The 144179-nt window shown below is 41.0% G+C and overlaps 2 protein-coding genes and 2 pseudogenes across 2 annotated transcripts; 3 read left to right on the forward strand and 1 right to left on the reverse strand.

Annotated features, from left to right (window-relative positions):
* Window positions 1-25754: 25754 nt before the first annotated feature.
* On the reverse strand, window positions 25755-48659 carry PRSS38 (serine protease 38). Its single transcript, XM_061149528.1, has 5 exons — window positions 48500-48659; window positions 48137-48299; window positions 47108-47379; window positions 26482-26621; window positions 25755-26009 (listed from the first exon to the last, which is right to left on the reverse strand). The coding sequence occupies exons 1-5, from the start codon at window positions 48657-48659 to the stop codon at window positions 25755-25757; spliced, it is 990 nt and encodes a 329-aa protein (XP_061005511.1).
* Window positions 48660-48676: 17 nt separating this feature from the next.
* LOC133061554 (RNA-binding motif, single-stranded-interacting protein 2-like) lies at window positions 48677-101032 on the forward strand (annotated as a pseudogene).
* Window positions 101033-110749: 9717 nt separating this feature from the next.
* On the forward strand, window positions 110750-111433 carry LOC133061178 (tropomyosin alpha-3 chain-like; annotated as a pseudogene).
* A 15976-nt stretch (window positions 111434-127409) lies between these two features.
* On the forward strand, window positions 127410-127703 carry LOC133061177 (small ribosomal subunit protein eS12-like). Its single transcript, XM_061149163.1, has one exon. The coding sequence runs from the start codon at window positions 127410-127412 to the stop codon at window positions 127701-127703; it is 294 nt and encodes a 97-aa protein (XP_061005146.1).
* Window positions 127704-144179: the final 16476 nt, after the last annotated feature.

Genomic DNA, 144179 nt, shown 5'->3' on the forward strand with positions numbered 1-144179 from the left:
GGATTACTGCTTTACAGTATTGTGTTGGTTTCTACCACGCATCAACATGAATCATCCATAAGTATTTATATCTATATCTATATCTGTCTATCTATCTAGATGTCCCCCCCGCCTTGAACCTCCCTCCCACTCCTCACCCCATCCCACCCCTCTAGGTTGTCACAGAGCACTGGATTTGAGCTCCCTGCATCATATGGCAAATTCCCACTGGCTCTCTGTTTTACATATGGTAATGTATGTGTTTCAGTGCTACTCTCTTAATTCGTCCCATCCTCTCCTTCCCTCATTGTATCCACAAATCTGCTCACTGTGTCTGCATTTCCATTGCTGCCCTGCATATAGGCTCATCAGTACTATCTTTCTAGAGTCCATATATATGTGTTAATATATGATATTTATTTTTCTCTTTCCGACTTAACTTCACTCTGTATAATAGGCTCATCCACTTCATTAGAAGTGACTCAAATGTGTCCCCTTTTATGGCTGAGTCATATCCCATTGTATGTATGTACCATAGCTTCTTTATCCATTCATCTGTTGATGGACATCTAGGTCACTTCCATGTCCTAGTTATGTAAATAGTACTGCAGTGAACCTTGGGTACATGTGTGTCTTTCAATTATGGTTTCCTCAGGGTATATGCCCAGTGCTGGGACTGCTGGGTCATATGGTAGTTACATTGTTAGTTGCTCATAATAGTCTTATGATACTTTGTATTTCTTCATAGTCATAACTTCTTTCATTTCTAAATTTGTTGATTTGAGTCTTCTCCCCTTTTTCTTGATGAGTCTGGCTCGTGGTCTGTTGATTTTGTTTATCTTACCAAAGAACCAGCTTTAATTTTATTGATCTTTGCTATTGTTTTATTCATTTCTTCTTCATTTATTTCTGCTCTGATCATTATGATTTTTTTCCTTCTACAAACTTTGGGGTTTTTTGTTCTTCTTTTTCTAGTTGCTTTAGACATAAGGGTAGGTTGTTTATTTGATTTTTTTCCCCTCATTTCTTGAGGTAGGATTGTATTGATATAAGCTTCCCTCTTAGAACCATTTTTGCCACATCCCGTAAGTTTTGGGTCATCATGTTTTCATTGTCATTTGTTTCTACATATTTTTAAATTTCCTTTTTGATGTCTTCAGTGACCTGTTGGTTGTCTAGAAATGTGCTATTTAGCCACATGTGTTTGTGCTTATTACAATTTTTTCCCCTGTAGTTGATATCTAGTCTCATAGTATTGTGGTCAGAAAAGATGCTTGATATGATTTCAATATTCTTAATTCAATATTCTGTGGCTTGATTTGTGACCCAAGATGTGATCTATCCTGGAGAATTTTCTGTGTGCAGGTGAGGAAAGGTGTATTCTGCTGTTTGGGGATGGAATGCCCTAAAGATATTAATTAGGTCTATCTGGCCTAATTTAAGGCCTGTGTGATTTAAGGCCTGTGTTTTCTTGTTAATTGTCTGTCCAGATGGTCTGTCTGTTGGTGTAAGTGGGGTGTTAAAGACCCATACTTTTATTGTGTAACTGTTAATTTCCCCTTTTATGGTTGTTGTTCAGTCGTTCAGTTGTGTCTGACTCTTTGCGACCCCGTGGACTGCAGCACGCCAGGCCTCCCTGTCCTTCACCATCTCCCACAGCTTGCCCAAACTCATGTCCATTGAATCAGTGATGCCATCCAATCATCTCATCCTCTGTTATCCCCTTCTCCTCCTGCCTTCAATCTTTCCCAGGACCAGGGTCTTTTCTAATGAGTTGGCTCTTTGTATCAGGTGGCCAAAGTATTGGAGTTTCAGCTTCAGGATCAGTCCTTCCAATGAATATTCAGGATTGATTTCTTTTAGGATTGACTGGTTTGATCTCCTTGCAGTCCAGGGGACTCTCAAGAGTCTTCTCCAACACCACAGCTCAAAAGCATCAATTCTTTGGTGTTCAGCCTTTTTTATGGTCCAACTCTCACATCCATACAAGACTACTGGAAAAACCATAGCTTTGACTAGATGGACCTTTGTCAGTAAAGTAAATGTCTCTGCTTTTTAATATGCTATCTAGGTTTGTCATAGGTTTCCTTCCAAGGAGCAAGCATCTTTTAATTTCATGGCTGCAGTCACCATCTGCAGTGATTTTGGAGCCCAAGAAAATAAAGTCTGTCTCAGTTTCCACTGTTACCCCATCTATTTTCCATGAAGTGATGGGATTGGATGCCATGATCTTCGTTTTTTTGAATGTTGAGTTTTAAGCCAGCTTTTTCACTTTCCTTTTCATGTGAATCAAGAGGTTCTTTAGTTCCTCTTCACTTTCTGCCATGAGGGTGGTTTTATTTGCATATCTGATGTTATTTATATTTCTTCCAGCAATCTTGATTCCAGCTTATGTTTTATCCAGCCCGGCATTTTGTGTGATAAACTCTGCATATAAGTTAAATAAGCAGGGTGACAATATACAGCCTTGATGTACTCCTTTCCCAATTTTCAACCAGTCCATTTTTCCGTGTCCAGTTCTAACTGTTGCTTCTTGACTTGCATACAGGTTTCTCAGGAGACAGGTAAGGAGGTCTGGTATTCCCATCTCTTTCAGAATTTTTCACAGTTTATTGTGATTCACACAGTCAAAAGCTTTAGTTTAATCAATGAAGCAGAAGTAGATGTTTTTCTGGTATTCTCTTGCTTTTTCTATGATCCAATGGATGTTGGCAATTTGATCTCTGGTTCCTCTGCTTTTTCTAAATCCAGCTTGAACATCTGGAAGTTCTTGGTTCACATACTGTTGAAGCCTGGCTTGGAGAATTTTGAGCGTTACTTTATGGTTGTTAGTATTTGCATTATGTATTTAGGTGCTCCTATGTTGGGAGCATAAATTTTTATAATTGCTATGCCTTCTTCTTCGATTGTTCCTTTGATCATTATGTAGTGTCCTTCCTTATTTCTTATAACACTTTTTATTTTAAAGTCTGTTTTGTCTGATATGAGTATTGTTTCTCTTGCTTTCTTTGATTCCCATTTGCATTTTTGCATATCTTTTTTCATCCCCTGACTTTCAATCTGTATGTGTCCTTAGGTCCAAAGTAGGTCCTTTGTAGGCAGTATATACATGGGTCTTGTTTCTGTATCTGTTTAGCCAGTCTGTGTCTTATGGTTGTGACATTTAATCCATTTGCATTTAAGGTAATTATTGATATGTATGTTCCTATTACCATTAATTGTTTAGGGTTTTTTTGTGTGTGTGTGTGTGTGTGTATGTGGGTCTTTTCTTTTCTTGTGTTTCTTGCTAGAGAAGTTCCTTTAGCATGTGTTGTAAGCCTGGTTTGGTGGTGCTGAATTCCCTTGCTTTTGTTTGTCTATAAAGCTTTTGAATTCAACATAAAATCTGGATGAGATCCTAGCTGGGTAGAGTAATCTTGGTTGTAGGTTTTTCTCTTTCATCTCTTTAAATATATCCTGCCATTCCCTTCTGGCCCTGCAGAGTTTCTTTTGAAAAGTCAGCTGCTAACCTTACAGGGATTCCTTTGTATGTTATATTTTGCTTTTCCCTTGCTGCTTTTAATATTTTTTCTTTGTGTTTAATTTTTTTAGTTTGGTTAATATGTGTCTTGTTGAATTTCTGTTTGGGTTAATCCTGTATGGAACTCTCTGGGCTTCCTGGACTTGGGTGGCAATTTCCTTTCCCACGTTAGGGAGGTAATCCCCTCAAATATTTTCTCATACTCTCTCTTTTACTCTTCTTCTGGGACCCCAATAATTTGAATATTTGTGCGTTTACTATTGTCCCACATGCCTCTGAGAGTGTCCTCAATTTTTTCATTCTTTTTTCTCTGTTTTGCTTCTCAGCAATTATTCCTGTCATTCTATGTTCTAGCTCAATTATCCATCCTTCTGCCTCAGTTATTCTGCTATTTATTCCTTCTAGAGCATTTTTTAATTCCAGTGATTGTGTTGTTCTTCAGTTTGTTTTTTATTTCTAACAGGTCTTTGTTAAATGTGTTGAGTTTCTTGCATTTTCTCCATTCTATTTTTGATATTTTGAAACTTCTTTATTATCATTACTGTACATTTTTTCCGATAGGTTGCCTATTTCTTCTTCCTTTGGCTGGTCTTGTAGTTTTTTACCTTACTCCTTCATCTGTAACATAATTTTTGTCATCTCACTGTTTTTGGATGGCTAGGACTGTGTTCCTGTCTTGTTAGTTGCTTGGCCTGAGGACTCCAAGAGTGGGATCTGTGGGAAGTTGGGTAGAGCTGTGTTTTGGCATTGCACCGTGGACTTCTGGGATACCACACGTTGATTGACATTCCTTGGGACCTGAAATTCTCTGTTACTCCAGCAGTTTGGTTTCAGTGCTCCTGCCTCAGGGGCTCAGGCCTGATCTCTGGCTCATGAACTGGGATCCCACATGCTACGGGTTGTAGGGGAAAAAAAGGAAAAAAAAAATAGAGTAAGAATAAAAAAGAAAAAAAAAGGAGAATAATAGCAAAGAATAAAAAATGACCCCTGGCCATGTCCAGGGCTTCTCCTGTCAGCCTGTCCACAGGAGAACGCCCACCAGCACCTTGTGAGCATCCTAGGTGTGGGGAGACACAGACTCTGTGTCTGCCCTCACCACCATCTGGGTTCTGCCCCCTTAACGTGTGTTTGAAGTCCATCCATCTTGCAGCATGTATTAGAGTTTTATTCCCTGTTATGGCTGAATGATGTTTCATTGTGTGGATGAACCACATTTTGTTTACTCATAGTTAATGGACATTTGGGTTGTTTCCACCTTTTGGCTATTTCTCAATGCTGTTGTGAACATTTTTGTACAAACATTTGAATAGCTGTTTTAATTTCTCTTGGGTACATACCCAGGAGTGGAATTGCTGGTCATGTGGTATAACTGCATGCTTAACTCTTTACGAATGACCAGACTCAGCCACTGAGCTTGTGCACATGCATTTTTAGTTTATATTAACAGTTTATGCTTTAGCTTTCATTCTGTTTTGATACTTTTTTCTCCAAAGTTGCAATCTGTAAGGTCACCTGTGGTGTTACACGTACCCCTAGATCCTGATTTCTTTTGCCTCACAGCTCTCTCCATGGTAAAGTCACCACATTTAACCTACCTAATGGTGGGCAGCCAGCAGTTGCCACCCTCATGTCCTAGCTCCCAAATTGCAGTGATTCAGATCCTCCTGTCTCTTTCAGATCTGTGGGGGAAGGGGATACAGAAAGAAACTTGTTGGGTCCTGGGATGTGTGTATATCCACCTCAAGGAGCAGTGCTTGTGTGAACTGGCAGGCCACTGACAGTGAACATTTCTAACAGCAGTGGTGGGTGATAAGGCTTAGCATCTGCCGGTATACTGCAGCTTACAGGTTTCTTTATATGTAAATTGAGTCTGCAAGCCTTAGTCCATTTTCTATTGGAGTTGTTGCCTTTTCCAATTTGCAAGATTTCACTATGTATTTAGACATTATTCACCTGCTTGTTGTAGGCATTTAAGACTTCTTACAGCCTTCCAGTTGTCCATTAACCCTGTCCATGTCACTGACAGACATTCTTTAACTTGCTGGAATTAAATGATTATTTTTCCCCAGTTGGTTTGTGCTTTGAAGCTTTTGTATCTCCATACAAATTTTAAAAATATTTGTTATAACTCTTTTAAAAAAGCTATTGATAGTTTGACAGGGAAGGCACTGTTTCTGTAGATTGTCTTGGATAGTATGGTCATTTTAACAGCATTAATTCTTCTAATCCAATAACATGATTTATGTTTCTATTTGTTTGTGTTGTTTTCAATTTCTTTCATCAGCATCTTAGACTTTTACAAGTACAGGTCTTTTGCCTCCTTAGGTAGGTTTATTCTCAGATGTTTTATTCTTTTTGCTATAATGGTAAATAGGATTATTTCCTTAATTTCTCTTTTTGATTGTTCATTGTTAGTATATAGAAATTGAAAAGATTTCTGTATGTTAACTGTGTATCCTGCAACTTTACTAAATTCATTGATGTGCTCTAGTAGTTTTCTTGTGGCATCTTTAGAATTTTCTGTATACAGCATCATGCTATTTACAAATAGTGACAGTTTTACTTCTCCCCTTCCAGTTTGAGACTCCTTTATTTCTTTTTCTTCTCTGATTGCCCTGGCTTGGAATTCCAATACTACATTAAATAAAAGTGGCAAGAGTGGACATCCTTGTCTTGTTCCTGATATTAGAGAAAATTTTTCCAGCTTTTCAGCATTGACTATGATGTTAGCCATGGATTTGTCATATATAGCCTTTATTATGCTGAGGTATGTTCCTTCTCTCGCCAGTTTCTGGAGAGTTTTTGTCATAAATGGATATCAAACTTTGTCAAAACGTTTTCTGCATCTACTGAGATTATCATGTGGTTTTTATTCTTTAATTTGTTAATGTGGTGTATCATATTGATTGATTTGTGGATGTTGAAAAATCCTTATATCCCTGGGATAAATCCCACTTGATCATGATATGTGAGCATTTTAATGTGTTGTTGGAATTGGTTTGTTAGTAGTTTGTTGAGGATTTTTGTGTCTGTGTTCATCAGTGATGTTGACCTGTAATTTTCTTTTATTGTGTTATCTTTGTCTGGTTTTGGTACCAAGGTGATGATGGCCTCATAGAATGAGTTTGGGATTTTTGCAATTTTTTGGAAGCATTTGAGAAGGATAGTTGTTACCTCTTCTTTAAATGTTTGGTAGAATTTACCCAGGAAGCCATCAGCTCCTAGATTTTTGTTTGTTGGGAGTTTTAAAATCACATTTTCAATTTCTTTACTTGTAATTGGTCTGTTCACTTTTGTAAAAAATTTCTGGTACAGTGTTGGCAGATAGTAGTTTTCTAAGAATTTCTAAGAATTTGTCCATTTTATTGGCTTGTAGTAGCCTCTTATGATCCTTTGTGTATCTGCAGTATCATTGTAACTTCTCCTTTTTCATTTCTAATTTTATTGAATTAAAATAAAATTTTTAAAAATTTTACAAAATTCTCTCTTTTTTTCTTGATGAGTCTGGCTAAAGGTTTATTACCATAAAATTCTTTGAGAAAAACATAGGCAGAATACTCTTGGTCATAAATTGCAGCAATATCTTTTTCAATCCATCTTCCAGAGTACTTGAAATAAAAACAAAAATAAAGAAATGGGACCTAATTAAACTCAAAACCTTTTGCACAGCAAAGGAAAGCATAAAAAAAGAAAAGACAAACCATAGAATGGTACAAAATATTTGTAAAATGATGTGACCAACGAGGGATTGGTCTCCAGAATTTACAAACACTCATGTGGCTTAATATAAAAACAAACAACCAAGTCAAAAAACAGGCAGAAGACCTAAATAGACATTTCCCCAAAGAAGACAAACAGATTACCAAGAGGCATATGAGAAAATGTTCAACATAGCTAATTATTAGAGAAATGTAAATCAAAACTACAATGAGCTATCACCCCACACTAGTAAAAATGGCCATCTTTAAAAAATCTACAAACAATAAATGCTGGAGAGGGTATGGAGAGAAGGGAATCCTCCTACACTGTTGATGGGGATGTATTTTGGTTCAGCCAATGTGGAGAACATTATGGAGGTTCCTTAAAAAACTGAATAGAGTTTTCACAGACACAGAAAACAAACTTATGGTTACTAAAAGGAAAAGGTGGGGAGGCATAAATTAGGAGCTTGAGATTAACAGATACACACTATTATATATAAAAAAAGATAAATTGCAAGGACCTACTGTATAGCACAGGGAACTATATTTAATATCTTATATATTAAATATATCTTAAAAAAGAATATATATATATGTGTGTGTATCTAAATCACTTTGCTGAAAACCTGAAACTTACACAAGTGCTATTCTTCAAGAAAAAATAAAAATAAAAAATAAGTTCTAACTAACAAGTTGTAGGCCATCGGATCAATAGACAGAAATCAATTGTACTTCTGTACACTAGCAACAAATAATCCAAAAATGAAATTAGGGAAATAACTCAATTTACAGTAATATCAAAAAGAAAAAAATAATAGGAAGAAACAAACCTATGGTTCCCAAAGGGGATAGTGGGGGTGGTGGAGAGATAAACTGTAATAAACTATAGTGGAAAAGAATTGACAAAAGATTATATATTGCTATACGCCTGACACTTGCACAACATTGTAAATCAACTATATTTCAATTTTTAAAAATTGAGCTCTTATGTATAATAACTAATTCAAAATGGATTAAAACCCTAAATATAAGGCTTTAAGGTAATAAAGTCCCAGAATAAAACATAGGAGGGAAGCTTTGTGACTTTGGATTTGGCAAATTTTTTTGGATATGACACCAAAGTATAGGCAACAAAAACAGTAAGAGACAAATGGGTCTACACTAAACTTAAAAAGTGCATCAGGGATACTCAACAGAGTTAGAGGCATCCTGTAGAATATTACAGAACTGCAATATTATAGAATTGCAAATATACAAGATATTTGCAAATCATATGTGATGAGTTAATACCCAGAGTATAAAGAACTGCTATAATGCAACAAAAAGAAACAACCTGATTTTAAAATCAGCAAAGGAGTTAAATAGACATTTCTCTAAAGTTGGTATACAAATGGCCAGTAAGCACATTGAAAATATGCTCATTAGAGAAGTGAAAATAAAAATAATGAGATATTACTTCTCACCCATTAGGATGTTTACTTTCAAAAAGCATGAAATAAGTGTTTGCAATGGAATAATTTTAGCTCAGAAAAGGAAGGAAATTCTGATACATGCTACAACATGGATGAATCTTGTGGTCATGCTTAGTGGAAGAAGCTGGTCACAAGAGAACAAATGCTATATGATTCCACTTATATGATCCTCAGCCAGTTCAGTTCAGTTGCTCAGTCATGTCCGACTCTTTGTGACCCCATGAATCGCAGCATGACAGGCCTCCCTGTCCATCACCAACTCCCAGAAAAGTCTAATTCATACAGACAGAAAGTAGAATGGGGATTGCAAGATTGGGGGAGGGAGAAATGGAGAGTTATTAACAAATAAAGTTTTAATTTTGCAAGATAAAAAGACATGCATGGTGGTGATGGCTGCCCACAATATAAATGTATCTAATACCACTGAAATGTGTAGTAAAAATGGTTAAAATTGCAAGCTTTATGTTATGTGTATTTTGCCACAATTTAGATGGCATCACCGACTCAATGGACATGAGTTTGAGTAAACTCCGAGAGTTGGTGATGGACAGGGAGGCCTGGCGTGCTGCAATTCATGGGGTCGCAAAAAAGTCGGACACGACTGAGCGACTGAACTGAACTGAGAACAATCTACAAATGAGTAAAGAGGCAAACTGCAGAACTGGAAAAAATATTTGCAAATCACATAATGGATTAATATTCACAATATATAAACAACACCTAAAACTCTACAAAAAAAAAAAAAAGCAACCACATTAAAAATGAGCAAGGGATTTGAATAGACATTTCTCCAGTGAAATGGCCAATAAACATCACTAATAGTTAGGGAAATGTAAGTCTAAACACAAGACATGACTACACATACATTAGAATGACTATTATAAAAATTCAGAAAATGTTTTCGAGGTTGTGGAGAAATCAGATTCCTGTACATTACTGTTGAGAATATAAAGTGGTACACCTGCTGTGGAAAACAGTATTGCATTTCCTCAAAACATTACATATAGGATTATCATATGATTCAGCAATTCTAGTTCTGGGTATATACACAAAAGAATTAACAGCAGGACTCAAACAGATATTTTCACATAAATGTGCATAACAGCATTATTTATATTAGCTAAAAGGAAGAAACAACCAAATGCCCACTGACAGATGAGTGGACAAAAAAATGTAGTATACACATCTGATGGGATATTATTTATTCTTAGAAATTAAATTCTGGTACATAGTACGACATGTAAGAACTTTGAAAACATTATGCTAAATGAAATAAGTCAGATACAAAATGGCAAATACTGTCTCATTCCACTTATATATGGAGACAGTTCATAGAGACAGAAAGTGCAATAGTGAGTTCCAGGGACTAGGGGAAGGGTTATTGTTTAATGGGTTATAATAACAATGAGTTATTGTTTAATGAGTAAAGAGTTTCAGTTTGGGAAGATGAAAAGTCTGGGCAATGAGAAATGGTGATGATTGTATATCAATGCAAATCAAACTTTATGTCACTGAACTAACTGCACACTTAAAGATGGTCTAAATGCTAATTTTTATGTCATGTGTATTTACCCAATAAAAAAAGAAAAAATATTTTAAAATAAAGTAGAAACTTTAGTCTTGGAGAATGTAACCTAGACATCATAAAAGTTTGACCACCTAAAACCATTCTTTTTACTAGTCAAACATTTATTGGTTGATTAGTAAATTTAAGAATTTAAGTTATCTTTCCATCTCAAAAACTTCACATTTCACAGTGGGTTTGTGTACAGATAAATATATTCCTGTATAGTTTCCATAATACTTGATCTTACACATAAAACATGTTTTGATACTTCAGTTCTAGCTGAGAAGTTTATTTTTAATTCTGAAATTCATACATTTCCTCAGAAAAACTTATCTGAAGCAAACTATTTGTTAAAAATGTCATTTATCAATTTATATCAAAATATATGATTTTAGTCTAACCTTAATTATTTGATGTTCAAAGTTTACTCTGCAGAAAACATTTTTATATTTTTCCCTGAGATTTCTGATTTTTATTTAAGTCTTATCATTCAGGATACTGACAGATGTTTGATTCATCCTCATATAAAGTATCTGATATACAACGATAGGTTAAATTCTAAAAATGAACTCAACAGAGTAAAACCAGAGTTCAACAGAGTAAAAACTTAATTCTTGCTTAAAAAGCAAACAAGAAACAACTGGTAAAGATAGGTTAGTGGAGAATTGTTTCACCCAGTTATTGACTCTAGTTCTTTCACCTTGTACTCAATCATATTTAATACACAGCACCTAAGTCTGCCACGGAAATCTCTCAATTCCAGCATAACACAGGACAGGAAGAATGTAAGGTGACTTATTAAGACCATTTATTACTTAAATGTAATAGTATCATCATTACACTACATCTAGTCAAAGCTATGGTTTTTCCAGTAGTCACCTATGGATGTGAGAGTTGGACTATAAAGAAAGCTGAGCACCGAAGAATTGTTGCTTTTGAAATGTGGTGTTGGAGAAGACTCTGGAGAGTCCCTTGGACTGCAAGGAAACCCAACCAGTCAATCCTAAAGGAAGTCAGTCCTGAGTATTCATTGGAAGGACTGATGTTGAAGCTGAAACTCCAATACTTTGGCCACCTGTGTGTTTTCTGAAATTCATTGCACCCCATTGGAAAAGACCCTGATTCTGGGAAAGATTGAAGGCAGAAGAAGAAGGGGACAACAGAGGATGAGATGGTTGGATGGCATCACTGACTTGATCGACATGAGTTTTAGCAAGCTCCAGGAGTTGGTGATGGACAGGGAAGTCTGGCGTGCTGCAGTCCATGGGGTCAGAAAGAGTTGGACACGACTGAGCAACTGAACGGAACTGAATAGCATCCTACTCTATGACCAGCCCCACCCAGATGAAGGAACAATTGGGAAACTAAGACAAATATGTGCCCAGTGGAAAAGGAATCAGTTAAGGAAAATAATTTGCTTGCCTATGTGACGTGAGCTTTTCTACTATGTATTAGCTAATAAAGTATAAGCTGCTGCTGCTGTTAGTTCCTAAGTCATGTCCAGTTCTTTGCAACCCCAAGAACTGTAGCCCACTAGGCTCCTCTGTCTATAGGATTTCCTAGGCAAGAATACTGGAGGGATTGCCATTTCCTTCTCCAGGGGATCTTCCCAACCCAGGGATCGAATCTGAGTCTCCTACATAATTCAGACACTTGTTTTTCTCTCTGGTGTGCATTCTGGTGTGATGCACTCTTTTTTTCCAGACAAATTCTTTACTATGAAATAGATTTCATTTTCTATGTTTTCCTTAACAACATAGCATATTTATGGGACACTGCCTTTGAATCCAAGATATCTGTGCTTACAACATAGCTTATTTATGGGACACTGCCTTTGAATCCAAGATACCTGTGCTCTATTTTACTGTTTTCTAAGCTGTTTCACTATCGTACAGGCAGGCTCTGTGAGACCAGATATATCTACTTAAAATTTTACCAGATAGTCTCAACTTTAAGATGAGGGGAATTGACCTCATCCTAAATATCATCCAAATTCTTCCTGCTCTGTGAAAATTTTCCTAGTAGTGGTATTCAAAACTAACATTTTTCTCCTTTATTTTTTACAAGAGTCTTTATTGTAATTAATACACATTAAAAATTACCTATAATTGGGTTAATTACATGAACATATATTTTCCTTCAGCAATTTATGAAATTTGGGTAGCTCATACTCCCAATTTGTAGCATCAGAGTTATGCAACACATATTTGATAAATCTGGGGAATGTTCATTCATTCTGGGTATGAATGCACTACATAAAAATAAAATTACAGTTAAACATATGTTTAAAGAAGAATTTAACATTCAAATGATCAACAAAATTTCAAAAATATTTGTTGTTTTGTTGTTGTTTAGTCACTAAGTCATGTCTGATTCTTTTTCAACTCCATGGACTGTATCCTGACAGGCTTCTCTGTCCATAGGATTTCCCAGGCAAGAATACTGGAGTGGGTTGCCATTTCCTTGTCCATGGTGTGATGTACTCTTAAGAGCTGCCTTATGGACAAAGGTTTTTTCCACATTCATAACATTCATAGGGTCTCTCCCCTGTATGAATTCTCAGGTATACTCCAAGAGTTGAATTTTGGGCAAAAGCTTTCCCACATTCATTACATTCATAGGGTTTCTCTTCTGTGTGAATTCTCTGGTGTGCACTAAGGTGTGACTTCTGGGAGAAAGTCTTCCCACACTCACTGCATTTGTGGGATTTTATACCTGTGTGAATTCTCGGATGTACTCTGAGGGTTGAATTATGTGCAAAAGTTTTCCTCCATATATTACATTAATAAGATTTCTCCCCATGTGAATTCTCTAATGTGTACTAACATATGACTTCTGAGAAAAATTTTTGCCACATTCATTACATTCATAAGGTTTCTCCCCTATATGAGTCCTCAAATGTACTCTGAGGTGGATGTCTCAGGGAAAGCTTTTCCAAATATATTACATTCATACAGTTACTCCATTCTGTGAATTCTCTGATGTGCCCTGAGGGCTTAATTATCTGCAAAAGTTTTCCCACATTCCTCACATTTATAAGGTTTCTTTCCTGTGTGAGTTTTCTGATGTGCACAGAGGTGTGTCCTCTGGGAGAAAGTTTTCCCACATTCATGACATTCATAAGGTTTTTCTCCTTTGTGAATTCTCTCGTGTCCACTGAGGTATGATTTCTGAGAGAAGGTTTTCCCACATTCACAACATTCATAGGGCTTCTCACCTGTGTGAATCCTCTGATGTGTACTGAGGTGTGTCTTCTGGGCAAACGTTTTCTGAAATTCATTACATTTGTAGAGTTTCACCAGAGTGTGAATTTTCTGAAGTGCTCTTATTAAGGGAAGCACACTGACTGAAGGACTTCCATGGTGGCTCAGATGGTAAAGAATCCACCTGCAATGCAGGAGACCTGGGTTCGATCCCTGGGTTGGGAGGATCCCCTGGAGGAGAGTATGGCTACCCACTCCAGTATTCTTGAGTGGAGAATTCCATGGACAGAGTAGCCCGATGGGCTCCAATCTATAGGGTTGCATAGAGTTGGACACCACTGAAGTGCCTTAGCACAGCACTGACGGAAACCACCCACCCTGGCCAGACACCATAGTAAGCATTTGTGTGAGTTGTTTTATGACAGGAGGTCCTAGTAAGGAACATGGAACTAACAAGCCACCACCAACAAGAAAAATTTGGGAAAGGTCAAAGGAGATGCCACATGTCCTACCACCTCCCAGAATCCTTCTCATTGGCATCCATCTTGGCTGCACAGTGCATGCGCCACCAAGAAGGACTCTGAGTCAGAGTGATTGGCCAAAGAAAGCCCAGAAACTAATCCCATCACCATAAAACCTGAGACTGTGAGTCACGTGCAGAGCAGTTCTCCCGAGTTCCTTACCCTCCTGCTCTCAGCCTGGCCACCCCTTTCCAATAAGGTCTCTTGCTTTGTCAGCACGTGTGTATCCTCAGACAATTCATTTCTCAGTGTTAGAAAAGGGCCCATCCTTGGCCCCTGGAAGGGGGTCCCACCTCCTGCAACACTCTGAAGTTTGAATTATGGGCAAAAGTTTTCTTATATTCACTACATTCATATGGTTTCTCACCTGTGTGAATTCTCTGATGTGCTCTGAGGATTGAATTATCAGTAAAAGTTTTACCACATTCATTACATTTATAGAGATTGATCCCCATATGGGTTCTGGAATAATGAATAGGATGTGAATTTGAACAAAAGGATTTCTCACATTTCTGACATTCAGAAGGTTTCTCACCTGAGTAGGTCCTCTGATGTTGAATGAGGTGTGCTTTCTGGTAAAAGGATTTCCCAAATTCAATAAGTTCTAATGACTTCTCTCCTATGGCACATTGCTAATGTACACTGAGGGGTGAGTTTTGATGGGAGGATTTCTCATATTTATCACATTGGTAGAATTTCTCTTCTTTGTGAGTTCTCTGATGTGTTGTAGGCTCTGATTTCTGGTAGAAGGCATTTGTAAATCCATTATAACAGAATTTATCTTTAGTTTGTGTCTTCTGGTATACTGTATGGGCTGAGCTCTGGCTCAAGTTCTTCACACTTAGTGCTTTCAAAAGCACCTTGTTCTATAACAGTTCTCTGAGGGTGAGTGAGGGGTAAATTCCTACTGAAGTTATTCCCATTTTCATTACATTCATAGTGTGTATTCCACAGAGGAGGTTTTGTCATAGGATTTACCACATTCATTAAGATCAAAACATTTCTCCTTTGTGCCAGTTCTCATGCAGTTAAAAAGAGTTGCTGTACTAGTCCTCTGTGACAACCTAGAGAGGTGGGGTGGGAAGGCATGTGGGAGGGGGATTCAAGAGGGATGTGACATACATATATACCTAATGCTAATTCATGTTGATGTATGGTAAAAAAAAAAACCATCACAATATTGTAATTATCCTCTAATTTTTAAAAGGGTTGCTTTATCACAGTTTTCCCTAAATTCATTATCCTTACAGGATTCCTCTCCTGTTAGCAAAGTCTTAGCTGTAACAAAGACAATCTTATTATGTAAAACTTTTCCATATTCATTACATTCAAAAGATTGCTTCAGGGTTTGAAATTTATGGTCATCTTTCACATAACTGAGAGCTTTCACATTTTTATCATATTTGTAAGAGCTCTCCCGTATGAGTTTTCTCATGCTGACTATCCAGCTGCAAATTTTCACATACATTTATGTTGTCAGTCTTCTGTCATGAATAGTTCCTATTACCGATAATTCAGAAACAACTGAAAAATTCATAGTATATGTGTCACTTTTTGTTTTGTTTTGTTGTTGTTGTTGTTGTTCAGTCGCTTAGCCATGTCCAGGTCTTTGCGACCCCATGGACTGCAGCACACCAGACCTCCATGTCCTTCACTATCGCACGGAGTTTGCTCAAACTCAAGTCCTTTGAGTCGATGATGCCATCCAACCATCTCATCCTCTGTTATCCCCTTCTCCTGCCCTCAATCTTCACCAGCATCAGAGTGTTTTCCAAAGAGTTGGTTCTTCGCATCAGGTGGCCAAAGTATTGGAGCTTGTTTTAGCATCAGTCCTTCCAATGAATGTTCAGGGTTGATTTCCTTTAGGATTGACTGGTTTGATCTCCTTTCAGTCCCAAGGGACTCTCAAGAGTCTTCTCCAGCACCACAATTCAAAAGCATTCATTCTTCAGCATCCAGCCTTCTTAACTGTCCAACTCTCACATCCATACATGACTATTGGAAAACCATACCTTGGACTATACAGACCTTTGTCAGCAAAATGATGTCTGATTTTTAATATGCTGTAGGTTTGTCACAGCTTTTCTTCCATGGAGCAAGCATCTTTTAATTTAATGGCTGCAGTCACTGTCTGCAGTGATTTTGGAGCCCAAGAAAATAGAATCTATCACTGTTTCCATCTTTTCCCATCTATTTGCCATGAAATGATGAAACTGGATGCCATGATCTTAGTTTTTTGAATGTTGAGTTTTAAACCAGCTTTTCCACTCTCCTCTTTCACCTTCATCAAGAGGCTCTTTAGTTACTCTTGGATTTCTGCCATTAGGGTGGTATTATCTGCCTATCTACATACTTTGGCCACCTGATACAAAGAGCTTACTCATTAGAAAAGACCCTGATGCTGGCAAAGATTGAAGGCAGGAGGAGAAGGGGATGACAGAGGATGAGATGGCTGGATGGCATCACTGACTCAATGGACGTGAATTTGAGAAAGCTCACGGAGATGGTGGAGGACAGGGAAGCCTGACATGCTGCAGTCCATGAGGTTGCAAAGAGTTGGACATGACTGAGCAACTGAACAATAAAACCTTAATACCTGAGGTTATTGATATTTATCCTAGCAATCTTAATTCCAGCTTGTGTTTCACCCAGCCTGACACTTCACATGATGTATTCTGCATATAAGTTAAATAAGCAGGGTGATAATTATATAGCCTTGATGTACTCCTTTCCAAATTTTGAAGCAGTCCATTGTTCCATGTATGGTTCTGACTATTGCTTTTTGACCTGCATACAGGTTTCTCAGGAGGCAGGCAAGGTGGTCTGGTATTCTCATCTCTTTAAAAATTTTCCAGTTTGTTTTGATCCACCCAGTCAAAGGCTTCAGTGTAGTCAATGAAGCAGAAGTATATGTATTTCTGGAATTCCTTTGATTTTTCTATGATCCAGTGGATATTGGTAATTTGATCTTTGGTTCCTCTGCCTTTTCTAAACCCAACTGTACATCTGAAAGTTCTTGGTTTACATACTGTTGAAGCCTAGCTTGAAGGGTTTTGAGCATTACCTTGCTAGTGTGGAAATGAGCACAATTTTATGGTAGTTTCAACATTATTTGCCATTGCCCTTCTTTGGACTTGGAATGAAAACTGACTTTTCCCAGACCTCTGGCCACTGCTGAGTTTTCCAAATTTGCTGGCATGTTGAGCGCAGCACTTTCATAGCATCATCTTTCACGGTTTGAAATAGCTTAGCTGAAATTCCATCACCTTCATTAGAATTGTTGGTTGTAATGCTTCCTAAGGCCTACCTGACTTCACACTCCAGTATGTCTGGCTGTAAGTGAGTGATCACATCATTGTGGTTATCTGGGTCATTAAGACCTTTTTTGTAGTTTTTTCTGTGTATTCTTGATACCTGTTTTTAATATCTGCTTCTGTTAGATACTGCTTCTTTAATACTGTTTCTGTCCTTTATTGTGCCCAGCTTTGCATGAAATGTTCCCTTTGTATCTCTAATTTTCTTGAAGAGATTTCTAGTCTTTCCTATTCTATTGTTTTCCTCTGTTTCTTTGCAATGTACACTTAAGATGGCATGCTTATCTTTCCTTGCTATTCTTTGGAACTCTGCATTCAAATGGGTATATCTTTTCTTTTCTCCTTTGCCTTTAGCTTCTCTTCTTTTCTCAGTTATTTGTAAGGCTTCATCAGACAACCATTTTGCCTTTTTGCATTTTTTTTCATTGGGGATGGTCTTTATCCCTGCCTCCTATACAATGTCACAAACCCCCGTCCATAGTTCTTCAAGTATTCTGTCCATCAGGTCTAATCCCTTGACTCTATTTGTCATTTCCACTGTATAATCATAAGGGATTTGAATTAGGTCATACTTGAATGGTCTAGTGGTTTTCCCTACTTTCTTCAATTTAAGTCTGAATTTGGCAATAAGGAGCCATTGATCTGAGCCACAGTCAGCACCCAGTCTTGTTTTTGCTGACTGTATAGAGCTCTTCCATCTTTGGCTGCAAAGAATATAATCAATCTGATTTTGGTATTGACCATCTGGTGTTGTCCATGTGTAGAGTCATCTCTTGTGTTGTTGGAAGATGGTGTTTGGTATGATCAGCGTGTTCATTGGCAAAATTCTATTAGCCTTTGCTCTGCTTCATTTTGTAATCCAAGGCCAAACTTGCCTGTTACTCCAAGTATATCTTGACTTCCTACTTTTGCCCTCCAGTCCCCTATGATGAAAAGGACTTTTTTTTTTTTTTTTGGTGTTAGTTCTAGAAGGTCTTGTAGGTCTTCATAGAACCGTTCAACTTCATCTTCTTCAGCATTAGTGGTTGGGGCATAGACTTGGATAACTGTGATATTGAATGGTTTGCCTTGGAAACAAACCGAGATAATTCTGTTGTTTTTGAGATTGCACTTAAGTACTACATTTTGGACTCTTTTTTGACTATGAGGGCTATTCCATTTCTTTAAGGGATTCTTGCCCACAGTAATAGATATAATTATCTACTAATATCTATAAAGTTATCTACTACTGTGGGCAAGAATCCCTTAAAGAAATGGTCATCTGAATTAAATTCACCCATTCCTGCCTTATATTAGTTCACTGATTCCTAAAATGTCGATGTGCACTCTTGCCATCTCCTGTTTGACCTCTTTCAATTTACCTTGATTCATGGACCTACTATTTCAGGTTCCTATGCAATATTCTTCTTTACAGCATTGGACTTTACTTTCACCACGAGACACATCCACAACTGGGCATCATTTCTGCTTTTGGTCAGCCTCTTCATTCCTTCTTGGAGCTATTTCTCTGCTCTTCTCTAGTAGCATAACCTACTGACCAGGGGAGGTTCATATTTCAGTGCCTTATCTTTTTGCCTTTTCATACTGTTCATGGCATTCTCAAGGCAAGAATGCTAAAGTGGTTTTCCATTCCCTTCTCCAGTGAACCACATTTTGTCAGAACTCTCCACCATGACCCATCTGTCATGGGTGGCCCTACACAGCATGGCTCATAGCCTTACACAGGGCTGTGATCCATGTGATCATTTGAGTTAGTTTTCTGTAAATGTGGTTTTCATTCTGTCTGCCCTCTGATTGATGAGGATAAGAGGCATGTGCAAGCTTCCAGATGGGAGGGACTGGCTGTGGGGAAAACTGGGTCTTACTCTGGAGGGCAGAACCATGCTCGGTAAATCTTTAATCCAATTAAAGCTAGTTTAGCAGCTAGTTGCAATTTTAGTGTTCTTGCAGGAGAAGATGAGTGCACATCCTTCTACTCTCCCATCTTGCTGGTAGTATGGAGCTCCCTAAAACCATTTTTAAACATTGGTTGAAACTTGTAGATGTGTGTTCTGTTTGATTCTCTGTAAATATTGTTGAGATCATGCCTGAAAAACAAATTCTCTCACATTAACTGGGTTGATGAACTTGCACTCACAGTGTAAGAACGTGGGACTTACCCAAGGTCAGCAAATTCATCAAAACAGCCTGCTGTGCCCCCCCTACTGGCCCTCTCACTGTGTGTTGTTGTCACTCTCACTTCTGCTTCTGCTGTTGGTGATTAGAGTGTCCTGGTTCTCATAAACGGCTTCATCTTTGCTGTTGTTATTTTCATTCTTTTTCAGTTGGTTCTCATAACTGTTATCCTTGTTTCCTTCATGATTTTGACATGAGTTTTGTTTTCATCTGGATACAGTAAGACAAGTTTTGTCTCTGAGATCTTTTCTTTTGTGTGTGTGTGTGATTTGCAGTTTTGGCTTCTTTTTTTCTTGGTTATTATTTGACTGGGTTACTCCCTGCTATCATTATTTGAATTTTAGTATGATCAGTAATACTGACAAAATGTACAAATTAATCTGATATTAAGGCCTCCATAAGAGAAATTCAAAATGCATTTTAAGTTGCCCCTTTGTTCTACTGAGTGGTGGTCTCTGATGCACTGATATATGTGTGTGGGAGTTGTTTCATTGGAGCACTTACTTTTGCAGGCAGTTTGGTTGCATCTGCAGCCATCATATGTGTTGTTTCACCAGGAACTAGAAAACTTTGCTAAGGCAGGTTAGGAAGAGGAACTAAGGCATGAAGGTCAGCTGGGATGCATGAAGCACTCTGCTTCAATTGGCCACTCCACCATGTAAGTTTTCTGCCTGATTGACACAGAGACTTCTCTGTGTCATGAATTTCCATCCCAACAGATGTTTGGTATGTTTACTGCTGCACATGCTGCGTTATTAATCCTATTCCTGACAGGATAGAGCTTCCATCTGGACCTGTGTAGTGAAAACTTCACTCTGACTTGCAGACTAGCTTGTGTCGTTCATACAGGGCCTGAGTATTCCCAGCAGCACTGCTATACCCAGATGGCTAGCTATTACTTACCTCTTCACAGAAGGATGTATACAGTGTAAATAAGAATACATCCTTAGCTGAATCCCATGTGGCCCTGAATGAGAATGAAGGAGACACGGGGAAAGACATCAAAGGAAGTTAAGAGTTTGTCTTAACCTATTGCTGTTAAAATACTCGTGTTGCAAACATCACAGATCATAATGATGGGAATGCATTGCTCTGGCCCTGAATGCAGCTTCATCTCAGCTTTATGCCAAAACACAAGGCCAGTGACAGCAGAGACTAATTGCTTTGGTGCCTCTTGCCACTCCAAGGCCCTGACAGTGCATGGTTCATAGCAGGGCTCAACGAATACCGTGTGACTGTTACCTGGAATGAATACGGGTATGTTTTAAACTACTAAAGAATTCTAGTGTTCAGCTATGTGAAGAGAGCAAACTGGTCAAGATGAACTGTTCAGGCTCTCTTGCCCCACCTTTTATAAATAATGACTATGTAACAGCTGAGATAATTTGTAGCACTGCACATGCATGTCAGGAGGTGCTCACTAGATCATGAGCTACTTTGTGTTGTAGGGATACATGAGCTCCACTTAGAAAGTGGCGGCACTTTACTCACGGCTGTGTCTGTTGTATTAGCCACGAGAGGAGAGAATATAGCAAGTATACTGTTATGACTGCTGCGTCAGCCAGGAAAGAATAAACATGTCTGTAGTTCCTATGGTTCCTCGAGTCTTCTTCCTGCCTCTTAGCTCGCGACTTGCCTACCCTGGGTTCAGCGAACAGTGCGAACTAGATGATCAGCGATATAATTGGTGTAGTGGGCAGGATACCCAGCAGGTAGGGGAGCCTGAGGCTCCTCTGGATGGAGGAAGCCAGTGGCCACTATATAGCATGTGGTACCATGTGGCTGCGATTCTCTCAGCAGGGGCTCTGGGGGAAGACTGGGAGGTGGTGCATGGGTCACTGGATAGATTTGAAAAGGCGTTACAGAGTGCTGTGACGGCTGTGTCCTGTGATGGAGGTTTAGTAGAACAGTGTGCTGTGACGGCTGTGTCCTGTGATGGAGGTTTAGAACAGTGTGCTGTAACGGCTGTGTCCCGTGATGGAGGTTTAGTAGAACAGTGTACTGTGACGGCTGTGTCCTGTGATGGAGGTTTAGTAGAACAGTGAGCTGTGACAACTGTGTCCTGTGATGGAGGTTTAGAACAGTGTGCTGTAACGGCTGTGTCCCGTGATGGAGGTTTAGTAGAACAGTGTACTGTGACGGCTGTGTCCTGTGATGGAGGTTTAGTAGAACAGTGTGCTGTGACAACTGTGTTCTGTGATGGAGGTTTAGTAGAACAGTGTGCTGTGACAACTGTGTCCTGTGATGGAGGTTTAGTAGAACAGTGTGCTGTGACGGCTGTGTCCTGTGATGGAGGTTTAGTAGAACAGTGTGCTGTGACGGCTGTGTCCTACGATGGAGGTTTAGTAGAACAGTGTACTGTGATGGCTGTGTCCTGTGATGGAGGTTTAGTAGAACAGTGTACTCTAAGGGCTCTGTCCTGTGATGGAGGTTTAGAACAGTGTGCTGTAACGGCTGTGTCCTGTGATGGAGGTTTAGAACAGTGAGCTGTGACGGCTGTGTCCTGTGATGGAGGTTTAGTAGAACAGTGTGCTGTGACGGCTGTGTCCTGTGATGGAGGTTTGGTAGAACAGTGTACTGTAAAGGCTGTGTCCTCTGATGTACGTTTAGTAGAACAGTGTGCTGTAATGACTGTGTTCTAAGATGTGCACTAACCTCTGATTCTCTTGCAGATTTAGAACAGTGTGAAAGCATTTGGAATCATGTGGGTGGGCTGTGAATGCCACAAAGATCCCCTCCTTGAAGGGGTGGGCCCAGCGCCCGTGGGGGATTTTGCGGGTCCTTAATAAAAACTCCACAGAGGTGGAGTTGTCCCTCTGGAGGCTTTCGTGCAATCTTATGCAGACAGACAGTGGACTGGACTTGGCCATGGAAGATAAAGGCACTTCACATGTGGTGGGTGGCTCTTCTAGCCCCGTGAGGGCAAGAACTGCAATATGAGTTCCAGGTGATACCTGGCGTTGGGTTTTGCTATGTCTTGGAGATGTAAATGTTGTTGTAGCTAATGCTGTTGCAAGATATAAATCCAAGGGTCAGTGTTACTCTGCAAGGGAATATCACAGAAGATGGACTGTGCATTGAATGTGAGGCAAGAGACCCTGAGGGGGTGGAGTGTGGGGAGAGAGTAAATCGGCCTAGATGGCCTGTTCAGGCTTTCTCACCCCATGCTTTGTAAATAATGACTGTGTAACAGCTGAGAGCATTTTTAGTGCCATGCATGCAGGCATGCAGGAGGTGCTCACTGGTCATGAGCTACTTTGTATTGTAGGGATATATCAGCTTCACTTAGAAAGTGGCGGCACTTTACTGTTTCTCATGGCTGTGTCTGTTAGATTAGCCACAAGAGGAGAGAATATAGTGTGTATACTGTTATGGCTGCTGCATCAGCCAGGAGTAAATAAATGTGTCTACAGTTCTGTGGCTCCTTGAGTCTTCTAGCCTCTTAGCTTGTGCCTTACCTACCCTGGGTTGAATGAACAGTGTGTACAGTGAGATACAGTGAGACTATGAGCAGGATCAGCAATACATCAGCCCTTCCAAAATTGCTGGGAAAAAAGTCTACTTGGTCAGGGTGTATACTGTTTCTAAGACCAACTTTATATGACCATGCCAAATCACACTTTTGAAAACTTAAACATCTTCAGTGATTTAAAGTGACACATTTCCCATACACTGATTTTCCAACATGATATTGTTGTTTAGTCACTAAGTCGTGTCCAACTCTTTGTGACCCCATGGACTGCAGCAACATATACTTGGGCTCAATTCTGAGTGTTTTATCCACTGTGTGTATGCACAGGCACAAATTGTCAAGTCTATGGAATGTTATTATTGTAGCATCTTTTGGGGATATTTTAATTTCTGCTGGCTTAGTCCCCACCATGACTTGAATTTAGTCTTATTCCTGGGTTTTCTCACCTATCTGTGTTTTGCTATAAACTTTGAAATCAATTTATCTAACTCCAGAAAAGAAAACACATTTTGAGTTATCTGTTCAAGAATATAGGATATCTTATCATTCATCCAAAACTACTTTTTCTTTTTGTGTGTGATGTTTTGGTTTTTATTTATTTTTTCCCCAGGAATATTTTAAAGATTTCCCCATATGAATTTTCACATTTTTTGTTAAGGTCATAGGTATCTTATCTTTTTCATTGTTATTATAATTGTTGTTTTTGTCTTTCATCATGTATCTTTTAGTGGGAATATAGACTGATTTTGTCATGTTTTATCTAATGGCTTTACTGAACCTTCTTACTATTTGTGGTAGTTTCATAGTTTTCTCTAGGGTGTTCCAGATATCCTCTAAGTCTTCTTTTTAAACAAATTCAGCTTTATGTGATTTTTAATTTTTATTTATTTTTCAAAAATGTATTTATTTATTTTTGCTGCATGGCATGTGGAATCTTTGTTCCCAACCAGAGACTGAACTCCCGCCCCTTGCATTGGAAGCACAGAGTCTTAACCACTGGACCACCAGGGAAGTCCTTCTAAGTTTTAAAATAGGAGATAGATTAAAAGGCCTTTTCCATTTCCCTGGATGATTCTCTAGTGTGGCTGTGGTGGCCAATCTTCCAAAATGGTATTAAAGAGCAAGGGATAAAGGAACAACCTTTCTGTGACCCTAACTTCAGCATAAAGGTACTCGTTCCCTCACTAAGTAAAGTGCTAGCTTTTAGGCTGATGTGTGTATATGTATATGTATATGTATATGTATATGTATATGTATATCTTACTGGACTTCCCTGGTGGCTCAGACACTAAACAATCTGCTTGTAATGCAGGAGACCTGGGTTCAATCCCTGGGTCAGGATGATCCCCTGGAGTAGGAAATGACGACCTACTCCAGTATTCTTACCTGGAAAATTCCATGGACATGGAAGCCTGTTGGGCTACACTCCATGGGGTCGCAAAGAGTCAGACATGACTGAGCGACTAATACACTATATATCTTATTATTCAATGGTTCCTTTTTTAAAAGTTGGAAATGGATTTTGAATGTGTTAAACATCTTTTCTTTAATTTTATTCTCCTTAGAAAAGCAATAATATTGTGAATTATATCTATGGGTTTTCTAATAATTATCTTTGCATTACTGGAATAATTTCTACATGATTATAATGTATTACTTAAAAAATAATGTTGAGCTCTGTTAATCTTTCATCAGGATTTTTGTTAGTTGATAGGTTGGATTGTCTTAGTTTTTTGTGTGTGATTAGGTTTTGTCTTCACAACACTCTCCTCCTTTGTCTGTGTCTGGAACAGAATGGACAGCACTGGGACAATCCTGTGGTTAAAGGCCTGATGTGACTCCCAAGGAGGCCATCTCAGCTAAGGACTTTCACTAGGATAGTTTTTTTTCCTTAAATTTCCCCATTTCCTCTTTGGAATTTGATCTCTAGCCTTCTGTCTCTACTGGGATCAGTTTCAATAAATTAGTTATTTCCTAAAAAGTGATACTTTTCATTTGAATTTATTTACATAGAGTTGAATAATATCTCTTAGGATTTCTTAAACTTTTTATGTTCAAAGGATATATCCCCCTTGTCATTTCTTGTTTTGTGTATTTTCAGTCTCACATCATATCTTGATTAAGTTCATGATGTCCTTTCTTACTTTTTGATTTTTTTGTTAAAATTGGTATTTCTAAAATGTTAGTTTTAATGTTTTCTGTTGTTTGGCTTTTGATTTCTGCTTTTACCTTTTTAAGTTTCCTTTGGGTGCCTACTCTCAGCTCATGTTTTCCATTTTCCAAATTAGATGTTTAAGTATTTAATACTCTGATATTGATAGGTCTGTTTTTAAGATGACTTTTCCTCTGCCCCAGCTTTGGTCACACCCTGGATTCTATATCCAGACATGGTTGTCCTTTCTAGACATGCTGTAGTTTGGTTTATCCTTCTGTCACCCTTCTGTCAAGGGTGACATTCTGACAAGTGTTCATTCTGACAAGGCAGGGTGATGAACATACTCTGCATGTGAAAGGGAGGCTGTACTCTGTGTAGAAAGATAAACATAGGATTTCTGGGACACTTGCTTTGTAAATATTTAATATCTTCTCAAATCTTAGGTGCCCGGAGCACTCAGCAAATGTCCTCTGCCCTCCCATGAACCGCCGCCCATCTGTGGTGAGACCAGCCTCTGCCGTGCTGGGCGTGGCCCTTGGCAGTCTCCCCCCCAACCTTGCGTGTGAGCTTGGCTGATGGCCCTCACTTTGCTCAGGTGTGTGAGGACTTGAGGGGCTGGAGCTGGGCAGGGATGGAGGCATGCAGCTGTGAGGAAGCTGGGTGAGGCTTTAGTCCTTACAGCATTGACAGGGCAGCCAATAAGGTCATAAGGACGTTGATGATGGCCCCCGGAGTAGGGGAGAGGGCAGGGAGTGGCTGAAGAGGTAAGGGTGTGTTTTCTATGTGACGTTGAATCCATCTCGAGAAAAAGGAGACTCGGGCAAAAACTGTAGGAAACATAGGGTATGTGCAACCCTTCCCCCAGCTCACTACTCCAATTTGCACCCAGGTGTGGTTGAATTCACAGACAAGTGGGCTCCCAGAATCACCCTGGAAAAAAGAGGAGTTTCTTGTAAACTGGGAGTTTGGGGCCTCCTGCATGAGGGTGGCCCAGTGCCAACCCTGTGGGATGGAGCCAGGCTCCTGCCACTCATGCAGCCCCACCTTGTCAATGGGAAGGCCCTGCTGCAGGCAAGCAGTGTTCACGACACTGTCCTGCAAGTAGAGGGTAGGTGCTGTGGGATGACAGTCAGCATGGCCGCTGGGAAAACACGGAGCCCTGGGCTGCTCTGGCCAGCACTGGGATTCACAGGGCCTGACGGAGGCCTGCTTTGCATTTGCACATAAGCCACCTTGTGGTCCCCCACTCAGCCCATGGCTGCATGGAGATGTACGTCTGAGCCCCATAAGAACAAGGCTGCTGGGGACCATTGACCCGCCCGGTAGAAGTGCTCCTGGCTTAAAGCATATATAACATCTGAAATCCCTGGGCTTAGCCTCCCATTCCTGCAGTGGGTCACACCTGACATGCAGTCTTCATGTCCCTGATGTTTCCGGCACATAGCATGTCCAGCTGAATGTTTGTTTGTCCATAGAGCAGTCGGCACAGGTACAATGGGACCAGAGGCAGCTGTACCTCCTGCAGCTTGTTTGACGTGTCGCCTGTCAAAAGCAGTGTAGGCCCAGTGAATGGTCTTCTCATTCCTTTTCCCCACGGCACACACTGGAGCTCCCCCAAGGCTTAGTGGGCTCACACCAGAGCTCCTTCTCTTGCTCCCGCCCTCCACGTGGCTCCCTTCTCTGCAATGGAGACCCAGGCTTTTGTCAGTAAAGCTTAAATATGTGCCACATGACACTTCCTAAGAGAGATGTAAGAGCCAAGACTTGGTTCATCCCATTACATTCCCATTGTCACAGCTCAAGTGCAAACAGCTCCATCAGCTGAGTCCCTGGGTGAGAGTGAGTGGATGACAGAATGTGTGCAAGAAAGTAGCCTCCAAAAGTTTTGTGGGTTGTCATTCCATGTGTCCTTGTCTATGCCAATGGATATGGTAAATGGTCCTAGGAAACCTGTACTTGCCTGATCAATGTGTAAGTGATCCTGTTCTACCTAGAAAGGGGTTATTCTCATAGGTTAAAGACAGGTCTGAGTGGGTATTGGTGGGGGTGGGGTGCTGTATTTGGGGATAGTGTAGTCTGTGGCAGGGGGGAATTAGTTTTAGAGTAAACAAATGTGTACCTCAAAGGAAGATGATGGGAAGCAGAATGTCAGCAGTGTTTGTGGTTTCTATTGAGTGCATTGGCAAGGCAGTATCAGGAGAGGAGCCATGGAAGAATTAGATGGTTAATAGAAGGAATAAAAAAGCTCAATGTTGGTGATCCTGGAGAAGCAATATAGTACAATGCAGTTGGAAAATACTTTTAACTACTAAGCCAGCTAAAAATCTATCTGAGGCTTTTCGTTGTGCCCACAGCGAGGTAACTAGGAGTGAACTTGCCTCTACCATAAGCTAGCAGCAAACATATTTACCTAGGAGGCAATTATTTCCCATTCAGCGTGAGGCAGGGCATGGCCGTGGCCCCTGAGAAAAGAGGACAGATGAGGTAAGGTCTATAAGGGCCTCATCTTCCTTCTTGGGGCACATTCCAGGCTGTGACATGAAGAGGAGCACAGGCAGCTGGAATCTGCAAAGGCGGATGCCAGAATCAGGGCACTCCAGAGCGAAGGACCCCTGAGGGAGCCCAGGAGGCCTCAGTGCCTGCAGTGTGTCGTTGGACCCTGAGCCATGGGGACACCGTATGCAATTCCACAGGAAAGGCAGAGTGGCCAGATTAGACTTCATAGTCCCCAGAGCTCACATGGGTCTAGAAGGCTGAGCTGTAACCAGTTAAGAGTGAAGAGCCTTGTGGAGCACCTGGGACATTGAATGAAGACAGTGCAGAGGTAGGATAAAATATCCCTGTCATGTTTACACAGATGCCGAGGCCCACACGGAACCAGGTGGACAGAGATCCAGACTGATGCACTCTGAAAATGATTAGCACAGCACAAAGGAAGAGGTGTAACACAAGTGGGAGGGAGAAGTCAGCTGACTATAGTTTCAAGGAGCCATTCAATTGTGGGCCAGTGTGCCAGTTCAGAATGATGAGAAATCGGACAAGAGGAGGATTGCACTCACTGGTAGGTCTTTCTCCTAGGCCTTCACTAGCAGCTCAGGCAATATACCTGGGGCAAAGCAAGGGACCACAGAGAGAGCATCTCAGTGTAGGTGTTGAGAAGATTACCACCTACCACTGGGGACCTGAAAGCACACATTTTTCTTACCTCTCACATATGGAGCAGAAGCCTTCTACTGGTAGTGTGTGGTGGGAGGCACCACATGCTCCTATCCTCAGGGCCTAGTACAGGTGCACTATTCTGGAGGAAGAGTAGAACAGGCCCACATCCCTGGAAAATCTCAGATGCCAAGACCAACCGCAGAAGCCACAACCCAGTTCAAGTTCTCACTAGCCTGAATCAGACCTTCCCCACCCTGACGGTTTAGCAGAAGAAAAGGAATGCCTGTTTTGGGGTACAGAGACTTTGGTCTTAAGTGTTCTTCTTTAATATCTGGCATTCAACCAAAAATGAAAAGATACACACACACACACACACACACACACACACACACACACACACACACACACACAGAGGAATGGGGGAGGGGAAATAAAACACTGGACCCACTGTCAAGAGATGTAACATTGAACAGAATCAGACCCAGAGATGACTGAAACATTGAAAGTATCTGAAAGGAACTTTAAAGTAGCTATGATTAATATGTTAAAGGAATTAAGAAGTAAACAAGCATGAAAAAATGAATAATTTTAAAGTAGATATATGGAAACTATTAAAGAACAATCAATTGGAAATGCCAGAAATACACACTATCAGAAATTTTAAAATTTCTTCAACAGGTGTTTCAGCAGACTGGACACAAATGAGGAAAGAAGCAGCAAGTGTGAAGATAGGTCAATAGCTATTATGGCTGAAATACAAAAGAAAAAGAGTGGAGAATAAAGCAAAACCTTAAGAGATGTAAGAAAATAGCAGTGTAACACATGTGGAATTAGTTCCAGAAGAAGAGAGTGTAGGGCATAAAAAATATGTGGAGATATAAAGGAGAAGAATCTTCCAAGATTAAAGACTATAATAATCACAGATTCAAGAATTTCAGAGAACCCCACACCAGAATAAAACAAGCAAACATCATAGTCAGTGGGTTCCCTGGTGGTCCAGTGGTTGAGACTCCACACTACCACTGCAGGGGCATGGGTTCGATCCTTGGTTGGGAAACTAGGATCCCGCTGGCCACGTAGTGCAGCAAAAGAAAGGGAGGAAGGAGGAAAGATCGCAGTCAAATGGCTGCAAAATAAAGTCAGGGAAAATCCTAAGGCAGTGAGAGTGGGAAAGCATTTAACACAGAGAGGATCAAGGATAAGAGTTACAAGTTTTTCATTAAAAACTATGCAAGTCAGAAGACAGTCAATCAGACTCTTGCAAAACAAAATTAAACCAGAAAACTGTCTACCCAGGATTCTATATCTAGGGAAATTTTCTGTAAAAATGAAGGTAAAATAAAGACTTGTAGTCTGACAAACAGACCTGTAGCTCTTATTCACTGTTGAAGACAGTGTAAAATTGTACACACACTTTGGAAAATCCTTTGCAGTTTCTCAAAACTACATGAATATGTAATTTCACTGTCCTATATGCACCCAAGAGCAATGAGAGCACATGTGCATAGAGACAGTTGTAAAAGAATGTTCATAAGAGTTTTCTTCACACTACCCCAAAACTGAAACAACACAAATGTCAGTCAACAGAAGAATAGACAAATAAACTTTGGTATTTATGTGATGAAAAGGCAAAAAGATATGACACTGAAAATGAACTCCCCAGGTCGATAAGGTGCCCAATATGCTACTGGAGAAGAGTGGAGAAATAGCTTCAGTTCAGAAAGACTAAAGAGGCCAAGCCAAAGTGAAAACAGTGCCCAGTTGTAGATATGACTGGTGATGGAAGTAAAATCCAATGCTGTAAAGATCAATATTGCATAGGAACCCAGAATGTTAGGTCCATGAATCAAGGTAAATTGGAAGTGGTCAAACAGGAGATGGCAAGAGTGAACATTGACATTTTTAGGAATCAGTGAACTAAAATGGACTGGAATGAGTGAATTTAATTCAAATGACCATTATATCTATTACTGTGGGTAAGAACCCCTTAGAAGAAATGGAGTAGCCCTCATACTCAACAAAAGAGTCCAAAATGCAGTTCTTGGGTGCAATCTCAAAAACAACAAAATGATCTCCGTTTGTCTCCAAGGCAACCCATTCAATATCACAGTAACTGAAGTCTATGCCCCAGCCACTAATGCCAAAGAAGCTGAAGCTGAACAGTTCTATGATGACCTACAAGACCTTCTAGAACTAACACCAAAAGGGGTGAGATGGGGAGGGAGATAGGAGGGAGGTTCAAAAGGGAGAGGATATATGCATACCTATGGCTGATTGATGCTTTTGAACTGTGGTGTTGGAGAAGACTCTTGAGAGTCCCTTGGACTTGAAGGAGATCCAACCAGTCCATCCTAAAGGAGATCAGTCCTGGGTGTTCACTGGAGGGACTGATATTGAAGCTGAAACTCCAATACTTTGGCCACCTGATGCAGAGAGCTGACTCATTTGAAAAGACCCTGATGCTGGGAAAGATTGAGGGCAGTAGAAGAAGGGGACGACAGAGGATGAGATGGTTGGATGGCATCACCGACACAACAGACATGGGTTTGGGTGGACTCCAGGAGTTGGTGACGGACAGGGAGGCCTGGCGTGCTGCAGTTCATGGGGTCACAAAGAGTTGGACATGACTGAGTGAGTGAACTGAACTGAACTGAACTGATGGCTGATTCATGTTGAGGTTTGACAGAAAACAACAAAATTCTGTAAAGCAATTAATCTTCAATAAAATAATAAAATTTTTAAAAAGGTATCCTTTTCATCATAGGGAACTGGAATGCCAAAGTGGGAAGTCAAGGTAAATTTGAGGTAACAGGCAAGTTTGGCCTTAGAGTACAAAATGAAGCAGGGCAAAGGCTAACAGAGTATTGCCAGGAGAACATGCTGGTCACAGCAAAAACCTTCTTCCAACAACACAAGAGATGACTCTACACATGGACATCACCAGATCGTCAATACCAAAATCAGGTCGATTACATTCTTTGCAGCCAAAGATAGAGAAGCTCTATACAGTCAGCAAAAACAAGACTGGGAGCTGACTATTGCTCAGATCATGAACTCCTTATTGCAAATTTCAGACAAAATTGAAGAAAGTAGGGAAAACCACTAAGCCATTCAGGTATGACCTAAATCAAATGCTTTACAATTATAAACTGGAAATGACAAATAGATTCAAGGGTTAGATCTGATAGACAGAGTGCCTGAAGAACTATGGACAGGGGTTTGTAACATTGCACAGGAGGTGGTGATCAAAACCATCCCGAGGAAAAGATATGCAAAAAAGCCAAAATGGTTGTCTGAGGAGGCCTCACAAATAGTTGAGAAAAGAAAAGAAGCTAAAGGCAAAGGAGAAAAGGAAAGATATACCCATTTGATGCAGAGTTCCAAAGTATAGCAAGGAGAGATAAGAAAGCCTTCTCAGTGATCAATGCAAAGAAATAGAGGAAAACAACAGAATGGGAAGACTAGCACTCTCTTCAAGAAAATTAGAGATACCAAGGGAACATTTCATGCAAAGATGGACACAATAAAGGACAGAAATGGTATGGACCTAACAGAAGCAGAAGATGTTAAGAAGAGGTGGCAAGAATACACAGAAAAACTATACAAAAAAGATCTTCATGACCTAGATAACCACAATGGTGTGAGCACTCACCTAGAGCCAGACATCCTGGAATGTGAAGTCAAGTGGGGCTTAGGAAGCATCACTATGAACTATGAAGCTAGTGGAGATGATGAAATTCCAGTTAAGCTATTTCAAATCCTAAAAGATGATTCTGTGAAGGTGCTGCACTCAATCTGCCAGCAAATTTGGAAAACTCAGCAGTGGCCACAGGACTGGAAAAGGTCAATTTTCATTCCAATCCCAAAGAATGGCAATGCCAAAGAATGTTCAAAACTGCACAGTTTCACTCATCTCACACACTAGTGAAGTAATGCTCAAAATTCTTGAAGCTAGGCTTCAACAGTACGTGAACTTCCAGATGTTCAAGTTGGATTTAGAAAAGGCAGAGGAACCAGAGGTCAAATTGCCAAGATTTATTGGATCATTGAAAAAGCAACAGAATTCCAGAAAAACATCTGCTTCATTGACTATGCAAAAAGCCTTTGACTATGAATCACAACAAACTGTAGAAAATTCTTCAAGAGATGGGAATACCAGACCACCTTACCTGCCTCCTGAGAAATTTGTACACAGGTCAAGAAGCAATAGCTAGAACTGGACATGGAACAATGGACTGGTTCAAAATTGGAAAAGAGTATGTCAAGGCTATATATTGTCATCCTTTTTATTTAACTTATATGCAGAGTACATCATGTGAAATGCCGGGCTGGATGAAACACAAGCTGGAATCAAGATTGCTAGGAGAGATATAATTAACTTTAGATATGCAGATGACACCACCCTCATGGCAGAGAAAAGGAGATAAAGAGCCACTTCATGAAAGTGAAAGAAGAGAGTGAAAAAGTTGGCTTAAAACTCAACATTCAAAAAACTAAGATCATGGCATCCAGTCCCATCACACTTCATGGCAAATAGATGAGACAATGGAAACAGTGACTGACTTTATTTTCTTGGGCTCCAAAATCACTGCAGATGGTGACTGCAGTCATGAAATTAAAAGATGCTTGCTCCTTGGAAGAAAAACTATGATAAACATAGACAGCATATTAATAACAAGAACATTACTTTGCTGACAAAGGTCTGTCTAGTCAAAGCTATGGTTTTTCCAGTAGTCATGTATGGATATGAGAGTTGGACTATAAAGAAAGTCTGAGCACTGAAAAACTGATGCTTTTGAGCTGTGCTGTTGGAGAAGACTCTTGAGAATCCCTTGGACTGCAAGGAGGTCAAACCAGTCAATCCTAAAGGAAATCAATCCTGAATACTCATTGGAAGGACTGATGCTGAAGCTGAAATTCCAATACTTTGGCCACCTGATGGGAAGAACTGACTCATTGGCAAAGACCCTGCTGCTTGGAAAGATTGAAGGCAGGAAGAGAAGGGGATGACAGAGGACAAGATGGTTGGATGGTATCTCTGACTAAATGGACATGAGTTTGAGCAAGCTCTGGGAGATGGTGAAGGACAGGGAAGCCTGGTGTACTGCAGTCCACGGGGTTGCAAATAGTCGGACACCACTGAGCGACTGAACTGAACTGAATATTCCTCAAAATAAAAAGGAATTGAAGATACAAGGAAAACATGAATAATTCTTACAGACTATATTGAGTAAAAGGGTATTCCGTTTATATATAAAGTTCAAAAACATAAATGTAATGGGTAAATCACAAAAATCACAACAAAAGCTACCCTAGAAGAAAGAGCTTGGCTGCAAAGCAGTAAGAGAGCTTTTTGAGGTGATGAAAATGTTAAATGTATTGGTTTTAGTGTTTCAAGAATGTTGTATATAGAAACAGAAATAATTTAAAAGTTAGAAAAATGATCAGAGAAGCTCTCTGAAGAATATTCAGTGATGAGCTGAGTAAGTGAAAAACAGTGGGGTCTTATGAGCTGAGGTCAGAGACATCTTTTTTGGGTAATGTTCAGGAATTTGCTGGTGTGGAATAGAAGTGGGAAATAACTAAGAAATATGTGTTGTATTGAAGTCAGAACCCATGCAATGTTATCTAAGCAACCTAAATAAAGATGGGTCTACTTTTCAGTAAGTTTTGGTTTCTCGGGAATTGTAAAACTGAGAACTACAAAACTTCATTAGGTGGCTCTATGGTTATTTGAACTACTTTTGCTTTGCACATCTTAGAGCATGTTCTTGCATTCTGGATAATTCTCTGAGTTCTGCTGAGGGAAAGCCATACACTGAAATTGTATCTTTTTTTCCTCTTTTATAAAAATTAATTTTTATTGGAGTGTAGTTGCCTTGCAATGTGTTAGTTTCTGCTCTACAGCAAAGTAAACCAGTTATGTGTATACACACATCAATTAAAGATTTCTTTCACATTTAGGACATTACAAAGCACTGAGTAGAAGTTCTCTGTGCTATACAATAGGTTCTCCTCACTTATCTATTCTATACATAGTAGTGTATATGTGTCAAACCCAATTTCCCAGTTCGTTCCTGCCTCCCTTCCCCCTTGGTATCCATAAAGTTGTTCTCTGTATCTGTGTATCTATTCCTGCTTTCCAAATAAGTTCATTTCTATTATTTTTCTAGATTCCACATATAAGTGATAATATACAATATTTGTTTTTCTCTTTTTTCACTTTGTATGACAATCTGTAGATCTATCCACGTCTCTGCAAATGGCACTGTTTCATTCCTTTTTATGGCTGAGCAATATTCCTTTGTATATATGTACCACATTTTTTATCCATTCCTCTGTGGATGAACATTTGGGTTGCTTCCATGTCATGGCTATTGTAAATAGTGCTGCAATGAATATTGGGGTGCACTTTTTTTTAATTATGGGTTTCTATGGGTAAATGCCCAGAAGTGGTGTTGCTGAGTCATATTTTTAGTTTTGAGGAGCCTCTGTACTATTCTCCATAATGGCTGTATCAATTGGCATTCCCATGAACAGTGTAAGAAGGTTCCCTTTTCTCCACATCCTCTTTAACACTTCCTGTTTGTAGATTTATTTTTTTAATTTATTTATTTTTAATTGGAGGGTAATTGCTTTACACTGTTGTGTCCATTTCTGCCATCTACATGAACCAGCCACAGGTATACATATGCCCCCTCCTTCTTGACCCTCCCGCTCACCTTCTGCCCTATGCCACCCCTCTAGGTTGTCACAGGGCACCGGGTGGAGCTCCCCGCATCATACAGTGAATCCCCGCCAGCTATCTATTTCACGTGTAGTGATATACATATGCTCCAATGCTGCTGTCTCAATTCGGCCCACCCTCTCCCTCCCTCGCTGTGCCCACGAGTCTGTTCTCTGTGTCTGCATCTCTGTGCTTGTGGTCATTCAGCCACTAAATCATGTCTCACCTTTTGTGACCCCGTGAACTGTAGTGTGCCAGACTTCCCTGATCTTCACTATCTCCTGGGGTTTGCTCAGACTCATGTCCATTGAGTGAGTGATGCCATTCAACCATCTCATCCTCTGTTGCCCCTTGCCCTACAAATAGGTTCATCAGTACCATCTTTCTAGATTCCATATATATACACGTTATACGATATTTGTTTTTCTTTCTGACTGACTTCACTGTGTATAATAGGCTCTAGGTTCATCCGCCTCATTAGAACTGACTCAGATGTGTTCCCTGTTATGGCTGAGTAATATTCCATTTTATACATGTGCCACAGCTTCCTTGTCCATTCATCTGTTGATGGACATCGAGATCGCTCACATGTGTTGTGGGGACCAGAGCCTGCCCTGGACATTGAGCAGAGTCTCCCCTTTGCCCTGTGGTTCTCACTGCCCTGTTAGAGGCAGAGGCATCTCCCTAGTTGTTGGAGCAGAGGACCCCCAAGTCTGCTTCTTAGGTGTGTTTCTGGCCTGTGGTGCAAGGTGGGCAGATTTGGAGGAGTCCTCCTGGCGGGGAGGCCACCAAGTGCTCTTCCTCTGGAGCTGTTCACCTGTGGGTGTGCTCCGTTGTGTCACCTTTCACCCACTGTGTGAACTCTCAGATTACACCGCTGCTGGCCCTGCTCTAAGCCCCACTTTAACTGCAGGTGTGATGGCAACTGGCCCTGGTGTCTCCCCGATGTTGCTTTCACCATGCCACCAGAGTAAATCCACTGAAATCTGGTTCTAATCGCAGAAATCCTGGCTCTGGAGCTGTCGTGGGTGTACAGAGGCAACTCAGACTTTAGCCTGATCCAACCCCTACATGTATGTGCCCACAAAGTCTACATCTGCTAAAGCTAGGCCTGTCCTGGCCAAGAGAACTTGTCTGTTCAGATGTTTTGTAGGCACTGAGTTTCTAACAAAGTCAGTAATGGGATGTCAGTTCACGGTTTGCTCAAGCGAGAGGAGTAACTTCAACCTTTTTTCCCTTAGTCCCCTGGGGCTCACCTATGGTTTTGGCCCTACCTCTGTGCATGCCCACCCACAGGGGCCTGCGCCTGAGGCTGCCTGGAGCACTTGGGTCTACCCTGGTTAGGGCAGGGCATAGAGGTGGCACAGCTAGTGGTGTTATAGGAGCCCTGATGGTGACAGGTGTACTGGGGAGTCAGTGGCTGTGAAAGATTCTGCCCCATCAGCAACAAGGTACACGGGAAAACTGGTGGCTGTTGGTGTGAGAGATCCAAACCTGGAGGCAGCCTTTCCTAGCCCCTGTCTACTGCACAAGATGGCCACCCTGGTGGGGGCCTTTTCTAACATCTGCTGGCAGGTGGGCAAGGGCCAGTTTCTTCCCCAGATGCAGGGACCCCTCCTCTCCTACAGCCAGCTTCTCAGGGGCACAGGCCCCATGCAGCTCCCTCTCCTCTTCCCCTTCCCTTCTGTCCTCTGTCCCTCCTGGTTACATGGGGATCTTTCTTGCTCATTCCGGTGTCTGAGGTCCTCTGCTAGTGTTCAGCCAGTGCTCTGTGAGAACTGCTCCATCTGTAGATGTACTGTTGATGCATTTGTGGAGAGACATGCCTTTCACATCCTCCTACTCCTCCGCCATCTTGCTTCCTCTGTGGCTGTATCTTAAATGCAGGATAAGTCAGAGCCAGGGTCTCATACAGGATGGGAAGATGTGTAAAGGCAGTTTCAGCTAGAAGAGAGTGGAACCTGCCATTCTTTTCTTTAGGTCCAAGCTTCTCAATCTGTGGCCTTAGTTCCTGATAGGCAATGGGTTCTATGCTCTGGGATCCATGTATATACCATGACTGTCTGTGAAAGATTTGTGGGGAGCATTCTGGGAAGTGGCCAAGCAGGAAGCACTAGGAATCTGTCTTCCACCAGGACAAAAGAACTGCACTGGCAGAATTTGACTGACGTATTTTGGTGTTCTAGAATCTACTGAAGATTTGGAGGGTAAATTGCAATCAACTTTAGTCAATTTCAGCTCTTAACACAGTAGCATCTACATCCCTGAGGCAAGCAGCTGTACACATATTCCTGGAAAGCTTGCACACAGCATGTGGGGGCCAGGGTGAGCAAAGAAGACTCTGTACCCTGTATATTGAGGATCTGTGCTTTGATTGATGATTGCTGCTTCTTATCACAGAGGTATACACAAAAAGGGAGTCAAGAATTTATTTACAGGGCAGCAGTGGCGAAACAGACATAGAGAATAGACTTATGGACATGGGGAGAGGGGAGGAGAGGGTGAGATGTATGGAAAGAGTAACATGGAAACTTACATTACCATATGTAAAATAGACAGCCAATGGAAGTCTGTTGTATGGCTCAGGAAACTCAGACAGGGGCTCTGTATCAACCTAGAGGGGTGGGATGGGAAGGGACATGGGAGGGAGGTTCAAAAGGGAGCGGATATATGTATACTTGTGGCTGATTCATGTTGAGGTTTGATAGAAAACAACAAAATTCTGTAAAGCAATTATCCTTCAATAAAAAAATATTTTTTAAAAAAAGGAGGCAACCATTGTTGTTGCACCTCCCCCCACTTGTCACAAGCACCTCCTGCTCCAGCTGCAGTGACTTCTAGAGGATTTATGAGGCTACAACCCTTTTCCCCTCTTCATTTTTCACTTTTCCTTTTTTGAGATCTAGAAAGAAAAAAGACTAAAGAAAAGCAAACAGAGCCTAAGGAATTGGTGAGACACCATCAAGAAGCCAACAAACATTGTGGGTGTCCCAGGAGAAGAGAGAGATAAAGGGGCAGAGAGAGTATTTAGAGAAATAATAGCTGAAAATTTTGCAAATTTAATGAAAGACATAAGTATAAACATCCAAGAGGCTCAACAAACTCCAGGAAAAATGAATTCAAAGGGATCCACACTGAAACACATTATAATCAAACTTTCAAAAGCCAGAGCCAAAGAGGGAAACCTGAAAGCAGTAAAAGAGAAGAGAATCATCACGTACATGGGATTCTCAGTAAGACGATCAGTATATTTCAATCAGAAACTTTGGCAACCAGGAGACAATGGACAGATATAGTCAAATTAATAAAAGAGAAAAACTGTCAACCAAGAATTCTAATCTGGCAAAACTGTCTCTCCAAAGGAGGGAGGAACCAAGCTATTCCTAGAAATTCCTATACAGTCCATGGAATTCTCCAGGCCAGAATACTGGTTAGCCTTTCCCTTCTCCAGGGGGTCTTCCCAATCCAGGGATCGAACCCAGGCTTCCCACATTGTGGGCGGATTCTTTACCAGCTGAGCCATAAGGAAGCCCAAGAATACTGGAGTGGGTAGCCTATCCCTTCTCCAGCGGATCTTCCTGACCCAGGAATCCAACTGGGGTCTCCTGTATTGCAGGTGGATTCTTTACCAACTGAACTATCAGGAAAGCCCTGATTTAAAAGAGTTAAATGCATTGTTTATGTTTGGGGACACAAAATGTATAAGATGCAACTCTGTGACATCAACAACCAAATTGGCTGTGGATAGAATCTTAAAGGAGCAGAGTTTTTGTATGTTATTGAAGGTAAGCTGTTGTAAATTCAAATTAAAATGTTAAATGTCATTCCCACGATAATCACAAAATAGCTATAGATTATGCACAAAAGAAAAGAAATTTAAACTTTTTACTACAAAAATATCAACTAAACACAAAAAATAGTCATGCAGGAAATTAGAGACAACAAAGCTATGGAGCATATAGAAAATTTACATCACAATGACACAAGTAATTCCCCCTTCATTGATAATTAAATGTAAATGGATTTAAACTCTCCAATCAAAAGACAGATTTGCAGAATGAATTAAAAACACATGATCTAACTAAATGTCTACAAACTCACTTCAGATCCAAAGATACAAACAAGTTGAAATTTAAAAAAAAAGAAAAAGATAGTTCATGGAAATAGTAACCAAACAATACCAGGAGTGGTTATGCTAATATCAGAAAAAATAGATTTTTAAATAAAAAAGGAGACCAAAAAGGGATAGCTCAGTTGGTAAAGAATCCGTCTGCAGTGTAGGAGACCCTGGTTCAATCCCTGGGTCAGGAAGATCCACTCGAGAAGGGATGGGCTACCCACGCGAGTATTCTGGCCTAAAGAATTTCATGGACTGTATAATCCATGGGGTTGCAAAGAGTCAGACACAACTGAGCGACTTTAAAAAAAAATTAATAAAAGAATACAGTGAGAAGATATAACAATTATAAACATCAACATCAAAATATGTGAAGCAAAAAAAATATGTGAAGTATTCAAGGAGAAATAGAAAGTTCAATAATAATTGTAGACTTCTATACCTCTTTCAGAATAATTGATAACACAAACAGACATAAACAAAGAAACAGAGGAGTTAACCAACATAATAAACTAATATGTATCTAGTAGATACATACAAAATATTCCACCCAACAACAGCGTAAACATTTTTCTCAAGTACACATGGAGCATTTTCCAGGATAGACCATATTTTAGGCCACAAATTAAACCTCAGTAGATTTTAAAATATTGATAGGATGAAAACATCAACAATGAATTTGGCAATGAGTGGAGGTGAATGGTCCTGATTTCAGAGTAAACTGAATTTGAGTGCTGGGTCAATCATTTCCTGAATGAAATTAAAAATGAGACTACTGAAAAGTACGTTGAAGGATTACTGAAGATTTAAGGCAACAACAGTGCCAACATAGCATGCAGAAGTCAAATACAGAATAATGGTATAAGAAACTGAGGGGAGAAATGGAGTTGTACTACGTTGTGTTTATCTGCTTAACAATAAACTATAAATTGAAGGGAAATCAATTGCATTAATGAATTCAATTTTCCATATTTTCCTACATATACATCCGTTGCTCTCTGTCTTTGCAGCTACTCCCATCAAGAGGTGTAATGTATATTCTCAGTCCTTGGATCTGAATTTTGCCACACGACATGCTTTGTCAATGGGATTTGAGCAGACTTGCTGCAAGGAGAGACTTCAAACAATGTGTTTCTCCACCACTGCCTGTGAATGTTTCCTGGTCACCCTGCCAGACAGTGAAAGATGCATGAATCAGAGTCAGCACTCCAGCTCAATATGTCACAGGTCAGCCCATAGAGACCATTATCAGACACACAGGCATGCTCAGCCACTACCAGCAGGACCACACAGCTCAAGACCTGTACTTGTGAAAGTGTTGTACTTGTAAAAGGTAGCATGATGCTCAAAATGTCAAAGACTCTGGGCCCCAGGAAAGACTGGTAAATTTGCTCAATGTGGCATTTTTCAAGGCCCTTTTAAGAAGTAGCCAAGGTGGAGGATGTCTCAGAGAACAGTGCCAAAGAACAGTGCCATGGAAATTCAAAATCTTAGCAGTTTTATTGTAGAAGTCAGGGAGTTAATTCTAAAATTCATATGAAAGTACAAAGGACTCAGCATTTCCATGATAATTTTGAAGAAGAGAAACACTGTGGAGGATATGTAAGACCAGACTTATCATAAAGCTCTGGTAAGTAAGGCCTGTTGTACTGAAGAGATCCAAGTGGCAGAAGAGTAAGTCTGGAAGTAGGCCCCACATATATGGTCACAAGATGTTTGACAAAGGTGCCAACATAGGTCGGAGGGGAAAGGAGGTGATTCTTTACAAGTGGTGCTAGAGCAAAGTGCAGAAGCAGAAGATATTAAGAAGAGGCGGCAAGAATACACAGAAGAACTATACAAAAAAGATCTTAGTGACCCAAATAACCACGATGGTGTGTGATCATTGACCTAGAGCCAGACATCCTGGAGTGTGAAGTCAAGTGGGCCTTAGGAAGTATTACTACAAACAAAGCTAGTAGAGATAATGGAATTCCAGCTGAGCTATTTCAAATCCTAAATGATGATGCTGTGAAAGTGCTGCACTCAATATGCCAGCAAATTTGGAAAACTCAGCAGTGGCCGGGCCACAGGACTGGAAGAGGTCAGTTTTCATTCCAATCCCAAAGAAAGGCAGCGCCAAAGAATTTTGAAACTACCATGCAATTGCACTCATTTCACATGCTAGCAAAGTAATGCTCAAAATTCTCCAAGCTAGGCTTCAGCAGTACATGAACTGAAAACTTTCAGATGTATAAGCTGGATTTAGAAAAGGAAGAGGAACCAGAGATCAAATTGCCAACATCTGTTGGATCATCAACAAAGCAAGAGAGTTCCAGAAAAACACCTACTTCTGCTTTATTGACTATGCAGAAGCCTTTGACTGTATGGATCACAACAAACTGTGGAAAATTCTTCAAGAGATGGGAATACCAGACCACCTGACCTGCCTCCTGAGAAATCTGTATGCAGGTCAAAAAGCAACAGTTAGAACTGGACATGGAGCAACAGACTGGTTCCAAATCGGGAAAGGAGTATGTCAAGGCTGTATATTGTCATCCTGCTTATTTAACTTATATGCAGAGTACATCATGAGAAATGCTGGGCTGGATGAAGCACAAGCTGGAATCAAGTTTCTGGGAGAGATATCAATAACTTCAGATATGCAGATGACACCACCCTCATGGCAGAAAGTGAAGAGGAACTGAAGAGCCTCTTGATGAAAGTGAAAGAAGAGAGTGAAAAAGCTGGCTTAAAACTCAGCATTCAAAAAACTAAGATCATGGCATCCAGTCCCATCACTTCATGGCAAATAGATGGGGAAACAATGGAAACAGTGACAGACTTTATTTTCTTGGGCTCCAAAATCACTGCAGATGATGACTGCAGTCGTGAAATCAAAAAACTCATGCTCTGTGGAAGAAAAGCTATGACCAACCTAGACAGCATATTAAAAAGCAGAGATATTACTTTGTTGACAAAGGTCCGTCAAGTCAAAGCTATGGTTTTTCCAGTAGTCATGTACAAATGTGAGAGTTGGACCATAAAGAAGGCTGAGCACTAAAGAATTGACGCTTTTGAACTGTGGTGCTAGAGAAGACTCTTGGGAGTTCCTTGGACTGCAAGGGGATCAAACCAGTCAATCCTAAAGGAAATCAACCCTGAATATTCACTGAAGCGGAAGCTCCAATACTTTGGCCACCTGATGCAAGGAGCCAACTTACCAGAAAAGATTGAAGGCTAAAGGAGAAAGAGGCAGCAGAGGATGAGATGGTTAGATAGCATCACTGACTCAATGGATATGAATCTGAGCAAGCTCTGGGAGATGGTGAAGGACAGAGGAGCCTGGCATGCTGTTGTCCATGAGGTTTCAAAGAGTCACACATGACTTAGTGACTGAACAACAAATATGTGTGTGTATGTGTGTGGGTATATATATATATGGCTCAGCAGTAAAGAATCTGCCTGCAGTGCAGAAGACCTGGGTTTGATCCCTGAGTTGGGAAGATCCCCTGGAGGAGGGCATGGCAGTGCACTCCAGTATTCTTGCCTGGAGAATTCCCTTGGACAGAGGAGCCTGGAGGGCTGCAGTCCATGGGGTTGCAAAGATCCGGACACAACTGAGTGACTAAGCATAGCACAACATGATCATACTACCCTAAATCATTACAGATTTAATGCAACCCTCACCAAAATACCCATGATATTTTTCACGGAACTAGAACAAATAATCCTAAAATTTATATGGAGTCTCACACACACACACACACACACACACACACACACACACACACACACACACACACACACACACACAACAAATAGCCAAGGCAATGTTGAGAAGAGGGAACAAAGTTATAAGTATCATGGTGGCTGACCTCAGACTATACTACAAAGTTTCAGTACTCAAACAGTATGGTACTGGCACATAAAACAGGCATGTAGATCAATGGAAAACAATAGAGGACCCAGAAATAAATTCACATACTTATGTTCAATTAATCTTCAACAAAGGAGGCAAAAATATACAATGAGGAAAAGGCCATCTTCAATAGATGGTGCTGGGAAACTGGAATAGCTACATGTAAAATAATGAAATTAAAACATTTTCTCATACCACATATGAAAATAAACTGAAAATAGATTAAAGACTTAAACATCAGACCAGAAACCACAAAACTCTTAAAAGAGAATATACACAGAACACTCTTTGATAGGAATTGTAGCAATAGTATTTTGGGCTTGTCTCTTTAGGAAAGAAAGGAAAATGAAAAATAAACAAATGAAATCAAGTTAAACTTAAAAGTTTTAGCAAGGTAAAGGATACCACTAAGAAAGTTACAAAATGAAAGGACATCCTACTGAATGAGAGAAAATATTTCCAAGTAATATGTCCTATAAGTGTTAATATCCAAAATATATAATAGGTTATACAACTCTCTATATATTTATATCTATATCTATCTATATGTATATCTCCTATCTATCTAAATTCAATTTAAGAATGGACAGAAGACCTGAACTGACATTTTCCCTAAGGAGACACACAAATGGCCAACAGGCGCATGAAAATATGCTCAACATTGCTAATCATCAAAGAAATGCAAAGCAAAATCACAGTGAAATACCACCTCACACCTGTCAGAATGGCTATCATCCACAAGATCATGTTAATAAAGACCATCAATGAAGCTGAACAGAACAGTAAAAAATATATATATATAAATAAAGATGGTTTAAGATGACACCATTCCTGCAGAAAACCAGGAGGAACTAAAGAGCCTCTTAATGAAAGTGAAAGAGAAGAGTGAAAATTTTGGCTTAAAACTCCACAATCAAAAAATGAAGATCATGTCATCTGGTCCCATCACTTCATGGCAGATAGATGGGGAAACAATGGAAACAGTGACAGACTTTATTTTCTTGGGCTCCAAAATCACTATAGATGGTGACTGCAGCCATGAAATTAAAAGATAGTTGCTTCTTGGAAGAAAAGCTATGACAAACTTCGACAGTATATTAAAAAGCAGAGACATTACTTGCTGACAAAGGTCTGTATAGTCAAAACTATGGCTTTTCCAGTACGTATGGATGTGAGAGTTGGGCCATAAAGAAAGCTGAGAACCAAAGAATTGATGCTTTTTTTTAAACAAAAATTATTTATTTTTTAATTGAAGGGTAATTGCTCTACAGAATTTTGTTATTTTCTGTCAAACATCAACATGAATCAGCCATAAGTATATATATGTCCCCTCACTCTTGAATCTCCCTCCCCATTCCACCCTTCTTGAGTTAATTGGGACTTGTGGTACGTATATGCAATGGAATTTACCCAGCCATAAAAAAGAATGAAATCTTACCATTTGCAACAACATGGATGGATCTAGAGGATATTGTGCTAAATGAAATAAGCCAGACAGAGAAAGACAAATGTTGTGTGTGTGTGTGTGTTGTTGTTGTTGTTGTTGTTGCTTAGTCGTGTCTGACTCTTTGCAACTCCATGGATCCTCTGTCCATGGAATTCTCCAGGCAAGAATACTGGAGTGGGGTTCCATTTCTTTCTCCAGGAAATCTTCCCAACCTAGGGACTGAACTCAGGTCTCCCACATTGCAGGCAGATTCTTTACCATCTGAGCCACCAAGGAAGCCCAAATATTGTATGATTTCACTTATATGTGGAATCTAAAGAAAACAAATGAACAAACAGATACAGAGAAAAAACAGGTGGTTGCCAGAGGTGAGGGGTTGGAGAATGGAAAGAAATAGGTGAGGAAGATTAAGAGGTACAAACTTCCAGTTGTAAAATAAATGAGTCACAGGCATGAAATGTACAGTGTGCAGAATAAAATAAAAAATTATGTAATATATTTGTATAGTGACATATCATAATTAGACTCATCATGGTGATAATTTTAAGCTGTGGAGAAATATCAAATCACTATTTCATATAACAGGAACTAATATATCAATTAGACTTCAAAGACAAACTCATAGAAAAAGAGATTAGTTTTGTGATTACCAGTGGCAGGGGAGTGTTGAGGGAGGATGGAATTGGTTGAAGGCAGTCAAAAGTTATAAACTTCCAGCAGTTACAAGATAAATAAGTACTAGGGATGTAATGTGGGCTTCCCAGGTGGGTCAGTGGTGAACTAAATCATGTCCGACTCTTTGCAGTCCCATGGACTGTAGCCCATCAGGCTCCCCTGTCCATGGAATTCTCCAGGCAAGAGTACTGCAGTAACTATTCCCTTCCCCAGGGGATCTTCCTGACCCAGGGATTGAACCTGGATCTCCTGCATTGCGGGCAGATCCTTTACACTAGGGAAGCCCAATAAACTAGATAGAGGATTCTAAAATAGTGCTTGTCAACACCAGTGTCCATGTGATAGAATGAGCTCCCCTAAATGTTGCCACCAGTGTCTATGTCTGCAGGATGAGCTCCAGTTGCTTCTTACCTCTCGGGGAGACTCTCCAAGATAAGTAGGTGGATCTGACCCAGGCTCCTTTCAAATTACTACTCTGCTCTAGGTCGTGGAGCATGTTAGATCTTATACGTGCCTTTTAAGAGTGGAGTCTTTATTTCTCACAGGTTTCTGAGTGTCCCGAAAGTAAGGCCTGTTGGCCTCCAAAACCAAATATTCCTGGTATAGGACCCCAGGACCAGGGAGCCCAATGTGAGGTTCAGACCCTTTATTCCTTGGGGAGAAGCTCCATATTTGTAATTATTCTATTTGTGGGTCATCCACCCAAGTGTATAGGTCTTGACTATACTATGACTTTGCCCTTCCTACCCATCTCTTTATGATTCCCATCTTTAGTTGTAGAAAATCTTCTCTGGTGGATTCCAGTCTTTCTCATCAATAGTTGTTTTATCAATGACTGTAATTTATGTGTTCCAGTGAGAGGAGATGTACTCTACCATCTTGGCTTTATCTCCCTAATTCCAGTCTCTGTCTTTTGATTTGAGAGTTCAACCATTTACATTCAAAGTAACTATTGGTAAGGAGGAACTTGGTTCTGTCATTTTACTACTTACTTTATACATGACTTATAGCTTCCCCCTTGCCTCATTTTCTTGCATTCCTGTCTTCTTTGCATTTAGTTGATTTTTTGTAGTGAAATATTTAAATTCCCTCTTAATTTCCTTTCATGTTTACCATGGGGATTACATTTAACATTCTAAAGTTTTAACATTCTAATTTGAATTTATATCAGTTTAACTTCAATAAGAGTTTTTTTTTTAATTAAGTAAAGCAGATGTTAAACTTTCTTAAACTGATATAAGATATCAATTTGAAATCTCCAAATCAATCCACAGATGCAATAGTAAGCTATTAGAAGCATTTCAGTTAAAATAAAAAGCAAGAAAAAGAGACCTAGCAACATTTCTACTAGAGGTTCTAATCATTGCAATAAGATAAGAAAAATTAATTAAGGATAAGATATAGAACAGGAAGTGATGAAGCAAGCTTTATCTGAAGAAAATATATTTAACAATCTAGAACAATTAAATAATCAACTGACAAACTATTAAAAATTAGCCCTATATGGTGAGTGGAAATATTATCAATACACAGAAATCAACAGCTGTGTCTGATTAGCAAAATGCAATTAAAAATAATCTTTTATATAACCATAGAAATCCTAAAATACAAAGATTTAAACCTAGAAAGAAAGTACAAGGCCTTTTTGGATAACTAGAATAACTAATGTGTTTTTTCATAGGTTAAAAAAGATTATAAATTGAATTTAAAATTTTAAGAACAACTACGCTGGAAATTTGTGCTCTTGGTATACAAAATATTAGTTTCACACTCAAAGTAGATGTAACTACTTCTCTGTATAGAACAAAGCCAGCCAGGAATAAAGCACAACTCCACACTGACAGAGAAACATATCGTGATTGATGGATGGATAAAGATTCCAGTCCTCAGATACTTGCAACCTCTTAATGGACAGAACATGTTCTCTCCGGTAATGTCATAAAGCCATCATCTCTTCCACAAACTCCAATAAAGGGATCCACCCTGCACTTTGTTTTCTTACCTTGTTGGGAGATGGATCCCCATCCTGTAGCCCAGCAAGAAAGGTTCGAAAGAGTCAAGTCTGGGGGTGCAATACAGACGGGAAGCACAGCGTCGGAAAAAACAATGCGGCTTTTCAGCTGCACCAGAGCGACGTCGCCTCCAATAGGGTGGTACAATTCATAGGTGGGGTGTATGATCACCCTATTCACCTCAAACCACTGTGTGTGATTGCCGGCAACCAGGAGGTCCACAAGGCCCACATATATATCATATGCCTCAGTGTTCGTACTCCTGTAGAGAGAGAGAACAAAGGTACAGTTGTTCAAGCACCTGAACCATGGGAAGAGGAGCTTCCATGAGCTCACAGGCCCAAGGAGTCCTGGAACATGGGGGCCTGGGCATCCAAGCTCTCAGCCAGGATGTGGAAAGTGAGCCGTTCCAGCACAGTAGAGACCTGACTGGCAGAATTGCTCCCAAAGAAGTCCTGACCTGAGTACATGGAGGATTCAAGGACTCACCAGTATCTGCTGGATTGTGAGCTTGTCAGATGTAGTGAGCTGCCAATGAGGATACTTCTTTTTTTTTTTTTTCCATTCATTTTTATTCGTTGGAGACTAAATACTTTACAATATTGTAGTGGTTTTTGCCATACATTGACATGAATCAGCCATGGATTTACATGTGTTCCCCAACCCAATTCCCCCTCCCGCCTCCCTCTCCATCCCATCCCTCTGGGTCGTCCCAGTGCACCAGCCCTGAGCACCCGTCTCATGCAGAGGATACGTCTTTCATCACCTCTCATCTTATCATCCTAAGATGTGACTCCTCACCTCACCTCTCATCCTATTATTTTGTTCCACACCTATCCGGAAGAGCTGATGGCCCTACGGGAGCCCTCAGTCCTGTGCAAGAAGCTGTAGTGAATGGAGCTGTGTGCTGGGTCCCATTCTCTCCCCAACTTCAAGAAGTCCCAGGCCTATGTAGTCCATGTGGTTGGTCCTGCAGCCCTAGACCTCCATGGGAAGGGTATCCATCACCGCCCACTCACCTGTCAAAGCAGTGGGCAGCCGACAGGATCCAGTACTCATCAACGATGGACCCACCACAGATGTGGAAACCTGTGTAGTGCACACTGACCTGCCACGGCCACTTTCTCTCAAGGGCATCCACGCCTCCCAGTATCCTCCCTTGCACAGGCCGCTGGCCACAGGCTGAAGGAAGGATGACAAAGGGTGTGAGCAGCAGCGGCACCAGGGTGGCCACATGCAAAGTGAAGGGAGGGAGAGTGGGAGGCGTGGAAAAAGGAAAGGACCGCGGAAGGCTGGGTCTCCACCCATGGGAGTCGGAAGCCCGGGATTCACCGGATTCACCACCAGGACCACCGCCAACCTGGGCTTGGGGGGCGTCCTACCCACATCACGGCTAAAGGCGACGTCCTCACTGGCAGGGTGCCTGTGGGCTGTGGCTGCAACCTGGGTGGGAGGCAGGAGAAACAGGAGTAGGAGGAGGCTCAGGGTCGTGGGCCAGGGCTCTCCAGGCACAGTGCGAGGGCCAGTCAGGGCGGCGGCCATGTGAGCCTGCCTCAAGGATGTCAGGGCTGGAGCGCACGACCCGTGACGTCATAAACACGTGACGGTGCCCAGGCGCAAGATAGTAGGAAGGCCCCACAGCACAAGCACCAGCTGTCTCGCTCCTCCACACACCGCCTCCCCCACCCCACCATGGCTGGCTCTCTGTGGTTTCACTCCCTGGAGGGTGCTCAGTTAGACTCTGGCTGGTCTTTCTCCCTGGATGGTGGTGGTCTCTCTCCCTACTCAGCTGCCTGGCTGTTGGTTAACGCAATGGGAATAACTTCATCCCGAGTCTCCCAGCATCCAGCCAGCAAGCTTAAATTTGGTCATGTCTCAGTTCCAGCATTTCAGAAATATACAAGCACTTTTCACACCTCTTCTTGATCATATTGATGTACCATTAAATAAAGCAAGTTATACAGATGTTGGGGATGAAAAGGGGTTGGAAACATGCACTATAGTACTTAAGCCCCCTCTCTGGAAACTTCAGAACTCTGTTGCTGTGACAATACATACACAAATGAACAGGACTATATTCCAACACGTACAGACACTGAAACTGGAATTTTATTTTATTTTTGCATCTCATAAAAGTGTATAAACTGTTCTTAGTTAAGAATGAACACATGTACATTAGTTCAGATGTACAGAAGTTGGTAGTTGCCAACCTCTGCCCTGGTTCTTATATTTCTTTTTTTAAAAATAGATTTTATTTTTTATAGCGATTTTAGGTTCACAGCAAAAGTAGACAGAAGGTACAGAGGTTGTTAATGGGCAGTCAATGCATGCATCAGTGTAGGAGGTATTGGGACATCTCTGTACACTGTATTTCTTGATATTAATCCCTTGTCTTTTAAACCTATTGCCAATAATTTCTATTTCTCCACTGTTTCTTGTTCTTTAATATGTTTCAAGTGTGTTCATTATTGTTCAATGGAGAACTTTTATAATGGCTGCTTTAAAATCCTTGCCCAGCAATTCAACAGCTATGTGAGCTTGATGTTGGTGCTCATTAAGTCTTTTTTTTTTAATTTAATTATTTTAATTGAAGGCTAATTACTTTACAATATTGTGGTGGTTTTTGCCATGCATTCACATGAGTCAGCCATGGGTGTACATGTGTTCCCCATCCTGAACCCCCCTCCCATCTCCCTCCCCATCCCACCCCTCTGGGTCAGCCCAGTACAACAGCCCTGAGCACCCTGTCTCATGCATCCAACCTGGACTGGAGGTCTGTTTCACATATGATAATGTACATGTTTCAATGCTATTCTCTCAAATCATTCCACCCTCACCTTCTCCCACAGAGTCCAAAAGACTGTTCTATACATCTGTGTCTCTTTTGCTGTCTCACATATAGGGTTATCATTACCATTTTTCTAAATTCCATATATATGAGTTAGTATACTGTATAGGTGTTCTTCTTTCTGACTTACTTCACTCTGTATAGTAGGCTCCAGTTTCATCCACCTCATTAGAACTGATTCAAATGCATTCTTTTTCATAGCTGAGTAATATTCCATTGTGTACATGTACCACAGCTTTCTTATCCATTCATCTGCTGGTGGACATCTAGGTTGCTTCCATGTCCTGGCTATTATAAACAGTGCTGCGATGAACATTGGGGTACACGTGTCTCTTTCAATTCTGGTTTCCTCAGTGTGTATGCCCAGCAGTGGGATTGCTGGGTCATATGGCAGTTCTATTTCCAGTTTTTTAAGGAATCTCCACACTGTTCTCCATAGTGGCTGTACTAGTTTGCATTCCCACCACACCCTCTCCAGCATTTATTGCTTGTAGACTTTTGGAGAGCAGCTGTTCTGACCGGCTAATAGTCTTTTCTTATTGGAATTGAGAGTTTACTGGTTCTTAGTGTGACAGAGGCTTAGTGTGACAAGGGCTTTTTGGTGACATAGATGGTAAAGTGTCTGCCTGCAATGCGGGAGACCTGGGTTCCATCCCTGGGTTGGGAAGATCCCCTGGAGAAGGAAATGTCAACCCACTCCAGTACTCTTGCCTGGAAAATCCAATGGGGCGAGGACCCTTGTAGGCTACAGTCCACGGGGTTGCAGAGAGTCGGACACAACTGAGTGACTTCAATAGTGTGACAAATAATTTTGGACTGTGTCCTATGCATTTTGAGTATCACTCATGAGACGCTAGTTCCTACTTAAATCTTCTATTTTAGCAGGTTGAAAAATCTGTTTAGGTCCAGAATGCACATCCTGGCTCACTCTGGTGAACTGTGGTTCCAACAGCAGTTTATCAAGTCTCTGCAGGGCTATTCTTGTTTGTCCACTTGCATGCTTCCAAGATGATGGGATCCCACCTCATAGTATTCTCGGTGCTGGCTTGAGATGGGGAAGGGTGTTACCTCCTACTGCAGGTGAGGAGAGAAGACAGGTTCTACAATGTGTCTGACTTGCATGTCCTATCCTTCCTGCAAGAGGTTGTGAAGTCAGATAGCATTGGTTCTCAATCAGGGGTGATGTTCCAAGAGCACATTTGATAATATCTGTATACATTTTTGATTATAGGAATTGGGGGAGTGTGCTATTGGCATCTAATGGGTTATACAAGGATACTGCTGTACATCCTATAGTGCATAGTATATCCTTCCAGAGCAGAGGCTTTTCCAGCCCCAAATGTCAATAATGCTGAGTATGAGATATCTTAGCTCACAGGTTCCATGAGGCCCACCTTACTGAAGGGAAAAGAGGTTGGAACATAGCCTCTTACCAGTGAATTCAGTGTCTGCAATGCCTGTTTGGGAATTGCAGCTCTCCTCTTATTTGCCACAAGACCAGAGTGGTGAAAAGGTTTTTGTCATGGTAGGCAAAACTTTTCTGGACCTTCGGCTTTTCTTAAGGCATGTGTATGTGTGTGATTTCCAGTATTTCCAGATTTCAGGCTTCTCTAACCTCAAGTTGGATACATGGGAGGAAAGAAAACCCCAGGAAACTCCCCATTGGGTTAGTATTTAAGTCCTGAGGTCCCTAGCTAATTTGCCTCCTTTTGTCCACCTTTCAGAATCTAATGGTAAGTGGCTTGTGGCATTGTGGTCACTGGGAGGAATAAAGTGAAATGTATTCATTTTTTCTAAACTTTAAAGAACTTGACATCCTTAATGACTTTTGTTTTCTTCACCCAGCTGAGTTTGTTTCCTACAAATTGCTGTTTTCAACTTGATTGATTCAATGCTTATTTTCTGTGTTTAGAGATTTTCCTTGGATGTCTGGTCTTCTATTTGACATTATGAGTGTTGGAATAAAAAGTGGTTGGAAATTCTGGGATGTGAACCTAGCTTGTTTAGTTTGAACTTCCTAGGGAGAGAACTGGATGAGTCATGGGAGAGATGCTGAGGTCAGTATCTTTAGGACATCTTTCTTGGACTTGTTAGCTTCTCCAGAGGATCCCAAACTCCTTCTTGAATGGTGGGAGTCTTACTTCAGGGTTCTGGCAGCTCAGATCAAAGGTGGCATACTCTTCATTAAGTAAGCCATCTCCTAATCTTCCAATTTTGGCATCTAAGGGCCCTGAACTGCCCTGCAACTCCTCAATGTGAATTACCTGTTTTACTTCCAGCAGAAAACAAAACTTCAGATTTTTGCAGTAGTCAGTAAGGTATACTAGCCTAGAGATATGGAACAGGGAGATTTGGGGATATAACTGTCTAAAACAGCTTTCCCTCCAATATTCTTTCCTTCCTAGTCAGATCTAGACACAGTGTTTCTTTTTGAGAATTCTGTGTTATAGATCATTATGTTTTTGCCTTTCTTCATAGCCCACTCAATTCTTTAAGGTAAATTACTATGTATAGATCCACCATCCACTTGTCAAAACCTTTTTGATTAAGGTATAATATACAAATAGTAAATTGTATCCAATCATGCAAGACTTGACAAATAAATACAGTCCTGTTACCACCACCATCAAGTTATAGAATTCCTTTGTACCCCTCATCCTACCACCAGTTTCCCTGTGCACCTTTATTGTCAAGCCTTCCTTTTCCCCCCAGTCTGTTTAAACCACTAAGCTACTTTTCCATCCACATAGTTTGGCCTTTTCTAGAATATTATATATGTAGTCTTTTAAGTCTGACTTCCTCTACTTAGCATAATGCATTCGAGATTTATCCATATGATGGCTAGTAAAATCACTGAACCTAGAATTTTCTTTTCTGAAGGGTTTTTAATTGTGAATTCAATTTCTGTAATACACGTAGGACTATTCAGGTGATTTGTTTCTTCTTGAATGAGTTTTGGTACTTTGCATCTTTTAAGAAAATTGTCCATTTCACTTGAATTATTGAATTTGTGGCTATAAAGTTAGTAAATATTTCCTTATTATTCTTTTAGTGCCCGTAATAATCACTCATCTTTGTTCCTGATATTGGTATCTTCTAACAAATTTTTATTTTATTTATTTGGCTGTGCTGCACAGCCTGTGGGATCTTAGCTTCCTGACTAGGGATTGAACCCGGGCTTCATCAGTGAAAGTGCCTAATCCTAACCGCTGGAGCACCTGGAAACTCCCTAATGCTATTATTTTACATATTCAGGCTATTGGTGTTTTGTATTCTACTTTACTGAATATTCTTTCAGTGTGTGATAGTTTCACATGGATACTTTTTTTGTCATTGAGTTGTAAGAGTGCTTTATAAATTCTTGATACAAGTCTCATCAGATATATGGTCTGCAAGTATCTTCTCACAGTAGGTGGGCTGTCTTCTCACTGTCTTGAATGTGCTTTATGACACACTAAGATTTTAATTTTAAAGAAGTTCAACTTCTCTATTTTCTTTTGTGCTTTTGGTGTCATATCTATGAAACCATTGCTTAAACTAAGGTCATAAAGATTTATTCCTATGTTTTCTTATAAGCAGTTTATCATTTTAACTCTTACATTTAGGTCCGTGATTGATTATGAGATAAATTCTGTGTTATGATGTGAGATGGGGGTCCAACTTTTTTTTTTGCATGGGCTATTGAGTTGTCCCAACATCATTTGTTGAACCAACTCATCTTTTCTCACTGGTTTTCTTGGATCCTTGCTAAAAAACAACTGACAATAAATGTAAGGAGTTTCCCCCCCTATGTTTCTACCCTTATGCCAGTTATACATTGTCACAATTACTGTAGTCTTGTAAGTTTGTAATCATGAAAATTTAAGTCCTCTGACTTTATTTTTTCTTTTTCAAGATTGTTTTTATTAGTCTGAGTCATTTTCCATATGAATTTTAGGGTCAGCTTGTTAATTTCTATAGGAGATTCATCTGAAATTTTGATAAGGATTCAGTCAATATGTAGATCAACTTGGAGAGTATTACCATCTGTTGTGGGTTGAATTGTATCCCTGGATGGATAGGTCTTACTCCCAGTATCTCAGAATGTGACTTCATTTGGAAATAGGGTTATTGCAGATGTAATTACAGTTAAGATGAGGTTAAACAGGAGTAGGGTGGGACCTTAATCCAATATAACTGTTGTCTTTGTAGGAAGCAGAGAGAGAGGCATGTAGGGAGTAAATGGCCATGTGAACACACAGAGACACACAGAGAAAGCAATGTGAAGATGGATACTGAAATTGGAGGGATGCACCTAAAAGCAAAGGAATGCCAAGCATTGCTGGCAATCACCAAAAACTAGGAAAACATATGGAACTGATACTCCCTCAGAGACCTCAGTAGGATCCAATTCTATTGACACCTTGATTTCAGACTTCTAGCCTCCAGAACTGTGAGGGAATACATTTCAATGGTTTTAAGCCATCAAGCATGTGGTACTTTGTCATGGCAGCCATAGGAAACTGCTGTAGATTTTGGTAATAGGAGTAGATCTGGCAAGGCCAAAGTCTACAGGGCAAGCAGTAGTTTGGAGACTCTGGCAAGAGCTGGAGCTATCATCTTGATTCTGAAATCTGTAGGGGAGGTCAGCAGGCTGGAAACTCAGATAGGATTTATATGTTATCATCTTGAGGCAGAGCTCCTTTTCTAGGAAATCTCAGATTTTTGCTCTTTGAGGCCTTCAGTTGTCCAGATGATGCCCACTCACATATCAAAGGTAATCTCCTTTATGTAAAGTCAACTGATTATAAATATTAATTATATCTACAAGATACCTTCACAGAAACATTTAAACAACATTTGAAGGAACAATTGGGCACCATAACTTGAATAAGTTGACACATAAAATTAACTGTGACAGTCCTACCTTGTCAACTTGGCACCCATAGGCATCCCTGTGTATGCATGCTCAGTCACTTCAGTTGTGTCCGACTCTTTGCAACCCTATGGACTGTAGCCTGCCAGGCTCCTCTGTCCGTGGGATTTTCAGGCAAGAATACTGAAGTGGGTTGCCATCCCCTCCTCCAGGGGATCTTCCTAACCCAGGGGATTGAACCTGTGTCTCCTGTATCTCCTGCATTGGCAGGCGGATTCTTTACCACCAGTGCCACCTGGGAAGCCCATACACATCCATATTAACCCCCAAAAAAGACAACAGCAAAGTTATACTTCTAACATGATGCATTCATCATGAGTACAGCTGACAATGCAGGAACCCTTTTCCCAGGAGAGAATACAAAGTCGTGAGTGATGTTGTCTCTTCTCTTCGGCATCCTGAAATGCACACCCACACACATACACCACAAAATGAGGTAAAAATACTCATAATACCTACAGTCCTAGTTCTGTAAATGGTTACATGGTCCTAGCTGGTGTTTGTAACTTCCCTCTTCTACTACTCATTCCATATTTCCTTTGCCCTCAGCAGGCACCCTAAGATGGTTATGCTTCTTTACTTCGTAGGCCATAGATGACTCAAATGTTCATTCCTGAAGAGTCTGGGCCATTACTAGTCCTACCTGAATTGGATTGTTGTAGTTTTTTTACTGATTTTTAATCACAGCATAGTAATACAGAGAGATACTGTAAGACACTTTCTGGGTTCAGACATAGTCTTCCTTACTTCCACTGTGGAGTAGCAGTCCAAGTTCCCTTAGGTAATCAGGCTGAATCACCCCAGCTAGCACAAAAACTCCTCCTTTTGCCTATTGGTTCAGAAGCATAAGGAGCAAAAACTAGCTGGGTGGCAGTCTTAAATTGCAGTTCAGTGGCATCACTGCTGTGTTTCCTTATGGAAGTATCCCTCTCCATGGAACTAAGACTTGTAGATCAGGTTTATGAAACTAATACACAATCTTAATAATATTAAATCTGACCCATGAATATGAGCAACTTTTAATTTATTTAGATCTTTAATTTCTTTCAAAATTTCTCCCGTCTTAGATTTCTTTCATTAAATTTGTTCCTTAATATTTTATTCTTTTCAGTGCAATTATAAATTGAGTCACTTTCGAGTGACTTTTTGGGTGAAGTTTTGAGTTCCTATTGTCACTTTTGGATTATTTGTTGCTAGTGTGCAGAAATACTATTGATTTCTGTCCATTGATCTTATGTCCTACAGCTATTATTGTTATAACAGATTTTAGTGGCCTCCTTAGGATTTTTGTATACATAAGATCATGTTATCTCCAAGTGTAGATCATCTTACTTCTTCCTTTCCAAACTGGATTAAAATTTTAATGGTCTTTCATTTCTTTTTGCATCTTAGGGGGAAAATTCTAGTCTTTCATCATTAACTATGGTGTTAGCTATAAACTTTTTCCTAGATGCCCTTTATCAAGTTGAGATTTTTTTTCATTTATTTTTATTAGTTGGAGGCTAATTACTTTACAATATTGTAGTGGTTTTTGTCATGCATTGACATGAATCAGCCATGGATTTACACGTATTCCCCATCCCGATCCCCCCTCCCACCTCCCTCTCTACCCGATCCCTCTGGGTCTTCCCAGTGCACCAGGCCAGAGCACTTGTCTCATGCATCCAACCTGGGCTGCTGATGATCTGTTTCACCCTAGATAATATGCATGTTTCGATTCTGTTCTCTCGAAACATCCCACCCTCGCCTTCTCGCCCAGAGTCCAAAAGTCTGTTCTGTACATCTGTGTCTCTTTTTCTGTTTTGCATATAGGGTTATCGTTACCATCTTTCTAAATTCCATATATATGTGTTAGTATACTGTAATGGTCTTTATCTTTCTGGCTTACTTCACTCTGTATAATGGGCTCCAGTTTCATCCATCTCATTAGAACTGGTTCAAATGAATTCTTTTTAATGGCTGAGTAATATTCCATGGTGTGATAAGCTTTCTTATCCATTCATCTGCTGATGGGCATCTAGGTTGCTTCCATGTCCTGGCTATTATAAACAGTGCTGCGATGAATATTGGGGTGCACGTGTCTCTTTCAGATCTGGTTTCCTCAGTGTGTATGCCCAGAAGTGGGATTGCTGGGTCATATGGCAGTTCTATTTTCAGTTTTTTAAGAAATCTCCACACTGTTCTCCATAGTGGCTGTACTAGTTTGCATTCCCACCAACAGTGTAAGAGGGTTCCCTTTTCTCCACACCCTCTCCAGCATTTATTGCTTGTAGACTTTTGGATAGCAGCCATCCTGACTGGTGTGTAATGGTACCTCATTGTGGTTTTGATTTGCGTTTCTCTGATAATGAGTGATGTTGAGCATCTTTTCATGTGTTTGTTAGCCATCTGTATATCTTCTTTGGAGAAATGTCTGTTTAGTTCTTTGGCCCATTTTTTGATTGGGTCATTTATTTTTCTGGAATTGAGCTTCAGGAGTTGCTTGTATATTTTTGAGATTAATCCTTTGTCTGTTGCTTCGTTTGCTATTATTTTCTCCCAATCTGAGGGCTGTCTTTTCACCTTGCTTATAGTTTCCTTTGTTGTGCAAAAGCTTTTAAATTTCATTAGGTCCCGTTTGTTTATTTTTGCTTTTATTTCCAATATTCTGGGAGGTGGGTCATAGAGGATCTTGCTGTGGTTTATGTCGGAGAGTGTTTTGCCTATGTTCTCCTCTAGGAGTTTTATAGCTTCTGGTCTTACATTTAGATCTTTAATCCACTTTCAGTTTATTTTTGTGTATGGTGTTAGAAAGTGTTCTAGTTTCATTCTTATACAAGTGGTTGACCAGTTTTCCCAGCACCACTTGTTAAAGAGGTTGTCTTTTTTCCATTGTATATCCTTGCCTCCTTTGTCAAAGATAAGGTGTCCATAGGTTCGTGGATTTATCTCTTGGCTTTCTATTCTGTTCCATTGATCTATATTTCTGTCTTTGTGCCAGTACCATACTGTCTTGATGACTGTGGCTTTGTAGTAGAGTCTGAAGTCAGGCAGGTTGATTCCTCCAGTTCCATTCTTCTTTCTCAAGATTACTTTGGCTATTTGAGGCTTTTTGTATTTCCATACAAATTGTGAAATTCTTTGTTCTAGTTCTGTGAAGAATACCATTGGTAGCTTAATAAGGATTGCATTGAATCTATAGATTGCTTTGGGTAGTATAGCCATTTTAACAATATTGATTCTTCTGATCCATGAACACGGTGTATTTCTGTTTGTGTCCTCTTTGATTTCTTTCATCAGTGTTTTATAGTTTTCTATGTATAGGTCTTTTGTTTCTTTACGTAGATATACTCCTAAGTATTTATTCTTTTTGTTGCAATGGTGAACGGTATTGTTTCCTTAATTTCTCTTTCTGTTTTCTCATTGTTAGTGTATAGGAATGCAAGGGATTTCTGTGTGTTAATTTTATATCCTGCAACTTTACTAAACTTCCAAACTCATTCTATGAGGCCACCATCACCCTAATTCCAAAACCAGACAAAGATGCCACAAAAAAAAGAAAACTACAGGCCAATATCAGTGATGAACATAGATGCAAAAATCCTTAACAAAACTCTAGCAAACAGAATCCAGCAACATATTAAAAAAATCTTACACCATGACCAAGTGGGCTTTATCCCAGGAATGCAAGGATTCTTTAATATCCGCAAATCAATCAATGGAATACACCACATTAACAAATTGAAAGATAAAAACCATATGATTATCTCAATAGATGCAGAAAAAGCCTTTGACAAAATTCAACACCCATTTATGATTAAAACTCTCCAGAAAGCAGGAATAGAAGGAACATACCTCAACATAATAAAAGCTACATATGACAAACCCACAGCAAGCATTACCCTCAATGGTGAAAAATTGAAAGCATTTCCCCTAAAATCTGGAACAATACAAGGGTGCCCACTCTCACCACTACTATTCAACATAGTGTTGGAAGTTTTGGCCACAGCAATCAGAGCAGAAAAAGAAGTAAAAGGAATCCAGATAGGAAAAGAAGAAGTGAAACTCTCACTGTTTGCAGATGACATGATCCTCTACATAGAAAACCCTAAAGACTCTACCAGAAAATTACTAGAGCTAATAAACAAATATAGTAAAGTTGCAGGATATAAAATTAACACACAGAAATCCCTTGCATTCCTATACACTAACAATGAGAAAACAGAGATTTTTAAATCATGAAAGGGTGCTGGATTTTGTGAAATGCTTTTTCTACATGTATAAGATAATCATGTGAGTTTTTGGCCTTTATTCTATTAACCTGTTTGTGTTATATTAGTTAATTATTGAATATTAACCTAACCTTGCATTTCCAGGACAAATCTCACTTAGACATGGTGTATAATCCTGTTACTAAGTTGCTGAATTCAGTTTAATAGCATTTTGTTGAGAATTTTTGGGTCTTCTTGTGATGTTTATACCTGGTTTTGATGTGAGAGAAATTCTGGCCTCAACGAATGAGTTAATAGGTGTTCCCTCCTCTTCTATTTTTAAAGAGTTTGTAACACACTGGTGTTGATTTTTTAGAAATTTTTATTACAGTATAGTTGATCTGCAATTTGTGTCTCAGGTGTACAGAAAAGTGAATTAGTTGTACATGTATCCACTCTTTTTTAGACTCTTTTCCCATATGGGCCATTACAGAGTTTTGAGTAGGGTTCCCTGTGCTATTAAGTCCTTATTAATTATCTGTTTTATATATAATAGTGTTTATATGTCAACCTCAATCTCCCAGTTTGTTTCTATCCCTTCACTGATTAAGCTTGTTTTCTACATCTGTAACTCTATTCCTCTTTTGTAAATACATTTATTTGTACGCTTTTTTAGATTCCACATGTAAGTGATATCATATGATATTTGTCTTTCTCTGACTTACTTCACTCAATATGACAATCTCTAGGTCTATCCATGTTATTAGATATAATAAATAGCTAGAAACAATAAATAGCATTATTTCATTCTTTTTTTAAAAAGTTTTATTTTGTATTGAGGTATAGCCTATTAACAATGTTGTGATAGTTTCAGGTGAACAGCGAAGGTACTCAGCCATACAAACTCCCCTCCCAGCCAGGCTGCCACATAACATTGAGCAGAGTTCCGTGCGCTATACAGTGAGTCCTAGCTGGTTACCAATTTTAAATATAGCATGTGTACCTGTCCATCTCAAGCTCCCTAACTATCCCTTCCCTCCATACTTCCCCCAGGCAACCATAAATTCATTTTATAAGACTGTGAGTCTCTGTTTTGTAAGTAAGTTCACTTGTATCCTTTCTTTTTAGAGTCCACATATAAGGGATGTCAGATGATATTTCTCCTTCTCTACCTCCTGACTTACTTCACTCAGTATGACAATCTCTAGGTCCATCCACTTTGCTGCAAGTGGCATTATTTCATTCTTTTTAATGGCTGAGTAATACTTTTTTATATACATGCACCACATCTTCCTTACCCATTCCTCTGTGGATGGATATTTATGTTGCTTTCATGTCCTGGCTATTGTAAATAGTGCTGCAGTGAACATTAGGTGCATGCATCTTTTTGAATTATGGTTTTCTCCAGACATATGCCCAGGAGTGGGATTGCTGCATCATATGGTAGCCTTATTTTGTTTTTTTAGAAACCTCCATACTGTTGTCCACAGTGGATGTCCAAATCTATATTCCCACCAACAGTGTAGGAGAGTTCCCTTTTCTCCACACCCTCGCCAGCATTTATTGTTTACAGATTTTTTTGATGATGGTCATTCTGACCAATGTGAGGTGATGTGATATCACATTGCAGTTTTGATTTGCATTTCTCTAACAGTTAGGGGTGTTGAGCATCTTTTCATGTGCTTTTTAGCCATCTGTATGTCTTCTTTGGAGAAATGTCTACTTAGATCTTTCGCCTACTTTTTCATTGGGTTGTTTGTTGCTTTTATATATATATAATACTGAGCTGCATGAACTGTTTTATCTTTTGGAGATTAATCTCTTGTCAATTGCTTCATTTGAAAAAATTTCCCCCCATTCTGAAGGCTATCTTTTGTTTTGTTTATGGCTTCCTTTGCTGTGCAAAAGCTTTTAAGTTTAGTTAGGTCCTACTTGTTTATTTTCATTACTCTAAGTGGGTGCATTGAAAAAGATCTTGCTGTGATCAATGCCAGAGAGTGCTTGCCTATATTTTCCTCTAACAGTTTTTATAGTATCTAGTCTTACATTTAGGTCTTTAATCCATTTTGAGTATTTTTGTGTATAGTGTTAGGGAGTGTTCTAATTTCATTCTCTTATGTGCAGTTGTCTAGTTCTCCCAGCACCGCTTCTTAAAGAGATTGTCTTTTCTTAACACTGTGTGTTATTGCCTCTTTCATCATAGATTAGGTGACCACAGGTGCATGGGCTTATCTCTGGGCTTTCTGTCCTGCTCCATTGACCTATATTTCTGTTTTTGTGACACTATCACACTGTTTTGATTGCTGTAGCTTTGTAGCATAGTCTGAAGTCAGGAGCCTGATTCCTCCAGCCCTGTTCCTCTTTCTCAAGATGGCTTTGGTTATTCCTGTCTTTTGTGTTTCCACACAAGTTGTAAAATTTTTGTTTAAATCTGTGAAAAATGCCATGGTGATTTAATAAGGACTGCATTGAATCTATAGATTGCTTTGGTAGTATATTTTTTCCAGTCTAAGAACGCAGTATATCTCTCCATTTGTTTGTATCCTTTTTTTATATTTCTTTAATCAGTATCTTTGATAAAGATGAAGGAGTGTGAGAAAGCTGGCTTAAAACTCAACATTCAAAAAAACGAAGATCATGGCATTCCATTCTATCACTTCATGGCAAATAGATGGGGAAACAATGGAAACAGTGACAGACTTTATTTTCTTGGGCTCCAAAATCACTGCAGATGGTGACTGCAGCCATGAAATTAAAAGACACTTGCTCCTTGGAAGAAAAGTTATGACCAGCCAGACAGCATATTAAAAGGCAGCGTATCAAAAAGCAGAGACATTACTTTGCCAACAAAGGTTCATCTAGTCAAAGCTATGGTTTTTCCAGTAGTCATGTATGGATGTGAGAGTTGGACCATAAAGAAGGCTGACTGCAGAAGCATTGATGCTTTTAAAGTATGGTGTTGGAGAAGACTCTTGAGAGTCCCTTGGACTGCTAGGAGATCAAACCAGTCAATCCTAAAGGAAATCAACCCTGAATATTCCATGGGGGTCACAAAGATTTGGACATGACTGAGCGACTGAACAACAAAAATCAGTATCTTATAGTTTTCTGCGTACAGGTCTTGATTTTTATGTCTGACAGAATTTACCATTGAAGTCTTTGGGGCCTGGACATTTATTGAAAGTGAAAGTGTTTGGTGCTCAGTAGTGTCTGACTCTTTATGAAGTTTCTACTAATTCAATCTCTTTATTTGTTGCAGATGTATTTATATTTTGTATTGTTTCTTGAGTCAATTTTAAGGAAAAAGAAAAAATTTAAATATAGTATGTACCACACAGTGAAATAAGAAAATTTGACAGTATACATAGTAGAACAAAACAATACTGCTTTATATCTGATATTTAATTTTTTTTTGTATTTGGTCTTAATTTAGTCATTGATATAAATTTTATTTTTTTATAATAGCTATTACTATAAAAATGTGACTTTCTAGCTAAACAAAAAAAAGAGGGAGAACAAGATGGCAGAGGAGCAGGTGGACATGGAGTACATGTCCCTCCACAGATACATCAGGAGTACACCTTCAGACACAGAAGCGCATGCAGAATACCAGCTGAAAGCAGACAGGAGTACCTGACCAGCAGAAAAGAATATATAGACCCACACAAAACTCAGTAGGAGGAAGGAACTAGGGAAAAACAGGAGTGTTAGTAGGACTGGACCTGCCCTCAGTGGGTGGGGGAACTGAAGCAGGGGTCCGATCCCCACATCAGGGCAATTGTCTGAGTCAGAAGAGAACCATTTAAGGCTGAGAGTGAAAGAGCTGATCTGTGGCAGCCTAAATGGAATGACAATCAGACAGTCCTTGCTGCAGCCATACATACCCCAGACGGCGCAGTGGCTGGGAGCTGGAGTTTAGGGATTGTTGAGGAATCCCAGGGCAAGGGCTGCTCTGACTGGAGAAAGACTGATGGAGGGGATGTGAGGGAGGTTGTGGTTGGAAATGCCTGTGGAGGAAAGCCAAGGAGCCATGGAAGCAAGGCGATACTGCTGAGTCATGCATAAGGGGTGGCGCCATCACCAGAGCCTCTCTCCCCCCACTTGCCAGCATTGGCAGCTGAACAATAGACAGGCTGGCCCATCAAATGCCTGAGGCACTGAACTGTATACAGAGTAGGATCCCACCCAGGTGCCCCTTTAAGTGCCTGATGCGCGGAAGGACAGAGAAGGACCCCAGGCAAAGTAGCCCTCTAAGTGCCTGAAGAGGCGGAGGTATGGAGAAAGACTGGCCAAAGAGGCCTTCTGATCACCAACTATAAGAGGTTCAAAAAAAGACTCTGACATGGCCCTAACTCCTCTGGCGGAGGCAGTCTGTATCCTGCACACTTGGCACCGCCAGGGTCCCTGCAAGCCAAGCTTCTCTGTCAGGGAGGGGGGTTCTCCAGGCAAGAATCCTGGAGCCTATTGGCCAATACTGGTTGCCGTACCCTTCTAGAGCACTGTATTTCCTGCTGCCCGAGCTGCCAACCCCCCTCAGTACCTGGTGCTGCCAGAACCCCTGCGACCCAAGCAGCTGCCCCACCTCCACACCTGGCCCTCACAAGGGCAAACCCTAGTCCTCCCGGGCAGCCTCAGGAGCAAACCGCAGTGGACGACCCACGTGCAGAGGTGGAAATAAAACCACAGCTGAAACCCAGGGGCAGTGTGACTAAGGAAGAAGACCCAAAACCTTCCCACCAGCTGTACAAGTGCAAATTAAATCCACATGATCAACTAGGCAGACTCTGTGTCTATGGAATATATAAGAGGTCACCGAGAGCTCCCACAAGAGAAATGCGCTAGTTCTGATAGCTGTGGGCATTGGAGGCAATAACTCACAGGAGTAGGAGCAGATTAGAGTCTGAGCTGCCCCCACAGCAGGTCCAGAGACCAGCACACTGTCAGAGGCCGTCCTAGGGAGGTGAGGGGGACTGTGACTCCCAGCGAGGGAAAGGACTCTGACAGCAGTGACTCAAGAAAAACGGTTATTATTCTTAGGTTTTGGCTTGTTCTGTAGATTCTTTTGGATTTTCTTTTTTTTCCCCTTCCCCCCACCCCCATTGTAGTTGTTGATTTTATTGGTACTATGAGATCTAATTAAGCTTTTGAGCTTTTTTCCCCCTTTTTTTCCTCAGTCACATTTTTTTATTGTTGTTATAAACCTCTGCCTCTATGTTGGGCTTTTGCAGTTCTGGGGAGGTCTTTTTTTTCTCTCTTTTTTAATTATAATTTTTAAAAACCTATTATTATTTTTTCTACATTTATTCCTTTGCTTTTCCTACTGTTCTCTTCCCCTTGCAGTCAATCTTTGATATATATAAATCTTTATCTACCTTTATTTAACTTTGCTTATCTATTCTTTCTTTCTTTTCCTTCTTTCCTTTAATCTCAACATATTTGTTAGTTTTACTTTCACTGCTTTATTCCCCAATTGGCACCTTACTTTAGCTTTGTTTTCCAGTTTGTGCTTTAGTTAGTATTCTGGTAGACATAATTTCTAGTTCCCTTTGTTCACTGAATCAGTCTATTGTACTTCATTTTTGTTAGACTATTTTGATTTTGCTTATCAGTGTCTATGTATATGTGTATATTCAGTCACACTTTTTATTGTTGTTATAAACCTCTGCCTCTACATTGAGCTTTTGCAGTTCTGTGGAGTTTTCCTTTTCTCTTTTCTTCTTCCTTTTTTTTTCTTTTCTCTTTTTTATAATTTTAATTTTTTAAACCTATTATATTTTTTCTACATTTATTCCTTTGTTTGCCTTTCTACTTTTCTTTTCCCCTTGCAGTTAATCTTTAATGTATATAAATTTTCATCTACCTCTATTTAACTTAGCATATCTATTCTTTCTTTTCTTTCTTTCCTTTCCTCTCAACATATTTGTTAGTTTTATTTTCCTTGCTTTATTCCCTAATTGGCACCTTGCTTTAGTTTTGTTTTCCAGTTTGTGCTTTAGTTAGTTTTGTTCTGGTAGATATAATTTTTTGTTTCCTTTGTTCACTGGGTCAATCTATCATACTTTATTGTTGTTGGACTGTTTCAATTTTGTTTATGGGCATGTATGCACATGTGTATATTCAGTCACACTTTTTATTGTTGTTATAAACCTCTGCCTCTATATTGGGCTTTTGCACTTCAGTGGAGATCCCCGCCCCCACCCCCCCCCCACCCCCCGCCGCCCCTGCCTTCTTCAGTTTTTTTTCTTTTCTCTTTTTTATAATTTTAACTTTTATTTTTTTAAACATATTTTTCATGTATTTGTTTGTCTTTCTTACTGCTATTTTCCCCTTGTAGTTAATCTTTAATGTATATAAATCTTCACCTACCTCTATTTAATTTTGTATATCTATTCTTTCTTTCTTTTCTTTTTTTCCTCTCCTCTCAACATATTTGTTAGTTTTGTTTTCATTGCTTTATTCCCCATTTGGCATCTTGCTTTAGTTTTGTTTTCCAGTTTGTGCTTTAGTTAGTTTTGTTCTTAAACTGGTAAATATGATTTTTTATTTCCTTTCTTCACCAGGTTAATCTCTTGTACTTTATTTTTGTTGGACTGTTTTGACTTTGGATGTGTATGAATATGTGTGTATTCCATTATTTTAATTATTATTTGCCTTATTTGGTAACTGCCATTTGTCTGGGGTTCATCTTTGGTTTCTCGTTTTTGGATATTTGTTTTAATCTCACTTAACGCTTTAACAAACCACTTGTAGAATCTTCATTCGTGACCAGATATCAAGACCTGAACCTTTGGAGTGGGAGCACTGACTCCAAGTCCTAGACTACCAGAGAACTACCCCAGTTCAGTTCAGTCACTCAGTCGTGTCCGACTCATTGCAACCCCATGAATCACAGCACGCCAGGCCTCCCTGTCCAGCACCAACTCCCGGAGCTTACTCAAACTCATGTCCATCGAGTCAGTGATGCCATCCAGCCATCTCATCCTGTCGTCACCTTCTCCTCCTGCCCCCAATCCCTCCCAGAATCAGGGTCTTTTCCAATGAGTCAACTCTTCGCATGAGGTGTCCAAAGTACTGGAGTTTCAGCTTCAGCATCAGTCCTTCCAATGAACACCCAGGACTGATCTCCTTTAAGATGGACTGGTTGGATCTCCTTACAGTCCAAGGGACTCTCAAGAGTCTTCTCCAACACCACAGTTCAAAAGTATCAATTTTTCGGCACTCAGCTTTCTTCACAGTCCAACTCTCACATCCATACATGACCACTGGAAAAACCATAGCCTTGACTAGATGGACCTTTGTTGGCAAAGTAATGTCTCTGCTTTGTAATATGCTATCTAGGTTGGTCATAACTTTCCTTCTAAGGAGTAAGCATCTTTTAATTTCATGGCTGCAATCACCATCTGCAGTGATTTTGGAGCCCCCAAAAATAAAGTCAGCCATTGTTTCCACTGTTTCCCCATCTATTTCCCATGAAGTGATGGGGCCAGATGCCATGATCTTAGTTTTCTGAATGTTGAGCTTTAAGCCAACTTTTTCACTCTCCTCTTTCACTTTCATCAAGAGGCTTTTTAGTTCCTCTTCACTTTCTGCCATAAGGGTGGTGTCATCTGCATACCTGAGGTTATTGATATTTCTCCTGGCAATCTTGATTCCAGCTTGTGCTTCTTCCAGCCCAGCGTTTCTCATGATGTACTCTGCATATAAGTTAAACAAGCAGGGTGACAATATACAGCCTTGACATACTCCTTTTCCTATTTGGAACCAGTCTGTTGTTCCATGTCCAGTTCTAACTTGCTTCCTGACCTACATATAGGTTTCTCAAGAGGCAGGTCAGGTGGTCTGGTATTCCCATCTCTTTCAGAATTTTCCACAATTTATTGTGATCCACACAGTCAAAGGCTTTAGCATAGCCAATAAAGCAGAAATAGATGTTTTTCTGGAACTCTCTTGCTTTTTTGATGATCCAGCGGATGTTGGCAATTTGATCTCTGGTTCCTCTGCCTTTTCTAAAACCAGCTTGAATATCTGGAAGTTCACGGTTCACGTATTGCTGAAGCCTGGCTTGGAGAATTTTGAGCATTACTTTACTAGCATGTCAGATGAGTGCAATTGTGTCATAGTTTAAGCATTCTTTGGGATTGCCTTTCTCTGGGATTGGAATGAAAACTGACCTTTTCCAGTCCTGTGGCCACTGCTGTTTTCCAAGTTTGCTGGCATATTGAGTGCAGCACCTTCACAGCATCATCTTTCAGGATTTGAAATAGCTCAACTGGAATTCCATCACTTCCACTAGCTTTGTTCATGGTGATGCTTTCTAAGGCCCACTTGACTTCACATTCCAGGATGTCTGGCTCTAGGTGAGTTATCATACCATTGTGATTATCTGGGTCATGAAAATCTTTTTTGTACAGTTCTTCTGTGTATTCTTGCCACCTCTTCTTAATATCTTCTGCTTCTGTTAGGTTCATACTAGTTCTGTCCTTTATCGAACCCATCTTTGCATGGAATGTTCCCTTGGTATCTCTAACTTTCTTGAAGAATCTCTAGTCTTTGCCATTCTATTGCTTTCCTCTATTTCTTTGCATTGATCGCTGAGGAAGGTTTTCTTATCTCTCCTTGCTATTCTTTGGAACTCTGCATTCAAATGGATATATCTTTCCTTTTCTCCTTTGCTTTTCACTTCTCTTCTTTTCACAGCTATTTGTAAGGCCTCCTCAGGCAAGCATTTTGCCCTTTTGCATTTCTTTTCCATGGGGATGGTCTTGATCCCTGTCTCCTGTACAATGTCACAAACCTCCGCCCATAGTTCATCAGGCACTCTGTCTATCAGATCTAGCCCCTTAAGTCTATTTCTCACTTCCACTGTATAGTCATATGGGATTTGATTTAGGTTATACCTGAACGGTCTAGTGGTTTTCCCTACTTCCTTCAAGTTAAGTTTGAATTTGGCAATAAAGAGTTCATGATCTGAGCCACAGTCAGTTCCCGGTCTTGTTTTGCTGAGTGTATAGAGTTTCTCCAACTTTGGCTGCAAAGAATGTAATCAATCTGATTTCAGTGTTGACCATCTGGTGATGTCCACGTGTAGAGTCTTCTCTTGTGTTGTTGGAAGAGGGTGTTTGCTATGACCAGTGTGTTCTCTTGGCAAAACTCTATTAGCCTTTGCCCTGCTTCATTCTGTACTCCAAGGCCAAATTTGCCTGTTACTCCAGGTGTTTCTTGACTTCCTACTTTTGCATTCCAGTCCCCTATAGTGAAAAGGACATCTTTTTTGGGTGTTAGTTCTAAAAGGTCTTGTAGGTCTTCATAGAACCGTTCAACTTCAGCTTCTTCAGCGCTACTGGTTGGGGCATAGACTTGGATTACCATGATATTGAATGGTTTGCTTTGGAAATGAACAGAGCTCATTCTGTCATTTTTGAGATTGCATCCAAGTACCTGCTACTGCTACTGCTAAGTCACTTCAGTCGTGTCCGACTCTGTGCGACCCCATAGATGGCAGCCCACCTGGCTCCCCTGTCCCTGGGATTCTCCAGGCAAGAATACTGGAGTGGGTTGCCATTTCCTTCTCGAATGCATGAAAGTGAAGTCGCTCAGTCGTGTCCGACTCTTAGCAACCCCATGGACTGCAGCCTACCTGACTCCTCCATCCATGGGATTTTCCAGGCAAGAGTACTGGAGTGGGGTGCCATTGCCTTCTCTGATCCAAGTACTTAGGCAGTATCTAATAGTGAGAACTCACACAAAGGAAACCACTGGAATACAAGACCCAGTATCACCCAACCACCAATAGCACCCTGTGCAGGATGCCTCATCTAAAGAACAAACAAAACAAAAATACAAACGCAGTCATCAGCAGACAGGATTACCACCTCACTCTGCCTTGCCCATCAGAGGAAAAACAAACAAACAAACAAACAAAAAGACCTCAGCACAAATCTCACCCTATAAGAAGCTTACACAAACCACTGGACTAAACTTAGGAGGGCAGAAACCAAAAGGAAGAAAGAATTCCACCTTGAAGCCTAGGAAAAGGAGACCTCAAACACAATAAGTTTAAAAAACATTAATGAAAAGGCAGAGAAATACTACACAAATGAAGGAACAAACTAGAAACACAGAAGTCCAAATAAATGAAGAGGAAGTAGCCTAAATACCTGAAAAAGAATTCAGAATAATGATAGTAAAGATGATCAAAAAACCTTGAAAGTGAAATGGAGAAAATGTAAGAATCAATTAACAAGGATCTAGAAGAATTAAAGAATAAAAACTCAGAGACAAACAACACAATTACTGAAATTAAAAATAGTCTAGAAGGAATCAATAGCAGAATATCTGAAGCAGAAGAACAAGTCAGTGAGCTGGAAGATAAAATGGTGGAAATAACTTCTGAAGAGCAAAATAAAGTAAAAAGAATGAAAAGAACTGAGGATAGTCTCAGAGACCTCTGGAGCAATATCAAACACACCAACATTCGAATTACAAGGGTCCCAGAAGAAGAAGAGAAAAAGAAAGGGTATGAGAAAAAATTTGAAGAGATTATACTTGAAAATTTCCCCAACATGGAAAAGGAAATAGTCAATCAAGTCCGAGAGGCACAAAGAGTCCCATACAGGATAAACCCAAGGAAAAACATGCCAAGACAAGTACTAATCAAACTAACAAAGATTAAACACAAAGAAAGAATATTAAAAGCAGCAAGGGAGAAGCAACAAGTAACATACAAGGGAAACCCCATAAATTTAACAGCTGGTCTTTCAGCAGAAACTTTGCAGGCCAGAAGGGAATGGCACTATATATTTGAAGTACTGAAAGGGAAAAATCTCCAACCAAGATTACTGTATCTGGCAAGGGTCTCATTCAAAATTGATGGAGAAATAAAAAGCTTTTCAGACAAGCAAAAGTTAAGAGACTTCAGTACCACTAAACCAGATTTACAACAAATGTTAAACAGACTTATATAGTCAAGAAATACAAGAGAATAAAAAAGATCTACAAAATCAACCCCCAAACAATTAAGAAAATGGCAATAGGAACATATATATCAATAATTACTTTAAATGTAAATGAATTAAATGCTCCAACCAAAAGACACAGACTGGCTGAATGAATACAAAAACAAGACCCATATATATGCTGTCTACAAGAAACCCACTTCAGACCTAAAGACACATGCAGACTGAAAGTGAGAGGATGAAAAAATATATTCCATGCAAATGGGAAGCAAAAAAAAACGTGGAGTAGCAATCCTCATATCAGACAAAATAGACCTTATAAAAATATTACAAGAGATAAGGAAGGACACTACATAATGATCAAGGGATCAATCCAAGAGGAAGACATAACAATTGTACATATCTATGCATCCACCATAGGAGCACCTCAATACATAAGACAAACACTTACAGACATAAAAGGAGAAATTGACAGTAGCACAATAATAGTAGGAGACTTTCATATCCCACTCACATCAATGGACAGATCATCAAAACAGAAAATTAATAAGGAAACACAAGTCTTAAATGATACATATATGAGATGGATCTCATTGATATCTTCAGGACATTTCATCCAAATGCAGAAGAATACACCTTCTTTTCAAGTGCACATGGAATATTCTCCAGGATAGACCACATCTTGGGTCACAAATCAAGCCTCAGTAAATTTTAGAAAATTGAAATCGTATCAAGCATCTTCTCCATCCACAACACTATGAGATTAGATATCGATTCCTAAGAGGGAAGTTTATAGCAACACAATCCTACCTCAAAAAACAAGAAAAACATCGAACAGACAACCTAACTTTACACCTAAAACAACTGGGAAAAGAAGAACAAAAGAAAACCCTAAATTTGTAGAAGGAAAGAAATCATAAAGATCCAAGCACAAATAAATGAGAAAGAATGAAAGAAAAAATAGTAAAGATTAATAAAACTAAAAGCTGGTTCTTTGAGATGATAAACAAAATTGACAAAACTCTAGCCAGACTCATCAAGAAAAAAAAAGAGAATAATTAAATCAACAAAATTAGAAATGAAAAAGGGGAGGTTACAACAGACAATGCAGCAATACAAAGGATTATAAGAGACTATTGTGAACAACTATATGGCAATAAAATCGATAACCTGGAAGAAATGGACAGGTTCTTCAAAAAGTTCAATCTTCAAAGACTGAACCAGGAAGAACTAGAAATTATGAACAACCGAATTCAGTTCAGTTCAGTCACTCGGTCGTGTCCGACTCTTTGCGACCCCATGAACTGCAGCACGCCAGGCCTCTGTGTTCATCACCAACCCCCAGAGTTCACCCACACTCATGTCCATTGAGTTGGTGATGCCATCCAACCATCTCACCCTCTGTCGTCCCCTTCTCCTCCTGCCCCCAATCTTTCCCAGAATCAGGGTCTTTTCAAATGAATCAGCTCTTCACATCAGGTGGCCAAAATATTGGAGTTTCAGCTTCAACATCAGTCCTTCCAATGAACACCCAGGACCGATCTCCTTTAGGATGGACTGGTTGGATCTCCTTGCAGTCCAAGGGACTCTCAAGAGTCTTCTCCAACACCACAGTTCAAAAGCATCAATTCTTCAGCGCTCAGCTTTCTTTATAGTCCAACTCTCACATCCATACATGACCACTGGAAAAACCATAGCCTTGACTAGATGGACCTTTGTTGGCAAAGTAATGTCTCTGCTTTTTAATATGCTGTCTAGGTTGGTCATAACTTTCCTTCCAAGGAGTAAGCATCTTTTAATTTCATGACTGCAATCACCATCTGCAGTGATTTTAGAGCCCAGAAAAATAAAGTCTTTCACTGTTTCCACTGTTTCCCCATCTACTTCCCATGAAGTGATGGAACTGGATGCCATGATCTTAGTTTTCTGATGTTTAACTTTAAGCCAACTTTTTCACTCTCCTCTTTCACTTTCATCAAGAGGCTCCTTGGTTCTTCTTCACTTTCTGCCATAAGGATGGTGTCATCTGCATATCTGAGGTTATTGATATTTCTCCTGGCAATCTTGTTTCCAGCTTGTGCTTCTTACAGCCCAGCGTTTCTCATGATGTACTCTGCATATAAGTTAAATAAGCAGGATGACAATATAAGCAGGATGACGTACTCCTTTTCCTATTTGGAACCAGTCTGTTTCATGTCCAGTTCTAACTGTTGCTTCCTGACCTGCATACAAGTTTCTCAAGAGGCAGGTCAGATGGTCTGGTATTCTCATCTCTTTCAGAATTTTCCACAATTTATTGTGATCCACACAGTCAAAGGCTTCGGCATAGTCAATAAATCAGAAGTAGATGTTTTTCTGGAACTCTCTTGCTTTTTTGATGATCCAGCGGATGTTGGCAATTTGATCTCTGGTTCCTCTGCCTTTTCTAAATCCAGCTTGAACATCTGGAAGTTCATGGTTCATGCATTGCTGAAGCCTGGCTTGGAGAATTTTGAGCATTACTTTACTAGCATGTGAGACGAGTGCAATTGTGCAATTGCGCAGTAGTTTGAGAATTCTTTTGCATTGCTTTTCTTTGGGATTGGAATGAAAACTGACCTTTTCCAATCCCATAGCCATTGCTGAGTTTTCCAAATTTGCTGACATATTGAGTCAGCCCTTTCACAGCATCATCTTTTAGGATTTGAAATAGCTCAACTGGAATTCCATCACTTCCACTAGCTTTGTTCCCAGCGATGCTTCCTAAGGCCCACTTGGCTTCACATTCCAGGATGTCTGGCTCTAGGTGAGTGATCACACCATCGTGATTATCTGGGTCTTGAAGATCTTTTTTGCACAGTTTTTCTGTGTATTCTTGCCAACTCTTCTTAATATCTTCTTCTGTTAGGTCCATACCATTTCTGTCCTTTCTGAGCCCATCTTTGCATGAAATGTTCCCTTGGTATCTCTAATTTTCTTGGAGAATCTTTAGTCTTTCCCATTCTATTGCTTTCCTCTATTTCTTTGCATTGATTGCTAAGGAAACCTTTCTTATCTCTCCTTACTATTCTTTGGAACTCTGCATTCAAATGGATATATCTTTCCTTTTCTCCTTTGCTTTTCACTTCTCTTCTTTTCTCAGCTATTTGTAAGGCCTCCCCAGACAGCCTTTTTGCCCCTTTGCATTTCTTTTTCTTGGGGATGGTCTTGATTCCTGTCTCCTGTACAATGTCACGAACCTGCATCCATAGTTCATTGAACAACCCAATTACAAGCACTGAAATTGAAGCTGCGATAAAAAATCTCCCCCAAAACTACAGCCCAGGACCAGATGGCTTTACAGGAGAATTCTAACAAACATTTAGAGAGGAGCTAATGCCTATCCTTCTAGAACTGCTTCAAAAAATTGCAGAGGAACACTTACAAACTCATTTTATGAGGCCGCCATCACCCTGATACCAAAACTAGACCAAAAAATAACACAAGAAAAGAAAACTATAGGCTGATATCACTGTTGAACATAGATGCAAAAATCCTCAACAAAATTTTAGCAAACAGAATTCAGCAACACATCAAAAAGTTCATAGACCATGATGAAGTTGGGTTTATTCCAGGAATGCAAGGATTCTTCAATATATACAAATCAATCAATGTGATACACCATATTAAAAAATTGAAAGATAAAAACCATATGTTATCTCCATAGATGCAGAAAAAGGCTTTGACAAAATTCAGCATCCATTTATGATTAAAACTCTTCAAAAAATGGGCATAGAAGGAACCTACCTCAACATAGTAAAGGCCATATATGATAAGCCTACAGCAAACATTTTTATCAATGGTCAAAAACTGAAACAATTCCCCATAAGGTCAGGAACAAGACAAGGGTGTCCACTTTCACCACTATTAGTCAACATAGTTCTAGAAGTCCTAGCTACAGCAATCAGAGAAGAAAAAGAAATAAAAGGAATCCAGAGTAGAAAAGAAAAAGTACAGGTCTCACTGTTTGCAGATGACATGATACTATACATAGAAAACCCTAAAGATGGTATCAGGAAATTACTAGAGCTAATCAGTGAATTTAGCAAGGTTGCAGGATACAAAATCAATACACAGAAATCAGTTGAATTTCTATGTACTAACAATGAAAAATCAGAAAGAGAAATTAAGGAATCAATCTCATTCACCACTGCAACAAAAAGAATTAAATATCTAGGAATAAACTTACCTAAGGAGAAAAAAGAACTCTACACAGAAAATTATAAGACGCTGATGAAAGAAAGCCAAGATGACATAAACAGATGGAGAGATAGTCCATGTTCCTGGGTAGGAAGAATCAATATTGTGAAAATGACTATACTACCAAATGCAATCTACAGATTCAGTGCAATTCCTATCAAATTACCAATGGCATTTTTCATAGAACTAGGACAAAAAAATTCACAATTCATATAGAGACACAAAAGACCCCAAATAGCCAAAGCAGTCTTGAGAAAGAAGAATGGAGGTGGAGGAATCAACCTTCCTGACTTCAGATTATACTACAAAGCTACAATCATCAAGACAGTATGGTACTGGCACAAAAACAGAAGTATAGACTAATGGAACAAGATTGAAAGCCCACAAATAAACCTATGCACCTATGGGTACCTTACTTTTGACAAAGTAAGCAAGAATATACAATGGGGCAAAGACAGCCTCTTCAATAAATGGTGCTGGGGAAACTGGACAGTTTCATGTAAAAGAATGAAATTAGAACACTTCCTAACACCATACACAAATATAAACTCAAAATGGATTAAAGACGTAAATGTAAGACCAGAAACGATAAAACTCTTAGAGGAAAACATAGGAAGAACACTCAATGACATAAATCAAAGCAAGATCCTCTATGACCCACCTCCTAGAGTAATGGAAATAAAAGCAAAAGTAAACAAGTGGGACCTGATTAAACTTAAAAGCTCTTTCATAGCAAAGGAAACTATAAGCAAGGTGAAAAAACAACCCTCAGAATGGGAGAAAATAATAGCAAATGAAACAACTGACAAGGATTAATTTCCAAAATATATAAGCATCTCATACAATTCAATGCTAGAAAAACAAATAACCCAATCAAAAAGTGGGAAGAAGACCTAAACAGACATTTCTCCAAAGAAGACATACAGATGGCTAACAAACACATGATAAGATGCTCAACATCGCTCATTATTCAGTTCAGGTCAGTCACTCAGTTGTGTCTGACTCTTTGTGACCCCATGAATCACAGCATGCCAGGCCTCCCTGTCCATCACCAACTCCCGGAGCTTACTCAAACTCATGTCCATCGAGTCGGTGATGCCATCCAGCCATCTCATCCTCTGTCGTCCCCTTCTCCTCCTGCCCCCAATCCCTCCCAGCATCAGGGTCTTTTCCAGTGAGTCAACTCTTCACATGAGGTGGCCAAAGTATCGGAGTTTCAGCTTCAGCATCAGTCCTTCCAATGAACGCCCAGGACTGATCTCCTTTAGGATGGACTGGTTGGATCTCCTCACTCATTATTAGAGAAATGCAAATCAAAACCACAATGAGATATCACCTCACACCAGTCAGAATGGCCATCATCAAAAAAATCTACAAACAATAAATGCTGGAGAGGGTGTGGAGAAAAGGGAAAGCTTTTGCACTGTTGGTGGGAATGTAAATTGGTACAGCCACTATGGAAAGCGGTATGGAGATTCCTTAAAAAACTAGAAATAAAACCACCGTATGACCCAGCAATCCCACTCCTAGGAATATACTCTGAGGAAACCAAAATTGAAAAAGACACATGGATCCCATTGTTCAATGCAGCACTATTTACAATAGCTAGAACATGGAAGCAACCTAGATATCCATTGACAGATGAATGGATAAAGAAGTTGTGGTACATATACACAATGGAATATTACTCAGCCATAAAAAAGCTACCATTTGAGTCAGTTCTAATGAGATGGATGAACCTACAACCTACTATACAGAATGAAGTTAGTCACAAAGAGAAAGATAAATACCATATTCCTACACGTATATATGGAATCTAGAAAAATGGCACTGAAGAATTTATAGGGCAACAAAGGAGAAACAGACATAGAGACTAGACTTATGGACATGGGGAGAGGGGAGGAGAGGGTGAGATGTATGGAAAGAGTAATATGGAAACTTATAGTACCATATGAAAATAGAGAGCCAAAGGGAATTTTCTGTATGTCTCAGGAAACTCAAACAGGGGCTCTGTATCAACCTAGAGGGGTGGGATGGGGCGGGACATGGGAGGGAGGTCCAAAAGGAAGGGGAATATGTATACCTATGGCTGATTCATGTTGAGGTTTGACAGAAAACAGCAAAATTCTGTAAAGCAATTATCCTTCAATTAAAAAATATAAATTAAAAAAAAGAAATTATTCAGTTCATTTACATTATGTGTTAGTGTATTTGTTCTTGGTTTCCCTTATAATACTTTTTATTTCTTTAGGGTTGCTAGTGATGACTCTGCTTTCATTCCTAAGTTTAGTAATTTGTGTTTTCTTCCTTTATTTTTCTTGGTCAGTTTCACTAAATCACATTGATTCCTTAGAGTTTGTTTCTATATTTAAACTATCAATAAGAATTTAAAGTCATTCTTTCCCAAGTCCTCAGGTTATTTTCTACTGTCTGATGTTGGACTAATAATTTCATAACAGGTTATTCAGTGGATTAGTTGCTTTATGGGTGACTTCCCTGGTGGCTCAGATGGTAAAGTGATGAGGAATGCATCTGGGATTTTCCCTTAAGAATATGATAAATACTATGCATCCATAAATTTTTAAGTGTTTTAATGAGAAATACATTGTACATTTAATGTAGTATGATCATTATCCTTATTTCTGTAGTGACGCAATTTCAGTTCTTCTTTCATCCTTTCAAGAAGAGAAAATGCATCTTTGGTTCCCCCTTTTAAGTTGGGAGGTAAGTCAGTGCTGTCATTCCAACACACTTGTGGTGTCATTTAAAAGATTTGCTGCACAGAGCTCCTCTTTTCATTTCAAGATGCATTACTTGGTTCTCACAAAGTTCCAGTGGCTACATATATGGATACCACTCATGTAAAGACATCATGGAGTCTTGATGGCACAAAGTCAAATGCAGAAATCCTAGGGACTATAATTTCATAAACCTTTAAGGAATCTATCAATACCAAGGGGTAATTATCATTCAGAAAAGACTATTCTTTCTCACATCCAATCCCTGGAAATCTTGCATTCCGTCGGTGTGCTTCAAGGACCACCACCCTTCAAGGCTTGGGAAGGGCATGTTTCTCCATGCCTGACCATCAGGGGTGTGTGAAATCCTGAACTCTCTCCTTCAGTCCCTCACCTGACCCCCAGGCTGGAGCACCCACTCCTACAGAGAGCCCTGACTCTTTGGACAGTCCATGAGGTTGACAGAAATCAAACAGCAATTTGAAGAAGAAAGCCCACCCTATTCAAAAAGGCAAGGGCAGCAGAGTGATGCGGAAGCAGCTTGGGAAGGAAGGTCTTCAGAAAGGTGGATGAGCCCTTCACATCATGCTAAAGAGACAAGCATTGTCACCAGGTGCTGAATTTGCCCACAGGGCCAATGCCTATATTTTGAGTGGGTTGGGTGGAACAGATGGATAGTGAAACATCTCTTGCAGGCATAGGAACCCATTCAATATGGCTGGCAGCATTAATGAAATATAAGAATATGGCATGTTTCCATTTATCCTTGAGAAATTTAGGCCAGATCTTCATTCCAATTTGTAGCTGTTTTTTTTTTTTTTTTTGTAAGCACAGCACCCTGGAAAAAGAGAAATATTTTGCTTTGAGCTGGAAAAGAGTGAGCTTACCTGTCTCCCACCCCCACATCTCAGTTCCAAGGAATTCATGGCCAAGTGCCCAGTGTGGCTATGCTGGAAACCAAGCAAGGTCTGTATCTGGCCAGCTTACAAGTTGTCTCTTTCCATAATGTTCCTGCCCTAGAGACATATCTCACCTCTCCTCCTAACTGGGCTGCAGAGCCCAGGGGTTATGTTTCTCTGTGCACAGAGTTAACCAATACCATCCTGCAGAGCTGTAAGTCCCACAGGACAAAGGAGAGCTGAGAAAGAGAGGACACTTGTCCTCAGACTAGCCGACCAGGGATGCCCATGGCTGCAGTTCCCACAACCTTGGGTCATTGTGCTCTAATAAGTTCTTGTGGCCCTAGGCTGTTGTCACTAGCTTTAGGTCTCAGGATTCTGGCCTTTTCTGCTTTTGCTTCTTTGCCCCAGGTAAACTCTTACAGAGGCTTTCCCATAATCAAGATCAGAGTGTGCAGTCATATTTCTGGGGTTAATGACTAGTGTCCCATACTTAGACATAAAGGCAAGTTTCTATTTAGTAAAAGTAGTACCTTAAAGAGCTAGAACATTTGAACACCATTAGCTTTCAACTCTCATTTCTCTCACAACCATCCACAATCCTTGATGGCACTCATAGAAGAAGAAACCTTTGTTCTGTCATCTTGGCACATATAATTGTTACCTTGGATTTTTCCTAGGTAAAGACTCTAAAAACTGCAAAAAAGAGCAACAGGATACAGGTGCATTTCAATTTCCTGGAGAAACTCTGAACTTATGTCTGCTGGAAGAAGGGCTAAGAGCTGCTGAACTAGAGGAACACTTTCTTTGATTTCTTCAAGCCCCAGTGGAAAACATGAGGCATAACCAGCAAACCAGAAACACTCATCACTGAGCATGAATGGATGTAAATCACACTAGAGCAACATGCACTCATGTACCAAGTCTTATCCATGCACCTATGCTTCATGGTGGAGACAAAAGTGCTTACATTTTCACTTCTTGAAAATGAAAGTACCAGCAAGTATAGGAACAGTCATAGCTGAAATGGACAGGGATCAGTGCTGAGGCAGAAAGTCAGGTGAGTGGATCCAAAGCAATGCAAAATAGAATGGTGATAGCACTTTTTCTTACTCCCAACTTGAGAGGAAATGCCCGAAGTTTTCCCCAGTGTCAAATAGAATGACAACAGCATCTTTTCTTATTCTCAGTCTTTGAATGAATTCTTCTAACTTCTCCCCAACGTCAAGCTGAATGGTGATAGCATCTTTTCCTATCCTTATTTCATAATAAATGCACAAAACCCCTTCTCAGTTATAATGATGTTTGAGGCAGGCTTTGTTGGTTGTGGTGGGGTTTCTTTTTTTTTTTTAACACTCTTCATCAAGTTAGGAAATTTCCCTTCTGTTACTATTTTACTAAGATTTTTAATAATGTGTTTATAATGGTGATTATTAAATGCCTTTTCTATTGAAATAAGCTCTCTTATTCTATTAATAGAATTGTTGCCCTAATAATAATTTTATTATTTCTATCATTACATTCCTGCAACAAAGAAACCAAGAAAAGAAGTGGAAGAGAGGAAATAAGTGCGTCATATATATATGATCTGGTTTTCTACATCGAGAAGTCAGAAGACTCTAAAGACAAATTATTCCTGTAGTAGAAAAATTTAGCAGGGAAAGCTGGAGAAGGGGAGAGTGGGACAAATTGAGAAAGTAGCATTAACGTATATACAACTATCACGTGTAAAAATAGATAGCTAGTGAGAAGCAACTACATAACACAGGGAGCACAGCCTGGTACCCTGTGACACCCTAAAGGGTGGGATGGGGAAAGGGAAGGAGGCTTGCAAGGGAGGGAATATATGTATAATTAAGACTGACTCACATTGTTGTATAGCAGAAAACAAAACATTGTAAAGCAATTTTCCTTCAATTAAAAAAAAGAGAAAGAAAATTTTAGCAAATTGGCTAGACTGAAGATCAAATATAAACTATCATATGTGTATACATAAGCAAAAAAATCTGGGACACAAATTTTAAAAGATGACAACATTAACCTAACAACAGAAATATTCAAGTATTTAGGATAAACCAACAAGGGATGAGATAAATTAAAAATGGTGAGATACCCAATGTTCATGGATATAAATATAATTATCTTTAAGTTAATCTATATAATACAACTCCAGTCAAAATCCTGACATAATTGTAAATGTACATTAAAAACTTGTTTTAAAGTTTATAATTCATGTGGAAGGGTAAAGTCTAAGAAGAATATGGCAGATAAATTTACCCTCAAGATACAAAATCTCATTATGATGTTATAGTAATTAAAATTCAGTAGTGCATATGCTGAGACCAAAAAAAAAAATGGATTGGTAATGGATAATTGATAATGGAATAGAACTCAAGATTAAAGCTTTATATATATATGGACCTTTGATACTTAACTGCAGTGGCATGGGAAATCAACAGGAAGAGGAACTTTTCAATAAAAGATACTTGGAAAAGAGACTATCCATAAGAAGAAAAATAAAACAAGAACTCTACCTCACACTTCATACTTTAAAACTTTTAGTTTAAATATGGATATTTCCAATAATTGTAAATAAGGTAATATGGTCCTCTCAATGAAAAAAATTAAAAATTTACAACAAAACATTTTTAAAAAGGCAGAGGAACCAGAGATCAAATTGCCAACATTCACTGAATCATGGAGAGAGCAAGGGAGTTCCAGAAAAACATCTACTTCTGCTTCATTGACTATGCTAAAGCCTTTGACTGTGTGGATCACAACAAACTATGAGAAATTCTTAGAGTTGGGAGTACCAGACCACCTTACCTGTCTCCTGAGAAACCTATATGCAGGGTCAAGAAGCAACAGTTAGAACTGGACATGGAACAACAGACTGGTTCCAAATTGGGAAAGGAGCACATCAAGGCTATATATTGTCACCCTGCTTATTTAACTTCTATGCAGAGTACATCAAGCAAAATGCTGGGGTGAATGAAACACAAGCTGCTGGGAGATAACCTCAGATATGCAGATGACACAACCCTTATGGCAAAAAGCAAAGAGGAACTAAAGAGGATCTTGATGAAGGTGAAAGAGGAGAGTGAAAAAGCTGGCTTAAAACTCAACATTCAAAAAACAAAGATCATGGCCTCTGGTCCCATCAGCTCTTGGCAAATAGATGGGGAAACAATGGAAACAGTGACAGACTTTATTTTCTTGGGCTCCAAAATCACTGCAGATGGTGACTGCAGCCCTGAAATTAAAAGATGCTTGCTCCTTGGAATGAAAGTTATAACAAACCTAGACAGTGTATGAAAAAGCAGAGACACCACTTTGTCAACAAAGGTCCATGTAGTCAAACCTATGATTTTTCAAGTAGTCATGTACAAATCTGAGAGTTGGACCATAAAGAAGACTGAGTGCTGAAGAATTGTTGCTTTCAAATTGTGGGGCTGGAGAAGACTCTTGAGAGTCCCTTGGACAGCAAGGAGAGCAAATCAGTCAATCCTAAAGGAAGAGTCAATCCTAAAGAAAATCAAGCCTGAATATTCATTGGAAAGACTGATGCTAAAGCTTCAGCGTCAATACTTTGGCCACCTGATCCAAAGAGCTGACTCATTGGAAAAGATCGCAACGTGAGAAAAGATTGAAGGCAGGAGGAGAAGAGGGTGACAGAGAATAAAATGGTTAGATAGCAATGCAAGGGATTTCTGTGTGTTAATTTTATATCCTGCAACTTTACTATATTCATTGATTAGCTCTAGTAATTTTCTGGTAGAGTCTTTAGGGTTTTCTATGTAGAGGATCATGTCATCTGCAAACAGTGAGAGTTTCACTTCTTCTTTTCCTATCTGGATTTCTTTTACTTCTTTTTCTGCTCTGATTGCTGTGGCCAGAACTTCCAACACTATGTTGAATAGTAGTGGTGAGAGTGGGCACCCTTGTCTTGTTCCTGATTTCAGGGGAAATGCTTTCAATTTTTCACCATTGAGGGTGATGCTTGCTGTGGGTTTGTCATATATAGCTTTTATTATGTTGAGGTATGTTGCAGGATATAAAATTAACACACAGAAATCCCTTGCATTCCTATACACTAACAATGAAAAAACAGAAAGAGAAATTAAGGAAACAATACCATTCACCATTGCAACAAAAAGAATAAAATACTTAGGAGTATATCTACCTAAAGAAACAAAAGACCTATACATAGAAAACTATAAAACACTGATGAAAGAAATCAAAGAGGACACAAACAGATGGAGAAACATACCGTGTTCATGGATTGGAAGAATCAATATTGTCAAAATGGCTATTCTACCCAAAGCAGTCTATAGATTCAATGCAATCCCTATCAAGCTACCAACGGTATTTTTCACAGAACTAGACCAAAGAATTTCACAATTTGTATGGAAATACAAAAAACCTCGAATAGCCAAAGTAATCTTGAGAAAGAAGAATGGAACTGGAGGAATCAACCTGCCTGACTTCAGACTCTACTACAAAGCCACAGTCATCAAGACAGTATGGTACTGGCACAAAGACAGAAATATAGATCAATGGAACAGAATAGAAAGCCAAGAGATAAATCCACGAACCTATGGACACCTTATCTTTGACAAAGGAGGCAAGGATATACAATGGAAAAAAAGACAACCTCTTTAACAAGTGGTGCTGGGAAAACTGGTCAACCACTTGTAAAAGAATGAAACTAGAACACTTTCTAACACCATACACAAAAATAAACTCAAAATGGATTAAAGATCTAAATGTAAGACCAGAAACTATAAAACTCCTAGAGGAGAACATAGGCAAAACACTCTCTGACATAAATCACAGCAAGATCCTCTATGACCCACCTCCCAGAATATTGGAAATAAAAGCAAAACTAAACAAATGGGACCTAATGAAACTTAAAAGCTTTTGCACTACAAAGGAAACTATAAGTAAGGTGAAAAGACAGCCCTCAGATTGGGAGAAAATAATAGCAAATGAAGAAACAGACAAAGGATTAATCTCAAAAATATACAAGCAACTCCTGCAGCTCAATTCCAGAAAAATAAATGACCAATCAAAAAATGGGCCAAAGAACTAAACAGACATTTCTCCAAAGAAGACATACAGATGGCTAACAAACACATGAAAAGATGCTCAACATCACTCATTATTAGAGAAATGCAAATCAAAACCACAATGAGGTACCATTACACACCAGTCAGGATGGCTGCTATCCAAAAGTCTACAAGCAATAAATGCTGGAGAGGGTGTGGAGAAAAGGGAACCCTCTTACACTGTTGGTGGGAATGCAAACTAGTACAGCCGCTATGGAAAACAGTGTGGAGATTTCTTAAAAAACTGGAAATAGAACTGCCATATGACCCAGCAATCCCACTTCTGGGTATACACACTGAGGAAACCAGATCTGAAAGAGACACGTGCACCCCAATGTTCATCGCAGCACTGTTTATAATAGCCAGGACATGGAAGCAACCTAGATGCCCATCAGCAGATGAATGGATAAGGAAGCTGTGGTACATATACACCATGGAATATTACTCAGCCATTAAAAAGAATTCATTTGAACCAGTCCTAATGAGATGGATGAAGCTAGAGCCCCTTATACAGAGTGAAGTAAGCCAGAAAGATAAAGAACATTACAGCATACTAACACATATATATGGAATTTAGAAAGGTGGTAACGATAACCCTATATGCAAAACAGAAAAAGAGACACAGAAATACAGAGCAGACTTTTGAACTCTGTGGGAGAATGTGAGGGTGGGATATTTCAAAAGAACAGCATGTATACTATCTATGGTGAAACAGATCACCAGCCCAGGTGGGATGCATGAGACAAGTGCTCCGGCCTGGTGCACTGGGAGGACCCGGGGGTATCGGGTGGAGAGGGAGGTGGGAGCGGGGATCGGGATGGGAAATACGTGTAAATCCATGGCTGATTCATATCAATGTATGACAAAACCCACTGAAATGTTGTGAAGTGATTGGCCTCCAACTAATAAATAAATAAATAAATAAAAATTAAAACAAAAAATTAAAACAAAACAAAAAAAAAGTCTATCGACTGAATAAAGTCACTTCTTTAGTAACAACAACAAAAAAAAAATGGTTAGATAGCATCACCCAATCAATAGACGTGAATTTGAGCAAACTCAGGGAGATAATGGAGGACAGAAGAGCCTGGTGTGCTGCAGTTCATGAGGTCACAAAGTGGGACATGACTCAGTGACTGAACACCAATGTATTGGTATAACTGAATCACTTAGCTGTACACTTGAAACTAACACTTTATAAACCAACTATATTCTAGGATAAAATAAAAATTAAATTAAAAAATAATATGGAGATAAATTATGTTCTTAAATATCTGGAAATTGATGGTATGTTACAAATTTTAAAAATGCAAAATGAAATATTAAGTAAGTCATTAATAATGGAATATATATAATGTTATATATTTGTCATCAGAATTAATAGTAAAAGCTATTTCATGTTCCTATAAATATAAAAATCAATATTAAAACCAGTTCCAGTTCAAGATGGCGCAGTAGAAGGATGTGAACTCATCTCCTCCTGTGAGAGCACCAAAATTGCAACTAGCTGTTGAACAACCATCTACAGGAGGTTGTTCAGAGGACGCCGGAACCCACCAAAAAAAGATACCCCATGTCCAAAGACAAAGAAGTCACAGCGAGATGGTAGGAGGGGCACAATCACAGTAAAATCAAATCCCATACCCGCCAGGTGTATGACCCACAAACTGGAGAACAATAATACCAAAGAACTTCTTGCACTGTTGTAAAGGTTCTGAACCCCACATCAGGCTTCCCAGTCTGGTGATCTGACAAAAGGATTGGGAATCCCCAGGAAATCTGGCCTTAAGGGCCAGTGGGATTTGATTATGGGACTTCTAGAGGACTGGGGGAAACATAGACTCCAGTCTTAGAGGTCACAAACCAAATTTTGTGCACACAAAGACCCAGAAGAAATGATCAATGACCCTATAGGAGGCTGAACCAAAGCTACCTGAGTGTTGGAGGGCCTCCTGTGGAGGCGTGTGTCAGCAGGGGCTCAACACAGGGATGGGGGCACTGGCAACATCAGGCCAGGAAGGTCCCCCTTGGCATAAACTCTCTTGGGGGTCACATTAACCTTACTATAGAGCCCATAGGCCCCACGGCTGGGTCACCTCAGGCCAAACAACTACCACGGAGGGAGTGCAACCCCACCCATCAGCAGATCTGAAAGTGTTAGTCACTTAGTCATGTCCGACTCTTTGTTATCCCATGGACTGTAGCCCACCAGGCTCCTCTGTCCGTGGGATTCCCCAGGAAGAATACTACAGTGGGTTGCCATTCCTTTCTCAAAGGGGATCTTCCTGACCCAGGGGATAGAACCCAGGTCTCCCATATTGCAGGCAGATTCTTTACCATCTGAGCCACCAGGGAAGCCCTCACCAGCAAATTGGATTAAATCTTTACTGAGCAAGGCCCTGCCCACCAGAGAAAGACCCAGTTTTTCTCATCACCAGTCCCTCCCATCATCAAGCTTACACAGGCCTCTTGGCCTCATCCATCAGAGGGCAGATAGAAGAAGCCTAGTCTCACAATGGCTAAAACAAAAGCCACATTACACACACACACACACACACACAAACACATTACAGAAAGTTAATCATGATGAAAAAGCAGATAGTTATGTCCCAGATGAAGGGACAAGATTAAAACCCCAGAGGAACAACTAAATGAAGTGGATATAGGCAACCTTCCAGAAAAACAATTCAGAATAATGACAGTGAAGATGATTCAAGATCTCAGAAAAAAGAGTGGAGGCAAAGATTGAGAAGATACAAGAAATATTTACCAAAGACCTACAAGAACTAAAGGACAGCAAACAGATGAATAATACACTAGAAGGAATCAATAGAAAAATAACTAAAGCAGAAAAACAGATAAATGACCTAGAGGACAGAATGGTGGAAATCACTGCCGCAGAACAGAATATAGGGGAAAAAAGAGTGAAAAGAAATGAAGACAGTCTAAGAGACCTCTGGGACAACATTAAACACACCAACATTCACATTATATAGGGGTCCCAGAAGGAGAAGAGAGAAAGGACCTGACAGAATATCTGAAGAGATAATAGTTGAAAACTTCCCAAACATGGGAAAGGAAATAATCCAAGTCCAGGAAGCACAGAGTCGCAGGCAGGATAAACCCAAGGAGGAATACACCAAGACACATAGTAATCAAACTGACAAAAGTTAAGACAGAGATAAAATATTAAAAGCAACAAGGGGGAAGCAACAAATAACATACAAGGGAACTCCCATCAGGCTATCAGCTGATTTCTCAACAGAAACTCTGCAAGCCAGAAGGGAATGGCATGATGTATTTAAAGTGATGAAAGAAAAGAAACTGCAACCAGGAATACTCTACCCAGAAAGACTCTCCTTCAAATTTGATGAAGAAATCAAAAGCTTTCCAGACAAGCTAAAGTTAAGAGGATTCAGCACCACTAAACCAGCTTTAAAACAAATGCTAAAGGAGCATAAGAGAAGAAAACACCTTCAGAAAATAAACCGAAAACAAGGAAACAATAATAGGATCATCAGTTCAGTTCAGTCGCTCAGTCGTGTCCAACTCTTTGCCACCCCATGGACTGCAGCACACCAGGCCTCCCTGTCCATCACCAACTCCCAGAGCTTACTCAGACTCATGTCCATCGAGTCAGTGACGCCACCCAACCATCTCATCTTCTGTCGTCCCCTTCTCCTCCCTTCAATACCAATAATTACCTTAAATGTAAATGGAATAATTGCACAAACCAAAAGACATAGACTGGCTGGATGGATGAAAACATGTGCACTTCTACGTACCATATTTCTCTGCTTGGCCCCCCAAATTGTATGTAATTATTTTACATTGTTAAGTTAATTCTGTTCCCATTATGGATTGTAATTGTTTTTTGGTTTTTTTTTTTTTTTTTTTTTTTTTGTCTATTGATTGTGAAAACTGACAAACATCTTTTACTATTGTAATTATATAACTATAACTCACTTAATAGCATTGTATCATGATTGATAGAACTCTCTATCACCAAAAGTACGATTTAGTAGAAAAACCTGTAATCACTTTTTAAAATCTATATGCATATCAGAATTATCTTGAAATTTTTTGAAAAATACAAATGCCCAGGTACTGCTTTTTTTCTCCAGAGCTCCAGATATGTTTCTAATGAGCAGTCATGTTAAAAAACAACTGGACTATATGATAATCTTTTATTTTTATCTAGTTTGTTTCACATTTTCTGTTTCATATTCAATGTTCCCATTTCATTTAGTTTATGTTTTCCAATTTCTCCATCTCTTCTTTTTTTGTTGTTCTTTCTCAAGCCTTTATGAAGTGTAACAGAAAAGCTTTTGTATACATATATATAAATATGTATAATATATATATTTTAGAAAACATGAACTTTTGCCTAACTAAAAAATTATGACATTTTGATTCTACTTCTTTGACTTAGGATGAACAGAATGCTAGATTTCTTTTTATTTTTTAGATTTCTAATTAAAACAGATATGCAACAAGCAACAAAGGTTTACTGAATAGCACAGGGAACTCTATTCAATATCTTGTAATAACCTATGATGGAAAATGATTTCAAAAATAATATGTGTATCTGTATAACTGAATCACCTTGCCGTGCACCTGAAACATTGTAAGTCAACTATACTATATTATACAACTATATTATATATATATATAACTATATACAACTACAACTACATATATACAACTACAACTATATTATATATATATATAATATATATAAATATATATATTAAGAAAAAGAAGCAAATCCAGCAATATATAAAAAAAAATTGTATATCATGATCAAGTAGGATTTATTCCAGGGTTGCAAGGATGATTCAATATTCACAATGTGAATTCAATTAATATGATACATCACATTAACAAAAGGAAAGATGAAAATCACATGATTATCTCAATAGGTGCAAAAAACACACTTGACAAAATTCTACATTCATTCATGATAACAAGTCCCATCAAAGCTGGTATAGAGGGAATGTGTCTGAATATAATAAAGGGCATTTAAGACAAACTCTTAGCTAACATCATTCTCAAATGTGAAAAAGTGAAAGTCTTTCCTCTAAGTTCAGAAACAACACCAAGATGCCATGAAATTAAAAGACACTTGCTCCTTGGAAGGAAAGCTATGACGAACCTACACAGTGTATTAAAAAGCAGAGACATCACTTTGTCAACAAAGGTGCATATAGTCAAAATTATGGTTTTTCCAATAGTCATGGAAAAACCATTCCAGCAGTCATGGAAAAACCATAGTGTTTTGAGTTGGAAAAATTAATATTAATAAAATGTCCATACTACCAAAGCAATTTACATATATAATGCAATCTCTATCAAAATATCCATGACATTTTCCACAGAAGTAGCACATGTAATCCTAAAATGTATATCAAACCACAGAAATAGCCTGAATTGCCAATGCAATCTTGAGAAAAAAGAACAAAGCTTGAGGTATTACAGTGTCTGGCTTCAGTCTATATTACAAAGCAACAGTAATCAAAACAGCATGGTACTGGCACAAAAACAGGCACACAGATCAATATAACAGAGAGCCTAGAAATAAACTCACACACTTATGGTCAATTTATGATAAAGAAGGCAAGAATATACAATGGAGAAAAGACTGTCTCTTCAACAAGTGGGGCTGTGAAAACTGGACAGCTACATGTAAGAAATGAGATTGGAACATTTCTTCACCTCATATACAAAAATAAATTCAAAGTGGATTAAAGACCAAAATGTAAGACCCTGAAACCATAAAACTCCTAGAAGAGAACATAGGCAGAACATTCTTTTTTTTTTTTTTTTTTTTCTTTTTTTTTTAGAACATTCTTTAACATAAATAGTAGCAATATTTATTTTGAAATCTGTCTCCTAAGGCAAAAATTAAACAATAAATGACACCTAATTAAACTTAAAATCTTTTGCAGAAGAAAAGAACCCATCAGCAAAACAAAAACACAACATACTGAATGAGAGAAAATATATGAAAATGACATAACCTTTAAGAGTTAATATCCAACATATATAAAAAGCTCATATAACTCAATATCAAGAAAGCAAAGAATTTAATTAAAAAATTTGGCAGAAGATCTGAACAGAAAATTTTCCAAAGAAGATATACAGATGGCCAACAGGTATATGGGGTTCTCAAGGCAAGAATACTGAAGTGGTTTGCCATTCCCTTCTCCAGTGGACCACGTTTGATCAGAACTCTCCACCATGACCTGTCCATCTTGGGTGGCCCTACATGGCATGGCTCATAGTTTCATTGAGTTAGACAAGGCTGTGGTCTGTGCAATCAGATTGGTTTGTTTTCTGTGATTATGCTTTTCATTCTCTCTGCCCTCTGATGGATAAGGATAAGAGGCTTATTGGGAGAGACTGACTGAGGGGAAACTGGGTCTTGTTCTGATGGGCGGGGCCATGTTCGGTAAATCTTCAATCCAATTTTCTGTTGATGGGCTGGGCTGTGTTCCTTCCCTGTTGCTTGACCTGAGGCCAAACTATGGTGGAGGTAATGAAGATAATGGGGAGCTCCTTCAAAAGGCCCCATGCGCACACTGCTGCACTCAGTGCTCCCAACCCTGCAGCAGGCCACCGCCGACCCACACCTCCACCAGAGACTCCTGGGCACCCATGGGCAAGTCTGGGTGTCTCTCCTGGCATCACTGCTCCTTTCTCCTAGGTCCTGGTGTGCACAAGGTTTTGTTTGTGCCCTCCAAGAGTCTGCTTTCCCAATCCTGTGTAAGTTCTAGTGGCTCTATTGTGGGGTTAATGACGACCTCCTCCAGGAGGGCTTATGCCATACTGCACCCAGAGCCCCTGTCCCTGCAGCAGTCCACTGCTGACCCACATCTCCACAGGAAACACTCAAACACAGTTCTGTCTCAGTCTCTGTGGGGTCTCTGGGTCCTGGTGCACACAAGGTTTGTTTGAGCCCTCTGAGCATCTCTGGCCAGAATGGGGTTTGATTCTAAACACGATTTTGCCCCTCCTATTGTCTTGCTGGGTCTTCTCCTTTGCCCTTGGACATCGGATATCTTCTTGAAGTCGCTCCAGCTCAGCCACCACTCCAGTGCCACACAGCTGCCGCTCCGGGGCCTACCTTCTCTCTGGGGCGCCTCTGTCCTTGGACAAGGGGTATCTCCTCAAAGTCATTACAGCACAGTGCTGGACCCAGATAACCATGATGATGTGATCACTCCTAGAACCAGACATCCTGGAATGTGAAGTCAAGTGGGCCTTAGGAAGCATCACTATGAACAAAGCTAGTGGAGGTGATGGAATTTCAGTTGAGCTATTTCAAATCCTGAAAGATGATACTGTGAAAGTGCTGCACTCAATATGCCAGCAAATTTGGGAAAGTCAGCAGTGGCCACAGGACTGGAAAAGGTCAGTTTTCATTCCAATCCCTAAGAAAGGCAATGCCAAAGAATGCTCAAACTACTGCACAATTGCACTCATCTCACATGCTAGCAAGTAATGCTCAAAATTCTCCAAGCCAGGCTTCAACAGTACGTGAACCATGAACTTCTAGATGTTCAAGCTGGTTTTAGAAAAGGCAGAGGAACCAGAGATCAAATTGCCAATATCCGCTGGATTATCAAAAAAGCAAAAGAGTTCCAGAAAAACATCTATTTCTGCATTATTGACTATGCCAAAGCCTTTGACTGTGTGGATCACAATAAACTGTGGAAAATTCTGAAAGAGATGGGAAAACTAGATCACCTGACCTGCCTCTTGAGAAATCTGTATGCAGGTCAAGAAGCAACAGTTAGAACTGACATGGAATAACAGACTGGTTCCAAATCTGGAAAGGAGTACATCAAGGCTGTGTCTTGTCATTGTGCTCATTTAACTTATACTCAGAGTATCTCATGAGAAATGCCAGTCTGGATGAAGCACAAGCTGGAATCAAGTTGCTGGGAGAAATATCAATAACCTCAGATGTGCAGATGATACCACCCTTATGGCAGAAAGAGAAGAACTAAGGAGCCTCTTGATGAAAGTGAAAGAGAAGAGTGAAAAAGTTCGCTTAAAACTCAACATTCAGAAAACTAAGATCATGGCATCCAGTCCCATCACTTCATGGCAAATAGATGGGGAAACAGTAGAAACAGTGACAGACTTTATTTGGGGGGACTCCAAAATCACTGCAGATGGTGACTGTAGCCATGAAATTAAAAGACGCTTGCTCCTTGTAAGAAAAGTTATGACCAAACTAGACAGCATATTAAAAAGCAGAGAGATTACTTTGCCAACAAAGGTCCACCTAGTCAAAGTTATGGTATTTCCAGTAGTCATGTATGGATACGAGTGTTGGACTATAAAGAAAGCTGAGCACTGAAGAACTGATGCTTTTGAACTATGGTGTTGGAGAAGACTCTTGAGAGTCCCTTGGACTGCAGGGAGATCCAACTGGTCAAACCTAAAGGAAATAAGTCCTGAATATTCACTGGAAGGACTGATGCTGAAGTAGAAACTCCAATACTTTGGCCATCTGATGGGAAGAACTGACTCATTGGAAAAGACCCTGATGCTGGGAAAGATTGAAGGCGGGAGAAGAAGGGGACGACAGAGGGTGAGGTGCTTGGATGGCATCACCAACTCAATGGACATGAGTTTGCACAAGCTCCGTGAGTTGGTGATGGCCAGGGAGGCCTGGCGTGCTGCAGTCCATGGGGTCACAGAATCAGACACAATTGAGCGACTCAACTGAACTGAACTGAATAGGTATATGAAGAAAAAAGCTTAACATTCCTAATCATCTTAGAAATGTAAAGCAAAACCACAATGAGGTATCAACTCTCATCAGTCAAAATGCCTATTATCAGAAGTCTACAAATAACAAACATTGGCAAGGATGTGGAGACAAGGAAACTTCAGTACATGTGGTGGAATTGTAAATTGGTGCATCCACTATGGAAAACAATGTGGAAGTTCCTCAAAAGACTAAATGTAGGACTACCTATGATCCAGTAAAAACACTGATTTGGAAAGATTCATGAACACCAATGTTCATAGAATTATTTTCATTATCCTAGATAGGTAAGCAATCTAAGTATCCATCAACAGATGAATGGATAAAGAAAATATGTTTTATACACACACACACACACACACACACATACACGCACACAATAGACTATTGCTCAGTCATAAAAAAGAATGAAATTCTGCTATTTGGAACAACATGGATGGGCCTAGAGAATATAATGCTTAGTGAAATAAGTCAGAGAAAGACAAATACTCTATGTTATCACTTATATGTGGAATATAAAATATAGAGAGCAAGCTAGTGATTACTAGTGGTGAGAGGGGAGGGGGACAGCGGAGACAGTTGTATGAGATAAAGTGACACAAACTACTATGTATAGAATAAATGAGTAACAAGGATATTTTGTAAAGCACAGAAAATAAAGCCATTAATCTGTAAATACCTTAAGTGGGGTGTCATCTTTAAAAATATTGAATCACTATGTTGTACACCAGAAATTAATATATTGGGCTAGCCAAAAAGGTTTGTGAAGGTTTTTTAGTAACATCTTACAAGAAAACCTGAATGAGGCATTTGGCCAATCCAATAATATTGTATTTCAACCATACTTCTCTCAAAATTGAAAAATCTGGGAAAGGAAGTACTCAGACCTCCACAGTTGGTAAGGTACAGTGGCCAACAATCCTTTAAAGAAGGAGTCTCCAAACTTTTTCTGTGAAGGGTCAGATAAAAGATATTTTACAATTTGTGTGTCATGCAGTCTCTGTCACAACTACCCAGTTCTGCCACTGTAGGCAAAAATAGCCTAAAGCAATATCTGAATAAAGAAATTAGCATAGCTGTGTTTCAACAAAACCTTAAAGTAGAAAGTGAAATGTTAGATGAGACCCACAGGTCATGTTATATTTGCCTCTGCTCGAAGGCAGTGAAATGGTAATAATTAGGCAAATTAGGCAAAAGTTTTTGAATTGTAAAGTTTTCAAAGATTGTAAATAAGCTACACTATACTAGATATAAACTATTTTAGAGAGATAAAGGAGAATAACATAGGAATAGAATAGACAGTATTCTTTAGTAGGTAATGAAGATATTTATGTCCTCAAAGGGTGAAGATGCTTTGAAATAGAAGATAATAATGTTATTTTCATTATATATAAACATTATTTTTTTCTAAATGTTTGGATTCTAAAACAATGCTGATAAAACAGCAAAAGTTTCATGCAGAAAATTATAAAACATCAAAAGTATATTTGAAACAAAAGAACAATTATTGAATATCTCGTTCTAAGGGTTTCTTTTCTTCATTCCTTCTCCTCTCTCCCTTCCTTCCTCCCTCCTTCCCTTTCTTCCTCTCTCCCTTCTTTCTCTCCTTTCTTCCTTTCTCTATTTCTGTCTTTTTCCTTGTTTTAATTAATTTAGTCTGTCAGTCCTTCCAAAAAGAATTCATCTGGTATAGATAAGCTAACTTGAATCTCATTCCAGACTTTCAAAATACTTTCATGATATTAAAAGTTATAGCAGGGAAAGGTATAGAATTCCAAATAATTAGCAACTGAAAGCTATTATTCCTGCCAAAGGATTTTAAACACTAAATTTTTTTTTAATAAAAAAGAAAAACAGACCTGAAAAGTCCAAATACTTGGATCTTCAGTAAAACAAATGTAAATTGTAAAACAAATATCCTTATTATGTTCAAGGGGGTAAAACCAGGCTTGTAAATTTCTGCAACAACTGGAAACTATAAATTTGACATAGATTAAAAAAGAAACAAATAAAACTTCCAAAAATGAAAAACACAAAAATCAAAATCAGATTTCATTGAAAGTCTTTAACAACAGTTTAGACCCAATCTTAAAAATGAATGAAATTTTGATACATTCTGCTCCAATACTTTGGCCACCTGATGTGAAAAGCCGACTCATTGGAAAAATCTCTGAGATTGAGGGCATGAGGAGAAGTGGGTGACAGAGGATGAGATGGTTGGATGGCATCACCAAGTCAATGAGCATGAGTTTGAGCAAGCTCTGGGAGATAGTGAAGGACAGAGAAGCTTGGCGTGCTGCAGTCCATGGGGTCACAGAGTCAGACATGACTGAGTGACTGAACAACAACAAAAATATTGATGAGCCTTGAAAACATTATGCTGAGTGAAGTAAGCAAGATACAAAAGAAAAAATACTGTATGATTCCACTTATATGAGATCCCTACAATAGGCAAATTCATAGGGACAGTAAATGGAACAGTGGTTACTTAGGGCAAGGGGAGATAGGAAATGCGGAGTTAGTTTAATGTGGACAGAGTTTCAGTATCTTTGGGAAGATAAAAAGTTCTGGAGATGGATGGTGGTGATGGTTGCACAACACTATGAGTGTATTTAATGCCACTGAACTGTACACTTTAAATGGTTTAAAATGTTAGGTTTTAAACTATGTCTATTTCATTATAATAAAAAATTTAATCTAATCTTTATGAAGGTAACAAAACTGTATTTTCACCAAATGTTTATATGTCTAATATAAAAATCTATTTTCTTTCAAAATTACAATAATTCTATCCCCTTCTACCTTTCAAGTATGGAAAGATGGTCTGAACTTGAGGAGCACATGACTGAGAGAAAACAAGAGAGAGACATCTCAAAACAGCTCTCAAAAGGGCCCTGTGCCTTGTTGCTGTGAGAAGCCAGGCCCCCACAAAAGTGTTGTACATGAGAGCTACATGGAAATACTCTCCCTTTTCTAGAATAAGTAGGCATAGAGTATCAAAACCAGTTTCCCAATAGGTACTAGCAAGTGTACTGGTGTTGACCATATTGATGTTGTTCTTGAGGGCAACTTGAATTCCCCAGGAGAATATGTCTGAGAAGCTGAATGGAGCCCAGAGACCAGTGGAAGTGAATGACCAGCATCCCATTAAAGTAAGAATGTGTCCATGCACATCTGCAAGATGAAAGATGACCAGAGATGAAACATTCCCAAGTCAATGCCTTGGCATAACCAAAGTCATCATCCTTCCCAGGATGGGGATAACTCCTGAACTAAATGAGATCTAGTTTTACAAAACAAGAGGTTTGGGCTTGCAAAGCAGAAATAAAACTCATTTACAAATCAATAAAGAAAAGTGCTGTTATTGTAATGTTGAATTAAAATTTGTAACTGTGAACTCTGGGGAGAGAATATACATTCTTTTAAAACATAGGTAGAATATCTTTAAAATAAATCCTATAATAGGCTACGAGAAATATCTCAACAAGTTTCAAGTTTTTTATATAATACAGGTCATATCCACTGACTATAATGGCTTAAAGATCAAAATCAGTAATAAAAAGTGGGGCTTCTCCAAACATCTTCAAAGCTAGGAAAAAACCCCACAACTTCTAGAGGATTCTTGGGTGAAAGAGAAAATCACTTACCACTCACATCACAGTTAATACTTTCTTCTTGAGATCAGAAAGACAGGGACATCCGTTCTCACCGCTCCTATTCAGTATTGTCCTGGAGTTCCTGGACAGTGTAACAAAAGAAGAAAAAGAAATAAAAAGAGCTTTCTAAAAATAGAAAGTAAACAGTAAATTCTTTTCTATTTATATGATTTTCTTTGTAGAAAATTCTCAATAATTTTTCAAAATGCTACTAGGGGCTGAGGGCAGGAAAGCGGAGGTGGGGCAGTTGCAAAGGCCCAGGATATGGCAGCATCAGAATGATAGAATTTCTAGAGAAGGGGAGAGCAGTACTTCTCTATGATCGGATAAGAGTGAGCCCTGTTCAAGAGGCCTCTTAGTGACCTTTGACATTCTAAGGCTAGAACTAACCTTCAGTACCCCGCCTCACATGCAGCTTGGTGGTTGAACAAACACGGAAGTCTGCAGCACGTGGTGTTGCTCAGAGACAGCTGAAGCAAACATCCCAACCGTGTGAACTTCAGCTTGGGCATAAATTTCAGGTTGGTCATATGTGTCATTGTCTCAGCAAATGGCACCGCCAAGCAATGGTACCCCCAACAGCAGCAGTGAGTGAGAGCATTTGTTAATGACCAACAGAGTAAAATCAATCTCTATGCCTGGTGATAACAACCAAGAACTAAGGACCAGGGCCTAGTCCATGTGAGCCATATGCAAGATTGTCTCCACTAAGGCCATACTGGGCAAGACCACAAACAAATGCAAAGGCTAAAGCTTTTTGACAGTCCTTCCTCAACACAGAAAGCTGTAACAGCACTGAGAGCCAGTAGTGTGCAGGCATAGGCAGCAAAGCAACAGAGCAGGACCCCACAAATGTATACATCTCAAGACTTCCCATTGTCAATGGGTGAGCAGAACCTGGAGGGAGTGCTGAAGCCCTCTGGTCAGTTTATCTCTCCTTGAGTCATTTGAGGCACCAGTGGGACCAGCAGAGGGGTTGGCTTTGTAAGGATGGAATCCACAGAGAAGTGTAGAACCTCTTGGCCACCGGTTTTCATGCATCCATCATCACCCACTTTAATAGAAAATATATTAAGACAGCTTCTGGAGTACCAGCCCCATCTGATCCTTTGATGTACAGATTTGCTCATAGGGATCCAAAAAATGACAGAACTAAGAAAAATTGCAAAATGGATGGGCCTGGCCAAGGAATGGAAATGTGGGTGGTGTGGCATTGACCTGTGACCCCACCACAGCTCCTCATATTGGGTCTTACATCACCCCCAACAGAAGGCTTGCTTAATCTGCACTGTCCCCATATCTTCCATCTCCTGTGTCTTTATATCAGAGAGTAACTCAGACACCTCCTCCACAAGTACCTAACCTGTCTTGAAAGCACCATCAGTCATAACTCATGTAGCCTTCAGGTTCCATTCTGACACCAGGAATAGATCATCTCATTTCTCTACAGCCTGCCTCCATGATGGGACCTCTCACCCAGCAACTGGACTGCCTCTACCTCAGCAGCATGGCCACATATATGCCAATAGCTGTAGTTATATGAGGAACTTATGTCTCCCAGTACACCCCTCTGCCTTATAATCTTTCAATCAAGAGCAGCCAGCACAATTGAGTGACAGATGGATGCTCCCTCAGACCATAGGGTCAACTTTTCCAGCTTAACAAGTAACAGTGGATTTCCTGCCCCATCTTTGTTGACTATAAATGAATTCTTGGAGATGTTGAGGCTCCAGACTCCAGAGAACTGACTAGGAATACAGCCCCTTGGTGTGTGGGCCTTACTAAGGATGAACACTTGGCCGTCAGTTTTCACAAGCCTGGGCCTGATTAAAGAAACACTGGAGCAATTAGATATTCCAGGGGTCATGTATGGATGTGAGAGCTGGACCATAAAGAAAGCTGAGCACTGAAGATTTGATGCTTTTGAACTGTGGTGTTGGAGAAGACTCTTGAGACTCCCTTGGACTGCAAGGAGATCTAACCAGTCCATCCTAAACGAAATCAGTCCTGAATATTCATTAGAAGGACTGATGCTAAAGCTGAAACTCCAATACTTTGGCCACCTGATGCGAAGAACTGACTCATTGGAAAAGACCCTGATGCTGGGAAAGAATGAAGGCAGGAGGAGAAGGGGGTGACAGAGGACAACATGGCTGGATGGCATCACTGACTCAATGGGCATGAGTTTGAGCAAGCTCCAGGAGTTGGTGATGGACAGGGAAGCCTGGATGGCTGCAGTTCATGGGGTCACAAAGAGTCAGACACGACTGAGCAACTGAACTGACTGACTGACTGAAGGTAAAAAAGGGGAAAACAAACCCTAAATTTCATTAAAAAAAATTATCTCAAAACTGACCATGGGTTTATATATAAATTTTAAAACCTATAAAAATTTTAGAAGAAAATTTAAGAGAAAAATTTCCAGGGCCTAAAGCTAGGTGAACAGTTCTCAGATGAAATGCTAGAAGTATGATCCATAAAAGGGAAAATTAGTAAATTATACACAGTCATAATTAAAAGCTTTTGCTCTATGATAGACCATGCCAAGGGAATAAGGAGACAAGATAAAGACTTGTAGAAAACATCTACAAGTCATATATCTGACATAAGACTCACATCTAGAATATATAAAGAACTCTCAAAACTCAGCGCTAAATAATCTGATTGTAAGTGGGCAGAAGACATGAATATATTATCAAAGGGATGGTAAAATTGATGGTAAATAATCAAATGAAAAGATGTTCAACATAATTAATTATTAGAGGAATAAGATATCACTACACAATAATATAACAGCTAAAGTAAAAAACAGTAGCAATACCAAATATTGTTGACCATATTGAGAACCTAGGCCTCTCAGAGAGTGCTGGTGAGAATATAAAATGGCATAGCCTCTCTGGCAAATTAAACATGCACTTACCATACAAATCAGCAATTGCATCCTTGCACATATATTCCAGAGAAATGAGCATTTTTGTTCACACAAAAATCTATATGTGAATATCCATAGCATCCTTACTCAAATAGCAAAAAAAGAATAATAATAATAATAATGGAAATAATCTAAATGTATTTCAGTGAGTGAATGATAAAAATTCTAGTGTTGATGCATCCATACAAAAGAATACTACTCAGCAATAAAAAGAATGTGTTAAGATTTCCAGAATGGTGGTGTGAGGAACTTAAGAAAACCTCTCCCCTAGACAGACATCTATTAGTGTGGCCAAAATTTGCAGTTGTCACCACGTAAAGACTAGATATTTATCAAAGAGTTTACAACAAATTGAGAAATAATTATCTTTAAAAATTATGTAAACTTAGTAAGTGGGAGACTGTGGTATTTGAGCTGGGGACTGCATCCATTCCCTCACATCTCTGTCTTGTGTTTCAGTTGGGTAGGCAGCCAAGTAGCATTTCCCTTCTCTCCCAGTTCCATAGTATGGAAGAGCTCTTCAGGGTGGATCTGGCAGTCAGTGGACATAAGCAGATTATCTACCATAGCTCAGTGACACAGAAGGCCTAACTTGAATGGGTGGTGGCAAGTCAGGCAACAATCCATCTTCCACCTTACCTTACCTTCCACCTTCTACCCTCAACCTCACCTTCCACCATGTAGAGAAGATCTAGGTGGGTGGTTAGTGAAGAGTGCACAAGCACTTTACAAAACAGCTCTATGTACTGGGGAAGCTACTTTGGTGGCCTCAGCAACAGAGTTGCAACTTCTAGCTCCACCGAGTCTTGGGGCGTAAATATTCTGTGTAGATTCAATAGCCAGTGAACATATACAGATGCCATCCTTCCTGGCTCTGAGCTGTGGAAGATCCATAGTGAGCAGTGTCAGGAACTGGGAAGCAATACCTGTTCCTGCCCACCTTCCTTACACACAACTCCTATTCCATAGCACAAAAGTTCTTCCTAGGGAGGAGTGGAGCAAGCCTCAAAGCCTGGCAACACCTTGCCCCGACCAAGGAGCTTGACTTGACTTCAACTGGATCAGGCTGTGAGGCAATTTATGTCACATGGCTGTTGTAAACATTGAAGTAGTCAGCTAGTAGTTAGTAGAAGCTAAAAGCTGGGTGTTATACAAATAGAAGCAGACCAGCCAAAAATTTGATGGGGACATTGGAGAAAGAGACAAAGAGAGCCAGCTAAAATCAGTCATCTTGGTGGACGAGGAGACTACACACATTCCCAAGAGTGTTAACTCTGTGGAGCAACACCAAAGGCTACACCGAAGGGAAAGTAGACCTCACTGAACAGGTCCAACCAGGTCTGTAAACAAATGAACAAGCAAACAATACAACAAGCCCATTTCTGGGGAACTGGGAAATATCCAAAGTTACTACAACATATTATCTGAAATGTCAAGTTTTAAGAAAATATATATAAATAAACAGCAAAATTGATTGATACACAAGAAAAAAGCAGGTGGTAGGAACCATCTGCAAAAGTGCACTAACATTTTGGTAAACAAAGATACAAAGTCTTTGTGTTCAAAGAACTGATGACAGTGTCTGCCCAAACAGATAATATCAATAGAGATAAAAATCACAAAAAATCAAATAAAGTTACAGAGTTAAAAAGAACATAATCAAAAGGAAAAATTTACTAAAGAAATCAACAGTAGATTTAATGTAGAAGAGTAATTAGCACACTTGAAGAGAGATGTGCACTCTGAAGGAATAAATAAAAAATAATGAAGAAAAACTGACAGGGCTGCCAAGAAATGGTGTACACCGTTAAGGGCACCAACATATGCATAACAGGAATACCAGAAGGTAAGGAGAAAGGAATAGAACAAATGTTAGATGAAATCATTGTTGAACATTTTCCATGTTAGGTGAAAAATAGTACCTAACACATCTGTTGTAAGCTGAAGATTGGCCTCCCCAAATGCATCTTCACCCTAATTTTCAGAGAACATTACCTTGTATGGCAAAAGAAACTTTGCAGAAAAGATTAAGTTAAGGATCTTGAGAAAGGGAGATTTATACTGGATTATTTGGGTGGGCCCAATGTAATCACAAGGATCTTTATTAGAGGGAGGCAGGAAGGCCAGAGTAGGAGATATGACAGTAACAAGAGATTGGATTAATGTGGCCATAAATCAGGGAATATCAGCAGTCTCTAGATATTGGAGGAGACAGGGAATAGGTTCTTTCCAGGAACCTCCAGAAGGAACTAGCCTTAATAGTGTCTTGAGTTTAGTCCCCTAAGACTCATTTCAGACTTCTGACTTCCAGAACAGTAAGAGAATAAATTTATGTAGATTTAAGCCCTAAATCTGTGGTAATTTGTTATAACAGTACTAGGAAGCTAACACAACATTCAAAATGCTCAAGAACTTCAAGTAGAATAAATACAAAGAGATTAACACCCAGACACATCATATCGAAGAAATATTGAGACAAAGAGAAAAACCTTGAACCCCGAAACAAGAAAAATGAATCCTCAAAAGGGAATCCCAAAATATTAAGTTAACTTCTCATCAAAAACAATGGTAACCAGAGAGCAGTGGAAAACATAATCAGAGGGCTGAAAGAAAAAAAAAAAAAAAGCCATCAATCAAGAATCTTATACTCAGTAAAACTATCTTTAAAAAATGAAGGCATTAAAAAAATAGAAAAATCCAAGATAAGAGAATTTGCTGCTTGCAGATCTGCTTCACAAGATTTCTTAAAGAAATTCCTTGGGCTACAAGTAAATGACCACAGATGACAATCTGAATCCACATGAAAAAATGAAGAGCTCTGGCAAAGGTAGTTACAAAGGGCAGTTACAAAAGACACTACAATGCACTACAATGCACACATCCCTTGTCTCCCTTTAACTTACTTTAAAAGCAATTTCATAAAGCTATATGTATGTATGATGTATAAAGCTAATTTTATTTTTGGGATTATTAACATAGAAACATAATACCTTTGATAATAACAGCATAAAAGTGGTGGGTGGGTAAGTAAATAACACTATATGGGAACACGAATTCATAGGAAGAGATGAACATAGAGATGGTAAATGAGAAAGTTAAGCTGTGGGGGCAGGGGCTCTGGGTGCAGCAGACCTGGGTATGGCATAAGCCCTCTTGGAGGAGGTCGCCATTAACCCCACCACAAAAACGCCAGAACATAATCAGGACTGAGGAAACAGACTCTTGGAGAGCACAAACAAAACCTTGTGCACACCAGGATCCAGGAGAAAGGAGCAGTGACCCCACAAGAGACTGACCCAGACATGCCCGTGAGTGTCCAGGAGTCTCTGGTGGAGGCATGGGTCAGCAGTGGCCCGCTCCAAGTCGGGGCATTGAGTGCAGCAGTGGGACCTTTTGAAGGAGGTCTCCATTATCTTCTTTACCTCACCATAGTTTGACCTCAGGTCAAGCAACAGGGAGGGAACACAGCCCAGCCCATCAACAGAAAATTGGATTGAAGATTTACTGAACATGGCCCCGCCCATCAGAACAAGACCCAGTTTCCCCTCAATCAGTCTCTCCCATCAGGAAGCTTCCATAAGCCTCTTATCCTTATCCATCAGAGGGCAGATGGAATGAAAACCACAATCACAGAAAACTAACCAATGTGATCACATGGACCACAGCCTTGTCTAACTCAATGAAACTATGAGCCATGCCATGTAGGGCCACCCAAGATGGATAGGTCATGGTGGAGAGTTCTGACAAAATGTGGTCCACTGGAGAAGGGAATGGCAAAACACTTAAATGATCATGCCTTGAGAACCCCATGAAGAGTATGAAAAGGCAAAAAGGTGACACTGAAAGATGAACTCCCCAGGTTAGTAGGTGCCCAATATGCTACTGGAAAAGAGTGGAGAAATAACTCCAGAAAGAATGAAGTGACGGAGCAAAAGTGAAAACAACACCCAGTTGTGGATGTGACGGGTGATGGAAGTAAAGTCTGACACTATAAACAGCAATATTGCATAGGAACCTGGAATGTTAGGTCCATGAATCAAGGCAAATTGGAGTGGTCAAACAGGAGATGGCAAGAGTGAACGTCGGCATTTTAGGAATCAGTGAACTAAAATGGACTGGAATGGTGAATTTAACTCAGATGACCATTATATCTACTACTGTGGGCAAGAATCCCTCAGAAGAAATGGAGTAGAAATCATAGTCTACAAAAGAGCCCAAAATGCAGTACTTGGATACAATCTCAAAAATGACAGAATAATCTCTGTTTGTTTCCAAAGCAAATCATTCAATATCACAGTAATCCAAGTCTATGCCCCAACCAGGAATGCTGAAGAAGCTGATGTTGAATGATTCTATGAAGACCTACAAGACCTTCTAGAACTAACACCCAAAAAAGATGCTCTCTTCATTATATGGGACTGGAATGCAAAAGTAGGAAGTCAAGAGATACCTGGAGTAACAGGCAATTTATTCCAAAGAGAAATTTGGTCTTGGAGTACAAAACAAAGCAGGTCAAAGGCTAACAGAGTTTTGCCAAGAGAATGTGCTGGTCATAGCAAACCCCCTCTTCCAACAACACAGGAGAAGACTCTACACATGGACATCAACAGATGGTCAATACCAAAATCAGAATGATTATATTCTTTGCAGCCAAAGATACAGAAGCTCTATACAATCAGTAATATACAATCAGCTCTATACCAGGGCTTCCCTGGTGGCTCAGACATTAAAGTGTCTGCCTGCAATGTGGAAGACCTGGGTTCAATCCCTGGGTTGGGAAGATCCCCTGGAGAAGGCAATGGCAACCCACTCCAGTACTCTTGCCTGGAAAATTCCATGGATGGAGGAGCCTGGTAGGCTACAGTCCATGGAATTGCAAAGAGTCGGACACGACTGAGCCACTTCACTGGTTCATACAATCAGCAAAAACAAGACCAGGAGCTGACTGTGGCTCAGCTCATGAACCCCTTATTGCCAAATTCAGACTTAAACTGAAGAAAGTAAGGGAAACCACTAGACTATTCAGGTATGACCTAAATCAAATCCCTAATGATTATACAGTGGAAGTGACAAATAGTTTCAAGGGATTAGATCTGATAGACAAAGTACCTGAAGAACTCTGGATGGAGGTTCGTGACATTGTATAGGAGGCAGTGATCAAGACAATCCTCAAGAAAAAAAAATGCAAAAAGGCAAAATGGTTGTCTGAGGAGGCCTTACAAATAGCTGAGAAAAGAAGGAAGCAAAAAGCAAAGGAGAAAAGGAAAGATATACCCATTTGAATGCAGAGTTCCAAAAAACAGCAAAGAGAGATAAGAAAGCCTTCCTTAGTGATCAGTGCAAAGAAATAGAGGAAAACAATAGAATGGGAAAGACTAGAGATCACTTCAAGAAAATTAGAGATACCAAGGGAACATTCTATGCAAAGATGAGCACAATAAAGGACAGAAATGGTATGGACCTAACATAAGCAGAAGATATTAAGAAGAGGTGGCAAGAATACACAGAAGAACTATACAAAAAAGATCTTCACGACCCAGATAATCATGATAGTATGATAACTCACCTAGAGCCAGACATCCTGGAATGTGAAGTCAAGTGGGCCTTAGGAAGCATCACTATGAACAAAGCTAGTGGAGGTGATGGAATTTCAGTTGAGCTATTTCAAATCCTAAAAGATGATGCTGTGAAAGTGCTGCACTCAATATGCCAGAAAATTTGCAAAAGTCAGCAGTGGCCACAGGACTGGAAGAGGTCAGTTTTCATTCCAATCCCAAAGAAAGGCAATGCCAAAGAATGTTCAAACTACTGCACAATTGCACTCATCTCACATGCTAGCAAAGTAATGTTCAAAATTCTCCAAGCCAGGCTTCAACAGTACATGAACCATGAAATTCCAGGTGTTCAAGCTGGTTTTAGAAAAGGCAGAGGAACAGAGATCAAATTGCCAACATTCGCTGGATCATTTAAAAAGCAAGAGAGTTCCAGAAAAACATCTATTTCTGTTTTATTGACTATGCCAAAGCCTTTGACTGTGTAGATCACAATAAACTGTGGAAAATTCTTCAAGAGATGGCAAAGCAGACCACCTGACCTGCCTCCTGAGAAATCTGTATGCAGGTCAAGAAGCCACAGTTAGAACTGGACGTGCAACAACAGACTGGTTCCAAATCGGGAAAAGAAAACATCAAGGCTGTATATTGTCACCCTGTTTATTTAACTTATACACAGAGTACATCATGTGAAATGCTGCTCTGGATGAAGCACAAACTGGAATCAAGTTGCTGAGTGAAATATCAATAACCTCAGATAAGCAGATGACATCACCCTTATGGCAGAAATTGAAGAACTAAAGAGCCTCTTGATGAAAGTCAAAGAGGAGAGTGAAAAAGTTGGCTTAAAACTCAACATTCAGAAAACTAAGATCATGGCATCTGGTCCCATCACTTCATGGCAAATAGATGGGGAAACAGTGACAGGCTGTATTTTGGGGGGCTCCAAAATCACTGCAGATGGTGATTTCAGACATGAAGTTAAAAGACGCTTGCTCCTTGGAGGAAAAGCTATGACCAACCTAGACAGCATATTAAAAAGCATAGTGATTACTTTGACAACAAAGGTCCATCTAATCAAAGCTATGGTTTTTCCAGTAGTCATGTATGGATGTGAGCTGCTGCTGCTAAGTCACTTCAGTCATGTTCACTCCGTGTGAACCCATAGATGGCAGCCCACCAGGCTTCCCCATCCCTGGGCTTCTCCAGGCAAGAACACTGGAGTGGGTTGCCATTTCCTTCTCCAATGCAGGAAAGTGAAAAGTGAAAGTGAAGTTGCTCAGTCATGTCTGACTCTTCACGACCCCCTGGACTGCAGCCTATAAGGCTCCTCTGTCCACAGGATTTTCCAGGCAAGAGTATTGGAGTGGGTTGCCATTGCCGTCTCCCATGGATGTGAGAGTTGGACTATAAAGAAAGCTGAATGCAGAAGTGATCCTTTTGAACTGTGGTGTTGGAGAAGACTCTTGAGAGTCACTTGGACTGCAAGGAAATCCAACTAGTCAATCCTAAAGAAATCAGTCCTGAATATCCATTGGAAGGACTGATGCTGAAGCTGAAACTCCAATACTTTGGCCACCTGATGCAAAGAACTGACTCACTGGAAATGATCCTGATACTGGGAAAGATTCGTGGAGGGAGGAGAAGGGGACAACAGAGGAAGAGATGGTTGGATGGCATCACTGATGCAATGGACATGAATTTGACTAAGGTCTGGGAGTTGGTGATGGACAGGGAAGCCTGGCATGCTGCAGTCCATGGAGTCACGAAAAATCAGACACAACTGAGCGACTGGACTGAACTGACTGAACTATAACTGTATGCTTGCTCTTCTTTCTTCCCTAAGATTCTTTAAAGGACATCAATTATGTAAATTAATAATTATAGCAATGTGTTATTGGGTTTGTAACACACACACACACACACACACACACACACACGCAGGCTTCCTAACTGGCACTAGTGGTAAAGAATCCGCCTGCCAATGCCAATGCAGGAGACATAAGAAGCTCAGGTTTAATCCCTGGGTCTGGAAGATCCTCTTGAGGAGGGCAGAGCAACCCACTTCAGTATTCTTGCCTGGAGAATCCCATGGACAGAGGAACCTTGGTGGGTCACAGTCCATAGGGTCGCAAAGAGTCAGACACAACTGAAGCAACTTAGGACACATGCAGTATGTACAGTGATAATACAACAAAAGTGGGGAGAAAGGAGAACTGTAAAGGAGTAAAGTTTCTATATGTTCTTGATTTAAGTTAATTTAAATCTGGAGTCCGTTTTGATAAGATTTATACAGGCATATCTCATTTTACTTGCCTCACTTTATTATGTTTTGCAGGTTTTGCTTTTTTTTTTTTTTTAAACAAATTGAAGGTTTGCGGCAATCTAGTGCCAAGAAAGTCTTATTGGTACCATTTTTCCAACAGCGTTTGCTCATTTTATGTCTCTATGTCACAGTAATTTTTGCAGTATCATAACCCCTTCACCAACAGAAATATTATGAATGGTTAAAACGTAATTCAAATGCAGACATTATCAGACTAGATAAAACAAAACAAAGATCCTACTACTTACTGTCCCCAAGTGACACACTTTAAATTCAAAGATACAAACAGTAAAAGGATGTCGGAAAAAAAATACCAAGAAAACCACAGAAGAACTGGAGTAGCTATACCAGTACCAGGCAAAATGCATGTTAAAACAAAAATATTACTAGAGACAAAGGACATTCAAAAACTATAAAAGAGGCAATTCATTATGAACATATATCCATTGAAAACATAGTCTAAAATTCATGCAGCAAGAATTGACAGAATTGAAGAGGAGAAATAGACAATAACAATGGCAAGAAGAATACTTTAATAATCCATTTCAGTAATAGATATAGTTGAAGATAAACAATGACAAACAAGACTGGCACAATACCATAAACCAATTAGACCTTGGATCTATGGAATGCTCCATACAATAACAGCAGAATACACATTTTTCTCTAGAACACATGGGATCTTCTCTAGAATAGATCACATGTGATGTCAAAAAATAACCTCAATAAATTTAAAGAATTGAAATCATATCACTGATACCCTTTAGCCAAAATGGAATTGTCTGAAATGAATAATAGAATAAAATCTTATAAATTTACAAATATATGGGAAGTAAATAACAAATGGGTGAATTTATAAATATATGGAAAGCAAATAACCAGTGGGTCAAAGAAAATATGACAAGGTAAATTAGAAAATACTTTGAGATAAATGAAAACATCATAAAGCATCATAACACATCAAAACATGATTTGTTAAAACAAGTGTTAAAAGTAATTTTATAACTTCAAATACCTACATGAAGAAATAGAAAATTCTCAAATCAACAATGACCTTTAACAAGAGGAAAGAAAATAAATTAAACCCAAAACAAACAAAAGGAAGGAGTTGATAAAGATTACAGTGAATCAGTAAAATAAAAGAATAGAATACAAAATAGAGAAAATAACCAAAAGTTAGTTCTTTGAAAATACCAACAAAATTGACAAATCTTTAACTAGACTGACAGTGGGAAAAAAAAAAAAAAAGAATCTGGAATGATTTACCAAAAAAAAAAAAAAAAAAGGTTTATGAGGGGCTATGAACAATGGCATTTCAGCAAATGAGATAATATAAGTGAAATGGACAGGCTCCGAGAAAGGCACAGAGAACCCAGACTCAAGGAGAAAGAGAATGTCTGATTAGATCCATTACAAAAGATCAGATTAGTGATTTTTAAGACTTTCCACAAAGGAAAGCCTAGGACTAGATGACTTTGCAGGTGGCGCTAGCGGTGAAGAACCTGCCTGCCAATGCAGGAGACAAGAGATGCAGGTTTAATCCCTGGGTCAGGAAGATCCCCTGGAGGAAGGCATGGCAACCCACTCCAGTATTCTTGCCTGGAGAACCCCATGGACAGAGGAGCCTGGGAGCTACAGTCCACGGGGTTCCAAAGAATCAGACACTACTGAGGTGACTTAGCACAACACAGATGACTTCAATGGTAAATTCCACCAGAAATTTAAAGAAGAATTAGTATTAATCACAAATTCCTCCAGAAATAGAAGAGGAGGGGATATTTCTCAATTCATTCTTTGAGGTATTTCCCTGATACCAAAGACAGAAAATATCATCACAAGAAAACTACAGATTATTGTCTCATAAAATCTATACATAAAAATTCTCAGTAAACGGACTTCCCTGGTGGTCCAGTGGTTAAGACTCTGTGCTTCCAATGCAGGGGGCATGGGTTCAACCCCTACTTGGGGAACTAAGATCCCCACGCCACTATGTAGATATCTATATATATATTTATACACATTCTCAGTAAAATACTATCAAACTGAATCTAGCAACAAAGGAAAAGGGTTATACTCCATGACCAAGTGGGATTTATGCCAGAAATGCAAGGTCAAATTAGTACTCCAAAATCAATTAATTTTATAAAACATATTAATAGATTAAGAACAAAGTATACATTATAATCTCAACAGATACAGAAAACCATTTTAAAAAATCAATACCTTTTCATAATAAAATATTCAACAAACTAGCAGAATATAGAAGACTTCCTATAGAAGCCTCAGTTCAGTTCAGTTCAGTCGCTCAGTCGTGTCCGACTCTTTGCGACCCCATGAATCGCAGCACACCAGGCCTCCCTGTCCATCACCAACTCCCGGAGTTTACTCAAACTCATGCCCATCGAGTCAGTGATGCCATCCAGCTATCTCATCCTCTGTCATCCCCTTCTCCTCCTGCCCCCGATCCCTCCCAGCATCACAGCCTTTTCCAATGAGTCAACTCTTCGCATGAGGTGGTCATGTACTGGAGTTTCAGCTTCAGCATCAGTCCTCCCAATGAACACCCAGGACTGATCTCCTTTAGGATGGACTGGTTGGATCTCCTTACAGTCCAAGGGACGCTCAAGAGTCTTCTCCAACACCACAGTTCAAAAGCATCTATTTTTCGGCACTCAGCTTTCCTCACAGTCCAACTCTCACATCCATACATGACCACTGGAAAAACCATAGCCTTGACCAGACGGACCTTTGTTGGCAAAGTACTGTCTCTGCTTTTTAATATGCTATCTAGGTTGGTCATAACTTTCCTTCCAAGGAGTAAGCATCTTTTAATTTCATGGCTGCAATCACCATCTGCAGTGATTTTGGAGCCCCCAAAAATAAAGTCTGACACTGTTTCCACTGTCTCCCCATCTATTTCCCATGAAGTGATGGGACCAGATGCCATGATCTTAGTTTTCTGAATGTTGAGCTTTAAGCCAACTTTTTCACTCTCCTCTTTCATTTTCATCAAGAGGCTTTTTAGTTCCTCTTCACTCTCTGCCATAAGGATGGTGTCATCTGCATATCTGAGGTTATTGACATTTCTCCTGGCAATCTTGTTTCCAGCTGGTGCTTCTTCCAGCCAGCGTTTCTCATGATGTACTCTGCATATAAGCTAAATAAGCAGGGTGACAGTATACAGCCTTAATGTACTCCTTTTCCTATTTGGAACCAGTCTGTTGTTCCATGTCCAGTTCTAACTGTTGCTTCCTGACCTATAGAAGCCTATTAGAATATAAAAGATTTCCTCAATGTGATCAAGACTGTGTGCAAAACCCCCACAGTGAACATCCTACTTAATGGTGAATGACTTACTGGATGCTTTCTCCATAAGATGAGGAACAAGACAAAGCTGTCTGCTCTCACCACTTCTTTATTTTTTTTCAATTAATTTATTTTAATTGGAGGATAATTACTTTACAATATTGTGATGGTTTTTGCCATACATCAAACATGAATCGGCCACAGGTATACATGTGTCCCCACGATCCTGAACCCCCTCCCATCTCCCTCCCTACTGCATCCATCTGGGTAGTTCCAGAGCACCAGCTTTGGGTGCCCTGCTCCATGCATCGAACTTGCACTGGTCACATATCTTACATATGGTAATGTACACGTTTCAATGCTATTCTCTCAACTCATTCCACCCTTGCCTTCTCCCACTGAGTCCAAAAGTCTGTTCTCTGTATCTGTGTCTCTTTGCTGCCCTGCATGTTGTATTGTCAGTACTGTCACTTCTATTCATCATTTTGCTGGATGCTCCAGCCAAGGAAATTAGGCAAGAAAAGAAATAAAAGTTATCCAGACTGGAAAATATGAAGTACTGAACAACTGAAGGGAAATTAATAAAATGATTCCATTTACAGTGGCATCAAAAGAATAAAACACTTAAATAGAAGTGAAAGCTTTGTACACTGAAAACCATAAAGCCTTCTAGAAAGAGTTTAAAGAATTTCTAAATAAATGTTAATATAAAAACATTCAATGTTCATGAATCAGAAGACTTAATACTGTTAAGATGGCAATAGTCTCCATATTGATCTATAGAATCAGTGAAATTTCTATCAAAGTTCTAGCTGCTTGTTTTTTCATAATTCAAGATGCAGATCCTAAAATCTATACGAAAATTTAAGGATTCAGAACTGAAAAAATAGTTTTTTCAAAAACCCAAGATTGGAGGAGTCATATTTCTTGATTTGATTTTAAAACTACAAAATTATACAAAGACAGTGTGGTGCTGGCATAAAGATACCACACACAAACATTAGCTCAAAATGATTATAAAAACCTAACTGTAGAGTTCCGGTATTTCAGGGTGGAGCAGACGGAAGTAGGGGTGAGAAGCGACTGCAACGCCGATTGGAGGAGGCAGGAACCCGAAGGCAAGCAGGAGCTGGTTGGGGACCGTGGCAGGGATCACCACCATCGAGGCGGTGAAGCGCGAAGATCCAGGTTCTGCAGCAGCAGGCCAATGATGCAGAGGAGAAGGCCGAGCGCCTCCAGCGGGAAGTGGAGGGGGAAAGGCGGGCCCGAGAACAGGCTGAGGCTGAGGTGGCCTCCTTGAACCGTAGGATCCAACTGGTTGAAGAGGAGCTGGACCGAGCTCAAGAGCGCCTGGCCACTGCCCTGCAAAAGCTGGAGGAAGCTGAGAAAGCTGTGATGAGAGTGAGAGAGGTATGAAAACCGAGCCTTAAAAGATGAAGAAAAAATGGAACTCCAGGAAATCAACTCAAAGAAGCTAAGCGCATTGCAGAAGAGGCAGACAGGAAGTATGAAGAGGTGGCTCATAAGTTGGTGATTATTGAGGGAGACTTGGAACGCACAGAGGAGCGAGCCGAGCTGGCGGAGTCCCATTGCCGAGATGGATGAGCAAATCAGACTGATGGACCAGAACCTGAAGTGTCTGAGTGCTGCTGCAGGAAAGTACTCTCAAAAAGAAGACAAATATGAGGAAGAGATAAAGATTCTTACCGATAAACTCAAGGAGGCAGAGACACGTGCTGAGCTTGCTGAGAGATCGGTAGCCAAGCTGGAAAAGACAACTGATGATTTGGAAGATAAACTGAAATGCACCAAAGAGGAGCACCTCTGTACACAAAGGATGCTGGACCAGACTCTGCTTGACCTGAATGAGGTGTAGAACACCCCAGTCCCGCCCTGCCGCCGCTCCTCCCTCTCACCCGGACTCCGCTGAGGCCAGCCTGCCCGAAGCTGACCTTTAAACTGAGGGCTGATCTTTAACTGGAAGGCTGCTTTCTCCTTTTGCCACCTCTCCCACCCCCTTTCTCCTGTGTCCTTTTCGCCAAACTGTCTCTGCCTCTCCCCAGAGATTCCAGCTGGGCTAGAGGCTGAGCACCTTTGGGAACAACGTTTAAGGGAATGTGAGCACAATGCAAAGTGTCTTTAAAAGCATGTTGTGATGTACACATTTTGTAATTACCTTTTTTGTTGTTGATGTAACAACCATTTGTAAAAAACATTCCAGATAATTCCGTAGTTCTGAAGCAGCAGTTCAATCCCTTTCTCACTTTTGGAAGGTAACATTTCAGCTTAATGCATATTGCCTTCTCCAGAGAGAAAGGGAAAAGGTTTGGGCCTGCCTTACTGAGAGCCTAGCAGCCCAGAGAAAGGCTCCATTTGGGGAAACCTCATTGCTCTGTGAAAAGTACCCGCCAAACCAGAAAGATGATTCCAGGAGGAGTTAGCCAAAAAAAAATAAAAATAAAAAAAGTGCTGTTCAGGTTTTCAGATTTACGGTATCTTTGGGCAACTTTTTCCTTTTTTCATCAGAAGTGACCAAACAATTAAGATGGTGAAACCTCTGAGACCAAATCCTTGTCCCAGCTCTACCCTGTTCCCAACTGCTCACAGAACGAATCATGTGCCCTTTATGTTGAAGTGACCACTTATTTGCTCTCCTGCCTCCTTGAAAGGAAAGAAAATTATGTTTTGCCACTGATTTAGCCATATGAAATTCATCTCATCACCCTTTTCTGGGTCTGAAGCTGCTGTCTCTAAAAGTGCCATCTCATTGTGCTTTGTATCAGTGCTGTAGAAATCTTGAAAAGCTTACGTACAGAACTTTTAAAATTTTCTATTATTTTGGAACTTTGCTTCTTTGGGGTTGAGGCACACTGGTCACCCCTCTGCCTGTGAGAGCTCGCTACAGTCTGTGGGCTAGCAGTGTGCTGATCTTTTGAACTTTCTTTCCCTACCCAATCCCCCTTTTTTGATGAGGTTTCAGTGAGGTCTGTTAGGTGCATCCTGCAGCTTAATTAGCTTAAAATGTTCTCTCCTTTGGTGTGGTCTCTTTGGGGACCAACTGGGAGAAAAAAAAAATGAATAGTGTAACTGTTTTGATACTGAAAATTGATAAATGTCTTTTTGAAATAAAGAACTAGTCCCTCCAAAAAAAAAAAAAAACCTAACTGTAAAAGCTAAAAGTCTAAAACTTTTAGATGAAAACATAAGATTAAATCTTCGTGATTTGGGGTATGTCAATGTTTTCTTAAATGTGATATAAATCACACCTCATCACAGTATATAATCCTTTTTACATATTTTTCTTTATTAAATGGTCCATGGGTGGTGGCATATTTTTTATTAGCTTTTAGAGTGCTGAAAAAGTTGATTTTGACAATGTTTGATGCTGCTTTATGGAGAAGAGGATTTTCAGGGAGGTGTCAGTCTCAGTTCAGTTTAGTTGCTCAGCCGTGTCTGACTCTTTGCAACACCATGGACTGCAGCATGCCAGGCCTCTCTGTCCATCACAAACTCCCAGATGGTATTCCCATCCCAGAGTTTACTCAAACCCACGTCCATTGAGTCAGTGATGCCGTCCAATCATCTCATCCTCTGTCATCCCTTTCTCCTCCCGCCTTCAATCTTTCCCAGCATCAGGGTCTTTTCCAATGAGTCAGTTCTTCCCATCAGGTGGCCAAAGTATTGGACTTTCAGCTTCAGCATCAGGCCTTCGAATGAATATTCAGGACTGATTTCCCTTAGGATGGACTCATTGGATCTCCTTGCAGTCCAAGGGACTCTCAAGAGTCTTCTCCAACACCACAGTTCCAAATCATCAATTCTTCACCACCCAGCTTTCTTTATGGTCCAACTCTCACATCCATACATGACTACTGGAAAAACCATAGCCTTGACTAAACAGAATTTTATTGGCAAAGTAATGTCTCTGCTTTTTAGTATGTTGTCTAGGTTGATCATAACTTTTCTTACAAGGAGCAAGTGTCTTTTATTTCATGGCTGAAGTCAGCATCTGCAGTGATTTTGGAGCTCAAAAAAATAAGGTCTCTCACTGTTTCCACTGTTTCCCCATCTACTTGCCATGAAGTGATGGGACTGGATGCCATGATCTTAGTTTTCTGAATGTTCAGTTTTAAGTCAATTTTTTCACTCTCCTCTTTCATTTTCATCAAGAGGCTCTTTAATTCTTCACTTTCTGCCATAAGGGTGGTGTCATCTGCATATCTGAGGTTATTGATATTTCTCCCAGCAATCTTGATTCCAGCTTGTGCTTCATCCAGCCCAGCATTTCTCATGATGTACTCTGCATGTAAGTTAAATAAGCAGGGTGACAATATACAGCCTTGACGTTTTCCTTTCCCAATTTGGAACCAGTCTGTTGTTCCATGTCCAGTTCTAACTGTGGTTTCCTGACTTGCATGCAGATTTCTCAAGAGGCAGGCCAGGTGGCCTGGTATTCCCATCTCTTTCAGAATTTTCCTCAGTTTATTGTGATCCACACAGTCAAATGCTTTGGCATAGTCAATAAAGCAGAAATTGATGTTTTTCTGGAACTGTCTTGCTTTTTCAATAATCCAACAGATGTTGGCAATTTGATCTCTGGTTCCTCTGCCTTTTCTAAAACCAGCTTGAACATCTGGAAGTTGACGGTTCACGTACTGTTGAAACCTGACTTGGAGAATTTTGAACATTACTTTGCTAGTGTGTGAGATGAGTGCAATTGTGCAGTAGTTTGAGCATTCTTTGGCATTGCCTTTCATGGGAATTGGAATGAAAACTGACCTTTTCCAGTCCTATGGCCACTGCTGAGTTTTCCAAATTTGCTGGCATATTGAGTGCAGCACTTTCACAGCATCATCTTTTAGGATTTGAAATAGCTCAACTGAAATTCCATCATCTAGCTTTGTTCGTACTGATGCTTCCTAAGGCCCACTTGACTTCACATTCCAGGATGTCTGGCTCTAGGTGAGTTATCATACCATCGTGATTATCTGAATCATGAAGATCTTTTTTGTATAGTTCTTCTGTGTATTCTTGCCACCTCTTCTTAATATCTTCTGCTTATGTTAGGTCCATACCAATTCTTTCCTTTATTGCTCATCTTTACATGAAATATTCCCTTTGTGTCTCTAATTTTCTTGAAGTGATCTCTAGTCTTTCCCATTCTATTGTTTTCCTCTATTTCTTTGCACTGATCACTAAGGAAGGCTTTCTTTGCTCTCCTTGCTATTCTTTGGAACTCTGCATTGAAATGGGTATATCTTTCCTTTTCTCCTTTGCTTTTTGTTTCCCTTCATTTCTCAGCTATTTGTAAGGCCTCCTCAGACAGCCATTTTGCTTTTTTGCATTTCTTTCTATTGGGGATGGACTTCATCCCTGTCTCCTGTACAATGTCATGAACAATGTCATCCATAGTTCTTCAGGCACTTTGTCTATCAGATCTAATCCCTTGAATTAATTTGTCACTTCCACTGTATAATCATAAGGGATTTGATTTAGGTCATACCTCAATGGTCTAGTGGTTTTCCCTACTTTCTTCAATTTAAGTCTGAATTTGGCAATAAGGGGTTCATGATCTGAGCCACAGTCAGCTTCAGGTCTTATTTTTGCTGATTGTATAGAGCTTCTCTGTCTTTGGCTGCAAAGAATATAATCAATCTGATTTAAGTATTGACCAACTGGTGATGTCCATGTGTAGAGTCTTCTCCTGTGTTCTTGGAAGAGGGTGTTTGCTATGACCAGTGTGTTCTCTTGGCAAAACTCTATTAGCCTTTGCCCTGCTTCCTTCTGTACTCCCAGGCCAGATTCGCCTGTTACTCCAGGTGTTTTTTGACTTCCTACTTTTGCATTCCAGTTCCCTATAATGAAAAGGACATCTTTTTTGGGTGTTAGTTCTAGAAGGTCTTGTAGGTCTTCATAGAACTGTTCAACTTTGGCTTCTTCAGCATTACTGGTCAGGGCACAGACTTGGATTACCATAATATTGAAGTCTAAAGGGACAGTATTAGACCTCCTTAGTGGTAATGAAGCAGTTCTGTATCCTGATGGTTGTTGTGAGTCTATTAATGACATCCAATTGCAAAGAACTAGATGCATGCACATGTGAACCATACTCACACAAATGTAAGGTTTTAAAAAGGTCAAGATTGATTAAAGTCTGTAGTCTAGTCCTCTGTATTGTATCGATATCAATTTTCTAGTTTTGATATTATACTAGTAAAAGATGTCAGTCTTTGATGAAATGTACCTGGGTCACTTTAATTGCACAATAAAAAGTAAGAGGGGACATAGGTACACTTGTGACTAATTCATGTTGATGTATGGCAGAAATCAAACTAATATTGTAAAGCAATTATCCTTCAATTAAAAATTAATTTTAAAAAATAAGTAAAAGAAAAAAATGTCTTTCCCAAAGAAGTACTTTTAAAACACTTATACAGATATCAGTTAGGTCTAACTGGTCCATTGTAACATTTAAAGTTTGTGTTTCCTTGCTAATTTCTGCTTAGTTGATCTATGCATAGGTGTGAGTGCCACAGCAATCAGAGAAGAAAAAGAAATAAAAGGAATCCAGATTGGAAAAGAAGAAGTAAAACTCTCACAGTTTGCAGATGACATGATCCTCTACATAGAAAACCCTAAAGATTCCACCAGAAAATTACGAGAGCTAATCAATGAAAATAGTAAAGTTGCAGGATATAAAATTAACATACAGAAATCCCTTGCATTCCTATACACTAACAATGAGAAAACAGAAAAAGAAATTAAGGAAACAATTCCATTCACCATTGCAACAAAAAGAATAAAATACTTTGGAATAAATCAACCTAAAGAAAAAAAAAGACCTATATATAGAAAACTATAAAACACAGATGAAAGAAATCAAAGATGACACAAATAGATGGAGAAATATACCATGTCCCTGGATCAGAAGACTCAATATAGTGAAAATGAGTATACAACCCAAAGCAATCTATAGATTCAATGCAATCCCTATCAAGCTACCAATGGTATTTTTCAGAGACCTAGAACAAGTAATTTCACAATTTGTATGGAAACAAAAAACTTCAGATAGCCAAAGCCATCTTGAGAAAGAAGAATGGAACTGGAGGAATCAACCTGCCTGACTTCAGACTATACAACAAAACTACAGTCATCAAGACAGTACGGTACTGTCACAAAGACAGGAACATAGATCAATGAAAAAACATAGAAAGCCCAGAGATAAATCCATGCACCTATGGACATTTCTCCAAAGAAGATATACAGATGGCTAACAAACACATGAAAAGATGCTTAACATCACTCATTATCAGAGAAATGCAAATCAAAACCACAAAGAGGTACCATCTCACGCCAGTCAGAATGGCTGCTATCAAAAAGTCTACAAACAATAAATGCTGGAGAGGGTGCAGAGAAAAAGGAACCCTCTTACACTGTTGGTGGGAATGCAAACTAGTACAGCCATTATGGAGAACACTGTGGAGATTCCTTAAAAAACTGGAAATAGAACTGCCATATGACCCAGCAATCCCACTTCTGGGCATACACACCAAGGAAACCAGAATTGAAAGAGACATGTGTACCCCCAATGTTCATCGCAGCACTGTTTACAATAGCCAGGACATGGAGGCAACCTAGATGTTCATTGGCAGATGAATGGATAAGAAAGTTGTGGTACATATACACAATGGAATATTACTCAGCTATTAAAAAGAATGCATTTGAATCAGTTCTAATGAGGTGGATGAAACTGGAGCCTATTATACAGAGTGAAGTAAGTCAGGAAAAAAAACATCAATACAGTATACTAATACATATATATGGAATTTAGAAAAATGTTAACGATGACCCTATATGAGAGACAGAGAAAGAGACACAGATGTAAAGAACAGTCTTTTGGACTCTGTGGGAGAAGGCGAGGGTGGGATGATTTGAGAGGGTGGCATTGAAACATGTATATTATCATATATGAAGTGGATCGCTGGTCCAGGTTTGATGTATGAGACAGGGTGCTCAGGGCTGGTGCACTGGGATGACCCTGGGGGATGGGATGGCGGGAAGGGTCAGGAGGGGAACACATGTGCACCTGTGGCTGATTCCTGCCGATGTTTGGCAAAAACCACTACAATATTGTGAAGTAATTAGCCTCCAATTAAATAAATTAATTTTAAAAACAAACCTAAAATAAAATAAATGCCTATATTATCAGAAAATAAGAAAGCAAAAAAGTAAGCAAAAAGATTAACTTTTAAATTTTCAAAATATTTAAAGTTCATAAAGTGGCATAAGTTAAATCTCACACTATCCATGGGATTAAAATTAATTCCATAAAATTAGAAAAAATTATTATTAGCAATGAAGTGCCAGTAATAACAGATATCATGAAATGCTGGGGTATAAAGAATGTTGAGCCATTAGAGATGGCAAATGTTTTTAGCTTTCCTTCCTCTTTAATGCATGGTTTTCCATAGTTTATTGATTGATATACATTTATATTAATATATCACCACTACAAATAATGTTTTAGTGAATTTTCTTATCATATGTCTTATTATAGTAAGATATACATAATTTTTAAAATCATTTTTAACAATTTAAAAGTATACAATTAAGTGGCATTAAGTACATTCACAATGCTGTGCAACCATCACCACCATTTATTTCCAAAACTTTTTCATCACACCAACTAGAAACTGTGTATCCATTAAATTATCTGTCACCCTCCTCCTCCTCCCAATCCCTAGTAACCTCTATTCTACTTTCATGTCTATGAATTTGCCTCTTCTAGGAACTCCGTATAAGTGGGATAATATAATATTTGCCATTTTGTGTCTGGATTCTTTCAGTTAGCATAAGGTTTTCAAGGTTTATCAACACTGTAGCATGTATCAGAATTTTATCTCTATTTAAGGCTGAATATAATATTCCATCATATGGATATACCACATTCTATTTATCCACCCATCAACTGATGGACACTTGGGTTGTTTTCACTTTTTGACCTGAGGCAGAGAGTTCTAGGATAGCTTGGGTGAGGCAGGTAGTTTTGAGGCCTGAGGGTTGCAGGGAGCTCTGAACTTTCCTGGGAGGCAACCAGGGCTTTTGTTTGGTTCAAACTTAGAGTTAAAATAAGAGTTGGGGGGAAAGGCAGGCCACTCAAGCTCCCAGCATGGTAGGTCCACTTTGCATCTGCCTTGTGGGGACACCACGTAAATATCCTTTTATTGGTGAGGTGGCCATGGTAAGCCTAACTGTGGAGGCCTGAACCCTGAATTTTAGGTGAGCACGGAGGTTATGGGAGGATCTGCTGAGAAGATCTGAAAGCTCAGAGGCCCTAATTGTGGGTCAGCCAGGAACTGAGTCAGTACAGAGAACCATGTTCTGGCATCCAGCTGAGCCAGAGCTGCTCCAACCAGCTCAGAACCTGCATCAAGTCTGCTGCTAGGACCCTGGTCAAAGGGCTCCTACAGCACCTTCATGGGTCAGAGTCCTTCAATCAGAGCAGAGCAATGGACAGCACAGAGAAGAGACCCTGCCTCACAGGCCAGTGACCAAGACCTGGGAGACAGGGGCAGCAGGGGCAGACACATGCAGATCAGCCATCTGCCTTTGAACTTGGAAAAATAGGGGGCAGACATCTGCAATCAAAACGGTGTCTGATGATGGGATACTGAGGGCCAGTAGCTGGCTATGCTGACTTCTTCCTGGTGCTTTCATCCCTGTTTTCCATTGAGCCTCCATGAGTCCTGGGAATTGGGATCGGAGCGGCAGTGATGACAAAATGCAGCGTCATTGCAAAGACATCTGCTACTTTGGGGCTGGCAGAGGGACTTGCCAGGGCTGCAAGGGTTCTGTGCACTGCGCTGGCCTGTGCCCTCACCCAGGACGCCGGGCAGCTATTCACGGAGCTGTCAGAGACTCCTGTCCCTAGGGCCCACACAGATAAGCTGTCCAGGCCTCCTCTTCCCTCCTCCGACCCCTCACCTGGCAGTTCCCTCCCCAAAGGCGTTCAGAGATGAGCATCGCATTGTGAGGTGGGGCCCAGCCAGGTGCTTGTTGACGGGAACTCCTGGCTGCCTTCCGAGGAGGAGCCAGGAGCCGGGTCAGCCAGAGGCCCCAAAAGGCTGCCGCCAGGCAGGCTAGGAAGGCCGGGCAGCGGCATCCGCGGAATGTTCTCTAATCCGCCTCCCGGGTTAGCCAGCCACGGGTGACGCCCCCTCCCCTCCGCTGCTCCAGCTCCACCATCTCCCAACTAAGACTGTCCCAGTTCCTCCACGACCAGGGAGAGGCCCCAACCCTCATGCCCATCACTAGGGGGATAATGTGTAGATACAGGTGGAAGTGGATGTGGACCCACTTAACATACAGAAGTATGCTCCACATAACCAACACATCCTTTCACAGATATTATCTCAACTCCCTAATAAAATCACAGTTTTCTACTTTTACAAATGATGCCACATTCTTGCACTCACACCACATATTCCTGTGGGATGGATTTTTTGAAAATGGCAGTTGCTGGTTGGAAGGACAACATATTTAAAAGTTGGTGGGCACTGTCAAATTCCCCTAAAATGACTGTTCTAGCTCAAACTCCCACCAATACCCTGCCAAGGACTTTCCTAGAAGAATCTGGGCTGCTTGACAACATTTACCAGCAGTGCACACAGTTGCACATCTCCATGGCCAGCTGAGTATCGCATATTGTTACATTTGCATGTTATTACTTTTTAAATCTTTACTATTCTAGCTCAAGTGAACACTCTGGTTTACATCCGCTTTGGGATTTCTTGCCATCTAAGAGTGATTTTATGTTTTTAGGTGAATGAAAAAAATATATCATGATGTGAACATTATATGAAATTCAAATTTCAGTGTGCATGAATAAGGTTTTATTGAACCGAGTCATGCTCAATCACTTATGCTTTTCTGAGACAGCCACGAAGTTGTGATTGTAGGGCCCAGGTCTCTGGCCCTTCAGAGAAAAGATTTGCTGACCCCTGACACAGCTCATGAAAACCGTAAGAATTCACTGTTGTTTGTGAGACTGGGTCCTCATGTGAAGGCTGCTCCTTCCATCCCCCATTTCCCCTACTGAACCCCTAACTCTCCCACAGGCCTGTTCCTTCCACCCCGCGTGTCTCCTTCCCTTCCCACTAACTTCCCTGCAGGTCTACCCACTGCCACCCCAAGCCCCTCCTACATATTTCATGTCTCCTTCCATCCTCGTGGGGAGGTCCTACGCCTTCAACCCTAATGCCCCCTTCTAACCTCTGACTTTCACCCACAGGCCTACTTCTTCCATCCTCCGTGTTCCCTCCTCTTCCCTTCACTTGTCCCCATAGACCTGCTCCTTCCACCCCGGGCTATCCCCTACTAGTACTTCCCACCCCTGCATTATGGCTCTTGCTCTGTCCACCTTGGCCTGGGAGTCCACTGTGGACTCTCTGAAAGTGGAGCCCACTGTGTCCATAGACTCTCCTGACTGCTCTTTCCACTTCATGTGCCTATTTCTGCAAAGCCACCCTGGCCTCCAGCTAGTACAGATGGTGCCCCGGGATGGGAAGACTTAGGCCATCCACAGGAACCTGCCCTGTGGAGGCTTTCTGCTAGGTGACCTCTCCCAGGATCAATATTGAGGATAAGGCTGGGCCTCATGGGCTTTTGTCAGGGTGGATGGGGTGTATGAGCTGCAAGGTAGGCTCAGATCAGGCTGACTCTGATCCCTCGAAGTCACTGTCTGAGGCCAGCGTGGCAGGAATATGTCGTAAACAGTACTGGGCTCCTGCGCAGGGACCAAGGCCCACCAAGGGTCTCACCCTGTGTCCTCTGCCCACCCTTGCCCCCATGAACTCCATGCCAGACAGACCCAGGACATACCTAGAGGCCAGGAAGGAGAGGCCTGGTCCTGCAATAGGTCCTGCATGACTGTGAGTGGCCGGAGCATCTCAGGTCCAGGCATGAGCACCAGGAGTGGCCATCACTGCTCCTCAGGCCTGATGCAGGTCTGATCCATGCTCCTCTACTCAGAGCCTGGACACAGACTGGGCACATCAGCTCCCCGCTGCCCCCTGCTGGGAAGCCCCTGCATCACGGCTGCCAACCTTCCCAGAAACAATCCTACACAGACAGACCTGTGAATTGCTCCTGAGTGCCCTAACATGAGGGGAAGCTGCGACTATACTAAAAGGAAGTGAAGCAAACAGGAACAAGTAGAACATCCAGGTCTCACCCTGGGGAGCACTCACGGAAACCAGAGGGGCACGGAGGGCCAGGTGGGAGGTACCCAGACCAGGAGCCAGGTCAGCCCTGTTGAAGAGCTTTGCTGGGGCCTGAGGACAGTCCCCCTGGGCAGTGACCTCAAAGAGAAGCCATCTGGAGGCCTGGCCAAAGGATCCCCGGCTACAGTCTGTGTGGAGGAGCCCTGGATATGAATCTCTTGTGGCTCACCTCCCTGGACCTCAGTTTCCCCAGCTGTAAAAGGAGGGCTAACAAGTCTTCCCCGGGAGATGACTTGAGCAGAGAGTACGTGGCCTGTGCTCCTTCCAGACACAGCTTCCCCCTCCCACAGCTGGTTCCCATTAGAACAAGGCTTGGATCCCACTGGTTAAGCGAACTTGTCAGGCAAATGAGGAAACCTGATCCTTCACTCATTCCACATTCCAGCCTTGGGAGCAGGCAGGAGCAGCATGCTCCTGTCTCCTAAACCCTGCCCTTCTGGACCTTGACTCTCAGCCGGCTCCAGAGGGCAGGCAGGGACTCTTCTCAGGAAAAAGAGCCCTGGGTCTGGCCCATTCCAGTAAGAGAGCTATTTGGAGACCCCCTTCTTATAGCCTCCTCCCCTGAATGGCAACCCACTCCAGCTTAATCCCGTGGAGAGGAGCCTGGTGGACTGGAGCTCCATGAGGTCGTAAGGAGTCAGACATGACTGAGCAGGTCACAGCACACAGCACGGCTTTTTGTAGCCTAGCTTCTGGGGCCACTGGCTTTTGACTGGAGTCCTGTTGACCTAAAACAAATAGACTGCCAGCTATCTCTCCAGCAAAGATGGGTTTATCTGGGATCAATAGAGAATTGAAATTCAGGGTCTGCAACCATGGCAGGCCATGTGCAAGTTCTTGCTCAGCCAGGGGAGGAGAACTGTTTTATAGAGGGCAAAAGAAAATCTGGAGGGTTACACTAAACAATGAATCTATGACTTTTCATTGGCTGAGTCCTGGCCAGAAATAGAGAGGAGTTTTTCTTCTTCCTCTTGGGCTGTATTGTTGTCACAGAGAGGGAGAGCTCCTCTTTCTGGTGGCCCAACTCTATTTAAGTGAGGTTCTGCTCATTAGTTTTTCACATTTCTCCACTTTTGAACTTTGAAAGTATCACAGATCAAGAGTCAGCTTTTCCAGTTTCAGCAGCTTTTTGTCCCTCGGTGCGAAGAAGGACCTTTCCTGGGTTGAGTGCCCCATGTTGGAGGGTAAGTACAGAGGTTGGAAACCTATTGAGGTTACACTTGAGTAACAAGGAAGGGTAAGGGGCCTTTTTTTATCCAAAGTCCATATGTTATCAAGAGTATATCAAGGAGATTCAGATTGACGTATATACACTACTATGTGTAAAATAGATCACTAATAAGAACCTACTGTATAGCCCAGGGAACTCTACTCCATGCTGAGGTTGTGACAAAGAGGGGATATATGTATACATATAGCTGATTCGCTTTGCCGTGTAGCGGAAACAACACAACACTGTAAAGCAGCTAAACTCCAACAACAACAACAAGAAGAGATCAGATCAAGGCCCAGTCTGAATATCTTAGGAAGGTTGTCTGTTCAGGTGTCATTGGCTTCAGTTCCAGGGAATACTTCCAGGTCACCAGATGATGTGCTGGTCCAGTCAGTTGCTTTCTTTACGTGTGTCATGTGAATCTAAGGATCTCTTTCTTGGAGGTTTTTGGCACAAGAGTTGGTTAGAAATATTTAGTGGGGCCTTTTTAGTGAGGTTGAAAAGAGTCCTTCGGGAGGTGTCTTTTCCAAGAGAAAAAGTCTCCAGGTTTGATGGTATGATGCTTAAAGTCTTCATCTCTTGAAAATGCACTGTGAAAAGATTGTTCTATCAAAACATGGCAATTTTAAATGGAAACAATTAGGTCTTTGCCATACTGGAGTATCTCCCCTTTTATCAGTAGTGGGTAAAAAGTGATAGGAGGTAAGTACATTGGGCAGGCATCCTGTGACTATCTCTATGGGTAATAGTTCATGAGTTCCAAAATGCTTTTGACATTTAGAGAATCTCTATGAATGTTATCAGTTGAGTCTTAATAGCGCCACTAGTGCATCCAACTAACCAGAGTACTGAGGGCAGTAAGTGCAGTAAAGTGGATGCTTCAATGGCTCAGCGGGTAAAGAATCCTTCCACAATGAAAGAGATGCTCGTTTGATCCCTGGGTCAGGAAGAGTCCCTGAAGGAGGAATGGCCACTCACTCCAGTATTCTTGCTTGGAAAAAAACCCGCATGGACAGGGAAGCCTGGCAGGCTACAGTTCTAAGGATAGCAAAGAGTCAGACATGACTGAGCACACACAGGCATGCAAGTCCACTAAAAGTGTCATAAAACCAGCCAACCTGCTAGAGACCTGTTGAAGGACCTGACCCATAAAATGGGTGCCTTGATCACTATGATTCAAGAGGAATTCCTCATGTAGGATAATTTTTTCCAAAAGAGTTTTAGCCACAAGAGGTAGTAGCCTGTCTGCATGGGAAAGCTTCAGTCCAAAGTGAAAACTGACCATGATTAAAACATACTTATATCCACTCGACAGAGAAAGCTGTATGAAAGCCATCTGTTGCTGAGTCGGAAACACGTCTATTTGCAACCCCATGGACTGCAGCAGCCAGCCTTCCCTGTCCTCCACTATCTCCTGGAGTGTACTCAGATTCATGTCCACTGAGTCAGTGATGCTATCTAATCATCGCATCCTTTTGCTGCCCTCTTCCCCTTTTGCCCTCAATCTTTCCCAGCATCAGGGTCTTTTCCAATGAGTCAGCTCTTTGAATCAGGTGGCTAAAGTTTTGGAGCTTCAGCTTCAGCATCAGGCCTTCTGATGAATATTCAGGCTTGGTTTCCTTTAGCATTGACTGTTTTGATCTCCTCGCTGTCCAAGGACCTCTCACGACTCTTCTTCAGCACCACAATTTGAAGGCGTTAGTTCTTCGGCACTCAACCTTCTTTATGGTCCAGCTCTCACTTCCATATGTGACTGCTTTGCCAGAACTCAAATGGTCCATTAGGCAGTTTAAAATGCCCAGGAGCAGTATGAACAGGCTTCCTTGGACTGTGTTTTGGACAAGCAGGGCAAGTGAGGTCGGTGCTTTTTGCAGCCTTGTTAATGCTTCCCCACCAATACGGATTCATGATTCTTTTTTCAGTAGATCAGTGGATTACTGCAATGTACAGTGGTGAGGAGTGGGAATTTTAGAGTCTCTAGTAGGATTGGGCTGTTATTTGGATTGAACCAGAGCTTTCTCTTTTTATTGAACCAACAGTTGTTGGATTTCCAATCTCATTTTTCCCTTTCTGAGGCCAATTATTGGGCTTCTCGAGCCAGTTTTTCTAAGTTTTCCTTTGGGGGAAATATTCCTTTGGACCATGACAGAGGTTTGGCTGCTGTTGGTTCCTTTAAGGACAACATTCCTTGCAGAAATGTCAGCAAGGTGATTCCCCTTAGCTTCCAGAAGCCAATTTTAGGATGCCCCAGAATCTTAATAATAGCTAAAACATCAGGTACAATGTTTTATCCAGTAATTCCTGGACCTAGGGGCCATTTTAAATTTTATTTCTGCTGGAAGTAAGGAAGTCATGTTGCTTCCACAGTATCCCCGAATCATGGGCTACTCTGAAAGCATATCTACTATCACCACAGATATTGGCAGTTGGTCTTTGGCTAAAGTGCAAGCCCATGTAAGAGTGTATCAGGCTGAGGTAGCCATAGGTAAAGATGCTGCCTCAACAACATCAAAAGGAGTTGCAATAGCATACCCAGCACAATACTTACCACTGTTACCTTTAACTTTTAAAAAAAAAAAAAAAAAAACTTTTTTTAATAAAAGGCTGCTACTTTTTTTTTTTTTTTTTTTTTGATGCTGTGTGCAGACGTTTCTTTAGTGGCAGCAAGCAGGGGATATTCTCTACCTGTGGTGCATGAGCTTCTACTCATTGCAGTGGCTTCTCTGGTTGCAGAACATGGGCTGCAGGGAGTGTGGGCTTCAGTGTGGCCTGCAGGCTCTGGAGTATGGGCTTCAGTGTGGCACACAGGCTTAGCTGCCTCATAACATGTGTGCAATCTTCCTGGATCAGGGATCAAACCCACGTTCACTGTATTGGCAGGAAGATTCTCAATCCCTGGTTCACCAGGGAAGTCCCAAGGCTGCTACATTTTAATCCTGAATTATGTGATTATCCCCAGAAAGGTAAAAGAAAAATGTATAAACTGATGACTATCTGGCATTATAATATAATGATATTATTTCTAAAATGATATTAAACCTCATTTTAAAATTTACTTTTTATTAATTTTTATTGGCGTATAGGGGCTTCCCAGGTGGCACTAGTGGTAAAGAATGCCCCTGCCAATGCAGGAGACATAAGAGGCCTGAGTTCGATCCCTGGGTTGGGAAGATCCCCTGGAGGAGGAAATGGCAACCCACTGCAGTATTCTTGCCTAGAGAGTCTCATGGACAGAGGAGCCTGGCGGACTACATGGCAGGCTACAGGCCACTGGGTCACAAAGAGTTGGACACGACTGAAGTGGCTTCGCACGCATGCATAGCTGCTCTACAGTGCTGTGTTAGTTTCTGCTGATGGCAGAATGAGTCAGCTGCACATATACTTAGGTGGACTTCCTCTTTTCTGGACTTCCTTCAATCCCATTCCTGAGCATATACCCAAAGAAAACCGTAATTCAAAAAGACATATGCACCCGAATATTCACTGCAGCACTATTTACAATTGCCAGGACATGGAAGCAACCTAAACGCCCATCCAAAGAGAAATGGGTGAAGGTGAGGAACAGGTATACAATGGAATGTTACTTAGCCATAAAAGGAACAAAATCATGCCATTTGTTGTGGATGGACCTGGAGACTGTCATACACAGTGAAGTAAGTCAGAAAGAGAAAAAAAATATTGTATAATAGTACTTATATATGGAATCTAGGAAAATGATACAAGTGACTTTATTTGCAAAGCAGAAATAGAGACACAGATGCAGAGAACAAACGTGGATACCAAGAGGGGAAGGAAGGGTGGGATGAATGGGGAGATTAAGACTGTCTGTCATAAACTCACTACTATGTGTTATAAAATAGATCAGTAATGAGAACCTAGTGTATAGCACAGGGAACGCTCCTCAGTGCTCTGTGGTGACCATTGTTACCTTTTAAATAAGAACTCTGAACCATGAGACTCAGCCTTACCCCGAGGAGCTTCATCACAGGGGTCAGGAGGTGACCCATCAGCATTCAGCAACTGAAGAAGAGGAACAGGGTTAAAGTCATCTCAGCATAACAGCAGTACAAGAGGAGCAGATAGCAAAAGGACTTCACAGGATGTGAGGCAGCTGGCTGAGAAATGGTAAGTGTGATGAAAATCCAGGAGGGCTTCTACTGATTGAGGTACAAAATTGGTTAAAGAAGATCCCACAATGATTTTCTCGGTGGCCTTAATCAAAAAAGCAATGGCAGTAATGGCCATAAGGCAAAGTGGGCTATCCCCATGTGGCAAGGTCCAGCTTCTGGCTATAATACTCTATGGGTTGCTCTTTCCCTGGAGGCGGAGGCTTCAGTGCATTCAAGATTCGGCTCTGCCCGTAATCCACTGCCATGGCCAAGGAAGGTATTGCTACTAGAGGTGTCATGGACGTTCATACTGCTCTGCAAGAGGTGCTGAAGACCGCCCTCATCCACTATGGCCTAGCACATGAAATTCACGAAGCTGCCAAAGCCTTAGATAAGCGCCAAGCCCATCTGTGTGTGTTTGCATCCAACTGTGATGTCAAGTTGGTGGAGGCCCTTTGTGTTGAGCACCAAATCAACCTGATTAAGGCTGATGACAATAAGAAACTAAGGGAATGGGTAGGCCTCTGTAAAACTGACAGAGAGAGAAAACCCCCGTAAAGTGGTTGGTTACAGTTGCGTGGTGGTTAAGGACTATGGCAAAGAGTCTTGGGCCAAGGATATCATCGAAGAGTACTTCAAATGTAAGACATGATGAAATTAAAAAACTGGGTTCTTGTTTAAAAGAAAAAATGCTCTTTGGGTTGATGATGGTTCCTTTGTTTTTGGGTGAGTACCTCAAGGGCATTCCCTTTCTTTTCACATACAAAAAAGAAAAATGGAATCTGATAATTACTATGCCCAAGAGTAAGGTTCATCAAACTCTCCTTTAAGGCCTTAAAGGTTATATTATTCAGTTGTTCCCATAAAATTGCGTAGGGGTTATTATTCTTTAGTTAAAAAAAAATGCAGAGGTTTGGCCATAAAACAGAAATTTGGAATCCAATTTCACTAATAACTGACTAAGCCCAAGAAAACCTTGCAGCTGGGTTTTGGGAAACTTAGGACACCATGAAGCCTCTCTGGATCAAGGTGTAGCCCTTCTTCTGATATCAGATGCCCTAAATATCAAACCTGGGTTTGGTTAAATTGCAATTTTTCTTTGGTGATCTTATATCCCTTTAAGCTAAAAATTTTAGCAAGTGGAGAGTGTCTTCCTGTGAGGAGGCTTGAGAAAGAGAGCAAAGATGCAAATCATGTACATATTGCAATTGAATAGAACCTCTTGGAAACCTAAGTCATACAGCCTTTAGGATTTGTGAGACTCCCAGTAAAACCCCAAGGCATTACTGTTCCAGGTGAATTAATTTTCTTCCCAAGTGAAGGCGAAAGGTATCAGCTAGCCCTACCAACTGAAGTGTGGAAGAACTGAAGCACAGCACGAATCAATTACAGTAAAGAATTGGCTTCCAGGGGGAATGGACATTAGGACGAGGGTTAGGAACAACAGGGTGTCAAGGGATAACAATGACAATGTTGCTTATTGCTCAGAGGTTTGGACACACCTCCACCCTTGGCCCTTAGGTTTTTTTTTTTTTTTCCTTTGTTTTTATTTTATTTTTATTTTTTTGGGGGGGGTTTTGTCATACATTGATATGAATCAGCCATGGATTTACACGTATTCCCCATCCCGATCCCTGCTCCCACCTCCCTCTCCACCCGATTCGTCTGGGTCTTCCCAGTGCACCAGGCCGGAGCACTTGTCTCATGCATCCCACCTGGGCTGGTGATCTGTTTCACCATAGATAGTATAATGCTGTTCTTTTGAAATATCCCACCCTCACATTCTCCCACAGAGTTCAAAAGTCTGCTCTGTATTTCTGTGTCTCCTTTTCTGTTTTGCATATAGGGTTATCGTTACCATCTTTCTAAATTCCATATATATGTGTTAGTATGCTGTAATGTTCTTTATCTTTCTGGCTTACTTCACTCTGTATAAGGGGCTCCAGCTTCATCCATCTCATTAGGACTGGTTCAAATGAATTCTTTTTAATGGCTGAGTAATATTCCATGGTGTATATGTACCACAGCTTCCTTATCCATTCGTCTGCTGATGGGCATCTAGGTTGCTTCCATGTCCTGGCTATTATAAACAGTGCTGCGATGAACATTGGGTTCATCATTGGGTGTCTCTTTCAGATCTGGTTTCCTCAGTGTGTATACCCAGAAGTGGGATTGCTGGGTCATATGGCAGTTCTATTTCCAGTTTTTTAAGAAATCTCCACACTGTTTTCCATAGCGGCTGTACTAGTTTGCATTCCCACCAACAGTGTAATAGGGTTCCCTTTTCTCCACACCCTCTCCAGCATTTATTGCTTGTAGACTTTTGGATAGCAGCCATCCTGACTGGCATGTAATGGTACCTCATTGTGGTTTTGATTTGCATTTCTCTAATAATGAGTGATGTTGAGCATCTTTTCATGTGTTTGTTAGCCATCTGTATGTCTTCTTTGGAGAAATGTCTGTTTAGTTCTTTGGCCCATTTTTTGATTGGGTCATTTATTTTTCTGGAATTGAGCTGCAGGAGTTGCTTGTATATTTTTGAGATTAATCCTTTGTCTGTTGCTTCATTTGCTATTATTTTCTCCCAATCTGAGGGCTGTCTTTTCACCTTGCTTATAGTTTCCTTTGTTGTGCAAAAGCTTTTAAGTTTCATTAGGTCCCATTTGTTTAGTTTTGCTTTTATTTCCAATATTCTGGGAGGTGGGTCATAGAGGATCTTGCTGTGATTTATGTCGGAGAGGGTTTTGCCTATGTTCTCCTCTAGGAGTTTTATAGTTTCTGGTCTTACATTTAGATCTTTAATCCATTTTGAGTTTATTTTTGTGTATGGTGTTAGAAAGTGTTCTAGTTTCATTCTTTTACAAGTGGTTGACCAGTTTTCCCAGCACCACTTGTTAAAGAGGTTGTCTTTTTTCCAACCTTCTCCAGAATAGATCACATCCTGGGCCATAAATCTGGTCTTGGAAAATTCAAAAAAATTGAAATCATTCCAGTCATCTTTTCTGACCATAGTGCAGTAAGATTAGATCTCAATTACAGGAAAAAATTTGTTAAAACTTCAAACATATGGAGGCTAAATAACACGCTTCTGAATAACCAACAAATCATAGAAGAAATCAAAAAAGAAATCAAAATATGTATAGAAATGAATGAAAATGAAAACACAACAACCCAAAACCTATGGGACACTGTAAAAGCAGTGCTAAGGGGAAGGTTCATAGCATTACAGGCTTACATCAAGAAACAAGAAAAAAGCCAAATAAATAACCTAACTCTACACCTAAAGCAATTAGAGAAGGAAGAAATGAAGAACCCCAGGGTTAGCAGAAGGAAAGAAATCTTAAAAATCAGGGCAGAAATAAATGCAAAAGAAACTAAAGAGACCATAGCAAAAATCAACAAAGCTAAAAGCTGGTTTTTTGAAAAAATAAACAAAACTGACAAACCATTAGCAAGACTCATTAAGAAACAAAGAGAGAAGAACCAAATTAACAAAATTAGAAATGAAAATGGAGAGATCACAACAGACAACACTGAAATACAAAGGATCATAAGAGACTACTACCAGCAGCTCTATGCCAATAAAATGGACAACTTGGATGAAATGGACAAATTCTTAGAGAAGTATAACTTTCCAAAACTGAACCAGGAAGAAATAGAAGATCTTAACAGACCCATCACAAGCAAGGAAATCGAAACTGTAATCAAAAATCTTCCAGCAAACAAAAGCCCAGGACCAGATGGCTTCACAGCTGAATTCTACCAAAAATTTAGAGAAGAGCTAACACCTATCTTACTCAAACTCTTCCAGAAAATTGCAGATGAAGGTAAGCTTCCAAACTCATTCTATGAGGCCACCATCACCCTAATTCCAAAACCAGACAAAGATGCCACAAAAAAAGAAAACTACAGGCCAATATCACTGATGAACATAGATGCAAAAATCCTTAACAAAATTCTAGCAAACAGAATCCAACAACATATTAAAAAAATCATACACCATGACCAAGTGGGCTTTATCCCAGGAATGCAAGGATTCTTTAATATCCACAAATCAATCAATGGAATACACCACATTAACAAATTGAAAGATAAAAACCATATGATTATCTCAATAGATGCAGAGAAAGCCTTTGACAAAATTCAACACTCATTTATGATTAAAACTCTCCAAAAAGCAGGAATAGAAGGAACATACCTCAACATAATAAAAGCTATATATGACAAACCCACAGCAAGCATCACCCTCAATGGTGAAAAATTGAAAGCATTTCCCCTGAAATCAGGAACAATACAAGGGTGCCCACTCTCACCACTACTATTCAACATAGTGTTGGAAGTTTTGGCCACAGCAATCAGAGCAGAAAAAGAAGTAAAAGGAATCCAGATAGGAAAAGAAGAAGTGAAACTCTCACTGTTTGCAGATGACATGATCCTCTACATAGAAAACCCTAAAGACTCTACCAGAAAATTACTAGAGCTAATCAATGAATATAGTAAAGTTGCAGGATATAAAATTAACACACAGAAATCCCTTGCATTCCTATATACTAACAATGAAAAAACAGAAAGAGAAATTAAGGAAACAATACCGTTCACCATTGCAACAAAAAGAATAAAATACTTAGGAGCATATCTACCTAAAGAAACAAAAAAACCTATACATAGAAAACTATAAAACACTGATGAAAGAAATCAAAGAGGACACAAACAGATGGAGAAACATACCGTGTTCATGGATTGGAAGAATCAATATTGTCAAAATGGCTATTCTACCCAAAGCAATCTATAGATTCAATGCAATCCCTATCAAGCTACCAACGGTATTTTTCACAGAACTAGACCAAATAATTTCACAATTTGTATGGCCCTTAGGTTTTATCACTGGTAAAACAGGAGTGCTACAGGGGCTAGTCCAGGAGATAACAAGGCCTTGAACTTGTAAGCTTCTATAACGGGCTTTATGCCTTTAAGGGCTTCTTATAGTGCTATATATATATATACATTCTGGGAAGAGGTTTTGAAGGATATATTTGAATCTTGATGGGAGATACGTGTGAATTTTTCCAAAATCAGTTGGACATTTTGCCCAAAGGAAGGTGGTACCTAATTCAATAAGGACAAATTATCAGTGTTTCCAGAATCAGCTCTGCCATCAGAGACAGAGCAAATAAAAGGTGTCAAAAGGTCATTTAATTTACCTGATTGACCACTTTGATGATTGCTGCCAAGTTCTGGAATTATTTCCTCTTTTTCTGAGAAAATTCCAGCATGATACTTCTTTAAGAAATCTCAGCCTATTGCTGTCCACCTGGAACTATCACAACATTGTTAATCGTCTATACTCCAGTGCAAAATAAAAAGCAAAAAAAAAAAAAAGTCTTGGCCGAATAAGTAGATGGGGCAGAGAAACTAAAGAGAAAAGGGTGTGGATCTTTCATAGTGCTTAAGCAAAAGGGACTAGGTTCATTAACAGGAACCTGTAGTGGTTCATGAGAGAGCCCCTCTATTTAAGCTGCTTTGGGACTCCAGGGTAAGGACCGCTCTATTGTAGTAGGTTGAGCACTGAGAGTGTGGTTCTCTCATCAAGTAGGACTGGAAGAGACACATTCCTAAACTGAACAAGTATTTCTGCAAGCTGATTAAGAGGATACACCAGGAAGTGCCTTTGTAGTTCCTTTAAACTTGTCGTTGAAAACTGGAGGGATGTTGGAAAGACTTGTTAAAGGGCTGCAGGAGCCTGAAGCACCTAAATTTGTAACAATCTCTTTTCCAATATCATGCATGTGTGCTGTCACTTTAGTCGTGTCTGACGCTTTGCGACCCAGTGGACAACTGTCCACGGGCTTATCCCAGCAAGAATACTGGAGTTGGTTGCCATTTCCTCCTCCAGGGGATCTTCCCAACCCAGGGATCAAACCTGTGTCCTCCTGAGGCTCCTGCATTGGCAGGCAGATTCTTTACTACTAGCACCACCTGGGAAGCTGTCTTCCTTTTAGGTGACTCATTTAGAGTGTGATAAAGTTTGTTTTCCAGATTAACTAAATGTGGGTAGGCATAGTTTCCCATTCTGTCCTGGTTCATTTTACTAGAAAAGAAAGAGTTGATTCAGTCCATGAATAAACATAGAATTAAAAGCTACCCTGGTGGAATCAACATCTGAAGGAAGACCAGAATTTTCTTTAAAAATAATCTGAAGTAAATTATAATAGTCATGAAGATGTTCTTCAGATATTTGTGTTCAAGCCTGACTTTTATTCCAATCAAAAGGCTTTGAAAAAGCCCTAGGAATTATTTGATGAAGCTTCCTAGTGATTGTTAGCAGGCCGATCTCCTGGTTGTAATACTAGAGCCCTTTCAAGGTTTTCCCAGTTAGCAGTTCTCATCCATTGCTGGATCTGACCCTCAATGACAGGCACATGAATTAGCCAACATAAGTCAGAGAAACCAGGATGGTAAGTTTGAATAACTATATTAAATTCCTCAGAAAATATCTGAGGATTTTTGGTCACTTTGGGAAATTCCTTAACTATGATTCACAGTTAGGCTTTAGTCTAGGGAATATAAGAAATTAAGAATTTAGCCTCTGGGTCCTCAGAAGGCTTAATTTTAAAGGAACAGATTCTAACAACTTCAAAGGAAAGGGGAGTGGAGAGAGTTTCAGAGAAAAAGGAAATTTGGTGAAAGAATTACAATAGGAGAATTGAGAGGATGGCTGCAAAGTACCAATCAAAATAGGCATTCTATTCAGTTTGAAAAGTTTTAGAGCTATGATAGTCTAATTTGGTTTTAAGGAAATTAATTTTGGGGATTTCAAATTTTCCCATAATGGTTATTAATGTTCTAAATTGTCTTGGTTAGGTTGGTCCATTTAGTTAGAATTGTGCATAAGGAAGGACTGTGGTTTTTAAACATAAAATTACCCCAAGTCCCTATGTCAGGGGGACAAGCTCAAAATATATAGGTAACTAGCATCCCATTTATTAGGATTTCTTCTCTAGAGTGGAAGAATGATTTTCAAATGACCAAACAGCCTACGGCTCAAACAGCTTACAGTTCAAACAGTTTAAACAGTTCAGATAGCTCAGGCAGCTTGCAACTCAAATAGCCTGCAGGCCTAATACCAGCCAGTTCTAAGGAAACAGCTTTGTCCTGAAGGAGCCAAGCTGAAGGTTTAGCCCAGTTCCCATTGGCCAACCCCTACCACAAATGAATAGGCCAAAGGCTGAACTGGCACAGCTCCAATGAATTAGCCTTCCACTCTCCTCCCCACCTCCATCCCATTCCCAAAGGAATGTGAAGACTAGCCAGTTCCAGGGGAAACAACCCCAGTTCCAAAGGGAATTTGTCGAAGGCTAGCACATGATGCCAAAAATGAGTACTCATGTACAGAACAGGCCTTAACCAGAAAGTATAAAACTTTAAATTGATCTCAAATAAAAACTGGAGAGCTTCAAAATACAGAGAGAGCATGAATTTGAATCCAGGAGAAAGATGTATCTTCAAGCCCCAAGGTCAGCAAGAAAAGCCATGAGTGACAGTGGGACCCTACACCTGTTTGCTTCCCAGCTCTGGAGCCTTCTCTACCCCTTATGGGCTACCAAAATGTTGACCGCCAGTTATTTCTCCAGAAAAAAATGTGCTTACTTGGAATCAGCAGAGAATTGAATTTTGCGGTCTGAAACCATGTCGTGCAAGTCCCTGTATGGCTAGTGTAGGAGAACACTTTTATAGAGGGGGAAAGGACCTCGAGAGGGCCATAGTAAACAGTGTCTGTGATCTTTCATTGTCTGAGTCCTTGCCAGGAAAGAAGAGTTGCAGGGTACAAGAGCTCCCCCTTCTGGTCTCTTGACTATTTAATTAAGGTTTCTGTTTATTACTTTTTTTACAGCCCTAAGAGAGGTTGGGATGCTTGCCCCTCTTCCAGGAACCAAACACCACCCTGTCCCCTTACTCTGAGAGGGCCCACCCCATGAGAAGGAAGAGCAGAAGCTGCCCCAGGACCCCTGGAAGCCCACCCTTCTTGTGCCTATAGAGTTACAACTCAGCACCTGCCCCAGCCTGTCTTCTTTCCCCATTCTGCCTACCCGGCCTGTGTCTGCCCCCAGCCTGGCCAAGCCATGGGGCAGTCTATTGCCCAGGACCCCCGAACTGGAATGACCAGGACCCAGTGTCATTGCTTGCTGCAGAGCTCCCTGCCCCACCTGCCTGGAGGCTGCTACATCTTTCCCATACCACTGTGGGGGCTCTTTGGCATTGTACAGGTGAAGGTTAAAGGGGCAGAGAAGAACTGACCCCAGGGAAGCTGGTCCTCAGGACCTGCCATACGTGCACAGCAGGGATTGTGGTCATGCCTTGCACACATGTGTGAACTGCGTGTGGGTACCATGTGTGGGTACAGGGGTTGGACCTTGTGTGCTTTTCTTGGGGGCACCATGAAGGGGCACTTGGTGCCTTGACCCTGGCTCTTAGCCCCTAGATTGACCTGGTAATGGGGAGGTTCACGCTGGCACGTCCCTCCAGAGAGCAGAGGCCTCGGTCACTCCCTCTGAGGCCCATGAGGGAAACTGCCATGAGTATTCATTCTCTAGAACAGGAAATGAAGCTTGCACCTGGCCAAACATGCTGCTCCTCCTGGGGCACAAGCCCAGGGCTTTCTGGCCCCATGGCCTCCTAGTGTTGCACTAGGTCTCACGGGAGAGAGAGCTGAAGACTGTTTTAGGTCCTAGGACCTTTTGTCTTCAGGCACCGGGGCTCTCGTAGCTGTAGGGGAGGACCTGAGGCAGCCCAGGTTGGGTGACTGGTGATCCTGGGAGGTCGTGGGGCTCAGGGCTCTGGAGACAAGAGCCTCCGGGCTGTGTTGAAGGCATGGCCCACCAGGGACTCAGGAGGTGGGGTTGGCCGTGGCCCACTGCGCCGCACAATGGAAGCCAGTCAGGACCCCTCCTTGAGCGGGACTCTGCAGGCCCAGGTCCACCCTACTCATGGCATTCTGCGATCCCAGATTACTTAGAACCTGGCAGGGCAGGGTCTCTAGCTCCCAAGTCCTGAGACCTCTTGACTTTCAACTAAGGATCACCATTTCCCTCGAGTACCCGCCTATCTGTCCATCTCACTTGTGCTCCGGTTCAACTAAGGATCACCATTTCTCTCGGGTACACACCCACCTGTCCATTTCACTTGTGCCCTGGGCATGTGCCTCTTACTGTTTGGACCATTGCTCTAGGCCTCCGCCTGACTCTGGTCCCCACCCCCTGACTCCTAGGAGTCTGTCTGCACCAATCCATAGCGATTCTGCTCCACACCCTAGGAGGCCTCACTGATGTTGCAGGATGTCCACCTCGAGGGTTTTGCTGGAGCCCCTACCCTTTATCAACCATCTAGAGCATTGGTCCATACTGGACACACAGGCAGGCACTTGGGAATGCACACTCATGCTCATGTGTATGCACTGTGCACACATGTTCACACCCTTACACTCACACATGTGCAAACAAATGAACACTTGCATATGCACACACATGCACTTGTATGTGCACTCATACCACACACTCACACCCTTGCACTCACACAAGCCTTCACTCACACTAACACACTTGCACGTGTGGGCACAGCGGCACACATGCAGTCAAGTGCACACAATACGCAGCATACACATGAGGATGTTCATGGATGCACTCACCTGCATGAACACATATTCATTGCACACTCTGGCATGCTTGCACACATGCAATCATATGTATACATTACACCCACATACATGCTATCACACACAAACACCTGCAAATATGCACGCTTGTACACCTGCATGTATGCACGCATTTGCACATGCACAGGCCCACTTACACACATGTGATGACACTCACAAGAACTCATAAGAGTTCAGGTTCACTTGTGCTCTGGCCACACCAGCTGTGCCCACCTTCTCCCATACAAGCCATCCTCTTTCCTTCTCTGGACTTTGAGTTTCAGTTGCCTCCCGTACCCTACCTGTCCCCTCTACCTGGTCAGCTTGTGGTAAGCCCATAGGGTTCAGTTCCTAAGAGCTTCCACTGTGCAATGCCAAGCTTCTCAGGTGAACCCCTATAGCAGTGGTTGTCTGTCCCCCTATGCCTCTTAAGGACAGGACTGCTCCAGACATATAACTCTACCCAGAAAATACCTGCCTAGCTTAACCAGTAGTGACTTACCCTGACTGCCCGCTCCCCAGGGGCTCAGGCCCAGACGGGAGTAGAAACGATGGGCTCAGCCCCTCATGGCACTAGGTCACCCTCCGCTACAGGGTCAGCAGCTGGGGTCAGACCACAGAAGTGGTCGGGCTGGGAACTGAGCCCGTGGGTGTGGCTGTCAGAACTGAGCCTTTATGTATGCACACTTGCGCTCACCAGCAAGTGCTGCATTCCCAGAGCTGGGGCTTCCCCATAGCCCCAGGGCTGCGACGGGGCCACACTTCCAACCAAGATGGCCATGGATGGGGGCGGCTGGACCTGTGCTCTGGGCCTTGCGCATGGAGCAGGGACCCAGGCCCAGGAAAGGGCCAGCTGCATGAAGGGGGGAGGAGGGGGAAGGGGGAGAAGAACTCAGGGCCCTCATTAGTGGGGCACTACTCGGGATGGACACAGGTAACCGTGGCAGAGAGGGGCCAGCACAGATGCCCTTAAGCCACAGCTGGAATGGACTCAGAGTGAAGCAAGTCTAACCCCTCTTCTTGCAGATAGAAGACGGAGGTCCAGGCAGGGACAGTAAAGCAGAGGTAAAGCTGAGCAGAAGCTCAGGACCCAGACACCCAGGAAGAATGGGGGTCCTGGTGAGGCTGAGGGGACAGTGGTGGTTCAAACGCAGGGCAGGTCATCGCATGGGGACAGACACAGGACCAAGGGATAGCGCTGGGAGTCCAGGGACACACCGAGCCTCTATGGCCAACGGATTTCACCAGGAATACAAAGATCATTTGGGGTAAAGAAGAATCTCATCCGCAAATGATGCAGAAACAGCTGGATGGCCACACACAGAGGATGGAGTTGGACCCCAATCTCAATTAACCACCCACCCAGTTAACCGAAATGGATCATAGATGTAAAGCTATAAAACTCTTAGGAGAAAACACAGGGATAAATCTTCATGATCTGGGATTTGGCAGTGAATTCTTAGGTATGATGTGTAAGTAATAAAAGAAAAATAAGATTTCATCAAAATAAACTTTTGTGTATCAGAGGATATTATTAACAAAGTCGAAGACAATGCACAGAAGGGAAAAAGTTTTGCAAATCATACATCTGAAAAGAGTCTAGTATGCAGAATTTAAAAGGATGTCTTTCAATTCACCAACAAAAGGACAAACAACCCAGTTAAAAATGGGCAAAAGACTTCAACAGACACTTTAAGGAAGATATGACAAATGGTCAGCAAGTACATGATACGAAGTTCATTATTATCAGTCATTAGGATCATACAAATTAAAACCACGACAAAATACTACTTTACATCTGCTGAGATACAAAAAAAGGAGGAAAGTAACAAGTGTCAGCAAGAATGTGTAGGAATTGGAATCTGTGTAACTGCTAGTGAGAATGTAAAGTGGTGCATTCACTGTGGAAACAAGAATGGTGGTTTCTCTAAATGTTAGAGAATAACCATATGATCTAGCATATGGTTATGGGATCTTAGGATTCCTAGGTAGTGGAATCTTAGGACTGAAAGCAGGGACCTGAGCAAATACATATACACCCTTGTTCACAGCAGCGCTATTCACAATAGCCAAAAATGCAAACAGCCTACCCACCAGTGGATAAGACATACAGTGGAATATCACTCAGCCATAAAAGGACTTCCCTGATGGCTCAGATGGTAAAGAATCAGCCTGAAATGCAGGAGACCCAGGTTCAATCCCTGGGTAAGGAAGGTCCCCTGGAGAAGGGAATGGCAATCCACTCCAGTATTCTTGCCTGGAAAATTCCAGAGGAGCCTGGCAGGCTACAGTCCATGGGGTCGCAAAGAATCAGACACAACTGAGCAACTAACACCCACACATACACACACACACACACACGCAGAGGAATGAAATATGACACATGCCATAACATGGATGGATCTCAAAAATATTGTACTAAATGAAAGACGCCAGGTGCAAAAGGCCACATATTATTTGATTCCATTTATATGAAATGTCCAGAGTAGGCAAATCCACAAAGACAGAAAGCAAGTTGGTGGCTGCCAGAGACCAGGGGGAAAGGAATAGAGAGAAACTGCTTACTGGTGTTTTATTTGGGGGTAACAAAATGTTCTGAAACTAGATAAAGATGGGACTTCACAAGACTGTGAATGCACCAAATACCACTGAACTTGAAATGGTTACCTAAAAATAGTTACTTTCATTTTATACAAATTGGACTGCAAGGAGATCCAACCAGTCCATCCTAAAGGAGATCAGTCCTGAATATTCATTGGAAGGACTGATGCTGAAGCTGAAACTCCCAATACTTTGGCCACCTGATGCAACTAACTGACTCACTGGAAAAGCCCCTGGTGCTGGGAAAGAGAGAAGGCGGGAGGAGAAGGGGACGACAGAGGGTGAGATGGTTGGATGGCATCACTGACTGTATGGACGTGAGTTTGAGCAAGCTCCAGGAGTTGGTGGTGGACAGGGAAGCCTGGCATGCTGCAGTCCATGGGGTCGCAAAGAGTCAGACACAACTAAGCAACTGAACTGAACTGAACACCTCAATAAAAAGTGTAAGGCCATGTGGGGTAGTTGGGGGTGACCAAGACAGGGTACACAGAGAGAATGCAGGAGAACACGGTCAGAAACTGTCCCATAGGAATGAGGGGACCACCAGGGGGTCCCCTCAGAAAGCCTGTTGACAGCCTACTCAGTGTGGGCCGCAGTCCCCGAGGGGTGGGCCCTCTCCCATAGCACCTTGGCCTCACCAGCACCTCTGCACCCCAGGCCCCACAGGCGAGGAGCTGGAGAAGAGTCAGACAGGGCCAGGCCACAGCTGCCTAGGGGAGGGTAGAGATCCAGGGGGCAGAATGGTGGGGGGAGTGTCAGCAAAGCTTTCCCACAGTGTTGGCTTGCTCTAATGGACACCAGACTGCTGCCTGAGGGTGGGGCCCAGGCCTTGGGAGCCCCTGGCCCCTGTGCCCAGCGTCAGGCCCATCTAGGCCTGCCAAGAGCCGTCTCCCACCCCAGGCAGGCGAGCTGGCCATGGAAGCTCAGTGCTATTTGCCTTAGTGCCTCTGGGCCAAGCCTCAGGGGGAGCTCAGAGGAGTCCACCCTGGCCAGCGCTCTGAAGTGTCCTCCCCTCCCAGGGCCCTGGCCACTCTCTGCCTTCTCAGCAACCTGCCTTGGTCCCTCCACCACACCCCGCGGCCCCGGGCCACCCCTTCCACTCCCTACTGCAAGTGAGTCCTCTAGCCCACTCTACCCTGACCCCAGTCCTGAAGCCCATGGCCACAGCACACTGCCACGATGGGTGACCACTCCCTGGCTGTGCGGGTCATATGGAGCAGGGAATACTTCTGTTGGTCTTTCTTCGGGGGATGGGTCTTAGCAGCCAGGTTCTTTTGCTTCTGGAGAAAGAGGTTCACATGTCACGGGCCTCAGAATCATTAGGCTACAGATTCAGATCTCTGGGACCCACAGGGTTCTGGCCCTGGCCTGTTGTTGAAACCCATGTGAAGTCAGGGTTGGGGGCTGTCTGAGCCCTCACTCTGAAGGGCTGAGCCTCAGGGACTGGAGGCTGTCACTCCCTCCCCTGCGTCTTAGCTGCATCCCTGAGCACTTTTCCTTCGTGACCCAGAAGTTCCTGCTGCTGCGCTGGGTGCTCCTGCTCAGGCTCCTCTTTCAACTGACTCTGTGAGTGAAGGGTGCCCAGAAAACCACCCCTGCCCTCAGCACCCCACTCTGGATGCTAAGACAGGCTCACTCCAGAGAAGCAAGAAGAGATCCTGCCACTCCCGTTCTTGAAGTCTGTGGAGGATATGTGAAATCAGACTCTTTGAGTATCTTACCAGCCGGGACTTTCCAAGACTTTCAAGAAGTGATACAGAGCCAGAGGCAGCAGCATTGGGTGAGACCCTAGACAGCAGCCCACCTCTTTTCAGGCCTTCTGAGGGATGAGACTCTGGGGTCCAGTGGGCCAGGGGGTTACACGGAGGAAGAGTCTGAGCTAAGCTCTGAGAGAAGGAGCTGTCCAGGCAGGCTGGGGTCTTGGTCAAGCTTCTATAGCAGGAGAGGGTAGGAGCAGGGGGGCCAGGAACTGCTGGCAGAGAGAGATAGGGCCCCTGCCTGGGAGGGGTCTCTGGTTAGGTGGGGCAGGGCCAAGAGGGGCTGATGAGTTTAGCATCCTTGGGGTGTGGAACCCAGGCAAGAGTGGGGCAGGGCCTGGGTGGGACATGGTGGCCAGTTTGGGGCTGCAAGACCCACTGGCCCAAAGGACCAGATGCTGGGGGTACCTGGAAGATCCCAGCTCCTGACTGCTTGGGGCAAACTTGAGCCTCTCTCCAGCTGGGTGGCTCAGATGCTGAAGAATCTGCCTCCAGTGCAGGAGACCTGGGTTCAATTCCCAGGTTGGGATGATCCCCTGGAGAAGGGAATGGCAACCCACTCCAGTATTCTTGCCTGAAGAATTCCATGGACAGAGGAGCCCAGTGGGCTACAGTCCATGGGACTGCAAAGAGTCAGACACAACTGAGTGACTAACACTTTCACTTTTCACTTTCCTTCTGGTACAGTTAGTTCTCCTTCATGCATCACCCTCTCATTCATTCAGGAGTCCCATTCCTGCCCAGAGAGAGTGCAATCAGCCTGGGGCATAGGAAACCCTCCAACAGCAAGAGGGGGTAAGTTAAAGGAGGTGATGCGTATGTCAGTCCCAGCCAACCCAGGGGCTGCCTAAACACATGAAAACCCCCACTGCAGAACCCGAGCATGATTACCTAGGAAGCAGCATAACTCAAGGCTGGGACTGGCTGTGGGCCTGTGGCTGTCCTGTGAGTCATCTCTGGGGCCCCAATGGTCCTGGCCCACCCCAGGGGAGAAGAGGGCAGCTCCACCCTTCCTGGGAGCAGCAGGCCTGTCTGGTTCCAGTGATGTCATGTGGATTTTCCAAATTACGTTTCTGGATCCATCACACGGGTCAGAGGAGGCATGAGGAACAGGCGGGACCTGGGCCCTTCCCTCTCTCCTCCAGACCACAGCCCAGGCCCTGAGGTTCCACTCCTGCTGCTCTGCCCCACAAGGCCCGCCGGGTGCCCCTCTAGCATCTGGGGACCTGAGTCTGGCTTCTGCCAAGAGGAACTGGGATTCAAGGTGACTTCCCAGTCCCTGGGCCTGACCACCCCTGCTGTCTCTGACTAGGGAAGTTCCAGCATGTCTTCCTGAGCCAAGGCCCCTCTGCCACCCCCTGCAAGCCCTGTCACAACCCAGCACTTCATGGGCATCCAGGGCTGCACCCCTTGGTCAACACCCAGAGTCCGAGCTGGACAGGCGCTCCCAGGCCTCCCCTTCCTCACTGCAGAGAACCCGACTGAGTGCACACCTCTGTGTAGGAGTGCGCCATCCTAGATCCTGTTGCTCAGTCCCTTCCAAAGACATCACAGGCAGATGCCATGAGTGGAAGCCTCCAAGCACCTCACAGGTAGGTCTTAGGTATCAGGGGATGATAGGGATAGGAGCACGTCTAGAGGGGGAGGTTCCCGGGTGGCAGTTGGGAGGCTAGAGTGGAGAGGATGGTGAGGATGTGGGAAAGGTGTTTGTTTTAGGATGATCTAAGGGTGTATGGGTAAACTGATGAGATGATCTAGGACAGGGGTTGTCACGGACCACGTCTGGCTGCCACCTGTTTTATAAATGAAATTTTATTGGAACAACCACACCCCTTTGCTTTCATATTGTCACTGGCTGCTTCTACTCTGCTGCGACAGAGTTAAGTATGTAGTAACAGAGACCATAATCAGCTCGATTAAATTCAGCGGGGGCCACTGGAGAGGCTGGGAAAGATTCGCAGGATCTGCTCTTGTGCTAATTAAAGGAAACCGAGTGGTTGATGAGCTTTGGATGGAAACAGCCAAGTGTGACGGCTGAGCACCTTCACGTGGCCCCTGGGGGGCTGTGGCTGTGACTCAGCTCAGCGAGCTGATGCTCAGAGACCGAGGCATGCATGTGCAGGCCTTGGGCCTTCTCCTCTTCCAGGGCCTCTGCTCCTCCTCACTCAGGCTGCAGTGAGGCCCCATGGGCACCTGAGGTGGAGGCTCCAGCTCAGTCATCAGTAATATCAATAGTTTTGGATAAAGTCTCAGATCCTATGGGTTTTACACTGCAGTTGTTGGGTGGGGACAGATAAGGATTTAAACAAACAGGGGAGTCTCAGACAGGATGACTGCTACAGAGACCCTGGCGGGACCCTAATCAGGCACCTGCCCCATGAGAAGCCTATTCACTAGGTAGGTAACTACCTTCATTTTTCTGCTCTTCCACAATAACTTTTCCAGGCTGTCAGATGGCATCTGCCAGTTGAGAACTTACACCTGTTCTGGTCTGAGGTCCTACCTGTGGTTTCTATTCCTACTGTGTGAGTGTGGAGGCTGGCCTGACCAGGAAAACAAGCTCACCTCAAGGGCTCAAGAAGTAGCAGGCCCTTACTGACCAGATGGCCAGGCTGGGAAGGCCTGGAGAGGGAAGGAAATGCCTGGAACCACAGGGCTGCCCAGCTGGGACAGGTCTCTTGGCTACCAATCATTGCTCTGAACAAAAGGGGCAGGTATGGCGACACAGGGGGTGTCCCAACATGAGCCCCCCGCCCCCATCCCTCCTTAAAATGCCCTCTCTGATCTCCAAACCATATCTGGGCCTAAGAGAACAGCCCACAGTGTGTGGCCAATGGCCTTTGTTAACACCAAAGCCTCCGTATTCGTCTGGGGCACGAGAGACACCAGACACAGGCTATGGGAGCAGAGTGCACCCACAGAGGCCTCAGGAAGGAATTCTGTTCTCTCACCAAGTGGCTCGGACACGTGCCAGGCACTGCTTGGTCC

Source organism: Dama dama, chromosome 9, assembly GCF_033118175.1.
Source record: "Dama dama isolate Ldn47 chromosome 9, ASM3311817v1, whole genome shotgun sequence".
Taxonomy (NCBI): domain Eukaryota; kingdom Metazoa; phylum Chordata; class Mammalia; order Artiodactyla; family Cervidae; genus Dama; species Dama dama.

Excerpts from the sequence above, each read along its gene's own strand:
- LOC133061177 (XM_061149163.1), top strand. The coding sequence starts at position 127,410 with ATGGCCAAGGAAGGTATTGCTACTAGAGGTGTCATGGACGTTCATACT.
- PRSS38 (XM_061149528.1), bottom strand. The coding sequence starts at position 48,659 with ATGGCCGCCGCCCTGACTGGCCCTCGCACTGTGCCTGGAGAGCCCTGG. Across the intron at positions 48,300-48,499 it reads CGCCTTTAGCCGTGATGTGG|CCTGTGGCCAGCGGCCTGTG; the intron begins GTAGGACGCCCC and ends TCCTTCCTTCAG. Across the intron at positions 26,010-26,481 it reads ACATGAAGACTGCATGTCAG|GGTGATTCTGGGAGCCCACT; the intron begins GTGTGACCCACT and ends TCTTTTTTCCAG.